We start from the raw sequence: 121896 nt of genomic DNA on the forward strand, positions 1-121896 counted from the left end.
ACCATCCCTTGCAGGACTCAAGGAATCAAACTGGCAACCCTATGGTCCAGAGCCCACTGGACCATGTGGGAATCGAACCAGCAGCCTTCGGAGTTAGGAGCACAGAGCTCCAACCGCATGAGCCACCGGGCCCGCCCAACCTAAAGCAATTTTTTTGTCCTGAACTATTCAGAGAACTGCATCTCTCTAAAGTGGTTACAGAGATGCTTGCAAAGTAATTCTTTCAGAGCACAATAATTTGAGAACTACTTCACATAAACTGAACTTTGCAACTGTGTCCTGCATTGACTGAAGTCAACCAGCTCAAATAATATCTCCTCATATTTTTTTGCTGAGTATATATTTTCTTGTTTCCTAAATAAACAAAGTCTATAACTCCTAGTTTTTAAATTGTTTAATAAAGGCTTTGAACAAGGAAGTTGAAAAAAAAGAAGACTACTTTAGTATGACTTTAACAGAGATAAAACTTTGGTGGAGATCTTTTGGAGAATATGCCTGGTCCATGACCTAGTGAGCCTCCCTTATTCTAGAAATTGCCATTGGCCTCCCAATTCATTAGCAATGGCTCATCTAGAGGTACATCATAGACATAACCTTGCCAACCTAGCCCCAGGTGGTTAGACTAGGTGACACCAACCATAAACTATGAACAGAAATATAAAGAAATTATTTAGTATGCTAGATAATAAGTGCTATGGGAAAAAGAAAAAACGAATTAAATCTGTTGCCCTTGGCATTTGGAATTTGGACTAAGAAATTCTACTTTAATCTGGCTAATCTAAGATGAAGGAGATCTACACTCAGAAGATGAGGGGGAATTCACTTCCGCATGTGAACTGAACAGCAAAGAATTGGGGTGTCTCTAAAGAACAAAGAATGGAGCAGGTGTTCATAGGTAAATGGAGTGCATCCTGATAACTTTTCAGTTCTTACTTCCATTCCTTTCCTGAGGCTGTAATTTTGCTCTTGTGTTCCATGAGATACCACTTTATTTATCTATTTACCTACCTACCTACCTACCTACCTACCTACTTATCTACCTATTTCTTGCTCAAGCTACCTTCAGTTTCCTTTGTTCCTTGAAACCAAAGAGAACTAACTTAACAGCAATAATGATTATAATACTGACAATAACAGCCAATATCATTAAGCGCACACAATGTGTCAGCCATTGTACTAAGCACGTTAGGAACTTTATCTCAGTAGATGCAGATTTTTGTCTGTCATGGTTTTAAAATAAATTTATTTTCTAATTTTAAACATTTGGGACCTTTTTTTTCTGGACACACTTTTTCAAAAAATTTGGAAAGTACATGAAAGTATGAAGGAGAAAATCCTATCCCATGATCCCACTAACAAGAGATGGCAAGAGTTAACATTTTCTCCTTGCTTTTACTTAAGAATATTCTCCACTCCTCACCATCACCCCAATACTATTGCCTTCTATCCAGACTTCTGCTTTCCAAATTAGTAAATTAAGGTAGCACATGTACATGAACATATAGTAATAATGTAGTAATAACACAAGGAAACTTTATATTGCCTGTTAAATTCAGGGACAATATCTTGTCTGTGTCTACATCCTCAACATTTAATATATAATCTGCCAGATCGCCAGTGCTAAGTGAATCGATGTATCAAAACCCAATTTAACAGAGGTTCTTAACAGAGGTTCTCCCCATTGTATTTTTTAAAAAATAAACCAATACACATGGAGATGAAACTAACTTCCGTGAAAAGTTCTAGTTTTAGTATATGTTAGGCTCAATCAATCTCTGATTCTACACCTAAATTTTGCAAATTTAAAGATTGACAACCTAAGGCATTCCCCAATATTTGAACACCAAAGATTTCCTATTATGTTCACTATCCTATGCTTTCTAAAGACCGAAAAGAGAACTGATGTAGTCTAGAAATATTTTCAATAGAGTGGAAAGAAACAGTTTTCTGGGTAAGTTTCAATTTGTCAAAAAATTCATTTAAGAGGAAACTTCCTAGCTCCTGAAAAACATGATAAATCTGTTATGATTAGAAGGTAAAACAGCTCTTATTAAATTTCTTGCAGATTCACTGCTTAATTTTCTTTAGTCTCTGGACTAGTCAATGCAGTAATTGAACCTTGGAGAGTTTTTCTGAAACAGTATTTATCCAGGTAGCCCACATTCCAAGAACTATTCAGTTACTGGAGTTACTTGGAAAAATTCAGAAGACAAAATTGCACAACATCGGCACATTCTTTGGACAAGTCAGATAGTCAGAACTGGCTACCAGTTCTGATGTGGTTACATTTCCAGTTAAACCAGAAATTTGAAGATCAGCTACTCCTTCTTACAGCCTGCCACAGTTATTATAATAACACTAGGTGGTTATAGTCATAGAAAATATTGGGCTTATAAAAATTCTTAGTTAATAAAATGAACATAAAAGAATTACTTTATTAAACAAGCAAAACTTGCCTTTAGTCCATTGAATTTTGCACAACCTCATTTAGAACATTACATGTTCTTATTCCTAAACTGCTTTTAAAATTCCAGTTGTGGACTTTTGCATATCACCTGACAAATAAATAATTTGAGCCAAAGCTTGATGGAGATGTCTGCCACCCAACAGTTCCATTTTTTCAGTTTCTCCATCTTAGTTGTGTAATTATTTAAATATTTGTTTGCATATTGTTCTTATTTCATAAGAATGTGAGGAAGTATAAAAATTAAAATGCCAATTCTAGAGATAAGTTGAGGTTCACAAACTTAATACAATTGAGAAAAATGTAGAAATAAGATAAGCTATGGTCACAGCTTTATAAATGTTCTATAGGTCTCTTTTCTAAATCAAAACTTTAGGGGCCGGCCCAGTGGCTCTGGTGGTTGGAGCTCCGTGCTCCTAACACCAAAGGCTGCTGGGCCAGTGGGCTCTCAACCACAAGGTTGCCTGTTCGACTCTCACAAGGGATGGTGGGCTGTGCCCCCTGCAACTAGCAACGGCAACTGGACCTGGAGCTGAGCTGCGCCCTCCACAACTAAGATTGAAGGGACAACAACTTGACTTGGAAAAGTTCTGGAAATATACCCTGTTCCGCAATAAGGTCACATTCCCCATCCCCAATAAAATCTTTATAAAAAAAAAAAAAGAGAGAGAAGCAAAACTTTAGTTTCAAAAATAAGAGTGATGAAATTGGTCTCTCAGAAGGTAAAATGCTTTTGCTTTCTTACAGCTACTAACAAACCTACTTTAAGATAAATTGTACATTTGGCTGGTTTATTAGTTTCTTAGAGCTATTGCAACAAAGTACCAAAAACACAGTGGATTAAAAGAACAGAAATTCATTCTCTTACTGTTCTGGAGGCCAGAAGTACAAAATCAAGGCGCGAGGAGGGCCACAGTCTCTTCGAAGAATCCTTCCTTGCTTCTGGTGTTTGCTGGTAATCCTTGGTGTCCCTTGGCTTGCAGCTGCATCACTCCAATCTCTGGCTCCGTTGTCACTTGGCCTTCTTCCGGGCATGCCTTCTTATAATGACACCAGTCATTGGATTCAGGGCCTACTCTAATCCAGTATGACTTCATTTTAATTAATTACACCTGCAAAGACCCTATTTCCAAATAAGGTCATTCTCAGGGTTCCAGGTGGGCATGAATTTGGGGGACACTATTCAACCCAGTAAAACTAAGTTCATGGATCATGGTTAAAATTTCATGAAGTCCAATTGTTAATTCTAAATCCGGTCATGTTTGGTGGTGAAATTAAAAAAATTACTCAGATTAGTTCAAGAAAAAGGTATTTTTTTATTGTATGGAAATAATTCTTATGTGGAATTCGAGGAAAACTGAACAATCAAGACAAAAATTAGGGCAGCTCAGGTTTCCTTAGCATACACATATGTAGAGAGAGAGCAAACGGCCTTTACTGTTTTGCACTGAGAGAATTCAGCTAAAATTCCCATCTGTTGTTGAGTCTTAGCTCACAGCCTCTCTCGTGATATTTTTTTTGGCTCAGCTGAGCCTATGGATGGCATTTTTTTGGTTCAGGTGTCACTGCAGACTCAGATAGCTCTGAGTGTATATGTTTGTGTGTGTGTGTGTGAGAGAGAGAGAGAGAGAGCAAGAGTGAGAAAGAGAGAGAGAGAAGGAGGAAGAGGAGGAGGAGGAGGAGGAGGAGGAGGAGGAGAAGGAGGAGTAGAAGAGAGATAGAGAGAGAGAAAATATAGGGCTAGGATAGTTTGCAGGAGGGGAGACAATGATTACCCTCTCTAATACATTTAGATAAATGAATCTCGAAAACCCGAAAAAAATGGCGGCGTGAGGTGAGCCTCTGTAACGCTCCCCTGGAATTTACAACGAATCGGACAACAATAACTCCACAAAGGACTCCTTGCACAGATAAATGAATCTCTTCTGGCTTTACTGCAGTGAAAAAATATTTGTTATAAGTTTACTTTCTTAATTATTTTAATCGTATAAAACAATAGGAGGCTGACATCCCAAGCTTCATAATAAAAATAAACTGTAATGTGATTGTTCAAAGTTTAATTACCCTGAAAATTCTTTCAGTCGTATAATCATTTATTGTCCTAGGACTAGCAACTTAATGAAGGGCTGCAAAATGGCATCTGTATAAAATGTAACTCCAAATAATCTCTCAATTTACTACCACTATTAGGAAAAAAATTATCACGGCATAACTTGTTTGACTTTGGGGGATATAATTTCAAAAAATTTTACATTATAAATTTTTAAAAAATTTCTTTAGTTTGTCTATTTTTTTTTCTCTTCTGGACCTCTGGTACCCTGACTTGGATTAATCATATTTCTTGGGTTACAAACACATCCCTCATTGGTCCCTGGATTGCCCTCATTCATTCATTCATTCATTCATATGTTCATTAATATAATTAATACAAAGAACACATGTGAACCACCACTCTGCCTAACAATAAAGATTTAATAAGAATGTATCTACCTTTGCACTTATTTTCTCATCTTGTTCCCCTATGTTGCCTGCTTCCCCTGTACTCCAGGGGTAATCACTGCCCTGAGCCTTGTTTTTGGATTTTATAAACAGGTTATCACATTATGTCACTAGGGTTTACCCATGTTGCTTGTACCTGTAGTTTCTTTCATATTTGAAAATATTGCATTGCAGTTTGAGGTCCCTGCTTGTTAAATAATACTCAATTTTGATGAAAGAACTCAAAGAAAGTTAATACAGCTAATGAGGTGGGTCACACTTCACACTTTAAATTGAAGAGATGTTCATGGAGACTAAGATATTAGACAAAATTCAAATAAAATCTTTAAATTACTATGACAAACAAGTTAACCATAACGTCTTGGTCATACTAGACCAAAATGATTCAGACAGCAGTGAAACATGTCAAACTCATTTCATTCACTACAGATAGATATGCTATTATCCTATGCCTAAATATATTTAACAAATCTAAGCTATCGGTGGTATCTGAAAAGACACTAAAGTACCATTTTTTTAGTTTCATAGTGATTATGACATATTGTTAAAATTTATCTGTGACCAGAGATACATGAATGATTCATATTTATAATTTGTAAAATTATTCGGGATAGATTTAGCAAATTACATTTCAAATTGAAAACCAAGTAATTTCAGATAAATAGAATAAACACATTTTTAAAAACTGCTTTAAATATTTTTGTAATTTTATAATTTGGTTATGTTTTTGCCTTAGTCCACATTCACTATAAATGACTTCAGTTTTCTATTACTCCAATTCATCCTTTTAAACTATCGCTGTGCTAAATAGCTACAGCACTCAGTATGAACAGTTTGTCTTCTACCCTCATCTACTCTCAATCACTCCTACAAACTCTATACTCTAGAACTGCATTGTCCAATACAGTAGTCACTAGCCAGATGTGGCTGTTTAGATTTCAAAATTAAATTATTAAAATGTGGCTAGTGGCTACTGTATTGGACAACACAGGTATGGAACATTTCTACTATCGCAGAAATTTCTATTGGACAGAACTGCCTTAGAGTTTGGATCTAGAATTTCTCTACAGAATTTGTGGTTAGTAATATGGTTGATATAGGGGTATAAGGATTTATCCTAAAGGTGCATTAGATGTCATTTTGTATATAGATTATATGCTTGTGTTTGTGTATATTGGGGGGGTGCTGACTGAAATTATGTGGGGTAGAATAAGACTCACGAAGCTACTCTTTTCTTCAATTTGTTCTAACTATACCACTGTACCCTGCCAAAAAATTACGCTTAATTACCTCCATTCCCCCCCCCTTTGTGTTTTATTCTTTTCCTTGTGCCATTTTCCACCTTGTGCTTATCTCTATTAGCTATTGCCCTCCCACAACTACTCACCACAATTACTCACCATTCAAGGCCCAGCCTCAAATGCTCCTCAAAAGCTCACCACGATTACTCACCATTTGAGGCCCAGCTTCAAATGCTCCTCTTTGGAAAGTTACCATAGCACTCCTTTCCTAGGCTCATAGACAATGTAGTTCAAAGCTCTATTATAGAATACATCACAGCCTTGCCTTGAATTATTGTTCATTGTGTCTCTGATTCCTCTAATAGACTCTGATCCTGTTAATGGCAGGGACTTTGTCTTCTTTGCTTTTTAAATATTTCCCCAGTGCCTACCATAGTACAATGCATTACCCATTGCAGGAGTTCAGTAACCATTTAAATTGACTTTTAAATAGCTTAGATGTCTAAAAGACATCCTGACCCTAAATCTGCTCCAAGCATACTCGAAGTGCTCCCCTTTGTTAATGCTATATTAATAGTTAGTTTATCCTAGTTACTCAGATCTAAAACTCTGGAGTCCTCTTGAATTTCTTGACTCTACTCTTTTTCTTAAACCATTTTCATCACCTTCACTGTTATTACCTGGTTCTTATTACTATCTCTCCTTGGGATTTTTGCAGTTGTCTATGCTTAGTTACCTTATTTCTACTCTTGCATTTCTACATTATTTTCAACCCAGCAGCTAGAGTGATTCTTTCATTTTATATATATATAAATTATGTAGAGCTCAATATGTGCCAGTTACTATTCTAGGCAATTTACAAATGTTCATTTATTTATTCCTCATAATGACCCTCTGAAATAAAAAGCTATTATCCCTGTTTTACAGATGAAAATGAGTATCCCTGTTTTACATAGAAAAATGAAGTAATTTGTGCAAGGTTACCTAGCTCATAGAACATAAATCATATCATGTCACTTGTCTGTTTAAAACACTCCAATAATTCCCCATTTCAGTCAGAGTACAGACCAAAGGACAAAGGTCCAAAAGGCTATATTGGGTCTGCATCACCCTTCTTCTCTATTCTCCTCTATAACTATTTATTTATTTGTTTATTTATTTATTTATTTATTGTTTTTCTCTCCCCCCCAAATTAAGCTCCGTCAAGGCAGGCAGGGATTTTGTCCCCTTCCCCACTACCAATTTTTTTTTCTCTGTGACCAAAACAATGCCTTAAAATAATTGTTGGTCCTCTTAAAATAATTGTTGCACAAATGATTGTATCTCATTTACTGTAAGTGGAAAGAAATGTTTAAGAAAGGAAGTAAAAACAGGAATTTTAGAATTCCTGAATTATAGAATATATAAGTTTATGTGTTGTAATCCTTAGGGCTTACTATCTTTTGAGTTCATAAAGTCAAACAATATTAACAAAATAATAAATAGAATGAAATTAAAATTTATGGGCATACACAAAATTCCATTTAATAATGGGTAAAATTACTTAGAGCAAGAATGAAAATGAAAAGCATCGATCACTCTTTAGGTATTTAAATGTGACAGATAAAAACACACTGGGAGAGGGAGGGCCTAAAGAGACACTCTTGAATGGATTCTGCCTGATACTCTAAATGCCCAAGAACAAAGCACAGACTTTTAGGTAGAGTTCTAGTAAATCAGCAACTGTGGCACGTTAGATTCTAAGCGATTGGAATCTCCCTGGTGTAATACCTGAAAAGCAATTAACGAGTGCAGTACCTCTAATATTTTTAAGATCAAGGAAAGGATGTGGAAAAGACCAAGGGATACCCATCAAGAATAATTTAAATAAATAATCGCATATCATCTTAAACTTGTGAGAGTAGTCAGTTTCAAGAGCTGAATGCTGTTTCATACTATTGTGGGTTATTGTTGTTGTTGTTAAGTTCGTCTTCTGAAGCACCAACGCGCTTCTGAGGTTCACTTGCTCAACTTTTTACATTAAACTGCTCAAACCCACGACATTGGGTTTTCCTCTAGATGAAAGAAAAAGTTATTGTTCGGTATATCTAAAACACTTCCTTTTAAAATGAGTTCTTCCATATCGACAAGACCCAGCAAGCTAATTTGTAAACATTCTCATTTCTGGGTCCCACGGTTTGGGAGTGGATGGAGCCCAGGAACTTACGTTTCAGACCATTCTTTGAGAACCACTCGACTCTGCTATTTTTGCATTTTGCAGCTTTCAAAAGGTTAATTCTAGAAATCTCAAGAGGAGGGGGCTAACTCCGGTGGCTGTCAGAAAGAACAACAATAAGCGGCCCACGTTGTGCCCTGTCGCAAAACTCTTCCTCCGTCTGCCGAGCTTCTGTCCCTAGGGAGGAAATCAGTCCATTTTCACCGCGTAATTAACCATCTTTCAACCAGTTCCGTCCACGTCCTTCAGGATAACTCCCCAAAGTCAGGAACTCATTTCCGCGGCTTCAGGTACCGCGTCCCGAGTCCCCTCACAGGGCCTCCGGGACCGGGTTCGCTTCCCGCCGCCTCTGCTCGCCTTTTGGGTCCCGTCCTCCCCGCAGCGCTCGGCGCGGCAGGTCTTGGCGCCAACCGGGTGGCGGCGCTGTCTGCCCCACGCGCGGCAGCCTCGGGCCCGAGGGAGGCGGAGGCTCGGCCGGCGGAGGAAGGGGCGGGAGCGAGGCGCGCGCCCTGCTCTCGCGTGCTCTCGCTCCGCTCGCGTGACCGGCCGGGGGGTGCGCGAGGCGTCGGCTCCCTGGGGCACGGACGGCGGGGCGCGCGCCGCTGCGAGGGGCGTCCGGGTCCGGGTCGGCGGACCCGGCCGGCGCGAGGTGCGAGGAGGCGGGCGGCGGGGACCCGGGGGGACGCGGGCGCACACGCTCCCGGAGGAGCCTCCGCCGAGGCTGCTCTTCCTCAGCCAGACGGAGAGCGGCAGTGTCTCCCCGCCCAGCACACACTCGCCCCGCGTCTCCCCCCGCGGCGGCGGCTCCTCCTCGGCACCGCCAGCCCCAGCGCCGCTCCGGGGCGGGCGGCGGCGGCGGCGGCGGGACCGGCGGAGCCGCTTTGTGTGCAGCCCGACGAGGGGCGGCGGCGCAACCACCTGACAGAGGCCCGGGCGTTCGATGCACCTTCTGTCCGCATGAGGAGGAGGAGGTAAAGGCGGTGGCGGCGGCGGCTCGGCTCCCGCCCTCGGCTGGTGGAGGGAGGGGACGGAAGGGGCGATCGGAGGCGGGGGGGGCGCGGGACCGAAGCGCGGCGGGGCTGCCCGGAGGTGCCGGTGAGGCCTCGGCGGCGCGGGACGGCAGCGAGTCGCCGGGGGCGAGAGAAGCCGCCGGGGTCCCTTGGCCGAAGTTGAAGGAACAAAATGTGAAGTGCGGAGCCGCGTCAGCCGCTTCCTGGCGTGGGGTCCGGGGTGGAGGGTGCCTTGTTTTCCCCTCCCGTAGGGGTGGGGGAGCGGGGCAGGGGAGGGGCGGGAGCGCGGCGGGGACGCCCGGGGTCCCGAAGCTCGGCCCGGCGAGGGCGTTCGTTCTCGGGAGCCGCCGGGGCGTGTGGGTCCGGTCTGGTCCCTAGTTTTGCGGCCTAAGCCGAGCCCGATAGGCCTCGTGTCTCCTTTCCCCGAGGGGACCGGCCCGGAGGAGACTCGGGGCTTCTCTCTGACGGAGCGGGGGGCTTGCGGGTGTCGCCGGACTCCCCCGGCCGCCAAACTTCGGACCTCGGTGCTTGGGGGTGGATTTCATTGTGAAAGGCGGAATGGGAAACTCCTGGCGCTGCTCTGCGCTTCCCGCGGCCGCAGCGCCCGGTGCCAGGGAGCCCCGTGGGCCGGCGCTGGCCGGGCCCGCGTGTGTCGGGGAAGCCGCGAGGGTCCGGCCCCCGGGAAGGAGCGGGTGGCGGGGCCGCCGCCGAATCCCCGGCCTTCCGGGAGAAAGGGCCCTTTGCAGATGAGAGCTTTTTTGAAATGAAAAAAGAGGTTACAAAGTCGCCCCTTCCCCGCTGAACTTTTGTTTTCTGACCGATAGAGGCCGGTAGAGGACTGTGAAAGAAAAGTTGTCCCCCAGGATGGACTTCTCCACCGCGCAGCCCAAGCCTGCAACTGCCCTCTGTGGCGTCGTGAGTGCAGACGGGAAGATTGCTTACCCTCCGGGGGTAAAGGAGATCACCGACAAGATCACCACGGACGAAATGATCAAACGACTGAAGGTAAGCGTCTGGACAGAATGTCCACACTTGAGACGGGTGTGGTAGGCGGTGCTGTCTCCTGTGGCATTACTCCACTACGAGGCCTGGCCTTTAGAATTTCACCTACCAGGCCTGTTGTTTTTTTTTAAAGATGGTTTATCGCCTTCTGTTTTACCCTCTCTGAAAAGCATTGTTTTGTCTTGGCTGTATCTTTGCATAATAAGTTCTATGGGGACATAACCATTATGGGAAATTAGAAGGGTGTGTGTGTGTGTGTTTTAATCTTACTGTTAAGCAGAAGAATTCAGCTTTTAAAGTGTTTTTGTAGAAATATTTATGAAAATATTTATGTTCAAAGCAGCTTGCACAACCTTAAATGTAGGTAATAATTTGCCCAGGAAGTCCTGTTTTCATCCTCTGAGGAGACTTGAGTTAAGCACAAAAGGTAGTCTTTAAATTGTCACAATTTTCTAGTATCCAGAAACTTAAATGTGTCTATAGTATGGTTAGACTTGGACAGAAGGTACTGACTTCAAAATTCAGACTTAAAGTAAGATGATGTCTTAGGTCCATATGTTCCAAAGGGTTTTAAAAGAGAATATAATGGCTCTTTTTATAAGGAGTCAACTTATTTAGTTTATTAGGTCAAGGTTGTAAATTTCAGAGTTATGTTGGTCAATTTTTTGCTTTCTGTTGCATGGACATAGATTGTGGCCACAGCCTTAAAAAAAAAAATAAATGTATTCTTGCGTGCAGCCAGTTAGCTCAGTTGGTTAGAGCACCTGCTTTTAACAAGGTTGCAGGTTTGATACCCACACAGGCCACTGTGAGCTGCGCCCTCCACAACTGGATTGAAATGACTACTTGACTTGGAGCTGATGGGCCTGGAAAAACACACTTAAAATAAAAGTTTAAAAAAATAAAAAATAAATGCATTCTTGTTAAGGATTAACTTGATACAGTGCTCCTCAACCAGGGCATCTTTGACCCCCAAAGGATATTTACCAGTGCTGAAGACATTTGGTTGTCACAGTTGGGGCTAGGTTGGAGCAGGGAAAGGCTGGAAGCAGGGAGTCCAGCTGGGAACTGTTAATAATAGTCTAGGGGAAAGATGCTGAAATCTTGAGGTAGGTCTATGATTGTGGGAATAAAGAGATAGAGGGTGATCTAGGAGACAATTCAGAGTTAGAATCAGACTTGGTGGGAGGTAAGGGAAGAAACAATGTTGACAGTGTTTCTACTTTGAGCAACTTGGTTAAAATGTATTTTTAGGAAATGATGTTGCCCCTTTGCTCTTAGAGCTTAGTATAGTGTGCCTAGTAAATGTTTACAGTGATGTGAGTGCTTGTGAATATTTAAAATATTCTTGTAGTTTAGTTTAAGATCTATTTACTTGTTGCCTCTTTGGAAGGAATAGGACAAAACCTTTCATAGAAATCTTGATACTAAAGATTTTACATGAAGTGAGGTGCTTAATTGATGCTTCTTAAGGTTATATTGAGTATTTTGAGATGCTGAAAAATTATGAAATTAAAAGCTGTTAAGTAAAAACTTTATGGATCTTTTTTATTGTTACAATATTAAAGATATTGAAACCTTGAATTCTAGTGATGGATAAGCTGGTTTAAAAAAAGTTACAACTATGTATACATTTTCCACTTTAAAGTAGATTAAATACCAGAAATGCTGTCAACTGTAAATGGACATAGAACTAAGTCTAGAATGAACATTGGGTTATAATATCCATTTGTCATGAGTTCTTTAGTAAGTTGACATTGTCATATATATTAACCAATTTAAATGTCCTGCTGTTAAAATTTTGCTATTCTCAAGAATTCTTAAGATTTTGCCTTCCTCCTTCCTGCCTTTCTATTTTGACTTGGTACTACTTTGATTTTTTAGGGGTCCCTGTTAAAGTATTACTGTCACCTTTGAAGTGTAGATTTTTAAGCAATTTTAACTGTATTTTTGATAATTTGTGTTTATTAGACCCATAGTTCTGGGCAAATTTTATACATTTAGTAATTTATTATAACATGGCAACAATGTTCAACAGTTGTATAAATACAAAGAGGGCTTAAAGGCAAGTAAAATCTTGATTAATGGAATTCAGAGGTATTTGGTCTAATTCCCATCAGTTTAAAGAATGGAACAAGCATTTTTAGAGTAGAACCATAATTTTAGAGTTAGAAGGATCTTAAAAGAAATTCTGAAACTCTCCTTATTTGACAGATGATAAAGGTTAAGCCCAAAGTTGCCAACGAACATTTACCAAGATCAGTCATAGGGCAGGTTAGTGGCAGAGGCAGGGCAATAGCATCACATTTATTTTTATTCTTAAAGCCTTCTTCTAAGGAATCAAAGTAGAACTAAGAAGTTGTGATTTTTATTATGCAGTTGAAAACAGTAAAGTGAAAAGAGAAGCAAATCAAGGAGGGTTACTTTGGTCTTTTGCAGGGAGGAGATACAGGACAGCGTTTTTTGGGTTTTATTTGTTTTGTTTTTAACATTAGAGAGAAACTCATGATGCTTTGAAGCTTCCTTGATGCTTTGAAACGTCCTTGAAAATCTTAGAGTATGTCTTGAAGACCTAAGATATACTTTCATATTAGAAGTTTTAACTTCTGTTTCTAAAAAACTACTGTAAATATTTTTATGTCCAATCACACTGGTTTTCTGTCAGTTTCTTGAACATGCCGTGTTTATTTCTGCCTTGACAGATTTCCACATTATGTAGCCCATATGTACCATTCCTCTCTGTTCATTTGTCATTCATTTGTTCTTCTTAAGGGAAGTCTCTTAGATTCTCCCTTATGTACTCTTTTAATTCCTTCATATCACTTATTATAATTGTGATATTAAACTTATGTATATGTTTAGTTTGTCTCCCCAACTTCTCTGCATGCTTCCTGAATGTGGGTACCATGTCTTTGTTTATTTATTTTTGTATCTTCCCAGGGCCAAGTTTAATGCCTGACACATAATTAGGTGCTCAACAAATATTAGTTGAAGGAACAAATGAATATTTTGTGTTAATATTGAATTAGAGAAATATTTTTATTTTTGAAAATGAAGGATAATTTGAAAATATTTTGAATTGCAACTAGGTACCTTACCTGAGATTGAATACCAGTGATGGTAGTGTACGTATTTAGAATTTTAGAAATAAAAGGCAGTTTAGAAGTTATTTGGTTTTGTTCTAATTTTCCAAGTGAAGAAGCTGGGTCTGAGAGGTTGTGACCAACCCTAGTCATAGAAAGCTGAAAATTGTTATTAACAGTTTTCTTACTTAGATAAATTACAATTATATATTAATTGACAGAAATATTAAGAGACATACAGAAGTCAGTTAGCTGTTTGGAAGGCCAGTAGACAGTTTACCATTGTTACATTAAGCGTCAAGATCTATAGTTAAGGGGCTGGCCCAGTGGCTCAGGGGGTTGGAGCTCCGTACTCCTAACACCGAAGGCTGCTGGTTCGATTCCCACGTGGGCTAGTGCCAAATGACTCAGTTGGTTGGAGTATGAGCTCTCAACCACAAGGTTGCCGGTTCGACTCCTGAAAGGGATGGTGGGCTGCACCCCCCTGCAACTAGAAAACGGCAACTGGACCTGGAGCTGAGCTGAACCCTCCACAACTAAGATTGGAAGGACGACAACTTGACTTGGAAAAAGTCCTGGAAGTACACACTGTTCCCCAATAAAGTCCTGTTCCCTTCCCCCCCAAAATAGTCTATAGTTCACAAATAGCCTTCCTCCTGTATAGTTAAGGGTTCTGAAACTAATGCAGAATGTCTGATAAGTTTTATAACACCTTGAAAATACATCTATAAACGGTTCATACAAAATTCCATTAAATGATTCTGCCCACAGTTTGTGAATACGCAGTCTTTCCCAGATCATGTATTACTACAGAGCTATGCGCCACACACATTTTTGTTCCTTCCTTTCTTGCTATTTTGGAGATGGGAAGACCTTGATAAGCCTTGGTTTTTATTTTATATTAATTTTTTGAAAAATAAGGAAAACTTTATTTCAAATACGTCCAGTGATATATGGCAAAGGCTGGTTGTAACAGCAGTTTCATTTTAAGCTTGAATTGATGTACACATTTGACACTGTTTAGCAGTGTTCCTTTTCTGCTAAATGTGGATTAAATCCATCAATATGCCAATTTTGACATTTATTGTAGATCGTATTATTTATTCTAGTATAGATTAAATTTTCTTCACGAAAAATGATAACAACTTTACAGCTTCTAAGGTAATGAGCTGTGAAATAAATGTATTCCCCAGTATTGCTTTGAAATTACACCCCTAGGTTGTTAAAAGAAACCTGACTTCATCCAAATGTATTTTTTAACTGATATTCTTCAGTCATCTTCTGTTGGCTTGATGGTTACTCTTCTTATCTGACCCAATTAAAAGCCAGTGTTTTTCAACTCTTCAACTAAGGGAAATTTTTTTCTCCTATTTCCACGCCCACAAGATTAGTGAGGTCTATCTTGCCCAAATCGACCTTAACTGCACTAACTCTTTCTGTCGACAAGGATCCTAAGGAATCCCTGTTCACCAGCAGCACTTCATTCTTTGCTGCTTTTTTTTGTCTCTTTCCCTGTGCACATAGTGGGGTCAGTTTTTGTTCCAACTCCAATAAGACCCCCTGAAGCAGCATATTGAAGATCATTTTATTGTGCAAAAAGTGATACAATTTTGGAAAAGATTGGTTTACACGTAAGTTTTCTCTCACTATCTTTGGAAACAACATCAGGTCTGACTTCTATCTCTGGCCTACCTTTAATACTTTTAAAATACTGCCGCCAGCCACCTACCTTTAAGGTCATCAACCACCAACCAGGTTTGTTGACATCAGAGGACCTAATAACAATAAATCGGGGTTCTGCAGCAAAGTCTCTTAGAGGTACTAGAATTTTCTTTAGAATATACTCCCAGACAACTTCAATATTGTATTTCAGTGCGGAAATTGAATAATAGTTCCTTCTGCTACTGTACCTTACACAAATGCAGGGATCTGTTCATACTGTTCTTTATTTAGCCTGACGTTCTTTTACCAAATCAATTTTATTTTGTAGAATCAAAATATGTTTCAACTTCATAATTTCTATGGCAGCCAGGTGTTCAGAAGTCTGAGGTTGAGGACAAGATTAATTACCAGATACCAACAGGAGAGCTGCATCCATCACTGCTGCACCATTCAATATAGTAGCCATCAAAATATCGTGGCCAGGAATGTCAAGAAAGGAAACATGTCTGACTAATTTGAAGTTCCCTTTGGTCCCTGGGATGTCTGTAGGAAACTCATCAGGTATACTGCTTCTGTAGGATCTGTAACTTTCTGGCTGAGGACAGCTTGCATCATCAAGTTTATAAACGTTGGCATTAGTGTATCCAAGCTTGATTGGAATATTTCTTTCCAATTCATTTTTTAACCTGACAGTGTAAATTCCAGAAATAGCTTTTATACAACTAGATTTTCCATGAGCGACATGACCAATTGTACCTCTGATAATTGTGGCTTGTCTGCTGATGACTTTGTGTGAGAGTAGAGCCAACCTGGTAATGTCCAAGATGGTGAGGTCCTGGTGAGAGAGATGCAGCTGCCTCACAGTCACACTAGCATTGCTCCCGCCTTGGTTTTTAGAGGGAGGGATGGACGGTGAAATTTCTTATGTCCATTTATTATTACCTGGTCTCAGAGCTCAGTGCCCCAGAAAGCTCTCTTGCTACAACTCCACACCCAAATCTGCTATATTTATTCTGTCACAGAATCAAATCATAATTATTACCTTAGTGCGAAGAATTAAGAAAGATGAAATAATAGTTTTATTGTTCTGAAAATGTCCCCTATTTTCTCTCACCAGGTTTTACTTAGGTGTGTTTTGTGTGTCTGTGTGTTTTTCAGTAATCTTTCTCTTTGCATCAACCATTCTCCCTCTTCCCCACATTCTTACTTCTGCTTTCTATAGTCTGGTCTCTTTGGTAGTTTAGTAGGAATTAGGATATGGTGGACTTAATTTAAGGTAGGGTATCCCCTTTTTCTCATCAAACCTAGGTTAGGAGAAGGGAGAAATAGATTAGGTGCAGGAAGACCATGAATTCTTTCCTTTCCTTCCCTCCAGGTGGACCCCAGAAATACTTAGTTTGGTCTTAATTATTTTCACTTCCATAAATGATTTTTATTTATCCCCAATTGCCACATAATATGCTAATTTTATAGGAAATTCAGTATGTAATTTCAAGTAAATTTTGCTTGTATATTTTAACATTTGTATTAATGCAGAAAATTCTGCCAAGAAATTAAAAAATTAAGTAGAGATGCAAGATTTTTAAAAATTAAGTCCTAAAATATAGCCGGTATGTGCTTGTAAAGTAATACTTAGTGCACCACAGTTCTTATTTTAGATTTCCATTTGCATAGAGGAACTGTTGTGGTTATCAGTTGCTGTGTAACAAACTGTCCCCCAAACCCAGTAGTTTAAAACAGTGAATTATTTTTGTGGTAATATATATATATATATATATATATATATATATATATATATATATAACATAAAATTTACCATCTTAATCATTTTTAAGTGTGTAATTCTATGCCAGTAAATACATTCACATTGTTGTGTAACCATCATCTCCATCCACACCTCCAGAACTTTTTCATATTCCTCACCTAAAACTCTGTACCTTTTAAACAATTATTATTCTCCAGTTCCCCCAGCCCAGGCAACCACCAGTCTAATTACTGTCTATGAATTTTACTACTCTGTAAGTGGAATCATACAATGTTTGTCCTTTTGTGACTGGCTTATTTCACTTAGCATAATGTCTTCAAGGTTCATCTGTATTATAGTGCGAGTTAGAATTTACTTTCTTTTTAAGGCTGGATAATATTCCATTGTATGTATGTAACGTCTTTTGTTTATCTGTTCATACCTGGGTTGCTTCCACATTTTGTCTACTGTGAGCAACTTTCCTTATTATCTCACAGTTTTTGTGGATCAGGAATTCGAGCAGGGCTTGACTTGATTATTCTGCTCCACATTACTTACTGGGCTCTCTCAGTGGTATTCAACTGGTGACTAGACTGGTCTAGGTTCAACTGGCTTCTCAAACACTTGGTGCCTTGGTAGAAACAGCTGAAAGACTGGACTCAGCTGGGCCCTCTTTCCTGTGTGTGTGGTATTCTTAGGCTACTTCACGTGGTCTCTCCAACAGCATAGTTGGACTCAGGGCTCTAAGACAACATGAGGAAGTTGCCAGTACTTATGAAGGCTTGGTTCAGAATTGGTAGTGTCACTTCTAACTTACTCTACTGGTTAAAATAGTATAGTTCAGCCACCATTCATGGGGAGAAAAATTGACCCTACTTCTCAATGGAAGAAGTTGGAAATAATTTATAGCATCTTTCAGCTACCACAGGAGCTCTCATGCCAAGTCAAAGTATACCAAGTGTACGCTTTGTGGTATACTTGTAAACTTGAAAAACATTTCATCTCAAAAACAACAGTGTATATTTGCAGCTAATTTACTAGATTTGTAAAATTTATTTTTAAAACTTAGGAAAAATATGTAGAAATTTTTTTATGTGCTAGTTATGGAAAAATTATGGGAGAGGGTTATGATTTGATCTTAGAACGCTTTTTCTTGTATTATTTGAATTTTTACTGGAAAGCATTACTGGCTGATTATAATGATGAAATTTTTCTGGGCCGGCCCGGTGGCTCAGGCGGTTAGAGCTCCATGCTTCTAACTCCAAAGGCTGCTGGTTCGATTCCCACATGGGCCAGTGGGCTCTCAACCACAAGGTTGCCGATTCAATTCCTCGAGTCCCGCAAGGGATCATGGGCAGCACCCCTGGCAACTAAGATTGAACAACGGCACCTTGAGCTGAGCTGCCGCTGAGCTCCGGGATGGCTCAGTTGGTTGGAGCGCGTCCTCTCAACCACAAGGTTGCCGGTTTCGACTCCCGCAAGGGATAGTGGGCTGAGCCCCCTGCAACCAGCAACTGGACCTGGAGCTGAGCTGCGCCCTCCACAACTAAGACTGAAAGGACAACAACTTGACTTGAAAAAAAAAAAACCTGGAAGTACACACTGTACCCAATAAAGTCCTGTTCCCCTTCTCCAATAAAAAAAAAAAAAAATTCCATCCTGCTATCTCAACTTTTGGAAGCATTTTAGAAAAGGTGGAAAAAACTACCTTTAACACCCATACCCTTTGCTCAGATAAAACATTTCTTACTCTTGCTTGCTTTTGTCTCTACACACACACAAAAGACAGACATAACATACTTTTTTGTTTGAGAGTCACTTGAAGACATAAGATTCCATCTCTGAATGCTTCAGCATTCCTCAAATAATGACATTTTCCTGCTGTATCACAATTATAATTGTATCACACAAGAAATTTAACATTGATATAGAGATATCTGTTATACTATCCGTAATAAAATTCTCCCAGTTGCCCTAAAAATGAATTTTTTAAAAGTTAGGTTCCAGTGTAGGACTACATGCATTTGTCATGTCTCTTTTTATCATGTCACCATTTTTGTGGGGGGAGGCAGGGGAGGTTGTTCATGACATGACATTTTTGAAGCATTTGTCTTATAGGAGTTCTATAATCTGTTTTTGTCTCGTTTCCTTTTGCTTAGATCCAGGTTGAACTTTTTTGGGCACATATACTGCTGCGTAAGTAGTATTGTGTAGTTAGGTCCCTTTGCATTATAATTATATCAGGAGACAAATAATGTCATTTTGTCCTATTGATTATGCTAAGTTTGATCACAGTTGGCCAACACTCTCCATTGTAAAGGTACCTTTTCCCCTTTGCAATTAATAAGTAATATGTGGTGATGGTTTGTAAAAATAACTTGTTTTCAACAATTCTTACTTAACTTCTTTATCATCCATATTGATGATTATCAAATGTTGACTTTTTAATTCTATCATTCCTTCTACATGGACTTTTATATACAAGCTGGCATTCTGTAAAGAATCTGCATCCATTTTTAAAAATTACTCATGGATTCTTTATAAATGCATTATAATCCATTCCTGTCTTTATTCCTTTTGAGAGTCAAATTGTCCCAATTGAGCATGCTCATTTGGGTGTCTTTTTGAAACTTTGTTTTTTTGACATATCGCTCTATGAGTCTGAGCACTTCTTTGTTTTCTGGTACAAGATGTTCACCTTATGCTTCCCTGCCCAAGATTTGGATAGGTTATTATCTCCAAGTAGCCCTGTTTCCATTTTGGTAGGGAGTAGTGTTTATAAACCGAGATCTGGGCATGGGCATTGTGTTCACATTGTTACTAGGATGTGATTTCAGGCCCTTTCAGTATATAGAGCTAGAAAATATACATGTATACTTTATATCATTAGTTCATTCTGTTACCTTCAATTAAAATCATCCAGCACCACAGTTTTCCTTTATCCTCCTCCATTCTATACTTGTGTCATTCTCTTGTAAACACTGTTATCCCTTAACTTTGATAAATTCATTTATTTGTACTACCCTACTGTAAACAAAAAAAATTCAGAACTACTATACCAGTATCCCTTGAAAGATTTCTTTGCAGTTCTTTCTGTCCCATCAATGTTACATAGAGTACTATGTTTATTAGTTACATGAATTTGAATTCTTTTGTCTGAGGGGTTGTTATAAATTTTATATACAATTGGTTACTTGTTTCTGTTTGTATTAAATCAGTGTGTGCATAGGAGTATATGTGTGTGTGTCTCTACATACACACATATATGTATGTGTGTGTATACGAGGTCGGACAGTTAAGTTTGCGAACTTGTTGCAACGATGTTGCTAACCTTTTTTGATATCAGAGGGATTATTCATTATGAATTTGTACCAACTGGACAAACAGTTAACCAGGTTTTACTATGTGGAAGTGCTGAAAAGGCTGTGTGAAAAAGTTAGACGACCTGAACTTTTTGCCAACAATTCATGGCTCTTGCATCACGACAACGCACCAGCTCACACGGCACTGTCTGTGAGGGAGTTTTTAGCCAGTAAACAAATAACTGTATTGGAACACCCTCCCTATTCACCTGACCTGGCCCCCAGTGACTTCTTTCTTTACCCAAAGAGAAAGGAAATATTGAAAGGAAGACATTTTGATGACATTCAGGACATCAAGGGTAATCCGATGACAGCCCTGATGGCCATTCCAGAAAGAATTCCAGAATTGCTTTGGCGCTGGCATCAGTGCATAGCTTCCCAAGGAGAGGTCTTTGAAGGTGACCGTAGTGATATTCAGCAGTGAGGTGTGTAGCGCTTTTTCTAGGATGCGTTTGCTAACTTGTCAGATATCGTCGGATTGCACACATCCCCTTGAGGCAGTGTTTGGGTTTCTTCGGATAAATACCCAGAAATGGCATTACTGGGTGCTTCTTTGTCTCTTCTCACAGCCTTTGTTTTAAAAGCTTTTTTTTTTTTTTTAAAGATTTTATTGGGGAAGTGGAACAAGACTTTATTGGGGAACAGTGTGTACTTCCGGGACTTTTCCAAGTCAAGTTGTTGTCCTTTCAGTCTTAGTTGTGGAGGGCACAACTCAGCTCCAGTTCCAGTTGCGGTTATTAGTTGCAGGGGGCGCAGCCCACCATCCCTTGCGGGAGTCGAACTGGCAACTTTGGTTGAGAGGACGTGCTCCAACCAACTGAGCCACCCAGGAGCTGAGCGGCAGCTCATTGACTTCATTCTGGTTGTGGAGAGCGCAGCTCACTGGCCCATGTGGGAATCAAACTGGCAGCCCCATTGCCCAGAGATCACGCTATAACCAACTGAGCCACCTGTCCGCCCCTTGAAGTGTTTTTTGTCTGTGTAAGTATTGCACTTCAGCTTATTTTTCTTTGTCTCCATCTTCATGAAATATCTTTTCCCATCCCTTTACTTTCAGTCCGTGTGTCTTTCAATCTGAAGTGAGTCTCTTGAAGGCAGCATATGTATGAGTCTTGTTTTCTTATCCATTTAGCCACCCTATCTTTTGATTGGAGCATTTAATCCATTTACACTTAAAGTAATTGTTGATAGATACGTAGTTATGGCCATTTTTTAATTCATATTTTGGTCTTTTTGACCAGGGAATTAGCATGGACATACTTCCACTTGCCAACAACCTCAAGCAAAGAAGTGTTTAATTTAAAAAACTAACTCGAGAAATAAAATTCATTAATGGCATTATATTCTAGTGTGAGCACAAAGATAAAATGAGTGGAGTTTGTACATTATATAAAAAACTAACAAATTTTTATTTGCTGAAAACAGTAAATCAAGAAGTTTCTAGATAACGATTTCAATAGAAAGCCAAACACAAACATAATGAAGGAGTTTACAAAATTTCTTTCCCTTGCTATTGGCATTTGGTCTCTTTCATATTAAAGCAGAGCCTCCCAATTGGTATGCGTCTACGTAGTTACAGGTGTGCCTAAACATAGAGACCCTCAGCCTTCGGAGATTACCAATGTATATCTTTTGTATATTATGTGATATTTTAAAAGTTGGGAACTGTCATAGTATGTGTTGTTTTTCATGTTATAAAATTATCATTAAGATCAAACATTTAAAACAACCAAAGTAGGGTCACGTGATTGGTGCTGATAAAGCCAATTTTTAATAACATTAATCCATTAGAGGAAAAGGGATTTATACTAGACTAACACTGGAATGGATTTCCATTTATATGATGAATATTTGAGGTTATCATATAACTTATCGTAAGTTAAATGCCAATTATGTGCTAGGCTTGCATCTGTTTCTTTGAATAAAGAGATACTAAGAATTGTGATGGTCATGAAAAGTTTCATGTTTGGAGGTGACAGTTGGACTGAGATTTGAAGATTCAGACTTTGGTAGGCAAATGGGTGGTAAAACATGCCAGACAGATGACTAGCAGGAACAAAGACTGAGAGGCAGTAGCAGGCTTGGTGTGTTAGAAAAAAATGAGTAGAACAGTTTTGCTAAAGCTAGAGGATCTTAAAAGAGAGTAGTTTGGGAGGAAAAAAAGAGGACAGTGCCTATGAAATTGTTCAAGTCCTTAAATACCAAAGAAAGGAATTTAAAATTTAAAAAAAATCTCTCAGGCATTTGAGCTGAAGAGTGATGTGTCTAATCGTGGTTTTGCATGATTAACAAAGCTAAGTGACCACGCAGTTTCTTAAGCACATGAATACCACCCTTTCTTTGTGGTCAGTTTGTGGAATCTTTTTATCTTTTTGTCCAGACCAGATAGCATATTCCATTGAACAGTAATCCATTTCTAATTGATGCTGTCTGAATAAATCTGTTAGTTGCTTAGAGTTTCGTCATGGGACACTAGGTGTGAAGGCTACAGATGAGTAAAATTTAAAAGCATGGTTAGTAGAATTTATGTACTAGATTATTATGAATTGGATTTTTATCACATATATTCAGTGTGTTTTTTGCAATGAATAAAACTTAAAAGAGTGGTTAGAATGTTATGTACTAGATTATGAAAATATGAATTGGATTTTTGTCAACATATATTCAGTGTGTATTTTTCTAAAATTTCCTAGAACTTCTATGATAGGAATTCTATAAGTAAACATTAATAAATTGATGTCAAATTATTTTGTTAATACTTGAATATTAAATTCAGTGGCTATGTGTAATTTTCCTATAATTCAAATGTTTGTTGAATTAAATATCCTTCATCTAGCCACTGTGATATTGTAGAGGTGAATTCTTCTTCTGCAAGAAGAAAATCATTAAATAAAAGTGTTTAACTTGAGATTCATAAGGAATGATTCAGGGTATATAAAGAGGCTACTTAGTTTCTGGAAGACGTTTAGAAAATGGTTTTCTTTTTAAAGCATATACCTAAATAGCTTTGAAGAAAGAGGTAAAAATCATCAGGCAGTAATAAAATGAAATTGGTTTTAGATCTCTTGGAGTAATGTTATGTAATTTTGTCTACTATATCCAATTCTCATCTTTTCGTTGATATTTTGTCTGATTTTCTGGATTATACACTGCTGCTACCTCAATTCTTTGTTTTCCTATATTTTTTTGTCTGTTATTTAATTGTTAATGCCTTTTTTTTTTTTTAAACTAGACTCTGTTTTAGAGGTGTTCACAGCAAAATTAGGTGGAAAGTACGGAGTTGCCAACAACTCCCTGCCTCTCCCTCTTGCCCCACCTCCTCCGGTCAACACGTCACGTGCAGCACCAGAGTCATTACAATCAGGGGGCCAACATTAACACATCATCATCACCCACGTCCATATTCCTACTTTTTTAATGAAATTTGAATTATACTGTAAATGTATTGTTCTGCTTCCTGGAGCAATATAGCATGAGTATATCCATGTCATTAAGTAACCTTTTAAAACATGATTTTTTATACAGAATTAATTTTTTTAGAGCAGTTTGTTTCACAACAAATTTGAGGGGAAGGTATAGACATTTCTCATGTACATAACCCCACCCCGACACATACGTGGCCTTCTCATTATCAGTATCACTTACCAGCATGATAAGTTTGTTACCAGTCCTGAGCCTACATTGACACATCATAACCACCCAAAGTCCATAGTTTACCTGAGGGTGTACTCTTAGTGTTGTGCATTCTGTGGATGTGGACAAATAAAAGTACTGAGTTTTCCCTGCTGTAAAAATCCTCTGTGCTTTCTGCTCATTCATCCTTCTCCCCTTCCTATATATTTTTTAGCATGGAAAACCCCAAATGTTTATTATTTATATATTGTTTATGTTGTCTATCGAAGTTAGATTTATTGTCCTCTTAGTCCTAATTTTGACTTTTCTTGTTTGGCTGAGGTGGTACCACGCTCTAAGTATCAGATTTACTCATTTTAGGTAGATGCGGAAGATTTTAAATCTTGAGGATAGGCTCTCACCTCATCTAGCTAAGTGGTGAATCACGTTAGATTGTTTTGTATTGCCCGCAGATCACTGGGGCTCTAATTTTTTTCCAAACATTTGTCTATGTGTTCTTCAAATTTGATAATTCCTATTGTTTGTTTTTAAAGTTTACTGACTTTTTCTTCTGACATTTTCAACCATAGGTACAGCCTGAAAAATGTAGTCACAGGGAATAGGAGATGATGTATGTGGCATTAACTGTGTGTTTTACCTCTTTTTAAAATATGTATTTAATTTACATATAGTAAAGTGCATAAACCTTGTGTTAATTTTTATATATGTATATATACACACACAGCCATTATCTAGATCATGACGTAGGATATTTCTGGCACCCCGCAGGCTGCCTTATGTTTCCTCTCCAGAGATAGATCTCTATCAGCATACATTAGTTTTGCCACCATGATTTCATATAAATCGAATCATGCGGTATATACTCTTTTATGTCTGGCCATTTTGCTAAATATTATGTCTGAGATTTATCCATATTCTTATGGGTTGCAGTAATTTTTTTTCATTGTATGAATATACCAAACTTTATCCATACTATTATTGGATTAATATATTTGGATTAATAGTTTTTTGCTTTTATGAATAACACTTCTATGAACAATGTATGTGCTTTTTGGTAGATATAGTTAAGTAGTTATTACAGAGAGCTGATGGCCTGCACAGGCAACCTAAAACATTTACTTTCTTGTCCTTTACAGAAAAAGTTTGCCAGTCCCTAAATACATAAGTTAGAAGTCACTACTGACAATCCTCATTGAAAATAATAGGAGGAAAGAAAAAATAAATTGGTTAATACACCAGCACACAGATGTTAACAAGCAGGGACACGAGAATTGCATGCGTAGCTGCTTACAGCCCTCATTGTGTACTGGTCATAGGGCCTTAATTAACTTCCTTCTTCCACAACCCATTCTGTTTCTTTCGCCTTCACTTAGTACTTCAGCTGGAGCTGGTCACTCTGAAGAAGGAACTGTGATGCCAGGATATTAATTGGGTCTTTGAGACAGAGTGAAGTGTAAATATAAATGCTTAGTCTGGGAATTCTGAATTGAGAATCTGATGATTTATGTCTGAATCCTGGATCCTCTACTTACCAACAACGTAACCTATATAAAATATTTTCTCTGAAGTAAACTTTTTTTTTCTTCTGTTGAAAATAGGTATATTTATTCTCTCTCTTTCTTCCTCCCCCACATTCATACTTAAGGGTTATATACTACAAGCTAATGATTTTTGGTTTTTGTTTTCATCCTCTAGCCTTTATAGTTTTGTGGCTTAACAAATCTGTTTGATAATTCCCTGAGCCTTTTTCACTTTATAAAAGGAATGCTCTCTACCTTGCAGAAGATTTTCCTGTCTCTGAGCCTTTGCAGAGTTTCTTAGTTTCTCTAGGTGACTCTTTACCCGCTGCTTCCCATCTTCTTTGCCTAGAACTTGTTGAAAGAGTAATATATGTTTATAGAGGTCAATCCCCAGTTGTATATAGAAAAAGCCATGGTCAGTTTATTTGGCTTATTAAATCTAGGACAACCATGTGTCTTCCCTTGGAGTTAATTTCTTTACTGATGTTGGAAAGTGGCTCATGAATCACAGTTTTGTCAATTAAACCCTTTTCTTTACCTTGAAGAGACCTTAACATTTAAAAGAATGTTGTTGTGTAAATATATGGGAATTAACATCTGTTTCTTTTTAAAGAAACTTTATTGAGATATAATTCACATACCATATAATTCACCCATTTAAAGTGTATAATCATTGGTTTTAGTATAGTCACAGATATATGCAGCCATCACCACAGTCAATTATAGAACAATTTCATCACCTAAAAAAGAAACCCTGTAACCTTTAGCTGTCACTCCTATATGCCCCTCCAGCCCTAAGCAATCACTAATTTACTTTCTGTCACTGTACAATTCCCTGATTCAGACATTTCATATATTTAGAATCATGTAATGTGGTATTTCAGGACTAGTTTCTTTAATTTAGCATAATGTTTTCAGGATTGCTCTGTTTTGTAGCATCAGTAGTTCATTCCTTTTTTATGGCCAAATAATATTCCATTGTATGGGTAATCATATTTGGTTTATCCATTCGTCAGTTGTTGATGGATTAATTTCACTTTTTGTCTGTTAGGAATAATGCTGCTGTAATCATTTGTGTACAAGTTTTTCTGTAGACTTCCATTTTTACTTCTTTTGCATATTATAGTGGAATTGTTGGGTCATATGGTAACTCTGTTTAGTCAGTTGAGGAACTGAAAAACTTTTCCAAAGTGTGTGCACCATTTTATAGTCTCACCAGTCGTGAGTGAAGATTCTAATTTCTCCACATCCTCAACAACACTTGTAATTGTGAGACTTTTTGATTCTAGCCAACCTAGTGGATGTAAAGTAGTATCTCATTCATTGTAGTTTTGATTTGCATTTTCCTGGTAACTAATAATGTCAATAATTTTTTCATGTGCTTATTAGCCATTTGTATATCTTTTTTGAAGCAGTATCTATGCAGATCCACTGCCCGTTTTTAAATTGGGTTGTCCTTATATTATTGAATTGTAAAAGTTGTTTACATATGTATTCTGGATGCAAGTTCCTCATCAGATAGGTATATGATTTGTAAAACCTTTCTCCTGTTCTCTGGGTTGTCTTCATTTTCTTGATGTCCTTTAAAGTACAGGTGTTTTTCATTTTCATGAATTCCAATTTATTTTTTACTTTTTCACTTATATTTTGGTATCATATGCAAGAAACCATTGCCTAAACTAAGTTCACAAAGATTTATGCCTGTTTTCCTTGAAGAGTTTTAAGTTTTAGCTCTTACATTTAGGTCTTTGATCTATCTCTTTTGATCAAATTGTTCAAAAATTGAAATCTATCAAAAATTGTTAATTTTTATTTATGATATGAGGAAAGGGTCCAAGTTTATTTTTTTGCATGTAGATGTCCAGTTGTCCCAGCACCATTTATTGTAAAGGCTGTTCTTTCCCCATTGGATGGCTTTGATACCCTTCTCGAAAATTAGCTGACCGTTGATGTGTGGGTTTATTTCTGTACTCTTAATTCTGTTCCATTGATCTGAATGTCTGTCCTTGTGCCAGTACCACACTGTCTTTTTTTCCCCTCAGTTTTTTTGAGATATAATTGACATACAGCACTGTATAAGTTTGAGGTGTACCACATAATTACTTGATTTACCTAGTGTGAAATGATTACCACAATAAGTTTAGTTAATATCCATCATCATGTGTAGATTTAAAAAAAATATTTTTCTTTGATGAGTACTTTATACACTGTTTTGATTACTGTTGCTTTGTAGTAAGTTTTTGAAATCAGGAAATGTGAATCCTCCTACTTTGTTCTTTTTCAGGATTGTTTCAGCTATTTCATTTGAATTTTAGAATCAGCATGTCAATTTCTACAAAGAAGTCAGCTTGGATTCTGATGAGGATTGCATTGAATGTGCATATCAGTTTGGGGACTATTGCCATCTTAACAATGCTGTCTTTCAGTTTATGAAGATGGGGCGTTTCTCCATTTATTTAGATCTTTGATTTTTTTTTCAACAGTGTTTTCAGAGTATAAATTTTGTACTTATTTTGTTAAATTTATTCCTAATTTATGCTATTGTAAATGGAATTTTCTTAATTTCATTTTCAGATTGTTCATTCCAAGTATTTAGAAATTTGATTGAATTTTGTATATTGATCTTGTATCCCACAACTTTGCTAAACTTATTTATTAATTCTAATCAGTTTTAATGGATTCCTTAGAAGAAGTTTTTATGTACAAGATCATGTAATCTGTGAATAGAGATAACTTCTTTTCTAATCTGAATGCCTTTTATGTCTTTATATGCTCAACTGCCCTGGCTAGAACCTTCAGTATAACATTAAATAGAAGTGGTGAAAGCAGATATCCTTGTTTTGTCCCTAATCTCAGTGGAAAAGCATCCAACTTTCCACTATTAAGTATGTTGGCTGTGGATTTTTCATAAATGCCCTTTATCATATTGAGGAATTTCCCTTGTATTCCTAGTTTTTTGAGTATTTTTATCATCAAAGGATATTGGATTTTGTGAAATGCTTCTTCTGCATCTATTAAGATCATGTGATTTTTGCTTTTTCTATTGATATGTATTACATTAATTGAGTTTTGAATGTTAAACCAACCTTGCATTCTTGGCATAAATTCCTCCTTGGTCATAGTGTATAATTCTTTTTATGTGTTACTGGATTTGGTTTGTTAGTATTTTGTTGAACATTTTTGCATCCATATACATAAGAGATGTTGGTCCATAGTTTTCTTGTGATATCTTAGTCTAGTTTTGGAATCAAGTTAATACTGATGTCATAAAATGAATTGGAAGTGTTTCACCATTTTTTATTTTTTTGGAAGAGTTTGGAGGAAATTGGTACTCTTGAACTGTTCAGTAGAATTCAGCAGTAAAGCTAAATTAAATCTGGGCCTGGGCTTTTCTTTGTGTGTAGTTTTCCTTTGTAATCCTTTTTATTTTAGTAACGTCAGTAGTAACGTCCCCCTTTCATTTCTGAATCTGGTAATTTGAGTTCTTTCTCTCTTTCATGGTCAGTCTAGCTAAAGATTGGTTTATTTTGTTGATCTTTTCAAAGAATCAACTTTTGGTTTTCCCTTTCCCTAGCAGTCTTCAAGTTTTTCTGGGCAGAAATATTTTCTGGCAACTGATTTAGGGAGGCTTTGCCCAGTTCTGCTTCTTTGCCTTTGTCTACTCTTTCCCACCATCCCCGTTTCATCTTGCCCCTAGGGAATTTCCCTGTACTTACTATTGCTTATTCTCTGGCTCTCACTGTTTGTACCATAATTAATCCCATCTGGTTTTCCCCACGTATATACAGTTGTATACTTGAACTCCATTTTTTCTTTCCTTTTTTCTTCCAAATCTTAATTAATTTAACCTTTAAAAAAGCCAGCTGCTTTTCATTGCATTTTTGAGTAAAAAGACCTTATACTCAAAATGATTGATCATTTTAAGAGTCGGAATCATTTTATCAAGGAAAAGGAAAGCTAGAAAACTTAATATATTAAAGGTACCTATTAAGCTGCCACGTGCTCCCCTGTAAATTCTCTACCGGACCTTCACCTAACTACATTGTGAGAAAGGTAGGTTTTTTTAATTTGGCCTGGGAACATGACCACTTAGTAGTTATAGCACTATAACGTAGTATACTCTCTCTATATATTCTTTTATTTTTCACTAGTCATTTTGGATTACTACTCATCCTACTATACTATATATATACTTCATAAATATATAGGAGAAGAGTAGTAAGAAGTAAGTAAGAGTAATTATCACACTGCCTGGATTTGAATTTTTATGCCTGTGAACAAGCTACTTAGACTCAGTTTCCTCATCTGTTAAATAGGGATGTTAATAATCCTCCCACAAGGAATCATTGTATTAGATGAGTTAATAGTACATTTAAATTACTTGAAACATGCCTGGAACGTAGCCAGAACACAATAAATGATAGCTATTAGTACTGCTACAAATACTTAACATGTAAAAATATGCTTGCTGAATCGAGAATTTTCTTTATATGAGGGTAAAACTACAGAGTAATGAATTGCTTTGTGTCATGTTGCCTTCACTCATTTTATCCTTTTACTTCACTGCTACCCAAGTTAGAGAACATCTAAGGTTGTGTCAAAATCCAAAGTCAAAACTTCTGAAGCCTCAATGCAAGTGAAAACATTTTCTCTAATTTACAAACTTTCAGAAATCATTAAAAATGTAGTTTTGTAGCATATGCTTATTAAATGGTTTGGGGTTGGTAGAATGGGCCTTTAGGATTGGGTTTTGAGTTCAGGAAGAGGATACTCTAACTTTTCAACTGTTCACCTGTTTCTCTCACCCCTCATGCCCTGCGTCTGGCAACCACCAATTTATTCTCTGTATCTATGAGTTTGGTTCTTTTTTCTATTTTTGTGTGTGTTTTAAGATTCCACATATAAGAAAGATTGTACAGTATTTGTCTTTTCTCTGTTTGGCTTATTTCATTTAGCATAATGCCCTCAATGTCTATCCATGTTATTGCAAATGGCAAAATTTCATTATCTTGGGGGGATGAATAATAATTCACTGTGTTTGTGATACATGTATACCACAATTTCTTTATCCATTCATCTATCAGTGAACACTTAGGTTGTTTCCTTTCCCTATCTTGGCTATTGTAAATAATGCTACAACGAACATGGGAGTACATACATCTTTTTGAGTTAGTGTTTTCATTTTCAGATGAATACCAAAAAGAATTGCTGTATCATATGGTAATTCTATTTTTAATTTTTTGTTTTATCTTAATGTTAGCACTTAGTCTTGAAATGTATATTTATTGCATAGCTATTTACAAATCAGAATTTCAGAGAGAATTCTGTTCTGAGACTTGGTCAATCACGGAACTCTATAGAGCATTTCAAAAAGTAAGTTATTACATTTCATTTCTTCAGAAAATATAATGCCCTTATATCTTTATAAGACAAATGTAGAATATGTAAAACATGGCCCCTAGTCTTTAGGAGATCACAATCTTCTTGAGAACACATGATTTATATACTAATAACCACAGCAAGGAGACACTAATTGCTTTGTAATTGGTACGTTTTCAGTTCAAAGTAGTCAGTGATCCTTTCAGACTAGGGTGGTCAAGTAGAGCTTTAAGAAGAGGAAGTAGAATTTGGACAGAAACTTTAAGGGAAGGTAAAATTTAAGTAAGTATGTTTGAGGTGAAAAATGTAGTGAGGGGTAGAAGCAATTCTAGGACATACTCGCATATTTCCTCAGCAAGTGTTGAGCTTTCTCTGTTAGCAAGTTTTTTCTGTGCAAAGCTATAAAGATGCTCAGGATGTCTTTGGAAGATAATGAATAAACCCAGTTTGATTAGAGAGTTGAAATTAATGTAACATATTTGCATATAATATACATATGTATATATACACGTGCATATATACATATATGAGGTATTATCAAATGATACGGTAAATTTAAAAAATTTATTATAGTAAAAGACACATTGCCGTTAAAACCCCTTAGAATACTCCCCCTCGATTCCAACACATTTATCCCATCATTCTTGCCACTTTCAAAGCAGTTCTGGAAGTCCTCTTTCGTGAGTCTTTAGTTGCTCTGTTATGCCTGCCTCGATGTCCTGAATTATTTTGACTTTGGGGAAGAGCCAGAATTCATTCGGTGGCAGATCTGGTGAATAAGGTGGATGAGGACACACCGTAATGTTTTTATTCGACAGAAATTGCCATATACCAGAAGTGATGTGTGACACGAAGCATTGTGATAATGGAGGATGATTTATAGCACACTTTAAAACACACCTTCTCTCAACTGTAGCTCACACCCAAATGAATGAACCCAACAAGTTGAAACTTGTCACACACTGTTACCAAACTTCGAGGCACCACTTCCCGTATTGAAGATCCCTGCCTTTCGGTTGGATGGCTCTCGGCAGCAGCATTCACCAAACGTTTGGGCACAATGGAAAGGCTCTGTGTCACACGTCACTTCTGCTACTACACTTTTCTGTCCAATAAAAACATTACGATGTATTCTCATCCACCCTATTCACTGGATCTGGCATCATGTGACTTGTGGCTCTGCCCTAAAGTCAAAATGACTATGAAAGGTAAATGTTTTGAATAGATTTAGGACATTAAGGCAGCCACAACAGCGCAACTCAAACTCATGAAAGAGGACTTCCAGAACGTCTTCAGAAAGTGGCAAGAACGATGGGATGTGTTTCGAAGCGGGGGTGGGGTGGGGTTGAGTGGATTAATGGCAGTGTGTCTTACTGTAATGTATTTTATTTAACTTTCACCTTATTTTTTTGTCATACCATAAAAGTAAGATAAAATTATAAATTGATAATGTTTTAAATGTCATAAGGTACTAGGGAGTGGGAAATCATTGTTTGAATTGGGGTAACATTAAAACAGGTTTTTTAAGAGTAATGTAGAAGCACTGCTTTTGATTTTGAGAATTAAAGAGGCTAAAATTGGGAGTATGATGTAAGAAGAGCCTAAATAAAGTGTGATAGCAATAGAATAAGTTTTATCAACTGTATTTAGTATAAAGCTAATTCACTTGGAATTAGTAGTCTGGGCTCTTAAGGATACTGAAGTTTTCTTAAAAGGAATTTACAATCTAGGTGCAACAAAAAGACAATAATAAGGTGATGAATTTGGTCAGATCTTGGAACTCTAGGTTCAGAAATTGCTCTAATGTGTTGAATTCCAAAATTAGAATGTGTGTTAAGTAGACTTGAAAGTTTTGTAGTTCTAATGGCTAATGCATTAACTGTGTTTCTGCCTCGCCTGCTTCTCTCGGGTTTTACCTCAAATGTGTATTGGATAAGAGAATTTATGTTACAAACAATTATATGAAACTGGAAAGAAGTATGTTTTAGCAAATAGCTCAGTGTTCATTCTAATCTGGCAGTCCATTTATGTACCTAGTAAGTGAAGCAACATTTTAATATAAAAATTATAAGGCTTATTTAACTCCAAAATTTAGATGTTTTCACCCCTGAGGGGTGGATATTTTTGTTGTGGTTGAAAGATTAGTATACATGTAGAGACTGAACATTCATAATTCAACAAATCAAACCTTCAGATGACTGTAGTTTTGATTGAATACAATCTCTTGAGAAATTCCAAGCTAAAACCACCTAGCTAAGCCACTCCAATTCTTCATCCACAAAAACTGTGTGGTAAATAAATGTTTATAGTCATTTTAAGGCACTGAGTTTTGGGGCATTTTGTGCAAAGCAGTAGATAACAAACACACACCTTCCATCTTTTCTATTGACAAAAAATCATTTTTTGATGACTCCTATTTCCTTTGTAATAAAATTTAAAACTCCTTAGTTATGGCATTTGGGGGTACAGTTTGCCCATTTCACTTCATCTCTCACCTCTCACTGAACTTGCTCTGACTGCTTCAGAATAGTTGTTAAGATGTCTATAATAACTTGAGAGTTTTGCTGAGTTAGCTTTGATGGATCCATACCTGTGAGTGAGACGTTTCCTTCACTGGCTACCTCTTAACTGAAGAGGTATTTTCATGAAATGCAAATCTGACCATATTATGCTATTGCTCAAAGCAATTCAGTGGCTCATTCTTGCCTTTAAGCTAAGGGCCAAATATCTACCATTTGCAGGCTCCTTTGACTTTTGTCAACTTGCATGAGGATTTAAACTGATCCTTAGTTTACTCATCCATAAACATGAGTTTTGATATTTTGTTGGTTGGGGTTAGATGAATTATGTCTGTGTAGAAGGGATGTGTATAAAATAATTTCAGGTGGCCTGGCTAGTCCTACCAAAGTGAGTGTTATGATTATTTTTGTTCTCTTCACAAATTCCATTTTGATGCTCTTTACTTTTCTAAGAATCCTTAAACTTGAGGTGTTTATCTTTTGTATCACTCTTAATTTCAACTAGATAATCTCTACTAAAATGTTAATGCATAATCAAGATAGAAGTCTTAATAAGTATCAACTCACACAGAGATGTTTGTACTTTAAAACTAGACTCATTAAAAAGAAAAAAATAGATTCACTGACTGACTACATAACTAAACCAATATACTGACTGACTACATAACTAAACTAATATATGAAGCTGCAACAGCAGAATGGCAGGCAAGGGCTTGGTATTTTGAGCAGAGTAGCTAGTAATATACATATGTAAGATTACACGGTTGTCTGTTTTGGGGACTTTTCACCAGTGAAGTTAACTGGCATTGGAGATTTCTTTGTGGGAAGGTTTTCAATTTCAGATTCAATTTCTTTTCATGTTAACAGGTCCCCTCCCCACAATGTATCAGGATGTATAATAATATGTACTCTTTTTCGTTCCTGATATTGGTAGTTTGTGACTTCCCTTCTTTAGTTATTCTTGCTAGAGACGTGTCAATTTTGTCTTTCCAGTAGTCAGCATTTGGCACTGTTTTGTATATTTGTTTTCCAATTCATTATATATTTGTTTTCTTTTGTATATTTGTCTTCCAATTCATTGATGTCTGTTCTTGATTTTTCCCCTTTGATTTTAACTTTTTATTTAATTTGTTATTTTTCTAACTTTTTGAGATGGAAATATAGCTCACTGATTTTTTTTTTTTATCCCTTCTTTTTTACTATATACATTTAAGGCTATAAATTTCCCTTGAGTACCACTTTTCCCGTGAGTGCAGTATTCCCACAAGTATTGATAGTTTATATTTTCATTATCATTCAGTTAAGAGTATTTTCTAAATTCCGTTATGATTCCTTCTAAAATCATTTGAACTTCACTAAATAGTTAAGGAAGAAAAATAAAACCAGTCTTGCTACAAACTTCTCATAGGAATCATTTTCCTATGAGGAATCATTTCCCAATTTATTTCAGCCATTTTAATCTTACTACTAAAATTTACAAGGTTGTCTTAAGAAACGAAGTTATAGGTCAATATTTTTATGACTATAAATGCAAAAATTGAATCAGTATAGTAGCAAATCATATCTAGTGATATACAAAAGTATTATGACCTAGTTGGTTTTATTTTAGGAATGCAAACTTGGAGTAGAATTGGATTTTACAAATGAAAAACTTGGATTAAAATTAGGAAATCAGTCAGTGGGATTTACTATTATAATAGAGTTAAGAGGGAAATCTGATCACTTCATTCAGTAGGTGCAGAAAAAATATTTGATAAAATTCAACACTTACTCGTGATAAAAAAAATCTTGTCAAAATAGAAATAGTGCAAATTCAGTACTTGACAATGGTGACTAGTTAGGTAAAGTGTGATTTATTTAAGGATTTTTGAAGGCATGAGGAAATGATTGTGATTTGATAAATGAATAAAGAATTACAGTATGGTTATTTTCATCTTTACAGAGAAAACAGACCAGTATAAAATACACAAAAATGTAAATAGTAGTTCTTTCTGAGGTTGAGAAATTATGGATTTTTACAATTATACTCTTTTGCATTTTAAAGTAATTGTAAAATGTGCATTTGTTAATTTTATAACCATGAATAACAACAGCAGTTATTTTATAATTAAAATTTTTTAATCAGAAGTACCACTACATAAAAATATTTAAACATGGCTTCTTCTTGTGAATTGCAAACCTATTAAAGTGTGAAATGAAATAGCAATTTTTAAGGAGCCTAAACTAAGGTAGCTTTGATAATAAAATAAGAAACATTGTGATGTTGCAAAATATCAAATTAATTTGGTTGTGCATGTGAGGCCAAGAACTTTTTACCTGGACTAGATATAAAATGAATAATGAGAAAAAAAAAATGAATAATGAGAGTCTTAAGTTCTTCATAAATCTGGTGTAAATGCAGATAATATGTCTACACGTAGTCCAAAAGTTTATACTTGTTCATGTTCGTGATCTTGACCCAAATTTTTAAGTGAAGATTTACCAAAACTGTGAGTTTTCTGATAATCATTGATTACTGGTTTGTGTTGTAATGATAATTTTAAAATATATATATCCTCCACTGATTTTTAAATACCAGGAGTTGATTACATTTTTCTTTTATACATTTTTACAGATGGTAGTAAAAACTTTTATGGATATGGATCAGGACTCCGAAGATGAAAAACAGCAGTATCTCCCACTAGCCTTGCATCTTGCATCTGAATTTTTCCTCAGGAATCCCAATAAAGATGTGCGTCTCCTTGTAGCATGTTGTTTGGCCGACATCTTTCGAATCTATGCCCCAGAAGCTCCATATACTTCCCATGATAAACTTAAGGTAAATATAATCTGTACAAAATTGGTTTACTTTTATAGTTTATCTTACCCTTAGGAACATAGCTCTCATATTATTCATCTTATCATCATAAGAAGATTATATCATAAGTTGCAAAACAAACTAATCATTCATTCAGTTACTTTTCATTGAATATCCACAAAAATGACTGGTATTTTTATGATGCGTTCAAAGGTACAGGTCAAAGCTAGTCCCTATCTGCTCAGATTTAACCTCAGGGGTAACCCATCTCACAAAGCCCCGATAGCTGAATTGAAGGGATAAATAATGTATTAATAACACCTTTTAAAACAATAGCATAACAGAATTTACGCATTCAAATGAATATTTTCCCCTGCAGGTTATTCTACATGCAAAACTGTATGCTCATCTTGGTGGATTTCCTTTGTTTAAAATATTTGAAGAGCTACTGTTTTGGAATAATCTTGAACTTATTTCATATTTTGAATAATTTTATTCTTGGCAAATTTTAATCCTTTGGATTGCGTTCTTTTAAATCGTTCTAAAATGAGTTTGTCCCATATTAGTAGTATTTTGGGTTAAAACTTCTAAAGAAAGCTTATTAAGAAATGAAACACTATCATCATGAAAAGTAAACCTTTGGACCAGTCTTTTACTGCTTTTGTTCCACACAACTTTGAAGTCACACATCAAATTCAAAACTAGGTACTGAAAATTACTATTTACATGTAGGAAAATAGTACTGGAAAGACTCATGTCCAGGTCCTCAAAATGAAAATAATTGTTTGCCATGATGAATGATGAAGATGTTAAAATGGAAGTTATGTAGTAGAAGAAGGGTAACAAGCTATAGAACCTATGGTTTTGTCAGAATGAGAAATCCTAAAGATCTGTGGCAGTAATAATCTTTATTTTTGCTTCTAAAGAATAGAATTCTATATGATTTGTTCTTTTCCAGTTATTTGAATAATACACTAGGCCAGTCCTAAATCATTTGGCTAAAGGAGAATTTCTTTTATTGTAGTTTATAATGGAGAAAGCATATACACATATATATATATATATATATACACACACACACACACACACATATATATATACATATATATGTATATATGTGTACACGTATATATACACGTATATGTATATATGTGTGTGTATATATATACACTATTCGTATATTGTGAAAGAATAATAATTATTTGTGCCTAAATTAATATATTTTATCATTTTTTTAACAGGACATATTTTTGTTTATTACCAGACAATTAAAAGGTTTGGAGGATACAAAGAGTCCACAGTTCAATAGATACTTTTATTTATTAGAGGTAAAAAAATTTTTTTATTTGAAAAATATCACCCTGTTTCATGTAGTAAAAAATTCTTAATAGTAACTACTTTATAATGTGAAATGAATCTTTTTGTTTTTGTTTTACATAGCCCACTTCATAATATATCTCACATATATATGTATATCTATATATATAAATGGTTTTTTGGGTTTTTTTTCCTCATCTCCTGAAAAGATAAGGTATATTCCATTGGAAAAACTATTACATTATTTGAGACTTTATTTTCATTCTTCTATTTTTATTCTTTTTCTAAAGGAATTAAGTGGAATTGACTTTATTTTCATTCTTCTGTTTTTATTTTTCTATTTTTATTCTTTTTTTAAAGGGATTAAGTTGAATTAATTTTCACGGCTCCTTATTATTTTGTATGTATATATGTCTACCAATCTCGAACAATATAGTATTTTTCTATTAGAGAAGGTTGATGCCAACAAATATATGTCTTTTTAAAGGTCGGAGGACATGACTGATTTAACAACTAATGTTGTATGTTGGACTTTTATAAGCTTTAAATAGATTTCTAATCCTGAAATTTAATTTTATTAATGAATTTGCTTTTGTGTAACTAGTCTGTGTGTATAAATAATAATCTTTATTTATTTATTTAAGAATTTAGCTTGGGTTAAATCATATAACATCTGCTTTGAATTGGAAGATTGCAATGAAATTTTTATTCAGCTTTTTAGAACTCTCTTCTCAGTGATCAAGTAAGTTATTTTTGAAGCATTTCTGTTTGTCTCTTTTCTTGCTGTGTGTATTGAAGTAACATGTACTATGCATATACACTAAAATATTTTAGTTATAAGAAAATGTTTTCCTTAGATGTCTTAACCATGAAAAGGAAAATAAATAGAAATTTTATCATCTGAAAGCTGCCTTTCCCTTTGTACTACCATTTTAAACTATGGTATCAATTATATTGGTTGATTGTTGTAAAGCAAATGGTATGAGACCTTATATAAAGAAGTACTAAATTCTGAGGTGGAAATTATAAGTATTGTAAGTACCATCAGTGAGTGCCGAGAGGCATACCGGTAATAGCTTAGCTGTTAAGCACACTAACTTTGATATTAATCTTCTCATTTTAGAGCTAGAAAAAAATCTTGAAGCTTTGTCTCTCCTTATAGAAATAGGGAAACTAATGCACAGTGTGTGGTGGCTTGCCTAAGGACAAATTGCTGAACAGGAGAGCCCAAACTCTGATTTCGGTCCAGTGTTTTATTTTTGTGTTTTGTATGGTAAACCAAGCACTGTTATGAAATGTGTTCTACAGGATTACATTATATACAAACATAATATATCTCACATAAATTTTAAGTTTTGTAGTAGCCACATTAAGAAGAAACAAATGAAATTTATTTAAATAATATATTTATCCACTAGCTCCAAAACATCATTATGTGAACATGTAGCTCTATCCATACTTCAAGTATTCAATAGCCAAATGTTTGTTGGGTAATGGTTTCCATATTGGACAGCACATTTCTAGAGTTTTCTATATATATTTTTACGGATACTGTATCGTCTTTTCCTTTTCCTTTGATAAAATGGTAGGAAGAGAGTTTATTTTGGAATAAAGAGGAAAGGACTGGACCTACGTAGTCTAGAGATAGAAGTTTATAAAAGATTGCATAAGTAAAAGTTTCCTATGGCAATTAACTGAAGGCCTTTAAATAAATGATACAATACATTTTGTATTAGTTAACTTTTGTATTAGTTAACTTTTACTGCATAACGAAACAACGCAAAACTTGGTCGCTTTAAAACAACTACCATTTTGTTTAGCTTGTGATTCTGCCTGGCAGTCTTTTTTGTCTGGGCAGAACTTGTACTTATATTTGCAGTCAGTTGGCAGGGCACCTGGCAGTTGCTGAGGTAATAGGAGAACTGGGTCAGGTGTCTGTCTCTGATCATCCAGCAGGCTAGCCCAGGCCTCTTCATATGCTGACTGGGTTTCAAAAGTAGCAAGCCCCACCGCACAAGTACTTTTTAAACCTCTCCTGATTTCATGTTTACTTACGCTTCATTGGCCAAGCAAGGTATACAGGCAAGCCCAGATTCAAATGGTGGTTAGACAGACTCCATGTCTTGAGGGGAGGAGCAACATTTTAAAGGCATGTGCATACAGAGATGGGAAAAATTTGTGGTCACTGTTTGCATTTTACTTGTTTTGAAACTTTTTGAAAAATTAAAATCACCAACAAAATAAAAAAACTTACTCCTGAAATTGTCATCATTCTGCCTCTTTTGCAAACTTACCTATCCACTTAAGTCCCACTCTGCATTTCTACTTATTTCCTCTCACAATTATTTATACATACACACTGTGCAGCTTTCTTTGATCCTATTAATATTTTTATTCCCTGAATCTAAATGTTTATTGACCTAATTATCTAATTAAAGTAATTCATCATAGGTATTGGTAAATAAAAGACTTGCCTTTTGAAAGAGGAGCTTATTGATTTGTATCTAATCACACATATACCTGGTGTTCTTTACCATATATATGGTGTTTTTTTACTTTTTGTGTAGATGAAGATTTCCATTTGGTGTTGTTTTTCTTCAGTCCCAAAGACTTCCCTTAACATTTCCTATAGTTCAGGTTTGCTGCTGATAGAATTCTTTGAGTTTTTGTATGTCTGAAAAAGTCTTTATTCCACCTTCATTTTTGAAAGTTATTTTCATGGTAAGAGTTCTAGGTTGATCAGCTTTTTTCTTTTTTTTCTCTTTTAGTACTTTAAAAAATGTTGCTCTATCTTTTTCTGATTCACAGTGTTTCTAATGAGAAGTTTTTCCATTTTTAATCTTTGTTCCTCTGTACATAATTATCTTTTATTACCCAGTTTTAAGATTTTTCTCTTTATTACTGTTTGAATCCTAATTGTGTAGGGACTTAATTCATTTTAAAGGCCATTGTTTTTATACAACAGTATCTTCTAGCTATGTAATAGTCAACAGAGGGAGAAAGTAAGTAGAGCAGGTAAAATTTCTCTGCCATTGTTGGCACAGTTCCCTCAAATGAAAATCCTTATATATGTGAGATAGTTGCTAACTTTCTTTTTGTAAGCCTGAATTTTTTTCTTCCTTTTTTTTAGCAATAGCCACAATAAGAAGGTACAAATGCACATGCTAGACTTGATGAGTTCTATCATCATGGAAGGTGATGGAGTTACTCAAGAATTGTTGGACTCCATTCTTATTAACCTCATTCCTGCACATAAGGTCTGTATGTATGAAAATATATAAAGATTAATGTTTAAAGGTAGTACTACACATATGAAATATAATTGTTTTTTCACCATTTGCAATCCCACATAATTATTCCTACTATCATTCTCCAGCCCTCAAATAAAACAGAGTAACACACATTAGTCTTGTAGCAATTATTGTTTTTAAAAGATATATTGGTTAACATTATATTGTGGAGATTTTCATTCAATTAAGTGCTACCTATTTTCTGGAAAAGTGAAAATTTTTCACATTCACCAGTCATATCTAATCTGGGAATTGCAAGGAGTTAGAGTACTATCTTGGTTAGTTTTTTTAAAGAAAATGTATTTTCTCTTTTGTAACATAAATGTGGAACATAGGAATTTGGATTTGTTCTCAGAATCCATACTCTTTTTTTCTTAAGCACTTTGAGAAAAAGATTTGAGCAGAAATGGGAACTATAGTTAATGTTAACCATAGTTATTCATATTTGTTAATTGACTGTTATTAACATTAGTGTTTATGGGGAAAGGGTGATTCAAAGCTGTATATTTCTCGTTTCCTTTTTCTATTTCTGCTAGGTCCTCCTAAGGAACTGAAAGATTTAGCTTCTCACAAGCTCCTGGCCTATCCCACTATTGATATTTACCCTCCTGTTCTTTTCCTTGTAATGGTTCAGTCACCTATTATCAGATATTAATATAATTAATTATAACTTCTTCCTCTCTCTGACTCTCTAAACATTATTTGCAGTTTATTAATTTTATTAAATTATTGATATTGATTTATTAAAATTATCAATTAATTTATCAATAAATTGTTGATTAATAAATATTAATTGTTTATTTTATTATTTATATTTAATACGTTATTGCAAATATGTCATTAATAAATTATTGAAATTATTGAATTATTAATATTAATTTATTAAATTTATTAATTTAAATAAAGCTGTGATTGGTCAAAATTTTGAGTGTGGCAAGGAAATAGTATATGTCAAGCAAAATAAGAGGAAAAGCTTTTGAGAGGAATAGATAGTGTATTTGGTGTTTACTCCAGCTATAGAGTATTTTTGTAAGTACAAAATATACCTCCCTCCCCTTTTTCTTTTTAAGGCGGGCGCAGCTCACAGTGGCCCGTGCTGGCATTGAACTGGCAACCTTGGTGTTATCAGCACTACACTCTGACCAACTGAGCTAACCGGCCACCCCCAAAATAAACCCTTTTAAGAAATAGAAAGTTTGCCTTAATTTTGAGCTAATCTTTTGCCAATGGAATAAAAGCCTGGAGCAAGGGTCAGAAAGCTGCTTATGGACTGAATCTGGCCCACTGCCTATTTATGTAAACAAAGTTTTATTTGAACACAGTCATGCTTCTGTGTTTTTATTTTGTCTATGACTGCTTTTCACACTATAGCTGCAGAGTTGTGTGGTTGCAGAACTGACCATATGACTCACAAAGCCTAAAATGTTTACCATCTGGCTCTTTGTATCAAAAGTTTGCTGACTACTAACCTAGAGAGAGTATAGAGTTTCTTAGTATCTTTTTGGAAGAGGTGCAAAATGATGGCAATTGAATCTCACTTTGGTCCAAAACTTCAAAGTATAGAGATGTGAACTGTTATTCTTTAAAACAAGAATTCTATTTTCAATAAGTTTTAAACAAATTAAATATGTATCTTTTCTACAGTCTTTCTTTGACCCTTTAATATGTTGCAGTGCATTGGGACTCTTGAAGAGTGAACACAGTATTCACATTTCAAAAATATAATTGATTGACAGTTTTACTTGGAAACTTTCCAGGTATACTCTTCCTCAGAGCACACATTGATTAGACAATGAAATACTGATGTCGTGCCTTAGAGAGGGGTGTGTGTATATTTATTTAGGGTACATGGGTGTAATTGCCAGTTCAAATTGGTTAACAAACCTAAAAACCTTAGGTCAATTTTGAGTTTAGTAAAATTAAACTTGATATAGGGTTGGACTTTTGGCCAACTGACTATGTAATGCATTTTAGTTTTTGATTGATAGTGGTGCTATTTCCAAATTCGCATTTAAGACCATTTGACTAAAAGGTATTGGGTAAAACCTTTAATGGAATTCCATTGTATTTTTTGCTTCAAATTTTGTAGATTTGAAGACTGTAGTGTTCTAATGGTGCTAGCTCATAAATTCATTGAATCATTTGTAACTGCATATTTTTATTGTGTTCCAGAATTTAAATAAGCAGTCCTTTGACCTTGCAAAAGTCCTATTGAAAAGAACAGTCCAGACTATTGAGGCATGCATTGCCAATGTATGTATTTCTGCTTATGTTTATTCCGTAATTATGTAATCCTTCATCCATGTACTAATTTATTAGAGCCTTTCACATGTAGATTTATGTAGCCTGTGAACAGTTCTATTGATATAGAGCAAATATATAGAAGAATGGATATGTTCAAATGTGATCAAGTGCCACATGACTTTGTAAGCTTTACTAAGACATTATTTTTAAATGGCACAAGGTGGGGGATGTTATTTTATGAAAACTTGTCGGCAACTCTTCTAGCCTTTATATTTTCGTTTATCTTTTTATCTCCTGGATATGCTAATCTCTTTCACTTTCTCCTTTCATCTTTATCTTTGGCTCTCTATCTGTATTTTCCTCTTTGTGTCTCTAGGTCATTCTTTTGAAAACTTTTTTTCCCTCCTTCTTAAATAGTTGTCATATAGTAATAAAAATACTTGTTTTTACTTTGTTGAGAAGTTGGTTTTTTTCCCAATAAAAAAATCAATAAAGTAATTTGAAAAAAATTAGTTATAATTCTCTTCAATGTAGCAGTTTGCTTACACTCATACCTATTTTTTCACATACTCTAATAAAATTTTGAATTTTCTTCCTATTGTATAGATCCATATTTTGATATTTTTATTTATAATATGACTATAAATGTTCCTTTGAATTGACGTGTACCCATAATTTATCTAACCATTTCCCTGCTGCCTTGTAGGAAAATATTTAGATTTTTATCATTGTTCTCCTTTAATAATTTGTGAATGTAACCCAAGTGAGAGTATATTAATTTGAATGGTATGAATTATTAGTATTATTTATATTACTAAATTAATACTTAGACATGGTTAAAAAAAAAGTTTTCTCAACTAGTACAAAAGAGTATACAGTGAAAAATTTGTCTCTTCCACCCCAAATACCCAATCCTCAATTCTCAAAAATAACTATCACCAACAGATTTTCATATATTCTTCCAGAATTAGTGTTCTACCCTTATTCGTTTGTGTCTATTTTTAAATTTTGTTAAAACCATTTTCTTTATTTTTTTCAAGGTCAGCATTAGTAAATTTGAGTATTTTCTAACTCTTAATGTATGTTGCTTTTCAAAAGAAATATATCATTTGATGATACTACCAGAAAAATACATGCTTATATCAGTTGCATACAACTGCCTCTTTAGCATTTTTAAATTTAATGTTTTTTTCTAAGTTGTATGTGTTTTGGCAGGGAGTGGAGGTATCATTTAATTTGCGCTTTTCATATTCTCTTTGTTTCTTCCTAGCATTCTTTTAAATTATCAGTTAGCTTTTGTATCATCACCTTTTCCTGCTCTTTGTCCTGAGTCAAAATGTGTTTGACTTTCTCAGAGTATTAAAAAGAAAAAACTCATTCCCACCTTTAAATACTCTTTGTTATTAGTCATGGAAAAATTGGTCAGACTTAAATAGGAAAAGGTTACAACTTTAAAAATTTTCTCTGCTATAAGAAAATTTCTCTATAAAATTCTCTATGATGAATTACAAACTATCTAAATTGTTTCATTTCAATGAAAGTTGTTTCCTAGAAACAAACCCTAATTTGAAAGAAAGCTAACTATCCATTCTTTTTAACCTTTTTCCTCCATGTGGCATTCGTAATTTGATATTTAAAGGTTTATTTCATCTGTTTTGGTGACCATGGTATTAATAACTGAAATAGACCTGTTCTGTTTCATCCCTTCAGTTGTGTATGTAATGCCTAATTACATTGTTTTTTAACATGTTTATTAAAAAAACCTATCCAAGTTTTTTAATTAAATGGATATTTTATTTTGTTTTAATATCTCCTATAGTTTTTCAATCAAGTTCTGGTACTGGGAAGATCGTCAGTAAGTGATTTGTCAGAACATGTATTTGATCTGATTCAGGAACTTTTTGCTATAGATCCTCATTTATTATTATCTGTCATGCCGCAGCTTGAATTCAAACTGAAGGTAGGACTATAATTTTTAAGCCCTTTAAGCTTTAAGAGAAAATTATATATCACATAGTTTCTCTTTAACTGTAAAAGAAAATGTGAGTTCAGTTTATCTTTTTATATCTATAGTTAAGGTATATAGTTAAGGTATATACATTTTGCATTATTTGAATAAAACAGTATCTCTCATCTAGGTGATAGAATTTACACTGCAGAATTATAACTTACCTAGTTGTTAAATATCTGATAAACACAGTGACACAAATAATAGATATGAAAAATGGTAGTATCCCAAAAACTTATGGTACGTTATTAAAATATATTTATTATTAGATAGACATGTTTTAGAACATCAAAAGATTTCAAACCGAGTGCTCAAAGGGTCTTGATTATAATTATATGAACCCTTTTCATACTGTAGATCAAGGACAGAAATTTTACTGTATGAGTTGGGAGTATATTTTTTTAATAACTAAGCAAGGAGTTTATAAGCCCTCAAAAAAATATGAAAAACCTGACACTTGATCCTCTATCCTAGCTAAACGACAGAAGGTAACACCTTACATTTTCTTAATATTCTGGACTTTTTGGAATATTTTAATATTTTAATATTCTGGAATATTTGGACCTTTTTGAAAGGTTTTTTTTATATCCAATATCTTATTTGATCCTTAAATCAAGCTATGGTACAATTAGGGGTAACAATGCAATTTTTATTTTTAAGATGACAAACTTAAGGTGAAATATTTTTCCCAGTTACACAGTTAAAACAGATTTGGGATTAGAACTTTGATTTCTAGACTCTTAAAACATGTATAGATAATTAAGAATTGTTCGAACTCTTTTATTATTAGGTTGGTGCAAAAGTAATTGCAGGTTTTGCAATTATTTTTAACCTTCTCAACTGCAATTACTTTTGCACCAACCTAATACAATCATTTGTTATTTAGTATAAAGGACATTGTACCAGGCTTCTAAGAAACACTGTTGTGTGGAAAATATTATATGGAAAACAAGGTTTTATTTGTTTATTAAGAGTTTGTTTTAACAACAGCCTAAATATGTTTCCATGCAAATTATTTCTAGGCATTAAAATAGTTTCTCCCAGTCTATTCATAGAGACTGAATATGAAAAGTGAAGCTCTTTATCCTTAAACAAGACTGCCGTGATAGATGGTGAGAAGGATTTAGCACCTAGTAGATTTCCATGTGTGGACTTAATGTAAACTGAAGGAAGCTAAGCCATAGTAGTGGTTCATACGCCATTCTATACCACATTCTTCTGTAGGTTCATTTATCTAAAGCAAAAGTTGCTACCAAGCTGAACCCAGCCCCCAAATAGGTTTTATTTGATAGATTTTATTTCAAAATTTCATACAAAGCCTTTTCTCGTTTTAGTTGCTAACATTGAATGAATGAAAAAATTTAAAAATCACATTTTATTTAAAAGTTCAGATGTGTGCAATTTCTTTTTTAAAAAAAATCAGATGATTTGACAAAATGACTAGAACCTTCTCTTCATTGATACAATTTGATTTCATAGATGTACTTTAATGGTATGTGAATAAGAATTCCTTTATAGCTTTTTAAATTCCCTGTTTTAAAATAATTAACCCTGTAGTCAATGTTATTTCTGACTCTGTAGTCTATTTTAGTACTATATACACACACACACACACACACCCCACAAGGCCATTGGTTTTTATGTTTTTCTGTGTTCCTAGACAAATTCATGCCCTTTTTAAACTTTATACTGAACTAATGCTGTGTCTAAAAAATAGTTATAATAGAATATTTTGTTATTGTTTTAGAACAGATGCCCACTACCTGTGTTCTTATTTGCTCCTGACTGCGACCTTAGCCTGTACCACTACTATTTTGCTCATCACGAATGAAGAAACTGAGATTCAGAGTAGTTTAGGAACTATCTATATCCTGAGGGTGCCAAAAAAAATGTGTACACATTTTAAGAAAGGGAAAAACTGTATTAAAATTTTAATAATATATACCAATAACAAAAGATGAATACAAGCCATGTGTATGCATTTTCGGGGCACCCCTGGTATAATTAGGGTGCCCCTTTTTGAGTCACTAGTATATGTTAAGCAGATAGCCTAGGAAGCTTTTATGACTGAATCATATAGCTACAGCTTTTCATAATTAAGAGTCCTTGGTTACAATTCCTTTGATTTTACTCTACATTGGGCCACTATGCAATTGTATGCACTGTCCATACAATTATGTCCACTGCATAAGTCTATGGAGTGCTATTCTCATGGTTTAGGCGTACCCTGGAGTTGTGCTACTTAGCAGCCTTGGCTGTATTTATCAGGAAATTTTGCCACATTTTACATTTAAGACTATTTTCATGCCACACAGAGAGTGAGAGACTAACATTTACATTTATTCCCCAAATTTTAAAAACATTATAAAACAGTCATAATTGCTCTATTTTTGGTGTAAGTAGAAATTTTCATACAGAATTGTTCTGAATCAGTTACTCTGTAATTAGAAATAATAATAGAGTTAGTTACCTTTCCTAGCAAGGATTAAAGAGAAATAAAAGTTAAGATGCTTTTTGGATTTCTTTTAGGAAGTCATTGGTAAATTGTTGATGCAGAATTGCTAATTTTTACCCACCCTTTTAATTATGAAGATACATACAAATATGTATTTGTATTCAAACAGTACATTATGTAACATCTCAATGAGATAATTTTACACTTTGGGATAGATTAATAGTACATATTAGCTGTACATCAGAGATACCAAATTATTTTTGCACCAAAATAAATTACCATCACTATAATCCCATTCCTACCTCACTCAAGGAATATATTTTAAATTTTAAAAAGACGGGTGAATTCTCACAGTTTTATTTCAGTAGTTAAATATGTAGATGTGAAATGTCACCTCATTTGAAATAATCACTAAGTTACTAAAGTAGTCACTTGCAAGTAGAATAAAATTTCCCCTTATTTCCTAGTGTTTGACATTTAAGGGATAAATTGATTTCTTTAAAAAATTAAACCACATTGGCCAGTCAATTGTGCTTAGTGAAAGCCAGCACTAATCTGTATTGTTATCACATCGCTTGAGCAAAAATTTGCCGAAGAAAGTCATTTTGTGATAATGTGTTAAAGCTTGACAGTTTTCATTTTTACATCTCTTTGATAAATTGCCTATTTTACCCACAAAACTTCTATTCCTGAACGTTAAGATATTCATAAGGAAAAGACTATATACTCCGTGGTCTTTATTTTTTTTAACTTACTATCTTTTCTCATGAATATTTGTTTATTGGATTTTTGGTATTGCTTGGGACTTTGTATTTGAACATTTAAAAAATTAACAGTTGCTTTTAGTTATTGCCCTTATTTTCCTAGTAAATGAATATGATTTTAAATCATATTCTAGTAAATGAAGCCTAGTAAATGAATGTGATTTTAAATAAACACACCATATAGTTTCAGAATAACTTAATTTATATTAAGATGTGACATCACTAGTGAAATTGAAACAGAATTTTCATAGCATATGTTGATTCAGGTTAAGAAACTAGGAGGTTCTTGTCAAAAAACAACTAAGTTTCGCTTTTTTATAGTGTTCAATTCACTTTACCCTGTAGATCCTCATAAGATTCTTGTTCTATTAAAATGAGTTTTCCTGAATTACGGCATTCTTCTGTGCCTTGTTGCCATGCAATAGGGGATCCTTCACATAACATCACGTGTCGCAAAACCTTAATTCATATGAGTTTATGTTGGAGCTCAAATTACAGGAAAGATTCCTTGTAAAAAAGGCTATTAAGATGGGAATTTTTTCCAGCTTCATCTCTCTCAGAATTTTTTATAGGAGTCTTAGGGAATATTAGAATTGAATGATTATCTTCATGTTTCTGTGTAGATTACAAACAAGCAGTAAAGTAGGCATAAATGAGCATGTTGGGAGGATGTTATTAATAGGGAAGAACCGGAAGATCTCACATGAATCAAGTCGATGTCTACGTAGTAAAAAAGAGCATAATGATATTTTCAAGTCCTCATCATTATAAACAGAAATATAAAATTGAAGCTTTTCGAGGAGGTTCCATTATATTTTCTGTGATTTGATTAAACCTCAGAGTTCATACATTTTCCCTTTTCCCTTAGAGCAATGATGGAGAAGAGCGATTAGCTGTTGTTCGACTTTTAGCTAAATTGTTTGGTTCTAAAGATTCTGATTTGGCAACACAGAATCGTCCTCTATGGCAGTGTTTTCTTGGACGGTAAGAGAACATAACATTCTATGGGTTCTTTCAAACTTTAGAGGCCAGTCAATATGGTCCACTTGATTAAAACCACAAATACCAAAACTTTAATTGATACGTATTTGTTTTTTTAGTATCTGTGTTGCTGTCTTTTTTGAAGAATAAATTATAGAACAAATTTTTATGAAGATAGCTTATTGTTTACCCACATAACACTTTTAATCTTTTTAGTGCTAAAATAATGTCATAATAAATAGAATAAGTAGGCAACATCTAACACTGTTCATCTTAAGATTTTTAAGTAAATCATGACACTGAAGACATAATGATCCAATCCACATCGTTTTTCATTCCAGCAATTTATTTATTTACTAATGCTTATGTTTTAGGTCTGTAGCTTATTTAATTGAATGATGTCTGTTTTGAACTAATTTGGTGTTTATTATATGATTTTGAAATTGAAAACATCATTCTTCACTTGAACAGTTTTTTCAATGTTTCTTCTCAAGAACTTAGAATTATTATGTTCTGTCAACTTAATGATAAGTTTGAAAACCTATGAAATTTATTAAATTGCCCTTGCATTTCCTGTATATATTTCTTTGCTTCAAACAGTGACTGAAAAGTTGATTTTTCTATGAGAATTCTGGAGAACATTTGAGATTCATCATTGTTTAATTCAACTGATTCAAAAAATGGGCTCAGAAATTTTCTTAAATTTGATACAATACTCCTTGTAATGATTTTAGGTTAAATATTAAAATATAACAAACAAATCTGAGAAATTTTGGATACTGACATAATGATATCTTAAGTTACTTGCTCAAAACAGGCCATTTTGAGGGTCTTAATAGGAATAAGTACTATTTGGATAATTAAATTAGAATTCATAAGAATTTAGAAAAGAAGCAACTGTACTTGTCAGTATATAGAGGAGTGATTCTGTCCTTGTGATTGACATCAGTATTTATAGCAAAACATTTAAGCAGAAGTGCAAGAGTCCATTTTTACCTGGGTTACTTGTGAAAATTAAATCCACCATAAGAGGCTTTTTACATTCATAATTTTACATTCACTGCTATCTCCAACAATGGGTCTCTGATTCATTGAAACAAAGAAGTATTAACAGTGTTATCTGTTTTATTGTACTATTTTCCTTAATTTAGCAGTAAGCATTTTAATACCTTATAATTTAATTGATCATAAATGGCAGTGTTTTCATTTTTCTCTGGCAGATAGAAAATTATAAATCTTAAATGCAAGATTTCATTAAAATATGATTATCTCTGGATAAGAAAGTAGGAGGCCATGGATATTAAAACATTTATTAAATAAGTTTAATTGGTTTTATGTGATCACTTCAAAAATAAAAATATTTCCTGCTATTTAAAATCACATTATTTATAATTGATAAATGTTTTTTAAATTGCCCAGTAATAAATTTTAACTTTGAAAGTTGCTCAGCTTATCCTTATTATGTGTGCAATTTTGAATTCACTTGTGGTGGTTCATATTTATTTAATTCTTACAGTATATTATACCTTTAAAAGAGCATTTCAATACAAGTTGGTCCTGACCATATAAAACTTTCTTATGAGGCAGTATGATACAGGCATTTCATGCACTCATTTTTGACCTTCTGGATCTGCCTCATATGTGATTTGCCTTCTATCTTGTGTCCCCCTAGTATTTTCCTCCTGTAAAATATTTTCAAGTAGATTTTGTGTGTTTCAAATATTTTTTGTTTGTACTATAGCACAATTTTAAGCTCTTAAATTTTTGACTCTACAAAGTAGACTGTTTTTTTGTTTGTTTTAGCATGGTAAACAAATTTTGTTTTCAAAATGTTTTTGTGAAATTATTTGTCTTTTTACTTTATATTCTTCCTTCAGAACATACTTACTGTCATTATAATAATCAACACATTTTCTAATCGGTAACTGTTTATAGGCATTTACATAATGTTAGATATATGTACCTTATATATTGAAATAATATATATTGAAAATAATTATTTTGCCTTACAACTAATATTTAGCGATCTTTTTAAATGTAGATTTAATGACATTCATGTTCCTGTGAGATTAGAAAGTGTGAAATTTGCCAGTCACTGTTTAATGAATCACCCAGATTTAGCAAAGGATCTCACAGGTAAGCTAGCTGGTTTATATGACAAACATGGGAGTCATCACACAAATGTATTGTTGATGTGGCCGTTGACTTTAACTTCAGTTTCTGACTAGATTTTAACTCTAGCACTATTTCAGATCTATATTTGTCATAGACTAGTAAATGATTTCACATTTTTACAATAAAATTAAAATTGAAATCTTTATATTGTAATCCTTTGGAAATTTTTGGAAATTATAGTTTGAAGACATAGGCTCTTATAATATTGGATTTCTCACAAACCGTTATACCTATGTGATAATTAAATATAGTAACATCTGATAATAAGTGGGAAAGTGACTTATCTTCTGCACTAGACTAGAATTTCTCATTCTTCATTGGAACACAGAGCATTTTAACCTACTTATTTGTTAGCAGCAGATAAATAAATGGTTTCTATCAAAATACTGTTGACCAAAAAAAAGGAAATATCATCTCTTTTGTTTAGATTTTGTTTGTATTGTAATTATTTAGGAATTTTTTTTATAGCTCATGGAAATCTAATTCTGTATTTTGTATTGTATAATGTGCAGATAGATACCTATTATCAAACTTGCTATAAGCAAGTTTTACTGTTATTCTTTTGTCTTTTAATTTGTATTATAACTTAAATTCTAATCTTTTTAATCAGATACTGCATTGTGATTTGACTTTTTCAGAATAGTTGATGTAAAAAACATTATTTATTAAGATGTGACTTTGCAGTAATAGTATGGTATAGTTTATTTTGTAATTATATAGGGATTTGCCACCTCAAAAATAAAATTATTTTAATTCATGCCACATTTTACAAACTTTGTTTCAGTATGGACTGAAGGTTAAAGGGTTAGTCCATTCTGAACATAATTATCGTAGCTAAATAACATTTTTTTCTCTTAATTACAGAATAAGTTTTTTTCTCTTACTACAGAATATTTGAAAGTTAGATCACATGATCCAGAAGAAGCTATTCGTCATGATGTCATTGTTACCATAATAACAGCTGCCAAAAGAGACCTTGCCTTAGTAAATGATCAGCTGCTTGGTTTTGTAAGGGAAAGAACACTGGATAAAAGGGTAAACTCTGAGGAATTTTATTTTTTTGTAGTTTACTGCATTTAAATTGTTCGCTAAGTGCAATAGACATTCTCTTATATTTAAAGCTTTTCTGTATGAAAGTCAAATGAATACAATACCAAATAAAGAGCTAATAATTTGTATATTTTCTGTGTATGTTTTAATTATTACATCTTTAAAAATGAATACATTGGATTCTGTAGGTTCTCAGATCTTGGGCATGAGTTTGTTTTCTAGCTTATGTTAAAAAGAACAGCTGAATTAAAATTTCGTTTTCCCTTTTCCCTTACATGATGTGTTTTAAAAGATTAGTGATTAATCACCTATATTTATTATTTATATTTAGCATTTCAAAAGTGACTATCCTTTATAACTTAGGTGGATCTGTCATTCGTTAAACTAGAAGAATGTCATACTTTCTATGATGGTGATGTTTTCATATTGCTTTGCCAATCTAAGGGCAGAAATGATGGTTTATGTTTAGTTACTTTTTTGTGTAATTTGCTCCAGGTGGATGCAGTAAAAACGTGGGTTGATAAGGAAAAATAGTACCCAGAACAGCAATAGCAGTTGCTAAGGAATATTGTCATCCATAGGCAAGAGATAGACATGCAAGGCCGGTGATTAGACATGCTGTTAATACTTATTAACATCTTGAACATAGGTTGCCTTTGTACCGAGCTATTTTATTTGAGGCATTATTGAAAATTTGCTGTCCTCCCGAAACCAGTGTAGTTTAACTATTATTTCAGGGTAGAAAAGTAGTATCTCTTTGTTATGAAATAAAACAAGAGGTATTCTTTAAGTGCTTACTTTTAAAATAGTCATAGGAGGCCGTTATGTAAAGTGGACACTGTTTAACTTGTTTAACTGTGTCAATAATTCTGAATCTGAAGAATTTTTTCCCCTTGGTTTTAATTTAATTTAATTTAATTTAATTTAAATGAAATGATACTTTCACTAGTTAATTGGTAACTGGCCCACCCCACTGCCCACACACAATGGTTTAAGGTATTGATTGCCATTTGTGTTATTTCCTCCTTTTAGAAACATTTCACTCCTACTTCTATCAGTGTTTGTTTATATAATAGTTTTAGAAAGTGAATAAATGAATCTTCCTGAGACTGCATGATAATATGGTCATAACAGCACCTACTGGACATTTTAGGACCTGGATTTTGGTGTAATAAATTAGATGACCTTGGGTTGGGTATAGGCTTTCTAAAATTTGTTTTCTCCTTTATAAACTATAGGGACAGGACTTAATCTTAGAATTCCTTGCTTAAATTCTCTGGCTTTTTTGTAAGAAATGTCAAAAGACATCTGTTACCTGTTGTATGGGAACGGAGTTTTCATTCTGTCCACTAAATAGCCTATAAATGAAAAAATGATACAAACATTTTATCAGGGAGTATCAACTTAAGTAAACCAAAGATAATTTAAATGTGCTCAGATTTGTTATTGAGACATATCTTTCTTAGGTTTTGTTTTTATTACATCTCACCATCATGGTTCTAACTCTAGGTTTTTATAGTCTTCTTTTGTGTCTACCCTCCCTCCCACTACCTTTCTTTCCTCCTAGTAAACCATCCCAATCTCTAGAAGTCTCAGAGTTTTTCACTAACTAGGATGTGGCTCAGTAAATCATTTACCCTTTTAATCTACAAAGTAAGAAAGTTTATTTAAGATGATCACTACTGTGCTTTCCAGCTTAGTAATTCTAGGACCTTGGTACTAAGTTTTGCTCTTATTCTGAGTTAATATCAAAAGGGATGTAACTAGTATAAAACATTGCAGATGATAGGATTTTTGTTTACAGAGTTACTTACACACTTTCTTTTACCTTTTGATCACTTCTAAAACTTGGCCAAATATTTTTTAGAATCGAATGAATTTGCCATAAGATTTACTGTTCCTTGACTTTGAGGGAAATAGAAAATCAGCAGATAAGACTTAACGGTATTTGCAGTGGATAATTTCTAAAGTAGCCTGATTTTAAAGTGGGAACATATTAAAAATTATTGGTGAAGCTATTTGCCTGTTATGAAAATAAATTTTGTGCCAGTTTTTGTACACTTAAGAGTGATTGTACAACCTACTAAAGAATTGGCAATTTTTGCAGATTGATATAATCAAGTTTGGTATCTAGCTCACCCAGTAAACTTTATATTTTCTAGTGGCGAGTAAGAAAAGAAGCTATGATGGGTCTGGCGCAGCTTTACAAGAAATATTGTCTTCATGGTGAAGCAGGAAAGGAAGCTGCAGAGAAAGTCAGCTGGATAAAGGACAAACTTTTGCATATTTATTATCAGAATAGCATCGATGACAAGTGAGTAATATGTGGGTAGATTGGTTGAATATAAAAGTGCTTCACTTTTTAAAAAATATAACTTCTTAATTTTTAATTTATTTCTAAGTCTAGTAATCACTTTTTGTGTATTTATACATACTATGTTTAAATAAGATTCTAGCCAAGATTATAAAGCAGCATGGGCTTTGAAGTCCAGACTAGAGACCAAACATTCAATCCTGCCCCTTATTAGGTATGTGTTCTTGCACAACTGACAATTTCTGCACACCTCAGTTTTATCTAAAAAGGAGTAATAATAAAAACTTCATTACAGAATTGTCACGTTTTTTATTCAGGTATAGTTGGTATACAGAAGGTACCCAAAAAATGTATGCATTTTTTTTATATAACTGAAATCTTTTTTTAATTTTATTTTATTGGGGAACAGGGTGTTTCTCCAGGGCCCATCAGCTCCAAGTCGTTGTCCTTCAATCTAGTTGTGGAGGGCGCAGCTCAGCTCCAAGTCCAGTCGCCATTTTCAGTCTTTAGTTTCAGGTGGCACAGCCCACCATCCCATGTGGGAATTGAACCGGCAACCTTGAGAGCTTGCGCTCTAACCAACTGAGCCATCCTATTGTCCCTCCTCTGGTAGCTCAGCAGTGGCTCGTTGTCTTCAATCTAGTTGTGGAGGGCGCAGCCCACTGGCCCATGTGGGAATTGAACTGGCAACCCTGTTGTTCTGAGCTCACCATCTAACTGAGCCATCTGGCCGTTTTTTGTTTGTTTGTTTGTTTGTTTGTTTTTTTAGAGCATGGCTCATAGTGGCCCATGTGGGGATCATATCGGCAACCTTGGTGTTATTAATACCATGCTCTAACCAACTGAGCTAACGGGTCTCCCCTGTATACTCATTTTAAGAAAGGAAAAAACTGTATTAAAATTGTAATACTCAAGGGGCAGCCAGTTAGCCCAGTTGGTTAGAGCATGGTACTCCTAACAACAAGGTTGCCAGTTCTATCCCCACACGGGCCACTGTGAGCTGTGCCCTCCGCAGCTAGATTGGAACAACTACTTGGGTCCAGGAAAAACACACTTAAATAAAAAGTTAAAAAAATAATTGGAATAATATGTATTGATAACAAAAGATGAATACTAGTCATGTGTATACATTATTTTGGCACCCAGGTATAATACTTGTATTAGCTTCAGACATATGACATAAAGGAGGCACTATCAGTATTTGTATATATTGTGAAATGATCACCACAGTAGGTGGATGGTTACCATCGACCCCCATACATATTTACGAAAAACTTTTTCTTGAGTGATTGGGGGCCTTATGTCATTTTCTTTTTCTGAATGTTACTTATAATTCTGTGTTGGATTGTAATGATTTTGGTTTTTGCAAAATAGTTTGTAATGTTTCGTGAATTAGACTGACTACTTTGGCATCACTGGATATGTATTTCATTGATTAATGAAGAGCCCTCGTATTTTTTTATTGCAGTGACGTTGAATAATACAAGCTTAGAATGAATGTGGAAAAGGAGAGATCAGATGTACACACAGAAAAAGCTAAATTTTTAGGAAGTAGTATGAAGAAAGATCTCCCTGATTTTACTGACAACATGGGAAAGGAGATGAACTATAATCAGAAGGAATTAATGTGTTTTTTTGAGAATTAGCTATTCTTAAGATCATAGCTTTATATATGTAGTGTTAAGTAATTTGCTGTTACTCCAGAACAATGAAGAAGAATGGGTGGAATGGACAGCCTAGAACCCTGTGTTTAGAAATAACATGTAATCCTTTTAGAACAAAGTTTGACTGACAAAAAGTAAAGCCACAAATAGCAACCATAACTCTAAACTTAAAAATAACTGTACTTCCAAAGAAAGGAACTGATCACATACTGATCTTTTTCATTGTATTTGCACACACAGATATTACCAATGGTATGTTACCTTTGCATGAGGTAGTTAAAATACAATATGACTACTGTTTCTAAAAAAAAAAAAAAATAGAATAATAGTGTTATGGGGGAAAGGGTGCATAAACTAGAGAAAAATCTCTTAAAAAAATAAAATAATTGTGTTATTTGGTGGTTTTTTTTTCATAGACTGTTGGTAGAGAAAATCTTTGCTCAGTATGTTGTACCCCACAACCTGGAAACAGAAGAGAGAATGAAATGCTTATATTATTTATATGCTAGTTTGGATCCAAATGCTGTCAAGTAAGTTACTTTTTAAATGATTGTTCGTTGAGTATTTCCTGAAGATTTCATAAAATTACTTTATCTTATCTAATTGTTGTTGATGGGGTTGTTGCTTCTTCTAGTTGAATCAAGAACCTCAGATAAATATTTATAGAGAGAAATCTTATACGTTCAGGTAAGTTAAAAGTAAGAATATTTTTATATGCGTAGCCATATTTGGCAACTGAATCAGTGATATGGTTTCAGGGATTCAAAGTCCCCATGTCAAAATTATCTTTTGTCTACCTCTTGACTGGAGTCTAAATTACACTGTTGGAGCTTTACCATATACTAAGCCTAAGAACCAAGAACTGGTTCTTTGTCAGGCGAACATACCCAAATAACCTCTATGTAGAATAACCATAAGATTGATTGTCCAAACTGGGAGTTTTTTGAGACTGAAAGGAGGTACTATTAATAATTTTGTTTGAACAACTGGCATGAACTTGAATGTCCCAGGCCAACTGGGACATGTGGTCACTCCACTTCAATAAAGCTTTTTAAAAAGTAAATATTAATAAGTCCTGTCATTGAGAATTCTAATTCTTCTGAATAAGAACCTCAACTATTTATATATAATAGCTTTAATTTTCATATAATTTCAAGCTTACAGAAAAGTTGTGGGAATCTTACTAAGCATTGTGATATCTCCGTTACCCAGATTCATCATTTTGACCATTTGTTTTATCATGTGCATATACTTTTTTTTTTTATCTCTGCATATTTGAACAATTTGGAAGTACTTTGCAGACATTGCAGACGCAGACATTGGATCCCTTTATCCCTAAATAGTTCAGTTTATATTCCCTAAGAACAAGAATATCTCTTATATAACCAGAGTACCCTTATCAAAAGAACAAGAATATCTCTTATATAACCAGAGTACCCTTATCAAAATCAAGAGATTTAACATTGATTCAATATTATTTTCTAATCCAATGTGTATTTAGATTTACTCAATTGTCCAAATGATGTTCTTTGTAATCCATTGCATATTTAGTTGTCATGTCTCTAGTCTCTTAATTTGGAACCTTTCTTCGGTCTTTCTTTGTCTTTCTTTGTCTTTTATGACTTCGGCATTTTTTGGAAGAGTATTGCATAGGTCATTTATTTTGTAGAATGTTGCCTCAATTAGGGTTTGTCCAGTGTTTCCTCATTAGATGGAGATCATGCTTTTTTTCAGTAGAAATTCCACAAAGGTAACAATTTGTAAGTGGTTCCTAATACTGTAGGTAGTAAACCCCTGGCCTGAAGTTTTAGTCTGAATTTATGTTTCAGAATATTTGGCAAAGAATACTCAAGATACGGACTAATTTCTTAGAGATGCTCTGGCCACCTGGAATTATGGAGTGCGTTTGTCGAGAAGAAAATCTGCTTTCATGGACAGAAAAGAGTCTAGAATAAACATATTCATTGAAATTTGAAACCTATATCATTCATATTTTGAAATAATCTGTAGCCCTTTATGTATACCCCCTTATAGCCTTGCACAAAAAGGTCTTCATGACCTGATCCTTTTCTATAGTATGTTCCAGCTTCCTGATGCTCCCCCATTCATACTCTGTGCTCCAAGCCTATCATTTTTTTTCAGTTTCCTATATGTGCCATGCACTTTGATGACATTTTATCTTTCTTTATACCAGAACATCCTAACTACCTCTGCTTAGAATTCCTTCATGTACCTGGCAGGATCCTATTCAGCCTTCTAAGCTTCTCATATATTTTTTCTCGTAAGAAGCCTTATATTGAACTTTTAAAAACTAAACTACCTTAATCCTAATAAATTTTCTGGTCCTTTAAATTTTAGGCAGATGTAGAAGAATGGTGCATCTACACAATGCAACAAGAAAATTAGTAAAGTTGAATAATTACCAGTATTGTTATATTATGCACTTTTTTCATATTTATAACTTTATTTACAGAGCTCTCAATGAAATGTGGAAGTGTCAGAACATGCTTAGAAGTCATGTCCGAGAACTGTTGGATTTGCACAAGCAGCCTACAGTAGGTTCATGATTCATTTAAATTCAGTTTGTTTTAGTCATTGTTCAGTTTTTCTGTAGTTACATATAATGAAGTAAGCAAAAATTATCTCAAGTCTTTTACTTTTCAAATGTCCATTAAATATAATTGCTGTGGTTATCCAAGCTAGATTTCCATTTCAAATGAATATAATAAAAAATTTTTTCCAGCATGAGGAGAAATGGTGTTTTTTAGTTTATCAAATATTTAGACACTAAGATATTATATATAGTTTATCAGTTTTCAAATAATTAGTTAAACCTCAAGATAAAATTCTATTAGAAGTCATAATTTTTTTACTCCATCGTTTTTTGGTCCTTCAGTGGAGAGTCAGTAGCAAATCAGGTATCAATCCTATAAAAATGCCAAAGTCAAATTAAAGAAATTCTGCCCAACATTTTCTAGAAGGTGGGGGAAAGAAACTTGAATGACCTCCTAAATACTTCTAAATGTACTACGAGGTGTGATCAAACAATATGGTGAATGTTTATATTAAAAAGAAATTTATTACAGTAAAAGACACATTGCCATTAATACCCCTCAAAATACTCCCCCTTACTGCCAACACACTTATCTCATCGTTCTTGCCACTTTCTGGAGCAATTCTTGAAGTCCTCTTTTGTGTCTTTAGTTGTGCTGTTGTCGCTGCCTCGATGTCCTGAATCATTTTGACTTTGGAGAAGAGCCAGAACTTACAAGGTACCAGATCCAGTGAATAAGGTGGATGAGGACACACCATAATGTTTTTATTTGACAGAAATTGCCGTACCAGAAGTGATGTGTGCCACAGAGCTTGTCATGATGGAGGATGATGTACAGCACACTTTAAAACACACCTCAGTGGAAATGTAATGGCTCTGTACAATGTCAGAGGGATAGTAGATGGGGGCCGGGGGGTTCACACAGAGTGAGGGATATAAATGATAAACGTCTAAGTATTATTTTGTCTTGTGCACCTGAAACTAACTAACTAAATAAATAAATAAAGCTGAAGAAAAAAACCACACCTTCTCTCAACCGTAGCTCACACCCAACTGAGTGCACCGAACAAGTTGAAATTTGTCACATACTGTTACTAAGATTCATCGTGCCTCTTCCTATATTGAATATCCCTGCCTTTTGGTTGGATGGCACTAAGCAGCAGCATTCATCATATTTTGTGATCACAATGGAAAGGCTCCGTGTCACATATCACTTCTGGTACAGCAATTTCTGTCCAATAAAAACATTACGGTGTGTCCTCATCCACCTTATTCACCGCATCTGACACCCGGTGACTTCTGGCTTTTCCCCAAAGTCAAAATGACCATGAAAGGTAAATGTTTTGAATCAATTTAGGACATTGAGGCAGCCACGATAGCAGAACTAAAGACACTCACAAAAGAGGACTTCTAGAACCACTTCAGAAGTGGCAAGAACGATGGGATATGTGTGTTCAAAGCAAGGGGGAGTACTTTGAAGGGGTTAATGGCAATGTGTCTTTTACTGTAATAAATTTTTTTTATTTAAACATTCACTGTCGTTTTTGGTCACACCTCATGTTTGGTAGAATACATGTCTTAACCAGGGAACCATAGGCTGAGACCCCTCAAAGGGTCCATGGATACTAAAGCAAGGATTGGCAAACTTTTTTTGTAAATGACCAGTTAGTAAAAAATTAGGATTTGGCAGTCGTACAGTCTGTTGAACTGCTCAACTCTGCCTTTGTAGTGGAAAAAGAGTCATAGACAATATGTAAATGAATGGGCAAGATGGTGTTCCAACAAAATTTTTAACAAAAACAGGTGGTCTGTGGAACCATAGTTTACTCATTTCTGATCCAAATTACTGAAGTTTCATATAAATTTAATAATAAAGTCATACTTTATGTGATGGAGGAAAGAGAAGTACCTTTTGGAGAAAAGACGATTTTCTGAGGTTAACTAATGGGCCACAAAATAGCTAGTAGAACTCTATTCAGGAAGATAAATTTTCTACTCTTCACATTTTTAGTTAATTGTCTTTGGTTTATGATTTTACAGTAATTTTGATATAATTGTTGTAATTATCTTCTGTTCAATCTTCCGACTAATTAATTTCCCTATGAAAGTTATATACTCTTTAAAAATTTTTAAATATCTCTTCCTTCTGACATCTCCTTTCCTTCTATTTGTTCTAACTTAATAGTTGTTGCTACTCCACAATTCTTCGTTACCAGTTTAGAGTATGAATATGGTAATCCTAGACACAGTAATCCATTTTCTAGTGGGTATATTGAGATGGATTTTTTTTCAAATTTTTTTTTAACTTTAAAAAAATGTACAATATGGAGCACAGATTTTCTTACAGAAATTTGTTAGCACATGTGACTTCTTGTTTTTGTTTTAAATTTCAGTCAGAGGCTAACTGTTCTGCAATGTTTGGAAAACTGATGACCATAGCAAGTGAGTATGTTTGTTAACTCTGTGGATATATAATAAATTTCGAAACAGACAAACAATTCACTCAATGGGGCTATCAATTTAAGGCTCAGTAAGAGAAAAATCGTCTTTTTCTTAGTAATTTTATTTCTAAGTACCAGTTAGAATGATTGTCTTTTGATGGCTCAGCAGTATTTTTAAGACAGCTTCCTTTTAGTTAGTAGAGGAGTTTTACATGTGTAATATTGACTCTCTTTTAATTTTATAGAGAATTTGCCTGACCCTGGGAAAGCACAAGATTTTGTGAAGAAATTTAACCAGGTTCTTGGTGATGATGAGAAACTGCGTTCTCAATTGGAGTTATTAATCAGCCCAACCTGTTCGTGCAAACAAGCAGATGTTTGTGTGGTTAGTAAATTATACTTTCACATTTGTTCTTCTAACTTTGCTTATAGAAATGCATATTTCATTAAAACCTGCTTTACAGAGATTATTTTGCGTGGATTTACCAATATTGAGAGCTCTGAATTACCTAAGAGTTTATCTATGGTCAATTTAGTCCTCTTTACTTACCACTCTTCAGCCAAATTCCAGGAAAAACACTAGAGAACTAAGCCAAAGAGATTGGTTCTCAGAATTGAACAAGATTTCTGTAGTTAGTAGACGTTTGTTAAGTCAATTAGAATTTTCTGTATGCTTATGTGCATGCGTTTTCTCCTCCCATATGTTAGCATGGAAATCCCCCTTGTCAATAAATCAGCAATAGTTACATTGCCTGGTATGCTTTTATAGATAAGGTAATTCCTATTTAGTCTTTCGTCTTCATGCTGTTCTTTATTTATTCATTTATTCAGCAAAGTTCTTCAATATTTTTGAGCCTCGTTTTCCTCATCTATAAATATTAACTTCGTAGGGTTGTTAGAATATATAGTGTGTGTGTGTCTCCTAATACATGGCCCTGCACTGCCCTTTTAAGATTTAAGTACATTGTATTTCTGTGGTATTATACATATATGACAAACACTATTCTTGGGATCAGGCTTACAGAGATGAGTAAGAGAAAGAAAATTTCACATATTTATGTCTAACTTTGTTCTAGAAAGAATTAGTATGGGATAATTATTTAAGTATGTGATAATATAAGGACTATAATAGATGTATATACAAAATTGTCTAGGAGCATGGAAAAGATATTTTTTATTCAGTGTAGGGATACAGAGTATCTAAGTGTATCTAAAAAGATCAATAATTAGGAAGAGATGGGGGAAGCCAATTTAGGAAAGAACAGGACTGTCCTGTTGAGCCTTAGGAATATGGATGTACCAAGTCCCCAGACTGCCTCAACCTTTGCACTTTTGAAGCTAGGTGGTTTGCTAAGAACATTTAAAGGTTTCATTTACTTCCGTAGCAGTGAGAATTATGGTTCCAGAGTACTGCGTCCTGCAGGGCATCTATTAATATAATTGGGTCATAGAATGATATAGTTTGACATTACCTTAAGAAATACTTGGTTTGTGTGAATTTAATAATATTGTAAGCTCTGAATTACCTACGAGTAATTCATTTTATAAAGAAGGACATTGAATTTTAAGGAGGCGAAGTTTATCATCCAGTGTTTCACAGCTTGTTATAGTGGCTGAGCTGCAGGTAGAATTTAAATCTCATAGATCCATGATAGTGTTCTTTCTATACATTCCATCATTTGCAAGAAGAGCCGGTACAAGCTGAGTACTGCTCAAGACACATGGACCTTGAGAAAGAACAATCAAGTGATATATTTGTTCTGAGAGAAAACAGGAATTGAGCTTGAATTTGAAAAAAAAAATGGCAATAACATGAATCCTTACCATTTGTCAGACCAGAAATCTCTAATAAGAGTTTTCAAATCCAAAAAGTATATGAAAAACAGATGTTTGTAACCAAAACATCTCAACATGAATATTACAGCTATCTGATCAATGCTGCTGATTTTAGAAACCAGGAAAATAGAGATGAAGTCTGCACTTGGATTGGAAAGGGTATGATAATAATACCTTTTGAGAGGGGAGGTTACTCTAAGGATATTTAAGTAATGAGCCACAAAATAACTAATAGAACTCTATTCCATAAGAAAAAATTTCTACTCTTCACATTTTTTTGTTTTCTTTGGTGAGTGGTATCACAGTGGCTTCTCTTTTAGCTCTTAATGTTAGCATTGTATATTCTGAGAACATTATATAAACTTATCTGTTATATTCTCATGTGTGAAGTAGAACTTAAAATAATACCCTTTACATGATCAGGAAAATGACCACTGTTAGAATACTTATTGCCATTTTCTAGAATATCTGTATCTTTCTTTTTCCCCCAAGGGCTACTAATATTAGTTATCCACATTCCTTTTTTCCTAATATTACAGTTTCATTATGAGGTAGAGGAAAAGAATAAAGAAGGAATATACAAACATAAAATTTAGTTTCTGTCATTCTATGTAGCTTTCATTCCATCCTCGAAAGTGCCTCCTCTGTCCCCGTGCTATGTGTACTTCACCACCACCTCCTTTTTTGCTAAATGACAATCACCTCTTCTCAAAAGGTAAACATTACTCAGTAACAGAAACAGAGTTAATAGAAATGGAGATATAATATTTTTCTCCCCTTTTGTCTCTGTTCCATTCCTGAAATTTTTCAGCAAAAATGCTTTGAGCAAGGAATGACAATAGACACATACTAGGGATTAATACACATATCCATGATGCTATAGTGAGGGAGGATGAGTAAAGGTACTGAAATATGTGCGAGAAGATTTCCTTTTCCTTTGGACTTCAGATCTTGAGTTTCCACACCTTGGTTCTAGTGAAGGATCACATATTTGTCATAGCTTCTGCTCTACTATTTTATGCTCTTGTGCCTTCCTATGACCATGGTTCCCAAATTTTAAGATTTCTCTAGAAAGCTTGTTAATTCAACATTTGAGATATTCCTGGATTTGAATTTCAGCTACATCGTGTATTACTAGTGTGACCTTTAGTTAGTTGCTCAATATTTCTGAGCCTCATTTTCTTCATCTATGGATATTATCAACCTCATAGGATTGTTAAAAAAATAAGATAAAATGACATTTATCTATGTCCTAATACAGGGCCCCCTGTACTGCCCTATAAGACATAAATAAATGGTCATTCTTACGGTATATATGACAAACACTGGGAATTCTTAAGGGTAGGTCTGGGATAGGATCATGAATCTCCATCTTTTAACAGTCTCAGTGATTCTGATATGAGTAGTTCACAGACCACACTTAAAAAAAAATCCCCTTCCTTACAGGATTATCCAGATATGCATTGTAGTCCAAATTTTATTTTGTCCCTTAAGCCTACATCATTATAATTCACTGCATAATTTAATAAGTAGTATTATCTTGTTCTCTCACTGAGGTTGCAGTTTAAGTGACAGAGGCAGGCAAATATATCAGTAGAGAATACAGTGTAGTAAGTATTCTGATATAATCATGTGCTTCGGTAATACAAAGGAACAATACTCGTCTCCCAGGAGTAGAATAGGGAATCGCTTGTTCTAGAGCTGTGCTTCTTTTTTAAGGAGGGTGCAGCTCACAGTGGCCTGTGCCGGGATCGAAGGGATTGAATCGGCAACCTTGGTGTAATTTATAATTAGCACCATGCTCTAACCAACGGAGCTAACCGGCCACCCCTTGATTGTTCTAGAATAAATGACTCCTGACTTGAATCTTCAAGAATGAGTAGGAATTAGTCCACTATGTCAAGAATGACTGCTGTATTTCTACGTTGGGTGACTGGATATCAGAGGAGATGCTTTAGGGATAGAAGATAACAAGGTGTGTCCTCCCAGCAGTTGTGTTTAGAAATCTGAGGCTTAGGCCTAGTTGGTATATATTAGCACAGTTCTATCTCCTGGGGGAGGTAGAGAAGAAAAGAATGAAAGGGGACAGAGATGCTAACTTACGCTATTTAGTAACAATCGTAGAATGCTTCCTTTTTTCTTTCACTTTAACCTTTTCTATAATTTAATGAGAATGATACACAGGTGTGATATTGTGATTTATAATAAGAAATATATATTTGGTCTTCTACACTGTTTCTGGCACAGAGCTTCTAAAACCCTTGGGATTTCCTAAGTATTGAAAGCAACAAGTTTTTGTTATGTTATGTTTGTTATGGAAGTGACTTTTAGAACTCATCTAAAGATGGGGCTGCTTGCCAGTGGAGCCAGTCGTGTGATTAGGTGGTTAGAACTTTCAGTCCCACTCTCCGACCTCTGGGGAGGTGGGAGGGGCTGAAGATTTGGTTCAGTCACCATTGGCCAGTGATTTAATCAATCATGCCTATATAGTGAAGCCTCCATAAAACTCCCAAAGGACAGGATTCAAAGAGCTTCCAGGTTGGTAAACGTGTGGAGATCTGGGGAAAGCGGCTTGTTCGTAGCGGGCGTAGAAGCGGTGCATCCTTTCCCCATCCCTTGCCCTGTGCCTCTCTTCCATCGATTGTTCCTTGAGTTATATACATCCTTTTAATAATAAACCTGTGACCTAGTAAGTAAAATGTTTCTCTGAGTTGTAAGATGCTCTAGCAAATGAATAAAACCCAAGGAAGGAGACGGGTCACAGGAACCTCTCATTTATAGGCAGGCTGTCAGAAGTAAGGGTAACAACCTGGAGTCGGGGTGAGGGTGGAGTCCCACAAACTGAACCCCTAACCTGTGGGATCTGATGCTATCTCTGGGTAAATAGATTCAGAATTGAGTTGATTTCTAGGACTCCCTGCTGATGATGTCCAAAGAATCGCTTGTTGGTGAGGAGAACTCCACTCCTCACATTGGAAGTGGGTCCAGGAACCAAAAAAAAATAGGTCACTGTAACATGAAAGTTAAACCTTTAGAAATTGCTTCTTTTGAGAAATTGCTTTGACTAGTTTACTGATTACAACTGCAAAAAAAAAATACTGATAATATTAAATCCTCTTAGGAGTCATTTTAAGTAGCTAGGAAAACAAAATATACAACGGGGAAATACTATGTGCATGGAAGAATACTACTTTTTTTAACGAATATATATATTTAAGCTCTTTTGAAAGTTTTTTGTAATGACAGCATTGATAAATTATAAGTCTGTTGAGAATAGGGGCTATTTCTTTGATATCCCTTAAGAGTGCTTAGTATACTAAAAAACTTCTGTAACTAGTAAATATGTATTAGTAGTAGTAAAATCAATCTGCCATGGTAGCAGCATAGATTTGATCAGAAATTTCTGAAACATCAGAGATACAGAAAGAATTTATTTTCTTTTCCTGATGTCATTTCCTAAAAGGATTACATATGGTTAGATACTTCAGTATGGAGCTACCTCAAGTACTTTTTGGTTATAAAACTCCTTATCAGTCTTAGATGTTTCTGTTTGTGTATTGGAAGTATGTGTGGGTACCCTTTTTTTCTTGAATGTGTAAAGAAAACTAGGAAACTGTATTTGTTGCTATTTACTTGCCACAAACTGATTGGCTTGCTGCTTATTCTCAGTAATACTTAATATTGTCACACATAAAATATCTGTAAATAATTGTTATGAGAGTTACCTAAACATTACATATATAAAATGTTAAGAGGGATTACTTAACTGTAAGATTGTTAGGTGGAAATACCAAAATGTGAGGTTTTTAAAACTGTCTAGTATTATTGTTTATATACATAGGTATATTTTATATAGTGCTATTACTGTTTAAATAATTGTGAATTCATTTTCCCTTAAACATTTCCTTTTTTATTTTTTCTACACCTATATGAAGTACTATAACTGTCTCCTAATTCTTAGTTTCTCCAATTTTTACTAACCAATTCCAAAGTACTGACTATATTGTTTGCCTACCAATTTCCTAATAGGCTTTGTTGTTAGACAGTCACTAACTTTACCTTAGGTTAAAGCAACCAAATTTTTTATTGGGGAAGAATATCCTTTTTGGGGAGACCTACATAAAATAAATTTGATTTAAAAAAATAGTACAGTATTTAAATTCAGATTTAAAATGTGTACCTGTGGCTTAGAGCAAAGTATATAAGAACTAAGCACTGACTAAAATATTTTTATTTTTTTAAATGCTGAAATTTTGCTCAATTACAGCCTGCAAAATAAATCAGGCATCTCCTAATGACTAAGTTTTCTTTAGAATTTCAGTCCTTTGGGCTCTGATAACAAATATGCATGGTATCTAATTTAATGTGACCTTTATAATTAATTTGTGACAAGATGTCACTGAAACTACAATAGAAATTTTTTTCCTTTCTCCTTTGTCCCCCTGATCTTATATCACCAAAATGTTCTTCTGTATTTACAAAAACTTGTAGAATGAATATTATTTGTAATTGCTTTATAGTTTTTAATGTGCATTATCTTCTCAGCTAAAATTTACATTTACTCATCAGAGGTATTCCATTAAAAGCCTTGTTATTAAATTTCTTTATCCAGTGCCCAGCACATTGTAAACTTAACCTTGTCTTTGGGGGATCAGCCCCATAATCATTAAGTCTTTATATTGTTTAGAAACTTCCAGCAATAATGTCTTTTCTTTGTAGGAGCTATTTAATGTAATGCCACCATCTTCAAACTCAGCTATGTTGTTCCAGGCTGGAAAAACTCTATAAATATTTATACATTTGTGAACCTCTCCCTCTTTAAAAAAACAAATTTACTGAAATAAAACAATATTCTGTCAAATTATGGAATTAATCAATTAGGGTGGCTGGATGGCTCAGTTGGGTAGAGTGCGAGCTCTGAACAACAGGGTTGCTGGTTCAATTCCCACATGGGCCAGTGAGCTGCGCCCTCCGTGACTGGAATGAAGTCAATGAGCTATGGCTCATCTCCCGGATGGCCAGATGACTCAGTTGGTTAGAGCGCAAGCTCTTAACAACAAGGTTGCCGGTTCAAGTCCTGCATGGGATGGTGGGCTGCGCCCCCTACAACTAAAGGTTGAAGACAGCAACTGGACTTGGAGCTGAGCTGCGCCCTCCACAACTAGATTGAAGGACAACGACTTGGAGCTGATGGGCCCTGGAAAAACACACTGTTCCCCAATAAAAATTAAAAAAAAAAAAGAATGAGATATAGTATCTCCATACCTGTACACATCTATAAGCACACACATTTACTTTAAAAGAAAAAGAAAAGAAACCAATTAAACATACCCATGAAAGTATACATTGGTTTGTTTAATTTTTTTTAACGTACAGCATTAGAAAAATTATTTACTAAACAGTAATTTCATGGGAGAAATATGAGACAAAAGACCTAAGTCGCACCACCTTATCTCCTTTCTGTTCTCCACAGTCCAGATTTTACAGTGATTGCTTAATCAGTATTTAATTTTAGTCAGAGTCTAAAGCAGAAGTTTTGGGTTTTTTTTTACTTCTGCTAGTTTTGAATCTTTAAACACTTTGATGCCTACAATCATTTTTATTTTGAAAAACATGAAACTTAATCATACTTATGGTAAAACTCTTTCCTTTTTATAGAGAGAAATAGCTCGGAAACTTGCAAATCCTAAGCAGCCAACAAATCCTTTTCTAGAGATGGTCAAGTTTTTGTTGGAAAGAATTGCACCTGTGCACATTGATTCAGAAGCCATAAGGTAAGCTAGGAAATACATTCATTCAAAAATAACATATATGAAATTACAATATTGTAAGTTTAAATTCTGGATCCCTAAGGAGAACTAAAAAAGGTTCCTTGTGCACCATTTTAATGACAAGTATGCATCATTCAGGTTGAAAGAAGGGCTTGCTCATTTTCGAGTCTTTGGCATACTTCAATGCTTTCTGTTTTTTAAGAGTTCTTGTGTTTATTTTTAGCCTGTATGTGTTCATTAAAGAACACCTAGAATATAAGAACAGAGAGGAGAAATTTTAATCTGTAAGCTATCAATCAACCTTTGAGTTTTCTTTACCATTTTAATGATCACATAATATTTTTTAGTATGTATTATATCACATATCTAAACAATGTTTCACATATGTAACATATTGTTTAGATATGTGAAAACAATATAATATTTTGACAAGAGCACAAGATTACAATTAGACTAATCTGGTTTCAAAACCTGTGTCTACTACTTACCAGCTTTCCAGCTTTGGAAAAAGCCCTCTAATTTATCTGAGTTTCTAATTTATTTTTTATTTTAATATAGTATAATATCTCCTTTTGGATGATTGTGAGAATTAGTGATGATATTTAAAAACTAAGCAGCCTGGCATAATATATATTTAAAGCTATTGCTTTTTATTAACTGTTCCCATAATTTTATATACTCTGGTTGTTTCTACTGATTTCATGTTGTAGAGTTCTGTGAATACTTTTCCTTGCACTAATCATTTTTCCAGTAGATAAACTATATATTTTTATCATATTGGATTACTAAGTAGCACTTATTGCTTCTTTTTCCAAACAGCATTGGATTAGGAGGCCTAATTCTAGCTATTAGTTTGACCTTAATTAGGTGAATCACTACGTTGGTGTATTGAAATGCCAGTTGTATTAGTTTGCTAGGACTCCCGTAACAAAATACCACAGACTAAGTGACTTAAACAACAGAAATTGATTTCTCAAGGTTCTGGAGGCTAGAAGTCCAAGATCAGTTTATCAGCACATTTAATTTTGTCTGAAATCTTTCCTTGGCTTACAGATGGCTGTCTCCTCATATGGTCTCGCCTGTCTATGTCTTATCTCCTCTTTATATTAGGACAACGGTCATATTGAATTATGGCTCACCCATTTGACCTCATTTTACCTTAATTAGCTCTGTAAAGGCCCTATTTCCAAATACAATGCACTTTGAGGTGCTAGTGTTTAGGACTTCAACATATGGATTTGGGGATACGCAGTTCAGCCCATAGTGGAGATATTTGTCTACTTTTTTTCTTTCTAAGATTTTCTTACCCTCTAAGTTCCTTATTTGCAAATAACAAAACTAAGGTTTTGTGAAAGTTCACAGTTGGGTCATGGCAAAAACCATAACTTAAACCTAGATTTATCATTTCAATGTCAATGTCCTTTATTTATACCATTTGATTTCAGTGAGGTAAATCAAGGATACAGAGAACACAGGCATTTTTGCCTTTGCATATTGGTTTTGAAAGAGACATATAATGGTGTCAGGAAACCTTTGCTGTTTGTCTTCATGAGGCCTCACAGGGTTTTATTACTTAAGTAAATTAGAATAAGCTAATGTTTATCTTTAGTCTTAAAAGACCAAAACCTCAGTTTTTTTTCTGTAGTGTTATGGGTTACTTGGGCTCAGAGTAATCAACTATGGTTAGGATTTCTAAGACACTATGCAAAATTCCAATTTATAAATTTTAATGAGAAATGCATGTCTTGCAATATTTCTGTTATGCAACCATATCTTCAAGGAATATTAAATTGCAAATAGAGGGTTACTGTATTTATTTAACATACATTTAACAGAGTGATTGGTAAAGTACATTGGGTAACTGGGAATGGATTTGTTTAGGGGATTGCCTGAAATATATGGCACATATAATGGGTAGTGAAAGATCTGTAGGAATTACAGAGAGTAGCCAGGTGAAGATTGCTAGGGAATAGCAGTCTAAGCCACTAGCCTGTGGTCTTGGGTAGATAATTTAAGCTACTCTAAGCTTTCATTTCTTCATCTTTAAAGTAAGGGCAATAATAATTACTACTCACTGAAGTTGGTGAGAGGATTAAATAACATATGGATATGTAAAACACTCAGCACATAGTAAGTGCCTCACCCATAGTAAGTGCTTAACAAATGTTAGTAGCTAGCTATTCTAGGAAGGAAAAATGGCAGACACAAAAAAAAAACAAAAGTAAAAGGATCAAGAAATACTTAGAAAATTGCCTGTACTTCAATCATAATGAAGGATTTGGGATGAAGGATTGAGGATAGTAGAAAGTCCTGTTAAATACCCCCTACCTCCATGTATGCTATGCTAGTTTTTGGTCTGAAAATATGGTTGACCGTGAAAATGAAGCAGTAATTATAATAATGTTTGAAACCTGGGGGAGAAGGTAAAATTTAAGAAAAGCTTGAGGATTGAATCCTGAGGAAAATTAACAATTAAAAGTCTGGCAGAAAATAAGGAATTCATAAAATATTTTAAAAATTTTTTTTAAGGAGGCATAGTCAAAAGTGTAGAATCAGGAAAGGGTGATATCACAGATGCCAAAGAAGGACTAAAAAGTGGAGAGGGTCAGATACACGCAGAAGTAAAACAGGTAATAAAAGCATCCATTGAACTTAGAAAAAGGAAAAAAGCTCATACAGTAACCAGAATAGTTTTTTCAGAGTAACATGGGCAAGTCCAGTTTACTATTGATTAAGAAGCCCATGGGATAGTTCTTCCCAGCATCCACATCATGGTATACAGAGCAAATGATAATATTTGAGCAGTGAAGACTGCTCAAGTCCTGAAGGGGATTGGCCTAGCTCAGTATGAGCCCACTAGATCCCATTGGGCAACCTTGAGGTCTGCGAAAATCAAGAGGCTAAATATCCTGTCATATTTCTCTGAACTCTGCTTTAGGAGATATATTGGGATGTGGGGACACAGACTACCTATAAAAGTAAAGGAGAAAAATGAGATGATAGATAGGGAGTAGGCATGAAAAAAGGTCTTTTGTTTTCATAGATTAAAATTTTTTATTAAATTTATTGGGGCGACATTGCTTAGTAAAATTATATGTTTGAAGTGTACATTTCTGTAATTCGTCGTCTATATATTACACTGTGTGTTCATCACCTAGAGTCAGTTCTTCTTTTGTCACCGTATATTTGATCTCTTTTCCCTTTTCTACCACCCCCTCTTTCCCGTTACCCTCTGAACTAAACTGTTGTCTGTGTCTGTGAGTTTTTGTTTCTTATATTCCTTTATTGTTTCAGTTTTATATCCCACATATAAGTGAAGTCGTATGGTTCTCAACTTTTTCTGTCTGACTTATTTCACTTAGCATAATCACCTCAAAATCCATCCATGTTGTTGCAAATGGCAGTATGTCATCTTTTCTTATGGCAGAGTAGTATTCCATTGCGTATATATACATCTTCTTTATCCAGTCATCTCTCAAAGGACACTTTGGTTGTTTTCCATGTCTTGGCCACCACGAATAAGGCAGTAGTGAACATTGGGGGACATATATCTTCATGGATAAATGTTTTCATATTTTGGGAGATAGATACCCAGAAGAGGGATTGCTGGATCATATGATAATTCTTAAGTTTTTGAGGACCCTCCATACTGTTTTCAGTAGTGGCTGCCCCAGTTTACATTCCTACCAATAGTGTATGAGTGTTCCTTTTTCTCCACAGCCTCTCCAACACTAGTTATTATTTGTCTTGTTAATAATAGCCATTCTAACAGATGTGAGGTGATACCTCATTGTCGTTTTAATTTGCATTTCCTTATTACCTAGTGAAGTTGAGCGTTTTTTCATATATCTGTTGGCTATTTGTATGTCTTCTTGGGAGAAGTGTCTGTTCAGGTCCTCTGCCCATTTTTTAATTGGATTGTTTGGGTTTTTTGTTGTTGAGCTGTATGAGTTCTTTATATATTTTGGATATTAGCTCCTTATGGGAGGCGTTGATTGAAATATCTTCTCCCATTTGGTTGATTGCCTCTTTGTTTTGTTGATGGTTTCATTTTCTGTGCAGAACCTTTTAATTTGATATACCATGCTTCCCCAAAAATAAGACTTAGTCAACCATCAGCTCTAATGCATCTTTTGGAGCAAAAATTAATATAAGACCCAGTCTTATTTTAATATAATATAAAACCGGGTCATATATAATATAATCAATGTAATAAAATACCGGGTCATATATAATATAAGACTGGGTCTTATATTAATTTTTGTTCCATTAGAGCCCATGGTCCGGCTAGGTCTTATTTTCGGGGAAACACTGTAGTCCCATTCATTTACTTCTGCTTTTACTTCCCTTGCCTTGGAAGTCAATTTCATAAAATCCTCTTTGCTCCCAAGGTCTATAAGTTTAGTACCTATGTTTTTTCTATGCAGTTTATAGTTTCAGGTCTTATGTTTAGATTTTTGATCCATTTTGTGTTAATTTTGGTATATCGTGATAGCAGCCTAGTTTCATTCTTTTACAGGTGGATTTCCAATTTCCCCAGCACCATTTATTGAAGAGGCTTTCTTTTCTCCGTTGTATGTTTTTGGCTCCTTTGTCAAAAATTATCTGTCCATATACATGTGGATTTATTTCTGGGTTCTCAGTTCTATTCAATTGGTCTGTGTGTCTGTTTTGCTGCCAGTACCATGCTGCTTTGATTATTGTCGCTTGGTAGTACAAGCTAAAGTCAGAGAGTGTGATATTTCCAACCTTGTTCTTTTTTCTTTTGTGATTCCATACAAATCTGATGATTTTGTTGTTGTTGTTCTATTTCTTTAAAAAATGCCATTGGGATTTTGATGGGGATTGCATGAAATCTGTGTATTGGTTTGGGTAATATGGCCATTTTAACTATGTTGATTCTTCTAGTCCACGAACACGGAATATCTTCCATTTCTTTGTGTCTTCTTCAATTTCTTTTAAGAATGTCTTACAGTTTTCAGTGAATACATCCTTCACATCCTTTGTTAAGTTTATTCCTAGGTATTGTATTCTTTTTGTTACAATTGCAAAAGGAATTTTTTCCATTTCTGTTTCTGAAATTTCATTGTTAGCATATAGGAATACAGTGGATTTTTATACATTGATTATGTATCTGGCAACTTGACTGTATTTGTTTATTGTTTCTGATAGCTTTTTGGTGGCGTCTTTAGGGTTTTCTATATAAAGAATCATGTCATCTGCAAAAAGTCACAGTTTGACTCCTTCATTCCCAATTTGGATGCTTTTTCTTTCTTTCTCTTGCCTGATTGTTCAGGCTAAGACTTCCAATACTATGTTGAGTAACAGTGGTGACGGGGCAACCCTGTCTTGTTCCTGATTTTAGAGGGAAAGCTTTCAGTTTTTCACCATAAAGTATGATATTAGCTGAGGGTTTGTCACATATGGCCTTTTCTATGTTGAGGTACTTTCCTTCTGTACCCATTTTATTAAGTGTTTTAATCCTAAATGGATGTTGCATTTTGTCAAATGCTTCTTCTGCATCTATTGATATAATCAGATGATTTTTATCTTGTCTTTTGTTTATGTTGTGTATCACATTGATCAATTTGAGTGTGTTCAGCTGTTCTTGTGCCCCTGCAATGAACTCCACATGATCATGATGTATTGTTGTATTTGATTTACTAGTCCGTGAATGGATGGATAAAGAGTAGGTGGTACAAATATACAATGGAATATTGCTTGGCCAGAGAAAGGAATGGGTTCTTGTCATCTGTGATGGTATGGATGAATCTGAGTGGAAGATGTCAGACAGAGAAAGACAGATGCAATGTGATTTCCCTTATATGTGGAATTTAAAGAACAAAATAAACAAAACAGAAACAAAGTCATGGACACAGACAACATTTTGATGGTTGCCAGATAGGAGAGGGGTTATCGGGGTGGGAGAAAAAGGGGAAGGGATCAAGAAGTACGAATTGGTTGTTACACAGTAGTCATGAGGATGTAGGGTATAGCATAAGGAATAGAGTCAATAATATTGTAATAACTATGTATGATATTAGGTGGGTACTAGATTTATTGGGGTGAAAGGTGGGAGGGGGTTGCTAGGTAGAGTGAAAAGGTGAAGAAGGGATTAAGAAGTACAGATTGGTAGTTACAAAATAGTCATGGAGATGTAAGGTACAGCATAGGGAATATAGTCAATAATATTGTAATAACTACATGTAGAGTCAGTTGGGCACTAGACTAATCGGGGGGATCACTTAGTAAATTATATAAATGTCCAAATATATGGTGATGGAAGGAGAACTGACTCTGGGTGGTGAACACACAATGGGATTTATAGACGATGTAATACAGAATTGTACACCTGAAATTTATGTAAATTTACTAACAGTTGTCACCCCAATAAATTTAATTTTAAAAAAATTATATAAATGTCTAGCCACTATGTTGTACACCTGAAATTAATATAAAATAATATTGAATGTCATCTTTAATTTTAAAATTTAAAAAGGGAGGGAAAAGTGAAGGGGAATAAGAGATTCAGATATATAAAATAAATACATCATGGGGATGTAATATACAGCATAGGGAATTGTGATAGCATGGTACAGTGTCAGATAGTTTCTGGAATTTTCTTGGTGATCACTTCTTTAGATATTGAATTGTTGAATAACTATGGTGTATACCTGAAACTAATATAATACTGTATGTTATATTTATTTTAATAAAAATCTTTAAGAAAAAGACAAATAATTTAAAGCAAAAGATTTGAACACTTTGCCCAGTAAGATGTACAAATAGTAAATAAGCATAAGAAAAGACAATCACCGTATTACTCATTAGGAAAATACAAATTCAAATTACAGTGAAGAACATGGTGGAATTTCAAAAGCATTTTAGCACTTTTAAAAGATGTCAGACCCAAAATATGAAATTTAGAAAAGGTAAAATTATAATGACATAAACCAGGTCAGTGATTGCCAGGCTGGCAAAAGGGATTGACCACAGAAGGGACATAGGGCAGTTTTTTGTGGCTATAATCAAAAAGACAGATGAGCTGCAATGATTAGAACCCTCGTATATTGCTGGTAGGAATGTAAAATGGTGGAGCAGCATTGACAAACAGTTTGGCAGTTCCTCAAAAAGTTAAACATAGCGTTACCATGTGACCCAGCAATTCTGTCCTTATAAATATATGCCCAAGAAAAATGAAAATGTCTATACAAAACCTATATATGAATGTTTATAGCAACATTATCATAATAGGCAAAGTAGTAAAACCGCACTGTCTGTCAGTTGGTGAATGGATAAATACATACACTCACATCCAATTTGTTTTAAAAAAAAATGTTTTTGTATCACTTGAAGATATTGAAGTTTTAAAATTATTCTTGTGATGTGCTTTAAATTTCAAAATTTATGCATCTTATATATATTTTGTACTTTATTAATATTAACACCAAAGGAAAAAAATTAAACCTAAACCTTTCTTTTATGATTAACTTCCATTTGTTGAATATTTACTATGTACCAAGCCATTTGCTGAAATAATTTAATGTCCTCAAAATGAGGCAGTATTTTCTTTGGTTTACTGTTAAGGAAACAGTCTCAAAACCAAAAATCACATCTGCTTTTACTTAAAAGAGTACTATGTTGCTACCTAATCTGATTGTTATTGACCAGATGATATTCCATTTTGTGGTGGTTAGGTATATTTGAAAAACTAATCCCATTATATTGGACAATTAAATAATTTTTAATTGATGAATTTGTTTATGAATATAACCTGATACTTCTGATGAACTGCTTCTTACCACAAATTTCTAGAATGAAATTACTGATTAATAATTAATTGCCAGTGATTAATTTAAATTCTTTGTTTTTTGCTTTGAGTTAATTGTCTTTTGTCCATTTAGCTACTACCGTCTTACTGGTTTTCTTAAAATTGTAAGAAATTCCCTTTACATATAGAAATGGATATTAAATTGCTTATATAAATATATTTCTGACGTGTGTCATTTAATTTTAGTTTTGTTGTTTTATAGTAGATTTATTATTATACATTGTATTTGGGAGTGGGGGAGGGAGATAAACTAAAAATAATCTCAGCTGTTAAGTAGAGAGCAAAGTTTTAAAAGACACAAAATAACTTTCCCTCAGAAACTTATTTGAATCTGATGTTTAGATTCTGTATATGTTCTGCCACAGTGCAAATAGGATACAGTTACCAATCTAGTAGTGTTACTAATTTAAATTTTCTTATTTTAATAGTGCACTAGTAAAACTGATGAACAAATCAATAGAGGGTACAGCCGATGATGAAGAGGAGGGTGTAAGTCCCGATACAGCTATTCGTTCCGGACTTGAACTTCTTAAGGTATTTTTGAAACCGTTTTGTCTCAAGCATTTCAGTAGTCATAAATTAAATTTCTTTAAGGATACACAAGAGTCAGGTGTTATTTCATTGCAAACTATTCAAAAGCTTTAAAATTTTGGTAGAAATCATTTTATAAAAATAACGTGTGTTTTTTACATTATAACAATGTAATTATTTTACGTTATAAAACAATGTTTTTTCGTTTTTGCTGTTGCATTGATCGTTTGCATGCCTGCTGTTCTTGTAACAATATGTGCTAAATGATCTGGTTGGTGTTACTTTTCAAAGAACTTGCTCACAGGAATTATATGACAGCATCAGTCTGATCAGGGAATATTTAAACAATTGGTAATTTTAATAGATGCCAAAAAAGTCAGATAATTGAGCAATTAGTAAGAGACAGGTCAGGCAAGACTTTGGATAAGATATGGTTTATCTAGGGGAAACACAGCATCATCAAAGAGAATAATTCTGGGCATATTTTAGGGATCATTGGGAATCTAGTCTTGTTAGATAAAGGGAGTGCATTGGAAAGTAATGGGAGATGAGGTTGGTTCCAGATTGTGGAGTACCCCTGGGGCAGAAAGGTACTATTGGGCCTTTTAACCTTGTTTTTAATGTGATACAGCATTTGATAGAACTTTCATTGGATGGAATAAAGAGGAGGAGAAATTGTAGGCAAAGAGACATTTAGACATATAAACTAAAGGAGAAGAGACAAATCAGTGCAATGGATGTTAGGTAGAAAAGAGTGTGATGGATTGTATTGGAATGGTCTTAAATATCATTTCATGGAAAGAATTGATATGATGCTTCATGGAAAATATTTTAATTAATTATTTACTTATTTATTTGGCGGGGGGGAATGTTGGGCAACAGTGTGTTTCTCCAGGGCCACTCAGCTCCAAGTCCAGTCGCCGTTTTCAATCTTAGTTGCAGGGGGCGCAGCCCACCATCCCATGCGGGAATTGAACCAGTAACCTTGTAACTGAGCCATCCAGCCACCCTTCCAGAAGCTCAGCAGTGACTTGTTGTCTTCAATCTAGTTGTGGAGGGTGCAGGTCACTGGCCCATGTGGGAATTGAACTGGCAACCCTGTTGTTCAGAGCTCGCGCTCTAACCAACTGAGTCATCCTGCCTCCCTAATTAATTATATTTTTAATAATGGGGTTATATTTTTTAATAGTTTTAAGAGTGAAATAACCTTTAAGGTAAACATTTTTATTAGGTTTGGTTTAGTGTTTCAAATTTAATTCTCCATTTTTCTGTAAAGAATTAAAACATTATAAATAAATATTATCATTGTAAACTTCACCAAATGGGACAATCTCTCCATTGTATAGCCCATTAAGTAAATGCTTATTGAATAAGTTAATGAAAACTATATACTCCATTCCCCCTCTCAACTTTTAACCCTTATTCCCAATATTAGGCTAACTAAATGGTTTCTGCTTTGTGGAAGGTTAATTTTGTAGACATGTTATGTCTAACTTGCTTTAAATTCCTTACAGATAGGCTAGGACTTACGTCATAATAAATAAGGTACCAATTATGTATATGTTTGTAATCATAATTAAAAGTTTACAATATTGGGGTGGCCGGTTAGCTCAGTTGGTTAGAGCGTGGTGCTGATAACACCAAGGTTGCTGGTTCAATCCCCGTGTGGGCCACTGTGAGCTGCGCCCTCCTTAAAAAGGAAAAAAAAAAAGTCCACAATAATGGTTTCTTTGTTTATAGTTATGATGAATGAACTTTTTGTGATGGATTTCACATAAAATATTTCCTTACAAAGTATCTTTTGCCAATGAAATAAAGCTTTGTGTTCGCATTTTGTTCACATCACAATAACACACACCGTAAAAAAGGAACATTTTCTGAATTCCCAGTATCAGAATAGTTCAAGAGGTTAAGAAGGAAATAGGGCACGGGCTGTATATCAACTGTCTTGAGGAGTATACTGCACAGTATTTCTGTCAGTATCTCATTAGCCTCACCTAACTGCAAGACAGGCTACTAGATAATCTTTGTTGTGTATAGTTAGCATATGCAACCTATGATTTTAAATTATATTTTTAGTAGTAAATAATTCTCTTCTTTTAATGCATTAAAGTATTGTCTGTATTTATAAAGCTGTATCTGTTCCTCCAGGTTCTGTCTTTCACACATCCTACCTCGTTCCACTCTGCAGAGACATATGAGTCCCTGTTACAGTGCCTCAGAATGGAAGATGACAAGGTAGCAGAAGCTGCTATACAAATTTTTAGAAATACAGGCCACAAAATAGAAACGGACCTACCCCAGATACGATCGTGAGTAAATTTTTCTCATAGTGCACAAAAGTTTTCTATGAGTGGGAGCCATAGGATCATTGTTTCCGTTTCACATAGGAAGACAGGGCAGAGGAAAGACACCTTTGTCCAGAAACTACCTTTTTTAATATAACTATTTTATCTATCTATTTGAAGCACATTTAAAAAAAATGATGCACTTTGGAAATTCAGTGGCATAGAAGCTACTTTTCTGTATTCTTTGTTTCATCTTTTTCTGCTTTACTCCTTCCCTACCATTAGAATATAGGCAGAAGAACAAATTGAAACTTTTTTATAACAAAATGATTTTTAAAATACTAATATTATTAATCAAGAGTTATCACAGAATTTGGAATCTCTGATTAATATATCTTTTAATCTATGTATGTCCATCTTTTCCTCTCCAAATGGGTTATAAATTCAATAGCTATTACTTTCATATCCCACCAAAGAATGGGATAGTCAAGTAGTGGACTTAATGAAATATTTCTTATTTCTTGGTTGTTGGCAGTGGTGCTTTTATTGTTTTGATCTCTTCCTCTGGATTACCTCCCCTCTCATAAGAATGAAGTACATTTTGGTATTTTCACTTTGGCATCTTAAAGAGGTTGTCCTAGGATCAAACTTGTGCTGAGAATTTATATTTAGAAATAAGATGTGGAAGATATTGTTTGGAGGAAGAACACATTGCTGATAGCTGTTGAATCAGAGGTTCAGGGTATATGCAAGTAATTTGAGGTATATCCAAATCAAACCAGTTTTTCTCACAGGGTAATCATAGGACAAGAAGACTCATGACTCCTACTAAAGTTTGTATTAAATTGATGAGTAGTTAAATTTGAGAAATAATTTAGTATTTATTGTACATTCTCTTCATTGTAAGTGCTGTACTAGCTAATATAAGAGAATTGCCACAGTCCCTGCTCTCAAGGAGTTTATTGTCTAGAGATGATAATCGTCATATTTGTACATTATAGAAAAAAATCATTGACTCAGTAGGATAAAGTTTCTAGTTAGTTTTTCAAGGTAGGAAAACCTATACTTTTCTTTTTCTTGAGGTAAAAGATTTACTCGTAAAGGAATTATTCCAAAGGAACCAGTGAAAAATGGTTATAGGTAGAAGAGTTAACTTTGGACACAAGGAATAAAATCTCTTGTTCTTAAGACTAATGGGGAAGGAGGAAGAGAATCACTGAAAAGCAGAGAAGCACAACACCATAGACCTCAATAAAAACCCTTGATGGCATCATTGGATTATAGCACTAGTAAAACAGGAGAAAGATTGAAGTTGATTTATGTATCATCATTTCATTAGGCTAAGAAGAATTAATAATACATTAAACAACAATTTGATCAACACGGTATCTTCCTTTGTTACTTACTGGTGTTATTTACAAGAGCTGTTACTGTGGTAAATGAGTTTGTGAAAGAAAGACTTAAACAGTGCTTTGTCAATAGGCTGTTTGGGTGTGGAAATCCGTATCCCGTAATTCCAAACTTGCATGGAAAGAAACGTGGATATTCATACATAGCAGATCAGGCTTACACTGATTGGCATATATTCCCGTTTTTTGACTGAGGTGCATGACGCGGAGTGTGGAATATTGCTCTTTAATGTCTAGCCGCCCATTGTCATAATTGGACCCTTTGTTAGCGCGGCATTTAATACCACTGACCTTGTAGTCTATAAAACAGGATCACTGCATTAAATGTACAACAAGTAGCTTTCCTTAAATTTTTATTTTGCCTTATAGATTTTCTTCTGATTAGAAAAATACTTATATGTTCACTGTAAAAAGCTGAAACTTGAGACAATACAGACAAAAAAATCACTATTAACATTTTACATTTTTTTCTATAAATGTTTTGTCTGTCTACTTGATATGTGTGCCTGTCTATTTGAGGTTGATACAAACATGCTGTTTTCTTTATCCCACTTAATGTTTTCCTATGTGGAATGAAGAAGTGTGGACGTTAAGTGCATGGATTTGGGAACAGAAATGCTTATCTTCCAATCACAACTCCACCATTTCCTAGCTCTGTCACCTTAAGAAGCTTAAATGAATATTTTTGTGCTTTAGTTCTTTTTTCACCTCTAATGATTGTGATAATTGTCCTCTAAGTGACTGTGAAGATTAATTGAATTCATTTATGTAAAAATACTTAGAACCATGCTTGATGCGATTATTTAATAATTGTTCAGTATTTTTATCACTCTTCTACCAATATATATGTGTCTATATCTTTGCATACTTTCTTTCACTGATATGAGCATTTAAGCTTTTTAGTAAAATTTGGCCTTTTGCTACTTTTTTCCATGGCTGCTTTAAAATAACTAAAGGGGATTGTGGAAAGGAAGTGATAAATTAAGACTATCTACTTAGAAGGTAAATGTAAAAATATGGATGGGGAAGTTTTAGATTACAAATTATGGTGGCTTGTTTATTTCTCCATATTCACAAGATGGCTTTAAAACAAAAATTATTGGGGGCGGTTGGGTGGCTCAATTGGTAAGAGTGTGAGCTCTCAACAAGGTTGCCCATTCAATTCCTGCATGGAATCGTGGGCTGTGCCACCTGCAACTAAGATTGAAAATGGCAACTGGACTTGAAGCTGAGCTACGCTCTCCACAACTAGATTGAAGGACAACAAGTTGGAGCTGATGGTCCTGGAAAAACACACTGTTCCCCATATTCCCCAATTTAAAAAAAAATTATTTCCTAAAGTAGCCTTTTTCTTGAAACATTGTATTTCTTGAATTATACTTGGGGATGGAAGAGGAGCTTTAAATCTTTCTATAGATCTGATAATTTTTAAGAGAGCCTTCTCTAGGAGCATACTTCCAAATACCGTATTTTGCTATATATGATGCGCTGCTGTGTATAATGCACACCCATGTTTTGGGCCCAAATGAAAATCTTTTGTTTTAATTTTTTAATTCAAGTTTTTATTTGTTTACATTTAGGTACTTGTTTTTTGTACTGTAAAGGAATTTTGGCATTTGTTTTTTTAACATATTATGGTACAAGAAATTTTCTATAACAAATAATTACAAAACACAAGAACAGATACAAGATACAAAAAACTTTATGTACCAGTAACAAATTCACGGTATCTACGTATCATAGAAGGCCAAGAACTCTTTGTCCTTGCAAGTTCGTCATATGTTCAACAAACTGTCATATTCCAGGCCATTCTTTTGTGTATGGATATCGTTACTGATTTCTAGAGTTACACTTTTAACTCATAAGCATAAATAAAAGAATGAAAAACATTTATATAGATACGGAAATAGTACTACCTGTGTATAATGCGCATCCTTGTATTTCCCTCACAAATTTGGGCAAAAAAACCTGCACATTATACATGGCAAAATGCGGTAGTTATGGGAGAGGATGTAGGAAGCAACCGAAAGAACTACTTGTGGTTTATAGGCTTTTTGTTTTTTAACTATAATATTATTTTTTACAGGACCTTAATTCCCATTTTACATCAGAAAGCAAAGAGAGGTACTCCACACCAAGCAAAACAGGCTGTTCACTGTATACATGCTATATTCACTAATAAAGAAGTCCAGCTTGCACAGATTTTTGAGGTATATATAATATATAGGGTATGTTTATGTTGATTTTTATTTTTATGGTCTGTGGTTTGATGAATATAGAAGGTAGGATTTTTTTATCTTTTTATTTCACCCTAGAATATAAAGTCCATGGGAGCAGGGACTCTGTTTTATTTAGCACTCTATTCCCCTCCTTTAGATCCGATTACATGTTCAAACAGTACATATGGAAGGATGTTTTGTGTGTGCCTGTGTAAAACATTTTACTTAATTTAAGCTTTATTGGCCCAGTGATCCATTTATCCTCAGAAAGTATTAATAGATGATTTTGAACCACCAAGTTTAAAGTGACTGACAACCCTACCTGAAAATTAGCCCATTTGCTTTTCCTAATGTATGATTCTTGCCTGGTTCCACTACTAGAAAAGTATTCCTATTACTATAAATTGGATACAGTATGAACCCGGCGAACCCAGCGAACTCTTTTTTTATGGTTTATGATTATTTAAAATGTCCCCATAGGATAAAAAAAATCCATCAACATTAACAAATCTGTTGTAGATGGCTTGAAAATAATGCTGATTTGATGATGCAGAAATATTCTTGTTTTTACTTCTACCTTTTACTTGGGCTTTTTAAGTTTGTTTTTGTCTGCATTCTTCAATCTTGTTAATTTTAGTAGGTGAATAAGAAGTGTCTAATACGGCTGAAGTTACTTTGAGCATATCATTAAAACAGATTTGTTTGCACATGATAAATTCAGGAGGACTTGGGAACATTTCCTGTTTCTGTAGAATGTCTAGATATTTATAAAACAAACTGGTAATTGTTACTGTTTTGTTTTTATAGCCACTCAGTAGGAGTCTGAATGCTGATGTACCAGAACAACTTATAACACCGTTAGTTTCATTGGGCCACATTTCTATGTTAGCACCAGATCAATTCGCTTCCCCAATGAAATCTGTAGTAGCAAATTTTATTGTGAAAGATCTGCTAATGAATGACAGGGTAAGTTTCCCATTTAATTAAATTTAGAATCATGAGATTAAGACTGTTATCTATATCTTATCTATATCTTTATCACAAAAACATTTCTGCTTCTCTGTATATAATTCTCTTTCCCTTTTGTCTTTATTGTCCTTATTGTCTATTTTCCATTTTAATTTATTTACTTAATTTCTAAATGACATCCTGATTTCTGTGTAGCTATTACTAGAAATTAACATTTAAGAAAGAAAAAATGAGAGCATGAGATGGATGAATTATGAAGTAAAAAATATAAATTGAATGTTATTATCATAAACATTTGAAGAACAGTTGAGTTGCTAGAATTTTGTTTTATCAAACATCGTTTAAAATGAAAGTGGAATTGTATTTTGAAAAATAATTACAATGCACTTTTGGCAGTAGATTCATGTATTCTTTTTTACTGATTTTTTTGTGTGTGTGTGCACGTGTGCATACATATGCTGATTCATTAGCTCTGGGTTGGAGCCCAAACACACCTCTGTTTAAGAATCACTACTTTAAGATGCATGACCAATGCACTATATATAACTGAATAATATATATAGTGCATATATATATATTATATATATATATATATGCTGAAACTGAACTCTATTCATTAACCAATAACTCCCCATAACTGAAGCTGAAGTAGAATAATATTGTATGTCAACTATGAGAACATTATATATATAGAGAGAGATGCGTGTGTGTGTGTGTGTATGTACACACACACATATATATAGTCATGGGGGGTGGAGTATAGAATAAAGGAGCTAGTCAGTGGTATTGTAACAGTTATATAAGATGCCAGAGGGGTAATAGCTTGGGGGAGGGGAGTTATCACTTTGCGAGGGGTGTAAATGTCTATTGCTTTGTACACCTGAAACTAATTAAAAAGAAATTTGTTTAAAGAATCACTACTTTACCAAATGGACCTAAATTAAAGAGTTATTGAATGAAGACACAAACCAGTCTTACTTGCTGGATCTTTGTGGATGACGTTCAATACCGTGTTCACGTACTCAATTTACCTGATCTTTCCAAATAGTCCAGTAGTCCTTCAGCCCTAAATACCCTAACTTACAGACACTTGCCAGTGCACTCCCGCCTCTATTCCCTTCCCCAGTTTGGATGTAATAAACAAGGAGGGAAGAACATAGCCAAAGTCTCACTCTTATTTCCACCCTTTTGTGCTGTTCTTTGCACCAATATTGATAGATGTGGCTGGCAACAAATGTGAAATTTGAGACACCCCTTAGGTGATGTCTTGGTTGTTGATGGATTCTATTTGTGATTGTTGTTTGTGTGTGTGTGTGGTAAAATATACATAAAATAAACTTTGCCATTTTTACCATTTATAAGTGTACAATTCACCTGTGTAGTATTCACTCACATTCTTGTTCTTTTTGTTGTTTGATGTTTTGATTTGATTTGTTTTCAAAACAAACAGAAATTTGATAACATGTACTTCCTGTGTACATGGGAGATACCTAGGAAAGCCAAGTAACTTATCCAAAATGGCCCCAAATATGTACCCATATTGTTGTGTAACCATCAGAACTTTATCATATCAGACAGAAACTCTATTCATTAACCAATAACTCCCGATTGGCTCTTCCCCTCAGCCCCTGGTAATTTCTGTTCTACTTTCTGGCCATCTGAATTTGCCTATTCTACATACCTCTTATCATACAATATTTGTCATTTTGTGTCTGGCTTATTTCACTGAGCATAATGGTTTCACGTTTGTATTATAGTATGTATCAGAACTTTATACCAGAATAATAAATCCATTGTATGTATAGCCTACATTTTGTTTATTCATCTGTCAGTGGACACTTAGGTTTTTTCCTTTTATTGACTATTGTGAATAATGCTGATATGAACATTTGAGTCCCTGTTTTCAAATACAGAGGGTACCAAAAAAATGTATACACATTTTTAAATGAAAAAACTTAAAATTGTAATACTCAATATATACCAATAACAAAAGACGAATATAAGTCACGTTTGACTTCTGCAATTACAAGAAGTGCTCAAAGTGGTTACCATCAGCGTCCAGACACTTCTGATTATGGCGAATTGCTGCTTTAGCACCATTGACCAAAGTGACCGCTTGTATACATTTTTTTGGCATCCCAGGTATCTGGGGTATATACCTAAGAGTGGAATTGCTAGGTCACATGGTCCTCCTGTGTTCCAGCTTTTTGAGAGATCGCCATACTTTTCCACAGCAGCTGTACCCTCTAACATTCCCACCAGCAATGCACAAGGCTTCCAGTTCCAGTCCATCTTTGCCAACACTTACTCTCTTCTGGTTTTTTTTATAATAGCCATCTTAGTAAGTGTAAAATAGTATTTTGTGTTTTTTATTTGTTTCTCTAAAGACTAATGATGTTGAGGATTTTTTTTAATATGCTTATTGGCCATTTGTTTATTTTCTTTGGATATTCAAAGTTCTTTGCCCACTTTTAATTGGGTTGTTTGTCATTGTTGAGTTGTAAGAATTCTTTATACATTCTGAATATTAAGCCCTTGTCAAATGTTTGCTAAATCCAAGATGATGATTTTTCCCTTATATCTTCTGAGAGTTTTATAGTTTTAGCTCTTAAGACCTTTGATCCATTTTTAGTTAATTTTTGTATGTGAAACAGGGTAATGGTTCAGCTTCATTCTTTTGCTTGTGGATATATAGGTTTTCTAGCACCACTTGTTGAAGACACTCTTCTTCAATAATTGATCTTAGCACCCTTTTTAAAAATCAGTTGACCATGTATGTGAAGCTTTTCTGGGTTCACTATTTCATTACACTGGTCTCTATGTCTAGACTTAGGTCAGTATCAACAACACTGTCGTGGTGACTGTAGATCTGTAGTAAGTCTGAAAATCAGGAAATTTGAGTCCTCCAACTTGGTTCTTTTCCAAGCTCTGCTTGGTGCCTTTGCTACAGCATAGCACTGCATTCATTGTTCAGCATGAAAAACTTAAGGAGCAAAACTTTTAAATTCTTTCTAAAAGTTAAATTTTTTCAATTGTCTATAGTCAACAGGTGAGAAGAATGGAAAATTATGGTCTCCAGATGAAGAGGTTTCCCCTGAAGTACTAGCAAAGGTAAATTTGTGTAGGCCTTGATAATTTTTATGTTGAAATAACGAACATTCATAAATAACCTTTTTTTAACCTCGTAATCATTTTTAAATGAGGTACTTTATTTTTAAATCAAAAGTTATGTGTTTCTCAAAGAAATTGTAGTTGTCATTGAGTTATTGTCTGCCTCTTGTGTGGCCCCTCCTGTCTGCTAAACCCATTTCAGTGAGGCTGTTTTACACCGAGATGGTTTGCGGAATGTCGATGCTCAGAAGCATCTCAGGTCTAGCCTCACCACCATATGTATCTACAAGCATATGAATATTAACTTGGCAAAACAGATGGCTGTCATCGAATTGGTAACTTACGATGGATGTAAATTGTACCTCATAAAGCTAATTTTTGAAGTAGTCTTTGGGATTTAAAACTATACTTCTTCATTATCATCTTAATAATCTGTTTCACCTTGTGTAGCTTCATAGTCATCATATATTCCATCAATTCCTTTTTCAGGTTGTCAATACAGTAAATAATACCTAGATCCTGTAGCTAGTTCTTTCACACATATATTGATAACAATCTTGAGTGTAAACCTCGAAGTAATTATGACCACAAATATGGAATCGCCTAGGTTTTTTATCAGAATGTTAAGTGACACTGAATCATACTTGATGGTTTCATAAAAATAGTTTTTCAGTACTGCAAAAAATATTAGTCTATCTAAATACTTATTTTTAATCAATATAATCAGTAGCTTAAATAATTATTTTTAAACAATGTATCTTCAAATAGTTTGAAAATCTTGGGCAACTGTGAAAAGCCTGAGTTCAGGAGCCAGACCTTGGGCAAGCTATCTATTATAATAATGTGTCTCAATTGCCTTATTGGTAGAAATAAGAATGCTTCCCTCATAGAGTTGCTTGGGAGATTAAATAAATTAATACATGTGCAGCCCTGGGTAGAGTGCCTGGTACAGATTAAACAGAATAAATATTCTTATTGTTACTATCCTACAGACTTGTTTAATAAGACATGTCTGCTGGCAATTAAGTAATCCTACTGATCCAATTATAACAAATTAATCTTCCCTTTAATTGGAATTTTAAGTTGCTTTCTTTTTTTAGCATGTTAATATTTTATAGGTACAGGCAATTAAACTTCTGGTAAGGTGGCTGTTGGGTATGAAAAACAACCAGTCTAAATCTGCCAATTCAACTCTTCGGTTATTATCAGCGATGTTGGTTAGTGAGGGTGACCTGACAGAGCAAAAGAGAATCAGGTGAGATGTTTCCTTCCTTTCCGATTTTTTTTAGCTCCGAATGTTGGTAGAGTTTAATCTAGGAATTATTTACCTTATTAATATTGAATGTTTTAATTGTACCATGTACTTTCTTATGTACTCACTTGGGGTTTATATCTCAGTAATGATGGTATATTTTTCTTCACTCCTAAAGACAACTTTTTCCAATAAATTTTTAGTCATAATCACTAATAGTAATGTTACAGTTAGCTTCAGCATTTGGTTCAATTAAGCAAATAATTGTTGGATTACTCTTTGCAAAACACTATGAAAAACATTGTAGCAAAAACAGTTGAGATTCAGTTCCTGCCTTCAAGGAACTTACCCTGTACTATCATAAGTAAAGACGAGGAGTGTCTTGGTACCCATGAAAGGAATAAAAATTTCAGTAGAGGTTCCAATAGGAAAAAGTTGCATCCTCCTGTGGCTTGCAGACTATACAAGCTTCTACAAATGCCAACTAAATTTGTTTCCATTTCTACACATTTTCACTCTTCAAATCTGTGAAATCACTCGCTCTTCTTTTTGTTCTTTTTAAGAGGAAAATAAAACCCAAAGTTTTCATGATTCGTCTTTCGGATTCTTGATTTACTAGGATTCGGAAGCAACAACAGAAATAACTAGAGAATTCTACTTGTGATGCATTCCTACTTTAAAATTTGTGTTAGAGGACAGATTTCATTGTTTATTTATGCATTCAGTATTTATTGAGCACTATCATATCAAGTACCACTATGCTTTTTAAACATACAAAAGTCTCTCCGAGGAGTGTGCATTCTTGTGGTAGCGACAGGAAATGAGCAATTACAATAGAAATGCTAAATGCTTTGATAAACTGAATAAAACCGTGAAAAATTATTTTTTATCATAGAATAAGCCAAGGATTGCTTTGTATGAACACCCTGAAGATTAGAGCTGAGTTAGGGATGAGATGTTTTAAATTTGGGGAAACTGTATAGTGCCAAGCAAAGGCTTAATGAAATGAGCTCTTAAATATCAGTGATAAATAGGCAGGATCCCAACAGAGATGAAAACTACATACTTATTATTAGTTTACCTTTAAAAAATGTTTAACATCACTAAATATAATAAATGCAATTTAATCTTAAGTGATATGTCTTGTGTATCAAATCAGCAAAAAATATATATATTTCTAAAGCAATTGTTGCTCCATGGGATCATGGAAATGGATTCCCTCATTACTCCTGTGAATATAAATTGGCACGGTGTTGGCAGGACAATTTGACATTTTGTATATAGGTCCTTAAAAATGTTATCCCTTGACTCTGCTTTATATTCATGAAGTAATAGAAGAATCATACAAAAATATATATACATAAACATGTTCTTTCCAACATTTTTTATCATCACAAAAAATAGAATGGTTAATTATGGAATACACATACAACATGAAATACTAGGCAGATCATAATTAGATATTACATATCCCATGGTATAACTTGGGCTATAGAATCAGAAAATTATACAGCTCTACACTCCATTTACTAGTTGTGTGAACCTGTCTAAATCACTTCTAAGCCTCAGTTTCCTCCTCTTATAGAGAAAAACTAAATGAAATAAAGCCTATGAAGTGTTTCACATGCTCCCTGGCAGAGAGTTAAACACTCAAATAGTAGTTATTTAATTCCTGAATCGTTTGCCTTAGAAGCAGGGCCATTTTGGTACCCCTCATTGTTACCAGTGTTCACTTAGACAATCCTGTTATCCAAGAGTGCCCTATTTTCTCCTCTGGTATGCTAAATAATAGTCCCTCGTGGATTCAGGCCAGCTTTCCACATTTCCTAAAGTCTTCAAAATATCAAAGCCATGCTATGTTCCACATAGAAGTTGAAGTAAGAAGACTGTCCTTTCATCCCATTCAGTGTCACATTTTACCATTTAGGTAATAAAAGTCCACTGGGTAGGGATGGGAGTGCATGGACTTCCTAGGTTCCCTTTAAAACCTTCATGGTGCAAAAGAAAGTCTGCCTCAGATCAGTACCTGAGATAGACACTGGCTCTCATCACCATATACTTTAAGATATTTGTCTGATATTCTCAATTTTATCAGACGTGCAGGCTTAAGCTATATTTCTATTACATGTGTGTGTGCACACGCATATGCATTTAAAAATGTTAGGAAATAGATTTCAAATGATAGGTGATTTTTAATTTGGGGTTTTTTTTTAATCAAGTTCTCTACCATGAATGTGTATTCCTCTTAAAAATTAGGAATATAGTTCCTAATGTAAATGGTTCTTCCCAACGTTGCAGTTAGTTATCATAAGCAGAGTTTCTTGGCTGTGGTAGAGGATCTAAGCTAGAGGACAGCTAAAAGTGAAGGCAGATAAGTTTATTATCAGATAGGCACAATGATTTGAGCCTTTTCCCCTGTGTTGAATTGAGGACTGGAAGCTTTCCTATATTTGTACATTATGTCATTATAAGCATAAATTATGCTAAATACCTTAATACTCAAAAAGGGATCAGAGCACTTTTATGAATGATAATGGTTATAGGAAATGTTTATTTCTTTTTTGTTTGTTTATAGTAAATCTGATATGTCTCGCTTGCGATTAGCTGCTGGTAGTGCCATAATGAAGCTTGCTCAGGAACCTTGTTACCATGAAATTATAACGCCAGAACAGTTTCAACTCTGTGCACTTGTTATTAATGTAAGTAACAATCTTGCTTTTGTCAATTACTTGGCCTTCAAAGTTAAATACATTTATTTTTCTATTGCTATAGATCCATTTACTGTATGGATATGTACACAAAAGGGATTATATTTAAATATGTTTGGTTTTGTGCTGCTGTAGGATGAGTGCTACCAAGTAAGGCAGATATTTGCTCAGAAGCTGCATAAGGCACTTGTGAAGTTACTTCTCCCATTGGAATACATGGCAATCTTTGCCTTGTGTGCCAAAGATCCTGTGAAGGAGAGAAGAGCACATGCACGACAGTGTTTACTGAAAAATATCAGTATACGCAGGGAGTACATTAAACAGAACCCTATGGCTACTGGTAAGTAACTTTGAAAGTTCCCAGTGTGCAAATATGTCTTGTCAATATATCAGTTGGGGGGGGGGGTATTTCACGTATTTTTATTGTAGTTTATAACAACACTGGGATTTTTTTATACAATGTTGTCACTGTAGTTATGATGTACTTAAAATCTAAAATTCTGATTTCTGAGTCCTGTTTATAATGCATAAAACTGAGGAAACTACATTTTTCTTATGGGATCAGTAGTATGTCTTGTTAGAACACTTTACTCAGATGTCAGCAAGTAAAGAATTATTCTAGCTTTTCCAAGGACACTCTGTGTAATCTTAAGTTACTTTTTTGGCTTTAATAGCCTTTAAAATAGAAATAAAAGTGTTTCAGTATTAGGTATTGTATTGCCTCTAGTTTAGAATAACCAAGGGGGGAAAATGGAAACTGAAGTGGTTAAAATGCAAAACTAGAGAGGGATTTTATAAAAACTATTGTTACTGTGTTAATAATAATGTTTTTACTTTAGAGAAATTATTATCACTGTTGCCTGAATACGTAGTTCCATACATGATTCACCTGTTAGCACATGATCCCGATTTTACACGATCACAAGATGTTGATCAGCTTCGTGATATTAAAGAGTAAGTCATGTTGATTTTCAAGAACTCTTAAAATTACTTTTACTTTTTAAAAAAATTCTAATTTTTTTCCTCTTATTACTCCCATTAGAATAAAAACCCTTTTATGATTTCTTTTGTGTGTGATTTTTACTGTTTGTATTAATGTGGGCTTCAGTTACTTCAGTTTGACAATCTAGAAAGCCATGTAGTAAAAATTTCTCTCTTTAAACCTAAACTACTTTCAACCTTAAAAGATAATGCCTAAAAATATCTGTGCACACACAAAATATTTCATGGCAGGACTATGGTAATACAAAATTAGATTTGTTACGCTAGTCACAGATTTGTCTCTAATGGAAATAAAGGCAAGTAAACAACTGCAAAACACTTGTTCAAGAAGTGTTGTTTATATGAAATAGAACTTTGTATAAAATGCAGGGTAAAAGGGTAAGAGATAGCCAGGGATTGTCTACAAATGACCTCCAAGAAACTTTAAAGCAGTATTTACTTTCTTTCCCATTGCTGTGCTTTTGCTTTTCACTCCTCAATTATAATAGTATCTGAAGTTCATATTTGAAGTATTATGGTTTTTCTATGTGAGACATTAAGTTTCATTCCTAATCTTATTTAAGGTTATAATCAACATTTCTCTCTGCCTCTTAACTAGCTTTAGTCACTGAAATTGTGTCAAAATCTTAACAATTGGGAGAGGTGTTAGATCTTATCCAACATTATTGTTAAGCATCAAACTGTAAGATCCTTACATTTTGAAGACTTGTCATTCCATTGTTGTTGCTTCCAACACATTAGCTCAGTGATACTGTTTTTATACAGTAGTCTCCCCTTACCTGTGTTCCATGGTTTCAGTTACCCATGGTCAACTATGGCCTGAAAATATTAAATGGAAAATTCCAGAAATAAACAATTCATAATAAATTCATAAACAAACAGTTGCACACCATTCTGAGTAGTGTGATGAAATCTCATACCATCCTGCCTAGGACATGAATCATTCTTTTGTGCAATTTTTTATTTTTTATTAGTTATTGTTAATCTTTTACTGTGCCTAATTTATAAATTAAACTTTATATCATAAGTATGTATATAAAGCAAAAAACATAGTATATAGAGTTCACTACTATCTAAGCTTTTAGGCTTCCACTGTGGGGGTCTTGGAACATACCCTCCATGGATAAGGGGAACTACGGTATTTCAAATGCTTGAAAATAAGTACATTAAAAAAAAATTGAGAGTTTTAATTGATACGTGTTTTAAGGAGCTGCAGAATTATGTTTCCGGAGACATAGGTTCTAGTCCCAGCTGTGTGACTGAAAAGGGTTCCTGGACCCTGTGTGTGTGTGTGTGTGTGTGTGTGTGTGTGTGTGTGTGTGTGTAGGGGTAGGGGTCGGGTGGGGGTAGGTAGGTGTGGGTGTAGATGTAGGTGTAGGCTTTCCCACACCATCAAGCAATTCTTGGACACCAGCAGGTTGCCTGACAAGTCAACTCAATTCTAACACTATTTACCCAGAGATAGAATCAGATTCCACAGGTACAGGGCTCAGTCCCACAAGACCAGCCTCTACTTCAGGTGCCAGGGGATGTTCAAGTTTCATGCTGTTAGGTATTGCTATCTATTTCTCTCTTTAACTCTCTTAATATTTGCTTTATATGTTTAGGTACTCCTGTGTTGGGCGCATAAATATTTACCAATGTTACTTCATCTTGTTGAATTGACTTTATAATTATGTAACACTCTTCTGTTTGTCTGATATAAATATAGCTACTCCAGCTTTCTTTGGGTTTCCATTTGCATGGAATGTCTTTTTCCATCCCTTTACTTTCAATCTGTATGTGTCCTTACATCTAAAGTATGTCTCTTGTAGGCAACATATAGATAGATGGGTCTTGTTTTCTCATCCACTCAGCCATTCTCTATCTTTTGATTGGAGAATTCAATGATTTCTCCCGTTGATGCAGTAAAGCAGGAGTGTCGTGGCTGCCTGAGAATCATCAGGGAACTTACTAAAAAGAGGCCTTACCCTAGATTTGTCAGTTAAGTTTCCCAGTGATTCTAAGTTCATCCTGATTTGGGATTCACTTTTACTTAGAAATTCAGGTGGCTCCTTCACACACTTTAAGTATTAAATGAGTATACAGTAACAAGTGGAAAACAGCAAAAACGGTTTGAGACAGCTTAGCACTAAGCAGTCAAATCATCTAAATGTTTTGTTGACTACCTAGAGAATGAGTCTTTATGTGCTGCATGAAACTCAGATTTTCTCATTAAGCTGTTTTCATATTTATTATTTTATTTTTAATTTTCCATTGGAATTGAATGTTCGCAGGATATTTCTATTAATCATTAGGGTTTTCTCTATATTTTACTCATATTATATTCAGACAGCAGAACTTCCCAATAAGATATTTTATCCATTAAGCAAAAGCACCTATATTTAGTTTCTAATAGGTGAATATGTTTACCACTTAGGTGCCTGTGGTTCATGCTTGAAGTTTTAATGACAAAGAATGAAAACAATAGCCATGCCTTTATGAAGAAGATGGCAGAGAACATCAAATTAACAAAAGATGCCCAGTCTCCAGATGAATCCAAGACAAATGAAGTAAGATATGTGTTAGGCCAGTGGGTATTAAGATGTCACAGGAAAAAATATTATGGCCCTATCCCATTTGTTTTTTTTCTATTACATAATAAATTGGATTGTAGAATGTCTATAAAAATATATATAGTCAGTTTTTATTGCATTTCATTATAATTGAATGTTTATTACTCTGAAAAAGACATTAAAACTTCTACAGAGCATGGGGATAAGAACTAATAAAATTTACAACTATGCTATCTTAAAAACTTTTTAGTAAGTTGTAGACAAGTAGATACCCTTTTTGTATGTTTCCTTTGGTTTACTTCAGTTTGGTTTATTTGTTGTTTTTAGTGCATACTTGGCATTCATGTTAAATTAGGATAAGGGGTTTTTTGTTTACCAGGATGCTGCATGAGAAGAGATGCCAAATACAAATGTGAAATGTTCAAGGAATAAGTAATAACTACACATTATTCTTTTGATTCCATTTTATGCATTGGGTAGATTTGGTTCTTACAGTTATTTTGCACTACTGAAAATTACGTATGACCTTTCTTTTTTTTTCTCCCTAGAAACTTTATACAGTATGTGATGTGGCTCTGTGTGTTATAAATAGTAAAAGTGCTTTGTGCAATGCAGATTCACCAAAGGATCCAGTCCTTCCAATGAAATTTTTTACACAACCTGAAAAGGTAATTTTCTTCTCCTCATTTTCTACCACACTAAAATGATTTAAATTTCAGTTACCATCAGCTCTAGTGGCAGATACTGGATTGTCTTGACTAGAGTTGAAAAGTACCTCTCAGTTTATAAAGAAATAAGAAATTCTCTTCCAGAGCCCTGAACAATAAATATTCTTACCTTACAGAGTAGAATCAAGGTTGGTGGTGGTGGTTACACTTAAGTGGGTTATTTCTTCTGGATATTTCTAGTATGTAAGAGGAATTTTCAGATTTTTAAAATTATTTTAATCTCATTTTATTAAAACACTTAGTATTTTTGCAGACAAGTAAACAAAATGTTTGGTACAGTGTAAGTGTGTGTGTGTGTGTGTGTGTGTGTGTGTGTGTGTGTGTGTGTGAAATAAAAAGTTAAAATTAATGGAACTGGTCTTGGCAATTGATAGACCTAGATTCTAATCAACCACTTCTAACTTGAGGGACTTTAGAGAAGTTAACTCTTTTAAGCTTCAATTTCTTCATCTCTAAAATGCAGATGATAATAATACCTATGAACAATTACTACTATGATATTTAGGCTCATAAAAGTTTGTCATATAATAAGCATTCAATAAATTTATTAATAATTCCATAGTATGTTTATTCTGCTATCAGCATATTTTTTGTCTAAGCTTTCCAGCTAACTAAAGTTTGAGTTTTTCCAGCTAATTTTTTTTAATTAGTCATATCAAGGAAAGAAAATAGTGAATATTTTTCTTTTGGATATTTCCTTTAAAAATGATTTACTATTAACATTATTTTTAAAAAAACTAAAAAAAAAAGTATATTCCTGCTTTAAAATGGTATTTGGAAGTTTGTTTAACTTTCCTGCGTTGTTTAAAAAACAGAATTCTCAATATTTTTAATTGGAAAAAATACAGCATTAAAAAAATTTTTTACACATTTTTAAAACTGTAGATATGATTTAGTTATATCCCCCTTACAGTATTTTACAGAAGAATATTCCAGGAAGCAGAGCTTCCTACTTTGAATGCCATACGATGACAAAAATGTTAATTAGATTTTCTGTAATGATTTAGTATTCGACATTTACTGTGCCTCATTTTTGATAGGAATAATGGATTGCAAAGTTATTTGCCCTCTAATTGAATTTACTGGTCTTTATAAATATTCCTAAGTGATCTCCTGAATTTAAATTTACTTTATTGTTAACCCATGGCTATCATGACTGGAATCTTCATACAAGAGCGATCGCATCCTTAAGAATGAAATTGTTGTTTGTCACTACACCTAATTTTACTTGTTTTTTGTTTTGATATCTGAAACATAATGTGTTTAGACTTCTTAATAATAACTTAGAGTTTTTTTCTGTTTTCAATAAGCAACTTTCCTCATCTCGTATTCTAATATGTTGCTTTTAATCTAGTATAAATTCAAACACTAGAAAACAAGGCATACATAGAGGTATGATCACAAAATATGGTGAATGTTTAAATTTTTAAAAATTTTATTAAAGTTAAAAAGATACATTGCCATTAATCCCCCTCAAAATACTCCCTCTCTCTTCAAACACACTTATCCCATCGTTCTTGGCCACTTTCTGAAGCAGTTCTGGAAGTCCTCTTTCATGAGCATCTTTAGTTGCACTGTCATGGCTGCCTTGATGTCCTGAATCGATTCAAAACGTTTACCTTTCATGGTCATTTTAACTTTCGGGGAAGAGCCAGAAGTCACTGGGTGCCAGATCCAGTGAATAAGGTGTATGAGGACACACCATAATGTTTTTATTTGACAGAAATTGCCATACCAGAAGTGATATGTGACACGGAGTGTTATCATGATGGAGGATGATTTATAGCACACTTTAAAACATACCTTCTCTCAACTGTAGCTCACACTCGACTGACTGTACCCAACAATTTGAAACTTGTCACACACTGTTACTAAAGTTAATGTGCAACTTCCTGTATTGAAGATCCCTGCCTTTCCATTGGATGGCACTTGGCAGCAGCATTCACCGTATTTTTTAATCACACCTTGTATATTAAGATAGTTTAGTGAGGCTATAGTGTTTTAGGTTGGTGCAAAAGTAACTGCGCTTTAAAAGGTTAAAAATAATTGCAAAAACCGCAATTACTTTTGCACCAGCCTAATATCTTCCTGGATAAAATGAATGAATTTTGGTGCCAAGGCTTTGTAACATTTATTTTAGCTACATAAAAGCCTTTGTGCAAACAAACAAAAAAATTATACAACTTTGCCTAGAACACATGCCAAAAGCGTAATTTCTTTACAGGCTCTCTGTTCTTTCCTGACACTAGTATGAAGGTAAACATAATAAAAGAAAAAATAGATTTTTTATGTAAGATTATTTAAAAATTAATGCACTTCTTGATTATAGTAATTCATTTTGCTTCCATGACACCATTGTGGTTTATTTGTATGCTGTTACCAGGATATTGAACAGAGAAGGGTCAAATTTGAACTCTTAAGTTTTATATAGATACAACTTTCAAGAAAGTATCATCATTGTCCACATTTGATTTAATTCATTAGCCCCGTTTCCCCGAAAATAAGACTTAGCTGGACAATCAACTCTAATGCGTCTTTTGAAGCAAAAATTAAGACCTGGTATTTATATATTATGTTATATTGTATTGTATATTATATTATATATTATATTATGTTATATATAACTAGTTTTATATTATAGTAAAATAAGACTGGATCTTATATTAATTTTTGCTCTTCTTTTTTAGCCAAAAGACGCATTAGAGCTGATTATCTGGCTAGGTCTTATTTTCGGGGTAAAACGGTAGTAATTGGTCAGTACCACAACTGCCAAAGCACATTATAATGTGCTTGTTTGTTTACCTTTATGATTTAGGTAGTCTACTTACGATTCTAAGAAACAAAATGTTTTTAATTAAACTGATTAATCTGATTTTTTTTCCAATGAGGATAATTTTCTTGAGGTCCAGTGTGGAATGTTTAGTAAATATTAAGTGCCTGATATATGCGTAGTACCATTTTGGATTCTTTGAAATTACAAAAGTAGATTTTATAGTAGAGTGGAGAGAATAGTTCAGTGAATAAACTGGAAACGGTTTGCTCTGAACTATGTGAAAAACATGAGTGTTTTATTTTAAATGTTATTTAAGTAATTTATCCTCTGACATTTGCTTAAGTCTTATGTGCCATTGATTTAATTTTAAAGCTAGACTTAGGGTATGGTTCATTAAATATCCTTTGATTATTTGATTAATATGTAAGCAGAACTGTAATAAAAATACACATGTTCAATTTGTTTGTTTTTTTAATAGGACTTCTGTAATGACAAGAGTTATATTTCAGAAGAGACAAGAGTACTTCTATTAACAGGAAAGGTATTATGTACTAGATAATTTGGGGATCTTTAGCTCATGTGTATATTGCTTCTGATATTCCTAGAAATAACCTTTAATTGTCCCCCAGATTTTATAGTTTCTGAATATTAGGGATTATGTTGTGGATTGTAGCCTCTAAAGCATTTGTTCTCTAAGGCTGTTTTTTCCTGCCATGAACCCCTCTTTTAAATTATGACCATGTCTTTTCATCAGTTCTGATAGGCTTCAAGTTATTTAGAATCCATAAAGCAGATTTCCCTGAAAAGCAGTATAATAAATTTAGATGTGTAAAAAAAAGAAAAGTGAATTTTAAAGTATTAATGAGTTAGACAGTTTATATTCTTTTTATAAAGGTAATACGAAAAATACTAAAAACTTAAAAGGAAATTTAATTTTTGATTAACCCTATTACTATATACTCTAGTTTATTTGTAATACATTTCATTATATCTTATTATGTATTTCACTGTTTTAGGGGCACTTTTCATTTTGATTGAGCAATAAGGAATAATTAAATATTGCCTAGTTATTAATAAGTACAGGTAATATTTGTGACTTGTAATTGTATTCACATAAACACAGTTTTACAGAATTATCATTTCTAACAAATCTAGGATTTAACTTTCCAAAGTAACAATAATTTCTTGGCTTAGGCTAAACAATGTCTCTTACATATGCCTAAATTTATATGCATTTTTTTCAGTAAGGTTTAATTTAAAATAACATGCATATGTGTAATTTTTAGCCAAAACCTGCTGGAGTACTAGGTGCAGTAAACAAACCTTTATCAGCAACGGGAAGGAAACCATATGTAAGAAGCACTGGAGCTGAGACTGGAAGCAATATTAATGTAAATTCAGAGCTAAACCCTTCAACTGGAAATCGATCAAGGTAATTTTTTTCCAGTTATTTTTGTTACTATAACTTACAAGAGTCATATTCCTGAAAGCACTGTATCACAAAAATAGACTTTAGGAAACATTTTGGTACCGAATAATGGTGCTGAATTTTGGTATAATTAATGATGTAAGTTGAGAGTACTACACATTTTGAAACCATATAGTATTCTAAGTGTGTAGAAAAGTTAAAGGGAAAAATCACATAGAAATGTTTATATACATAAGAAAATTTAAGCTAGGAAAATATGAAAATGTAACCTGAATTTATATGCTTTTTAATTCAGTCAAATTAGCATGAGTTGAGTAAAAATAACCTTTCCACTTAACAAAACTGTTCCATGTTCATTTTAACATGTCAGATGTTTACTATCATGGCTACTGCATAAGAATTTCCATCTGACAGTGCTCTTAACACTAAATATTGAGGCTTTAAAATATTCTTACTCGTGAAATTTTAAGAATAAACTTAACTGGTGGTGTTTCAAACCCATTTTTAGCAGTAAAACCTGAAAATATAAAATAAATTAACATGAACAGCTGTGGTTGACAGAGGTGACGGGGCTCACACACACCCCCAGTGGCCTCTCGCAGCCCCCACGCTTGCAGAGCATTAACAACACAGACTGGAGACAACTATACAATAGGCTGTCATTGGATTTTTGGTTTGTTTTAGTGTTTCTCATGCCCAAAAGATGGGATTAGAATAGTTGTGTTATTTTGTTTCTTGACAACTAATTTTTCTGTCAGGTGTTTTTAGGCAGCCATTTCTGTTTTACATCAGTAAGGTTAAATGGAAATCAATAACATGACATAACAGATATGACTAGGCTTCTAAATATAACAGACAGCCTGAGCCTCTGTTTCTTTACTGGCATACTGAGAGAGTAAACTTTTTATTCATGTGATGAAATAAAGAAGCTTTGGTTTATTTTTCTTCAACAGGGAACAGAGTTCAGAGGCAGCAGAAACTGGAGTTAGTGAAAATGAAGAGAACCCAGTGAGAATTATTTCTGTCACACCTGTAAAGAATATTGACCCTGTAAAAAATAAGGTAAATTTAAAAATTTTACAAGTGGATTTCTCCTATGGAGATTCTTATTACAAATGTCATGGCAGGGGTAAGAAACCCACAGTCAAGAGGTTAATATATACTACATATTATACATGTGTGTATTCCACTCCTTGCTATACTTAGAATGCCTCCACTCTCCAAGAATGGTTCTGCCTTACCTCCCTTTCATTTTATAAGACTTTATGTGGTCACCCATATAGTAGCCCTCTCCCACACTACTTCTCCCAACCTTGGAAAGAATAGGAATTGAGAGTTTTTGAGATCTTACTTTCAGAAGCTTATTGACTTCTGCTTTGTTTTTATTATATTTTTAAAAGGTAAACTTTTGAGTGAACCTTTTATGTTTGAATTTTTCTTTAACAGCTGCATTCTCTGTTGTTGACCTTTTAACTGTGGCATCCAATTTTCTTAACAATTTTTTGGCAGGATAGAAAGGAGTATAACATTGGTAGGAGCATCAGACAAACCTGAGTCTGAATCCTGGCTCTGCTACTCACTGGCTATATGTTTACTTGGGCAGATTGCTTGACTTCTCTAAGCTTTCATTCAACTGTAAAATGAAATTGGTAACTTACCTCAGTAGGAATGGTATGAAGATACTATTATTTCTTTTCACACAGAATTATATTCCTCACCTACTTATCTTTTTATAGTCTACCATGTTTATGGTATTCATCAAATGTTTTAGGAATTAGCTTTGGGTACATAAAATATAGGACCATACAGTTATCCCCTGGAGCTTTTCCTAACCAGTTTCATTATCTGAACTCAAGCTGAATAGATAAGGATACATTTTTAGATCAGTCTCTCATTATCCAAACTCGTGCTGTTTGCTTTCTGACCTTCAGTATGTCAGTGGATTTAGCTAAGAGGAAACCTCTCACTGTCAAAACGCTTGGAAATCAGAAATCAATAGATTGAATATTGTGAGAATCTTGTATAGAATTAAGATCCTTGTCTTGATATAAACAAATTTAGATGCAAAAATGCATATTGCCACAGATATTCAGTTAAACATAGCTATAATATATATTAAGAGATGTTACAACATAAATACAAATGTTTATCTAGTTAAATAGTTATCTATTACATTTCCAGCCTCTGCTGTAAAATTATATATAAAATATATTGGACACTTAAATTCTAATTTCTGAGAGGCTAAAATCTTACTTTCTGGTTGATCTATAATATATTGTTCCAAACCCTTATTTTAACTTGTTCATACTTCCAAAGAATGTTTTAACAAATTCGCTATAGCCTGAAGAGACAGGGGCTGTATTTTGCCAAAGCCTGATAGCCTCCTTGTCAGGTCTCCCGTAAGTTGATACGATCATTTCTTTCCAGGGTCTGGTCCTCAGTCTTGGTAGACTCAAAAACTGTCTTGTTAGTATACTAAAAAAAAAAGATAAAGCTCTAAGGGAATGTTTCTTGCCAACCAATTTCTCAAGGAGATTGATACATAAACCAATTTTTTAGTTATGTATATGAAAATTATCCAGCAAACTGAATATGCATAGTTAAAAACCAGCACGTTCTCTCCTATTATTTTCTCATTATTTTTTTTTTGGGGAAATCAAATTGTAATATGAAAGATGAATAAGGGAGATGGTTAAAAAAAGAACCAAGACACATCTGTGAATACAGGCAAGAGTACTGCCAATGTCATCCATTAGGAATCTTCTTCATACCTGAGTTGACCAACTGATTTCCTCTTCATTTGGCTTTTGCATGAGTTCTTTATACATATGCACATGTACATAATGTTCATCAATGTGTAAATATGATCATGTGTGTGATTTTTAATGCAGTCTTTTCCTTTTAAACACCCTAATCTGGTGTGTGTTCATTTTTTTCTCTACAGTCTTATTTTCACTTACTATTTTATGTGTGTACACACATACTTTCCCCTTTTTGCCATTAAAATGTGGCATCAAATATTCTTTACAAACACACATTTCCTGGTGGTTTTAGTTATATGGGTTAGGTTCCTAGTAGTGGGAATTCTGGGTCAAAGGGAAAATATTGCACATTTTAGATATTTCCATACTGCCTTCTTGAAAAATTAGAACACCTGACAGCTCTACCAGCAGGATATGTGAGTTCTTTTTTCTCTACATACCCACCAACAACAGGTTTTACAGTTCGTCTGAAATTTTTTTTAAACTTTTTATTCAAGCGTGTTTTTCCAGGACCCATCAGGTCCACGTCAAGTAGTTGTTTCAGTCTAGCTGTGGTGGGTGCAGCTCACAGTGGCCCACGTGGAGGTCAAACCGGCAGCCTTGTTGTTAAGAGCACTGTGCTCTAACCAACTGAGCGTACCGGCCACCCCATTCTGAACTTTTTTTAGTCTCAAGTATCAAAACTAAATTCCCACTGTTGTTTTAATTTGCATTTCTCTCACTACCAGTATTGTTGTTGACCACTTAGATGTGGTCTTCTGCGAATCGCCTATTCTTGTTCTTTTTTTCTTGACTAAACTTTTGATGCTGTAGTAGCTTTATGTTCTTGTTAATATTCTTGCTCCCTTTCAATTCAATCACCATATAGCAGCCAATTTGATCTTCTAAAAATGTAATTTGGATTGTGTTTGTCCTCTACTTAAAATCTTTAATGATTTTCATTAGCATGTAGAAGAAAGTCGAATATTTTTTTTTTACTTAAGATAATTTATTTGCAAATAACATACACATTTTAGCATGGATCATTTTTTTACACTTTATTTTGACATTCAATATTTTATCAATTTCAGGTTTCATAGTGGTTAGTTAGGCATTATATAATTTAAGAAGTGATCCCTGAGTAGTCTGGTACCCACCTGGCATTGTATGTAGTTATTACCATTTAATTGACTATATTCTCTGTGCTTTACTTTACATCCCATGACTATTTTGTAACTACTAATTTGTATTTCTTAATCCCTTCACCTTTTTAACCCTGTCCCCAACCCCCCTCCCATCTATCAACCCCCCTCGTACCCATCTGATACCATACATTATTATTACAATATGATTGACTGTATTCCTTTTGCTGTACCCTACATCCCCATGACTGCTGTGTAACAAACAATTTGTACTTCTGATCCCTTCCCTTTTCTCTCTCAATCCCAGCCCGCCTCAAAATGTCCTCTGTATGTGTTTGTTTCTGTTCCGTTTATTTTGTTCTTTAGATTCCAGATATAAGCGAAATCACATTGCATCTGTCTTTCTCTTCTGACATTACACTCAACACAACACCCTCCAGGTCCATCCATGCCACCACAGATGACAATAACCCATTCCCTTCCATGGCCGAGCAGTATTACATTGTATATATGTACCAGCTCCTCTTTATCCCCTCATCCATGAGTGGACACGCAGGCTGCCTCCACATCTTGGCCACTGTAAACAAGGCTGCAATGACAAGTGGATGCACACGTCCCCTCGAAGTAGCATTTTGGGTTTCTTTGGATAAATACCCAGAAGTGGGATTACTGGGTCCCCCTTTGTCTCTTGTTATGGCCTTTGTTTTAAAGTCCATTTTATCTGGTATAAGTATTGCACCCAGCTTTTGGGGGGGGTTTGTCTCCATTTTCATGAAATCATTTTCCCATTCCTTTACTTTCAGTCTGTGTTTGTCTTTCATCTGAAGTGAGTCTCTTGTAGGCAGCTTATGTAAGGGTCTTGTTTTCTTAGACTTTCAGCCACCGTATCTTTTGGAGCATTTAATCCATTTACATTGAAAATAATTGTTAATAGATATGTAGTTAGGGCCATTTTATTCATATTTTTTATCTTTTTTTCATCTTGAACTCCCTCTACTCCTTATGATCCAAGTTTCTTAAATCTTCCAAGCTCTTTCCCTTTTCATGTACTTTGCTGCCTCTTTTCTTTGGAATACTTCTCTTTTTATCTGTTGGGTCCTATTTTGATATTGTTAAAATAATAATTCTCCAAAAGAACCAATTAGAAATGGATGCTTTCTCTGATTTTTTTTCAGAATGCCCTCTTCTTTAATCTCTTAGCACTTGGGGTAACTTAAATATTTGCTTGCCTTTTTAAACATTAGTCATCTATCATACTAACGTACAGGAGGACAGGAACGCTGTCAATTTTGTTCCCCAATCTATGCCTCGCAGCCTCTGTATCTAATAGACATTCGGTGGAATGAATGGTACCTACTTCAGATTTAATAATACCTTGTTTTACCCAAGAATCACCATCTTTTCCCATGGAAACCACATATCTGATCTAATCCATTGTGTGTTATTTTACAGTTTAATTCATGTGGACTACCTGATTCTTGTTCCTTCATGTATTACCCATTGTCTTAAAGTGAGGGTTAACATTAGAGTAAACCCTAAAAATAGAACACTGATGTGTGGTTTTTCTGACTTAAATTACTAGCTTTGTGAGTTTAAATTTATTTAAGTAAATTTTCTTGAAACATGAAAGTTTATATTTTCTTCCCCGGTCATTCTGAAAAGATTTTCTGAGAGAAATGAATGTAAAATGATTAATTGAAAAGATAGTCTGATTTTTTGGATGATGATAGTGTTCCTTTGTTTCCTTTGAATCAATTAAAATTCTAATTGATTCCTAAATATCTTCCATATAAAGGTAACTTTCATTCTGAAAACTATTGTTCCTCCTGTAATTCATATGTTACATTAAAATGAGATTTCGTTACTTTGAACATTTAGAAGACTTTATATATATAACATATGTGCTAAACTAGAAGGACAAAGAAATATTCAGAAGAAAAGTTGGTTAATGATTGATGCAGTAAGAAGAGACAAAAGTTTGGATAAGTGGAGTGAGCAATTAAGAACTTCATGTCACAAAACTACAAAGATTATTATAGTTAGATGCATCATAGAGAAAGAAAACATACTGAACTATGAAAACATAGTATTTTCTTTTGAAAAGTGATACATTTAGAGCATTCCATCAATAAAAAGGACCTCTTCGTTTAGAATGGGTGTGATAGCAAAACTGAGTAGATTTTCTCTATTGTATATATACTGCCTATGCGTGTGTAATAAGCATTTACTGAGTGAGTGTAAGTGTTAGGACCATGGTAGACACCACGCCCAGTCCCTGCCTTCAAGGAGTTTACATTCCTCATGGGTGCAGGTAGTTAACTAGAAGCCCTGGAATTCCAACTTCTTTAAAATACTTTCAAAATACTACTTTCTAGTACAGATCATTGATATTTAAGGAATTTTTGTTTATAGAATTGTTTTGTGCTCTTTTAGGAGATTAATTCTGATCAGGCTACCCAGGGCAACATCAGCAGTGACCGAGGAAAGAAAAGAACAGTAACAGCCGCTGGTGCAGAGAATATCCAGCAGAAAACAGATGAGAAGGTAGATGAATCGGGACCACCTGCCCCTTCAAAGCCCAGGAGAGGACGTCGACCCAAGTCTGAATCTCAGGGCAACGCAACCAAAAATGATGATATAAATAAACCTCTTAGCAAGGGAAGAAAGAGAGCTGCCGTCAGTCAGGAAAGCGCTGGGGGTTTGGAAGCAGGTAATGCCAAAGCACCCAAACTGCAAGATGTAGCCAAAAAGGCAGCACCAGCAGAGAGACAAATTGACTTACAAAGGTAACGTACACCATCCTTTCTGAACTTTGAATTTAGACATTTTGTTTTATTCTTAGTATGTCTGTCAATCACTACCAAACCCCTAGGCATTTGGGAGTGAAAACTGCCCTTGATTTTCCTAAGTAGGTTATAATGGCATCTGTTTTTTTCTTTCAATACCTCCAGGACATCAATTTGAAGAGAGATCTATTTTCCCTTTGGTTAATTTTTAATTAGGATGTGGTATTTGGATATTTCTATTCATTAGACATATTAGGACAGTATTATCTTTTGCTTGGTGGTTTTCACATACTTACACGGGGTTTACTTAATATAAATAGCTACTTTTGGGAGGTTTTAGAATGGAGAAGATAGAAGCCATGACACATGAACAGGTACTGTATTTTGCCATGTATAATGCGCACTTTTTTGCCCAGATTTGTGAGGGAAAAATAAGGATGTACATTGTACATGGGTAATACTAATTCCATATCTATATAAATGTTTTTAATTCTTTTATTTATGCTTATGAGTTAAAAGTGTAACTCTAGAAATCAGTAACAATATCTGTACGCAAAATAATATCCTGGAATACGATAAACAGTTTTGTTGAACTGATTACAAACTTGTAAGGAGAGAGTTCTTGGCCTTCTATGATGGGTAAATATCGTAAATTTGTTACCAGTACATAAAATTTTTTGTACCTTGTATCTGTTCTTGTGTTTTGTAAGTTATTTATTACATAAAATTTCTTACACCATAATGTGTTAAAAAAAATAAATGCTAAAATTCCTTTATAATACAAAAAACAAGTACCTAAATGTAAACAAAAATTTGAATTAAAAAATTAAAACGAAAGATTTTTCCCCTTAAAGTTTGGGCCATAAACGTGGTGCTTATTATACACAGCAAAATGCAGTATATTCCTCTCACTAATTTCTCTTGTTACAGTTAATTTTAATATAAGTCAACAGCGCACGTCTGCCCCACCAGCCTGATGAAACAGCTTCAGAAGCTGTTCATCTTTGTTCATTCTTGGGCTGGGGTTTCAGATTTCCCACAGTGTAACAGTGGTGCCCCAGGTGGAGATCTAGAAGTTGGCCCCTTCCATGTTTGGCTTACAATTTGAATTTAGCCCTACCTCCCCCCCCTTCTCTTTCCCTTGTATATCTATACCTAACTCATCTCCCCTGAATTAGATTGTAAGCATCTGAGATCCTTCTAGGAAAGAGCCAGCTTTGATCATCTCAGGATACCCTCACCACCCAGCTTCAGTATCTTTATAAAGTAGTGTTGCTAAAGCATGTCTTTATAAGTACCTTCTTTAAGTTACCATTTATGAAATTCTGAAGTTTGGGGCTGTTAAATTTTATTATATTTTAGGTGTCTCTTGGCCACTTTTTACAACATCTCATGGCAGCAGATTCAGGCCCAAACCTGATCTAAATGATGGGTGTTTTTCCTACGAACTTCTAAAAACAAATACGTGCAGTAATGAAAGCCAGTATTGTGAGCAAATTTACTACTTTCCTCCTCAATCCTGGACATTTGTCCTGGAATAGCATATTTAACTTTCGCCTCCTTTTCTTCATCAGTAAAACAACATGATAACAGTTTCCTCAAGGTATGTTCTAAGAATTAAATGGATCAATAAACATAAAACACTTACAAAATGCCTTGTACAGAATAAATGCTCAGTAATTATTATAACCATTGTTTTGAATTCTAGTTTCTTTACCCCTTAATATACTTTTCAGCTGTACAAAAGTTGAACAGTTTTCTTGGAGACTCTGCCAGAATTCTCTAAAGGGTTTCTAGAATTCTATTCTACCTATTCCTCACCCACACAAAATGTACTAGTCATCACACACAGGCCACCTGAGCTGCCTGACCTTACTCCTCATTAGCTGTCCTTTTGCCATCTAACCAAAATATCCAGATATACATACTTGGACTCTGAAAATATTTCAGTAGCAACCAGACCTTATCTCTGAAAACCCATTGCTCTACTTCTAGGTACACCATGTACACCAACGTCATTAAACAAACAAACAGTTTACATGCCAGAGACTGGTTTTGATTAAAAGTAGCACTGAACCTTCTTAAAATAAATCTTAAAATGTCTCTTATAATTGTGAATAAGTACCTTAGTAGTCAAGTATGTCAGTAGATCAGTTAGCATTGTGTTATTAAAAATACAGAATTCTGTTTTGTTCACCTGAAACTAATAAATTAAAAAAAAAAAATACAGAATTCTGTGATGGTTTTATAGTCTCAGTGAAGTTGGGTGGTTAAATAAGATGTTCATAATAACATTATACTCTGTTGATTCAATAAAATAGATCAAATCTTTTGCACACATATTTCTGAAACTTATGATTGAATTGTTCACTACTAATTCATGATTAACACAACATAGAAGTACATTCTGAAACTTTCTCCCAAGCTTCCTTTTGTATTTTCCATTCTTTCCTGAGCCTAATAAGACAACTCTGTTCTTAAATCCTACCATTGTAACTTAAGCTTGGAATCCCGATGAGCTATTCAGCAAAACCTATTCAGTTACTACAGAAACTCTGTGTTGCTCGCCATACCCTCCTACGTAGATTGAATGCATGACAGGCACATCACTATTGCTCTGTACTTCTCTTTCATTCACTCTTTCAACACTTTACTGATTATAGTGCCAGCCATTGTGGTGGGTGTTGGCAATACAAAAGTATCCAAAATGGATAGGTTCTTCCCCTGAAAGAGTATACTTCCCCAGCTTGTCAACTCCAAAGAGAACCAAAAACTTTAACGGGAGGTCTTTTGATTGATACAGTAAAAATATAAGAATTATTTGTAGAATCACGACATAAAAGAGAATTAAATTCTGAAACATCCTATATGTGGATGAATTTTAAGGATATTATGCTAAGTGAAATCAGCCAAACCCAAAAAGCAAATACTATATAATTCCACTTATATGAGGTACCTAAGTAGTCAAATTCATAGACAGGAAGTAGAGCAGTGGTTCCCGGGAGCAAAGGAAAAGAAAATAGCTGTCAGTGTTTAATAGGTACAGAGTTTCAGTTTGCAGAGATGAAAATACTACAGATGAGTGGCAGTCATTGCACAACAATGTGAATGTACTAATGCCACTGAGCTGTGTACTTAAAAACGGTTAAAATGGTAAATTTTATGTTATATATATTTTATTACAATACACTGATACATAAGAACAATAATAGATGACACTTACATAATACTTATTATGAGCCAGGCTCAATTCTAAGTTCTTTGCTATCCTGTTAAATCTTTAAAACATCTCTATGTGAGTAAGTATTATCATCATCCCAGCTTACAAAGAGGAGGCAACCCAGGCATAGAGGGTCCATGTAGCTTTTAGTCCCTTTGTCTATATAAATAGTGGGGCCAGGATTAAACACAGGCATTGTCATTCTGGAATTGTACTTTTAAGGTAAAATTAAGTCTTAATTCTACAGGCACTACATATGGCACACAAAACTGGAAGAACAAAGGATACTTTGAAAATACAAACTATCACATAAAAGCTAGTGTACTCACAAAAACCACACGTTAAGCCAAGCAGACCAACTGTAGGCATCTTTTTAACCTCTCTCAGAGCACACACAGTCAAAAGCCCTTGTGTTTTCACATCAAAGGGGGAAAAACAAGAGACAGATCAGATATTCTTAAAAGTGGCAAACGAAGTAAATGAAGCACCTACTGCTAAGAACATTGTCAACTATGGTGACAATTAGGTAGGTCGTGGGGACGGTATTTGGCACGGTGCTTAGCACATAGTAGAAATAATCGTGAAAACAGGAAAAGGCTGTTGAACATACATTGGCCTTGGCCAACAGTGATTCTGAAGCAAGTACAAGCCTCTGTTAGAAGGAGATTAGACCAGAAAAGATTAATTCCTCAGGTCATCTGGCCAGAGCTGCGCAGAAGGGGCTTTGAATCCTTACTACCCGCCTCAGGGAACTAACAGTGGTAGCTTAGCTATGCTTATGTTTCTCCTCTAACTTAGGCAGTATTTTGAAACATTTTAAAACCATGAACATTCAGAACTCCATTACTTTGTTTTTCCTCTTAGTGTGTAGAAGGAGATGTTCTAATGTGTAGTTAACCACCAAACAACAGAAGAGACAGACACACTTGGTGACTCAGCTGATATTTTAACTGTCCCTCAACGTGAGATAACGTTGAGTGATCAATACTGAGGATGCCAGCTTTATTTTTATTTCAGGTGGAACTGTAGCTTCTACGTTCCTACAAAATTCTAAACATGCTTCTCATTAACTGCAAGTATTACCTATGCTTGACATCCCACCTGTATTTTCCTAAGACCTGTTGACGATTAAAGCCACATGATTGAACAATTCTGAATACAGAATTATTATAACACTTTGAATCATCCTGTTAAGGTTAACATTCCAATTTCAACCAGTTAATTAAAGAAGAAATAGAGTTGCCAAACCTGAGAGCCATCAAACACTACATCGAAGGATGAACCCCGGGTGGTAGAATCAGCTCGCTTACTGCCCTGGCAGCTCAGAGCGTAGCCTCGGGGTCTGCCTGGTGGAGACACATCTGGAGTGCTGACTAAGGTCGTTTGCTCACCCCTGGACTGTGGGCGTGAATGCAAGACTTGGAGAAACAAGGCCCAGCACCCTTGCACTGCGCAGGGGCCCTGCTTTCCAACTGCAGATGCCACATTACCAGTCTTTTCCTTTTGCTTTACCTTGCATTATTCTTCATACCTTTCACTTAATTTCTCACTGCCCAGGTGGTCAGTTCCTGCTCTGGTCACATCTGTCTCCACAGTAACATCTGCAAGGAACCTCTCCTCCTGACATTAGCCTCGTCTTCTGTACTTCATTGCCAATCTGAGTACAGGATCCCCTCAGAGGAACTAGGCCACACCTTACACTAGTACCACCTCGAGAAAACTCACCCAACTTTCTTCCTTTGTATTTATATTGTATGAGTATTAAAATTTTATTATGTAATTGATGCAAAATACTTTTTAGGTCCTAGTATATGCCAGCCATAGTCTAGATGCTTTGTTAACTTCATGTAATCCTTCAGCCCTATTATGTAGAACTCGCGATAAACGGTAGCCTCTAGAGCCATTTTAATACCACAACTTCACTTACAGTGTGTGGCAAGTACTAACCCTCTAGAATTCCTTAGGTCATCTTACTTACAACATTAGGTAAATAATAATTACTTGTAGTGTGATTCTTACTTACATAATTTATTTACTAACTCAAGGATGGATACTTTATTCCACCAGAACATGGATAGTATATACAAATATTTACAGGCATAGATTTTACTTCTTTATCTGGGAGTTGATGCTGAGCATTTTAACTTGTAAACTTAACTTGAATTTTTAGATCCCTTTGGATTTTTGTAGTAAATGTATTCCTTCCACTATTGAGAAAGAGAGAGTTTTCCAATAAATGTTACCGTTTATATTTGGGGCTGCATTTGGAATTGGTTCTTTTTGTGAGAAAATACCTTGAATTCACTCTACATGTTTATAAAAGTCAGTCATTTGTATACTGTGGTCAGGAAACAGTATCTGAATAACTACAATTAATGTTGACTTTCTCAGTTTTGGATGAAGGTTGATCATCATTTCATTTGTTTAGTTCACTTGTTTTTCCCTTGTTTTTGAGCTATTATCTAGTGGCAAACAATTCCAAATATTTTGCATTAAAAATATGTTTTTATAGGTCTCCTGATTCTTGAGTATGTCTTGCTTACACTTAAAACCAAATTCTTCTACAAAGAAATTATCAATAAACACCAGTCCTTAAACTTCGGACTTTTGGGGAAACTGTAAATTTAAAGAAATTATCTGTAGGATAATAGACTATGTTTTCTCGTCTTTGGATTAATATTTTTCACTTAGCATGCTTAGTGTAGGAGTTTTCAAGAATCTTGGAACTTCTGGTTTTTTAAGCAAAGAATATCCTGATTTCCTGTGCTTATTTGTATATTGAGAAAGTTTCCTCACATCAGATGGGTTCATATCTTGATAGTGACCCCCTAAGTGCATATCTTCATGTGTTAAACAACCGTACATTAGTTTGATGTGAATATCCCTTCAGTAACAACTGAATTTTTATCAAAATAATATAAAATTTTTCAGAAGCCAAGTGCTTGGAAGTGATGGAGATTCACTTTAGGACATAGACTCAAGTCCAGGAAATTCTTCCAGGGACGTGAATTGTTTAAAGGTCTGTGAGCAGCCAGGAAGATACTTAGGGCTCAGAGCTAGTGAAGGAAAGCTTCCTGAAAGCGTGGCAGGCAGCTTGTAGAAGATTGTTTGATGTCATATTATTGAACTTGTTTCGTATAATAATTTAGTAGTCTCTGTAAGAATCTTAATCGCCTAGCTTTTTTTAAAGCATTCTTATTTTTATAAAATGTATATGTAGTGTTGGGGGGTTGGGATTAGAAGTAATCCCAGTTTTTTTCTCTTCGGTTTGAAATTGTTGAGAAGGAGACACAGTCTTAATACTGATGGCTGATTTAAAATGTGCAATGACATAGGCCAGGTGGCTACCAAGGCCCTGCCCCTACAGGGACCCATCACAGGCAACGCAGAACACACCTCTGGGGGCAAAAGAGAATAAATGGAGGGAGCTGAGGCCAAGCCCGGCGCTCAGTTCCTCCCTTTGCCCTCTCACCTGTTAGATGGCTCTGCCTCCTCCCAAAGAGGCGGAGGCGCTTTCAGAGATCAGAATTCCCCTCCCTACTAGTTGAGGGTTCCTCTAACCTTTTAATAGAATTAAGCTAAATTTTCCTCGTTTTTTTGTTTTTATTTTTTTGTTTTTAGTATACTAAAATGTGTTTGTTTACCCAGTTCAGCAGTCAGACTTACTTTGCTGTTTATAAAACAATTTGCCACAGTATCCAGTAATTTTCTTCTATAATGATTTTTAAAGTATTAATAAAAAATGGCATTTATTTCAAATAATAGCTTTCATTTTGTTTTATTATTTTAAGCATATTGGCCATTGGATAGAAGCACTTAATGATAGAAAATAACTTCATTGATCTTTTTTATATAGTTTAACTATATAGCTAAATGTATAGTTTTTATATAGTTTAACTGGGAAAGATTCTTTAAACCAAGTAAAGTCTCAGGTGAAAAATGAAAAATGTTTTCAGATTTTAGCTAATAGCTATAGAAATGAAATAATTCTGATTTGTTTTCCTGTTTACATCTTTTCTAACTTTGCTTTCTTCTACTCCTATCCCCAAGGTAAAAAGAAAACTCATTTGCAAAGGGAGAAAATGAAGGCCAAACAGAAGCAGGCTCCAGCTTCTGCAAAAACTTGGATTCAAAATATCCCTGAACAGAAAATGAAGTTAACTTCAGAACACACACTTTCTGCCTTGAAAACTGAAACTATTACTTCCTTTTCACATGACCACAAGTCCTTTGATGGAAATGTACAGCAGAAACTCTTGAGAGAGGCTAAAAGCAACTCTATTCTACCCTCCTCCCCCCAGACTTTTCTTATGAAAAGTCAATAATTAAGCAAATTGCTTAACACTTGGTTCCAGTTCCTGCATATCTGGAGTTTAAAGGCATAATACACCATTAACTTCCATGCTGCAGTTTTTATTTTAAAGAAAGTAACAGGATGTCCTTACACTGACACTGAAAATTCATCAATTTTAGAGCCAGGAATTCCCGTGTTACAAAAGAAAAGTCTACTGAATTAATTTTTTAGAAGAAAAGAAATCAGATTAAATAATTTCTTTGTTTTTCCTTTTGGAAACTTTTATGTATAATTCTTTCTGCCTGCCTACTTTTCTGCAAAAATGAGATGTACAGATTTCAGTTCCCTGCTATGAAAAGTGATGTGGTGGCAATTTTATAAATGTTGGTTTCTGACTTTTATCAGAGTGAGAAAATAATTAAATTATCACTTCATATTTTGATTTTCCCTCCACTTTAGTTTAATATAATTTGCAATAAATGTACATATTGTTTGTTTCATAAAGCATATCACTTTAAAATGGTTTTTACTCCTGTGATTATGTTGGAATATTTGGAATTTTAAAGGAGTAAAGACTGTCCAGCATTTGCTTTTATAATGTTTGTCACCAGATTTTTATTATTGATGTAAAAAAAAAAAGCCAATTTTTTAAGATAGTTGGACTTTGGCAGCTTTGTAAGGAAAGTTGGAGGTGTTTAGGATTGCTATCAATTTTCACCGTTATGCTATTGGGAAATAAGTGTTTTGCTTTTGTCTGCCAGTCTGGGCTCAGTTTTTATGTTTATTTTAGAAGACAACTGTTGCATCAATATATTGTTTCTTGACATTGTTCAGCATAGGTAATGTGTGCACTTTTGTGTACACATGATCATATTTAAGTTTTTGCATAAAATAAATGCTTCTAGATGTCATAATGGTAGTCTATTAATCTTTTTATCATATTATGTTTTCTTGTGAATTTTTTTATATGAAAGGGCTAAAGTCATAAAGACACAAAAAACATGATTACAGTCAACTCTCCATTATCTATATTAAATAGTGACTATGCCTCAAGTTTTTAATTTTGCAGTAATCATAAACTTAAAACAAAATAATGAAGGCATATTTTAAAAGCTAATTCACAAGGAACTTGAAATTTGTGCTTTCTCATGCTCAGAGTTATAGCCTCCCCGCTTCTCCACTTTAGGCTCCACTTTTCCCAAAGTCCTGGCTGAATGTGCTCGCTCCGTGTCCCTACACATTCCCAGCGTGGGTTAGAAGATGTAAACAATGTTTGCATTAACTTGGTCTTGTTAGGATGTAGTCTATGTGGGATGTAACACAAACAGTGAACGTGAGCAGTGTCCAAAAAGGATGATTATGTTAAATGTGAAATTTACTGGTAGTAAATGTCACTTGTGTTCTCATAGATAATCAAGAGTTGGCTGTATATTGACTGAAAGATGGGTCATTCTTTTAAATATGCCTATACACACATTTAGGTATCAGATGATGGTTAAGGAACAATGGATACCAGTGACAGAAAACAGTATCTTTTAAAATAAGGGCAGGAAAAGCCCTACTCTTCCTTATTGCCTCTTCCTAACCTTTTAGAAGGAAAGTATAAAATATTGCCTCCAACATGCTGAAAAAGAGTATCTATGCATAACATCAGAGAAGTCCCTCAAGTAATCAGTGGGCATGTTCTATTTAGAAAGATTTTAAAGTTCTCTTAGCATCAGACAACTTGATTCTTAAAGCCATGCATTTGTCACCAATAAAAAGCACACTGGTAGGGACCTTCTTTCTCTCAACTCCTGATTAATTACTCAGTATCACAGCTGACTAGATTACCTAATGTCATATTTAACATACTGTAGCAGAATCATGTGCATCAGCTTATGGTTGCCTAGATTTTGCAGGAGAGGAGGTAGCTAAAAGGATCTGGTCCACACGCCTCTGTAAATGGCCCACTCCTGATTTTGTAATACGATGCAAGTGTCTGGCACTAAGGGAAGGGAGAGTAGGATGATGGAAAGATTGAGCTGATGGGGAGGGACTTGTGTAAGGGAAATTTGGCAGTTTTCCTTTAAAAAAGGAAAAAGTTTAAATCCCTTAGGAATTTAGTATTTACATCTCAGAGAAATACAACACAAAGTGCAGACTTATATTTGAGAATTAATGTTAACCCTCTATGTCTAGTTTGAAGCTTCTTGTATTTGTCTAAAACTACAAGCCAGAATTTTGTATCTCCTTTGATAAAAAGTGTGTATAATGTAAAGTAGTTTTGCATATTATTGTGCTGCACATGGGCTGAATTTTTAAAAATTTTTTAAAGACTTGAAGCAGAACCTTGTAATTTGTGTAAATGACAAGTGTAAAATCCTACCATAAAATGCTAAAAATATGCATTGTTTCAAATAAAATCAAGAAATGCAGCATTATATAGTAGTGTGGAGCCCTGAATATTCATGTATTTCACAAACTGATAAAATGTCTTTGCATATTTTCTGTTTAGATTCTGGAGTCTGCATATCTTCCTAAGAAATCGAATGCCACCTTCCAACTTACTGGCTACGTCCTCTGATCTGGCTTACAGTGACTGAGGGGGCACATAATAGATGATACATTCTGACAAACATTTGGGAGACTTTACAAGTTGCTTTTTAACCTAAGAACTTAAAAGTGATGTTTTATTTATACTATTTATGATACATCTATCACAAAGTTCAAACATGCTTATTTAGTATAAAAGCTGCTTCATGGACAGCAAATAGATTACATAATATCTGGAATAAGGTGAACAGAATGAGACCAGGCTATCATGCCTGGTTCCGTATTCTACGCTCAATAGGATTATCATTCCACACCTTGATACTTGTACTCACAAGAGTTTTGTGTCATCACTATTCACATGGATAAACTCAGTAAAAACCACTAGAGACCAACATATTTCTCAGAAGCTTTGCAGACTGCCGAGATAGTAATGATGCATTGCCTACAAGAAGTTGTTTGCTACAAGCTAGAAAGAGTGTAGGACAATGAAAAAGAGCATTCATAATCACATAACTCCTCAGCCTGTAAACCAGAGCTTCAACTTTTGGCCTCCCGTAGGAGCAATAACTTTCATTTATTTCATTTTGTGTCTTAGTTCAAAGTCAACAGGAATAGGTAGAAAGTCCAATTTCTAAGGGCCAGGCTGGTGATTAGGACTTCAGTTTGGGATATTTCTCAAAACATTGCTTTATCAATACTGATTGCTAACTTCAGGCACTTTCCTCCCCTCATTCTCTAGTTACTCCTGTTTCCTAGCAAAGACCACGCATTCTAAATAAAATCCATTCCTTTTAGAGAACAGCACTATATCCATTCTTCCACTTGAAGCTTGAAAAGCAATTAACTGGAGATCAATTACACACCTGTAGTACAAGGTCCAGATCTATGGGAGCCAATAAGAAAATACAATGGTAGGGGGTAGGAGTTCTTCTCATTACATGTATTTATTTAATCTGTACAGACTAGATACAATGCCAGGGCCTGACAAACACACAAAGGTTGGTGCCTTGGAAGGACTTGCAATATAAAACAATAGCACAACACAGGCACATGTGACTGTTCCAGGGAACATTAAATCTGAACTTCAGAGTCCTGACAGTGCCGTTAGAAGCAGAAAACACCTACATTTCTATATGGAGAAGTGCAGTTCTGAGAATTGTGAAATGTAGGTCTGTCCCTAAAGAAATGCCTGGGGAGATCCAAGACGGCAGAATAAAGAAACACTGCCTGCGTCCTTCTGTGAACACATTAAAATTACAACTAAATTATAGAACATTCAACCTGGAGAACCATCTGAAGTCTAACCGAACAGAAGTCCTATAACTAAAAATATAAAGAAGCCATGTCAAGCCAGGAAGGGCAGAGACGCAGAACGAGCCCCAAAACTCCCTGTGGTGGTTGAAAACAAGAAGGGATATGTTTGCCACCTTGGTTCCCCCCCCCCGAGGAGTGAGGGACTCCTACCCTCCCACACAAGGCACCCCCACCCACAGCCCCCACAACATCTGGCTGTGAAAAACAGTGGAGATTCTGACCATCCAGGTGGGATGGAAGGCTACGGGAAACCCACATGTTCTCTTAAATGACCTGCGCACAGACTCACTCGCAGGCACTCACCTTGGGCTCCAGCGGAGGGGCGGTGACTCTGAGACATACAGAGGGCAGACTGTGGCTGCAGGGGTAGGACTGGAGGATAGTCAGCATTTTCCAGGTGAGGGATCCATCTTTGGGCAGCCAGCAGGCGGGCGCCATCTTTCCTGTGCTGAGCCCACCTCCTCCGGCCAAATCTGAATCTGATTGGCCTGTTGAGCTCCATCCTCCAACTTGCTGACTCACTGGGAATCCACTGAACCCAACTCATACACAGCTGGAGGCACTTTCTCCAGGAGTAGTCAGCTCCACCTGCCCTCATTGCACTCTTTCTTGGAAAACTATTGGAGTTTGACAGACCCCAGGCAGGTGACAACTGGCCATAGTGTGCACTGAGACTTTTGCTGAGTTGCTCCAGGCTCAGCACTGGCACCAAAACAAAATTTACATTAACTTGGTGACCACAGCTCTTCCCACAAGTCTCACAATTCCCCTGAGACCCTGCCTCACCCAACATGTATTCTGCACCAGATATTATCAGTGGCTAAACATTAAGGGAGCCAGCAGGTGGCAACAAGCCTCGGAATGTCCTAGCTTTTTGCAGAGCTACCACAGGCCTGGTACTGGTGGCAGCTGTCCTCAGTTCACAGCGTAGCCTCTCCCATGCGCCTCCAGGTCCAGAAGAGGCAGCGAACAAGTGCAGATTGTTTTACAGCTTCTACCAGGTAGCCGCTGCCCGGTCACAGGGAGTAGCTGACCTGGGCCTGCATCAGAGCCCCTCCCAAGAGGCCCCAGACCCAACATACCTAGGGGTTGGCTTCAGAACACAACAGAGAACTGCTCAATTAGCTCCACAAGTGGCACACACAATAGGTGGTCTCAACAGGCAGCAGGGCCTGCTGAGGTGAATACACTTAGTGGAGTAAGCCTCTCACACAGCAGCCCATAAGCTGTGGATGTGGCCAAACCCCTCAGCCAGTCAGCCTGAGGGTCAATCCCACCCATTCACATGCCAATAGCAATTAAGTCTCAACTATAACACAAGGGCACACACAACCCACACAAGGGACACCCCTGGAGCACCCAGCTCAAGTGACCAGGGAGACTGTGCCACTGGGCCTCACAAAACACCTATTAAATAAGGCCTCCTGGAAAGTCTTGGAGACATAGCAGGTATACCTAATTCATAGAAACAAACACAGAGAGGCAGCCAAAATGAGGAAACAAAGAAATGTATCCCAAATGAAAGAACAGGAGAAAACTCCAGAAAAAGAACTAAGCAAAATGAAGGCAAGCAACCTACCAGAGACAGAGTTCAAAACAATGGTTATAAGGATGCTCAAGGAACTTAGTGAGAACTTCAACAAAGAGAATGCAAGCATAAAAAAGGACATAGAAACCATAAAAAACAACCAGTCAGAAGTGAAGAATACAATAACTGAAATGGAGAATGCACTAGAAGGAATCACCAGCAGACTAGATGAAGCAGAGGATCAAATCAGTGATTTGGAAGACAAGGTAGTAGAAAATACCCAATCGGAATAGTAAAAATAAAAAAGAATCCAAGAAAAAAATAAGGATAGTTTAAGAGACAACATCAAGTGCAACAACATTCTCATCATAGGGGTACCAGAAGAAGAGAGAAAGCAAGAGATTAAGAACCTACTTGAAGAAATAATGACTGAAAACATTCCTAACCTGATTAAGGAAATAGACATACAACCTCAGAAGACACAGAGAGTCCCAACCCAAACAGTCCCACACCAAGACACATCATAATTAAAATGGCAAAGAGAGAATCCTAAAAGCAGCAATAGAAAGGCAAATGGTAACTTATAAGGGAGCTCCCATAAGACTGTCAGCTGATATCTCAACAGAAACTTTGCAGGCCAGAAGGGATTGGCAGGAAACATTCAACGTGATGAAAACCAAGCACCTAGAACCAAAGGTGCTCTACCCAGCAAGGCTATTATTCAAAAATCAACGGACAGATAAAGAGCTTCCCAGACAAGAAAAAGCTAAAGGAGTTCATCACCACCAAACCAGTATTACAAGGAATGTTAGAGGAACTTCTTTAAGATGTATATGTGTATTTGGGGGGCAGGGGAGGGAATCAAAATTATAAATAATAAAATGGCAAAGTCTACATATCTATCAATAATTACCAATTACAGCCACCAGCCATCCACCTCCTTTTTTTTTTTTTTACCAATTACTTTCAATGTAAATGGATTAAATGCTCCAATCAAAAGACAGGAGGGCTGAATAGATTTTAAAAAATAAAATCCTTACATATGCTGCCTACAAGAGACTCACTTCAGATTGAAAGACACACACAGACTGAAAGTAAAGGATTGGGAAAAAGATATTTCATGAAAACGGAAATGAAAAAAAAAGCACACACACAAAAAGCTGGGATGCAATACTTATACCACACAAAATAGACTTGAAAACAAAGGCTATAAGAAGAGACAATGCACGACCCAGTAATCTCACTTCTGGGTATTTATCCGAAGACACCCAAGCTACTTCGAGGGGACATGTGCGTCCATATGTTCATTGCAGCCTTCTTTACAATGGTCAAGATGTAGAGGCAGCCTGCGTGTCCATCGAAGGATGAGTGGATAAAGAGGAAGGGGTATAATACATATATATACAGTGGAATATTGCTCAGCCACGGAAGGGAAAGTGTTCTTGCCCTCCGCAGCAGCATGGATGGACCTGGAGGGTGTCGTGCTGAGTGGAGTGTCAGACAGATACAATGTGATTTCGCTTATATGTGGAATCTAAGAACTAAATAAACAAACAAAACAGAAACAAACTCATAGATACAGAGAACATTTTGACGATTGCTAGATGGGAGGGAAGTTGTGTGTGAGTGAAAAAGGGGAAGGAATTAAGGAGTACAAATTGGTCATTACAAAATAGTCATGAGGATGTAGGGTACAGCATAAGGGATATAGTCAGTAATATTACAACTATGTATGCTGTCAGATGGGTACCACATTTGTTGGGGTGATAGAAGGGTGGAGGTTTGGGGCCCATGAAAAAGGTGAAGGGATTAAAAAATACACATTGGTAGTTACAAAATAGTCACAGGGATGTAAAGCAAAGCATAGGAAATGTACATAACACTATGGTTAATAACCACATGTATGTATGGTGTCAGGTCGGTACTACACCAGTCATGGGGATCGCTTCATATATTATATAAATGTCTAACCACCATGCTGTACACCTGAAATTATTTAATAATAATGTCAACTGTAATTGATAAATTTAAAAAGAGAGGGGAAGGGGAATAAGAGGTCCAAATTTCCAAGTATAAAATAAATAAGTCATGGGGATGTAATGTACAGCATGGAGAATATAGTCAATAATAGCATTGTGATAGTGTGGTATGATGTGAGATGGCCGCTGGCTTTATCATGGTGACCTCTTGTTTAGGTATATAAATGTTGAATATCTATGGTGTACACCTGAAACTAATATTGTATGTTCACTATCTTTTAATAAAAATCTGAAAAATTAATTAATAAGCAAGCACATGCTGTCAAAATTTTTTTTGTTGTTGAGAGCCCACTGGCCCATGTGGGAATCGAACCGGCAGCCTTCGGAGTTAGGAGCATGGAGCTCTAACCGCCTGAGCCACCGGGCCGGCCCCAAAATTTTTTTAAAAAGAACTGATTGGGCTGAGCAAGCGTCCCTCTGGATGCGCTGGACCTGACGCAGGAGGTGGCTCTCCATCCAGGCCGAGGGCTCCTGGGTGGAGGTGATGGGGTAAACAAA

At 34.9% G+C, this 121896-nt stretch overlaps 1 protein-coding gene and 1 pseudogene across 3 annotated transcripts; one reads left to right on the forward strand and one right to left on the reverse strand.

The window, feature by feature from the left end:
• The first annotated feature begins 9210 nt into the window (after nt 1–9210).
• PDS5A (PDS5 cohesin associated factor A) lies at nt 9211–116479 on the forward strand. 2 transcript variants are annotated; one of them, XM_081061687.1, is made up of 33 exons: nt 9211–9390; nt 10254–10434; nt 35948–36151; nt 37372–37458; nt 38092–38189; nt 40578–40704; nt 42910–42990; nt 44801–44941; nt 49077–49192; nt 51231–51325; nt 52254–52399; nt 54577–54728; nt 56809–56922; nt 58866–58947; nt 61340–61388; nt 61633–61772; nt 68882–68997; nt 77254–77359; nt 79508–79668; nt 83140–83263; nt 84080–84238; nt 87284–87352; nt 88471–88607; nt 91180–91303; nt 91448–91652; nt 92152–92266; nt 94734–94866; nt 95418–95537; nt 98849–98911; nt 99657–99802; nt 100753–100861; nt 106116–106468; nt 113739–116479. In XM_081061687.1, the coding sequence occupies exons 2-33, from the start codon at nt 10294–10296 to the stop codon at nt 113740–113742; spliced, it is 4017 nt and encodes a 1338-aa protein (XP_080917813.1). In that variant the 5' UTR covers nt 9211–9390; nt 10254–10293; the 3' UTR covers nt 113743–116479. The 2 variants fall into 2 exon arrangements, with proteins under 2 accessions (XP_080917813.1, XP_080917814.1); XM_081061688.1 differs by lacking the exon at nt 9211–9390 and adding an exon at nt 9458–9608.
• LOC308495865 (eukaryotic translation initiation factor 2 subunit 3-like) lies at nt 14862–31952 on the reverse strand (annotated as a pseudogene). The gene is made up of 2 exons: nt 31784–31952; nt 14862–16061 (listed from the first exon to the last, which is right to left on the reverse strand). The product of its transcript is annotated as a eukaryotic translation initiation factor 2 subunit 3-like (transcript).
• Nucleotides 116480–121896: the final 5417 nt, after the last annotated feature.

The sequence above is a fragment of the Rhinolophus hipposideros genome (assembly GCF_964194185.1).
Source record: "Rhinolophus hipposideros genome assembly, chromosome: 1".
In the NCBI taxonomy this organism is placed as follows: domain Eukaryota; kingdom Metazoa; phylum Chordata; class Mammalia; order Chiroptera; family Rhinolophidae; genus Rhinolophus; species Rhinolophus hipposideros.

Coding starts and splice junctions, on each gene's coding strand:
- PDS5A (XM_081061687.1), top strand. CDS start 10,294: ATGGACTTCTCCACCGCGCAGCCCAAGCCTGCAACTGCCCTCTGTGGC. Junction 40,705..42,909: donor ACCTCATTCCTGCACATAAG/GTCTGTATGTAT, acceptor ATTGTGTTCCAG/AATTTAAATAAGCAGTCCTT. Junction 94,867..95,417: donor ATGAATCCAAGACAAATGAA/GTAAGATATGTG, acceptor TTTTCTCCCTAG/AAACTTTATACAGTATGTGA.